The 144,179-nt window shown below is 47.5% G+C and overlaps 1 protein-coding gene and 1 long non-coding RNA gene across 7 annotated transcripts; one reads left to right on the forward strand and one right to left on the reverse strand.

The window, feature by feature from the left end:
- Nucleotides 1-34,353: 34,353 nt before the first annotated feature.
- Nucleotides 34,354-102,868, reverse strand: PXYLP1 (2-phosphoxylose phosphatase 1). Of its 6 annotated transcripts, XM_089911068.1 has the most exons (10): nucleotides 102,763-102,868; nucleotides 102,159-102,373; nucleotides 101,336-101,586; nucleotides 90,258-98,918; nucleotides 89,771-89,836; nucleotides 66,354-66,485; nucleotides 51,090-51,248; nucleotides 49,608-49,734; nucleotides 41,435-41,574; nucleotides 34,354-36,723 (listed from the first exon to the last, which is right to left on the reverse strand). In XM_089911068.1, the coding sequence occupies exons 6-10, from the start codon at nucleotides 66,430-66,432 to the stop codon at nucleotides 35,786-35,788; spliced, it is 1,443 nt and encodes a 480-aa protein (XP_089767194.1). In that variant the 5' UTR covers nucleotides 66,433-66,485; nucleotides 89,771-89,836; nucleotides 90,258-98,918; nucleotides 101,336-101,586; nucleotides 102,159-102,373; nucleotides 102,763-102,868; the 3' UTR covers nucleotides 34,354-35,785. The 6 variants fall into 6 exon arrangements, with proteins under 6 accessions (XP_089767194.1, XP_089767195.1, XP_022438333.1 ...); XM_089911069.1 differs by lacking the exons at nucleotides 89,771-89,836; nucleotides 90,258-98,918; XM_022582625.2 differs by lacking the exons at nucleotides 89,771-89,836; nucleotides 90,258-98,918; nucleotides 101,336-101,586.
- A 4,789-nt stretch (nucleotides 102,869-107,657) lies between these two features.
- On the forward strand, nucleotides 107,658-113,257 carry LOC149749431 (uncharacterized). Its single transcript, XR_016393132.1, has 3 exons — nucleotides 107,658-108,349; nucleotides 111,011-111,149; nucleotides 111,617-113,257. It is a non-coding gene; the product is annotated as an uncharacterized LOC149749431 (long non-coding RNA).
- The last annotated feature ends 30,922 nt before the right edge of the window (nucleotides 113,258-144,179 follow it).

Here is a 144,179-nt window from a genome sequence, read left to right on the forward strand (position 1 = left end):
AGAAAGAGTAGAATAAATGAAAGGGGAGGAGCTAACAAAGAAACTTCCCAGCTAATGGGAAACGTTTATTTCAATGCTGCTACCCTCACCTGCACCCCAGCCTCAAGGTTATTCACAAAGAAAGTCTCCTGGTAACTGGTTAGCCCTGCCGGCTGATCCCAGGAAGCCTTAGCCAAGCCAGTTAAGTGAGAGTCTCTGAGGTGAGAAGCCAGGTGTCAGTATTTTTAAGGTCCCTGTGATTCTGCCGTGCAGACAGGATTGAGAACCTCCGAGGTGAGCCCCTGCCTTGGACAGAACGTGGTCAAAGGTGGAACGGCAGGAGTTTGGGAGGTGATTGCTCTCACTGGTAAAATAATCAAGTCACTATTTAGGGAACTGGCTGCCAGTCGGGGGTTGTTTCAGGAAATATCTTCCCACACAGTGGCCTCAGTAAGCCAGAAACCGCCACCCCAGCCCCTGCGGAGGACAAGCACTGCCCTCTGCTCATGGGCTCTGAGCACAAGTTCTCCATGCGGCTGATCTTGTCCCCTGAGAGGCCTTTGGGAACTCCACGGGGGTGTTTTCAGTTGCCACCAAGATCGGGGCTTGGGGAGGAAGCTAAGCGGTTGGAGTGGGTAAGGGAGGGATGGGGAAGGAACTAATGTTGGAAAGCTACTGCGTGTCGGGCACGGGGACGGGCACTTGCGAAAGGTGCGGGATCCCAGCATCCCATGCCTCCGGCCCCCAACACGCACGCACGCACGCATGCTCACCCACACACCACACCCTTCTACAGATTTTCTGACTTCAGGGAGAAGTAATATGCCAACGCATGCCAGCTCAGAGATGGAACCCGAGGGGGAGATGGGAGAATACTCTCCTTGCACAATGAGGCAGGAGAATTAGTTCACACGAAAGAAGCTCAAAGTTGAATGAACAGAAGCACCGTGAATCGCACATGCAGGCAGATGGGGCTGGGAAAAGAGAACTCTATCCTCGCACCGTGAGGTCTGCTTGGCTTTAGATCTTGTGGGACGGAAGAGCGGCAGCTGGAGCAGAACTCCACCTTCTTCAATGCTCACATCCCTGGCATCCTCCACGGGCCAGTGTTTACCTCTTCCCAGCACAGGTGGTCCAATACCAGCTGTCCAGGCCCAGACCTTCCATCCCCAGGGGACACCTCTGTGGTCACACCACACCTATGTCCGCAGGACTGACTCTGACCAGCCTTCTCAAAGCCTTCTCTCTCTCTATATATATGTTTTTTAATGTTCTGCCTTCCTAGGAGCACTGCATCTCCCTTTCCCACAGAAACCACCAGAGCTTCTTCCCAGACCAGACACCTATCCAGAGTGGCTGCCTCGTCTTTTCAACCCACCCAAATACGGTTTTACCCAGCTACTTTCTTTTGCAAAAGTTCTCAGAAGCACATCTGGGGCGGGGGGAGGCAGTTGCTAACTCTTGGCAATACTCAGTGAAGTCTAGACCCTTGATGACAAGAAGTGTCTAGATATATACCAGGCCTAGCTACCTTCTCGGGAAGATGGGAAATCACTTTATTTCTTCCCTAGGATTGACAGAAGGGCTTCTGGCCTTACCAACTCTGATAGGCAGAACAGTGGCCCCCCCCCCCGAAGATGTCTACGTCCTAATCCCTAGAACCTGTGAACATGTCACTTTACATGGCAAAAGGGGCTTTGCACAAGTGATTAAGGTCATGAACCCTGAGAGGGGGAGATTATGCTGGATTATCTGGGTGAGCACAATGTAATCACAGGAGTCCTTCAGAGCAGAGAGCCAGTGAGAGGGGGGCGTGACTATGGAAGAAGGGCCAGGCGGACACACTATCCCTGGTATTGAAGATGGAGGATGAGAGCCACAAGCCAAGGAAGGGGGCCAGCTTCTAGAGCTGGGGAGGGTGGGGAAAAGGGTTCTCCCCTGGAGCCCCCAGAAAGAAACACAGCCCTGCTGACACCTTGACTTTAGCCCAGTGGGACCCATGTCAAACTTCTGACATGCAGAACTGTCAGATAATAAGTATGTGTTTTATCAATGATTGTTCAGCAGTTAGTTGTGATTTGGGTGTTTCCGTAAGAAGAGGTGAGCTCACGTCCTTCTACTCTGCCATCTTGTCTCCTCTATCAATAAGTATGTATTTTAAGCCACCAAGTATGTGGTGATTTTTATAGCAACCGTGGAAAACTATTACAGAACTGACTAAAATGTAGCCAAAAGTTGACCACAGTTTAAGGTCTCCTGTCCTGCTATTACTAGAATACAAAGTACACCCAGGTTCCTAAGGTAAATAACACATGAAGCAGATTTTATGCTTTGGACGTACTATTTAGAGCCACGTCTGCCAGAGTTTCCAGGATCCAAGTTTTCTCTCTTCTACTATTAGAGGTTCTTGGATGGAAATGTTTGAGAATCACTGACAAGAGAATCCATTGGCCTCATTCATGGAATTCACACAATGGAGCATGCCATGGGGCATACAGACAAAGGAGACAACGGCCATGAATTTGAGCCACGCAACCTTCTCAAGGTCACACCACGTTTGAGGCAGACCTTTTGTGAATATTCTTTTCCCGGAAGGAGAATCATACTTTGAAATCTGCCTGGCCCTGGCTCCACTGTGGTTGCTCAAGATGTCAGTCCATTCCTTTCTCTGCAGTGGCCCCAGAATCTTCAACCTGCTCTGCCCTGGAATCGTCAACCAGCAGGGGGCCTAGGACACCACCCTCTGCTGGTACGGACCAGAAGACCATGCGTGGCCTAGAAGCCTAAGCATGCTGCGGTCTTAGGTGCCATCTTCCAGCATCTGTGGCCACCAAGGAAGAGGCAATCCACCTGCTCAGCCCTCTGTTCAGAGTCCTTCTCCACCATCTTCCTTCCCCTACTCCTGGGAGCTGTCCAGCCTTGCGGCCTGGTCAGCTTATGTTTTGGCCTCATGTCATCATCTAATCTCCAAGGGCCCTGTGACCGCTCCCTGAGGCCCCCGCCACAGTGACTTTTATGACTTAACACCAAGCCCCAAGCTCCCCAATGATGCTGCTGCCCTGCTCCTTGGATGGGACCCCCTGGAATTCTGAGGAAGGTCACAAGATTACACTGGAGTCTGACCCCACTACTGGGGTCTTGGATGCTGTGATTTGCCCATTTTTTTCCCTTTGCCAGTTTTTTAATTTGGTTATTTGTCTTTTTATTATTAAGTTGTAAGAGTTTTTACATATTCTAGATACAAGTCCCTTCTCAGAAATATAGCCTGCAAATATTTTCCCCTATTCTGTGGGCTGTCTTTGGACACTTCTTAATCATCTTTACACCCATAGTCTCTAGCACAGTAGGTATTTAATAAATCCTTATTGAATTCAATTGAGTTCCTCTTAGGTCTTTTAGGCAAAGTCTTTCACCATCTTTTTTACTCTCCACTCAACTTCAATTTTCTTTCTTAGAGTATAAGAAAATATAAATAAAAATGAACAATATGAACAATGTGGACTGGACATACACATTTTTGGAAAAAATCTAAAATGTAAGCGGTGGGTTGTTGTTTTGTTTTTGTGTTTTTGTTTTATTGGCCGCACTGTGCGGCTTGTGGGATCTCAGTTCCCCGACCAGGGATCGAACCCGTGCCCCCTGCAGTGGAAGCGCAGAGTCCTAACCACTGGACCTCCAGGGAAGTCCCTTAAAATGTAAGTGGTTTCTAAACAACAGATTTTAACAAAGCACTTGACCTCTCCAGGCCTCAGTTTCCTCCGCTGTAAATTGGAGAGTGGTTTGGGAGCTTGAACTTGGTCATCCCTAAGCTGGCTTCTACTCTAACATTTAACAAATTTAACAATAAAAGAGGTCAAGACCATTCCTGGTGGCATGCTGGGCTTAAAGCAAGTCACTTAGAGTAATTACCACATCTGTCTTGCTTGCTGCTATATTCCAAGCACAAAGCACTGTGAGCTACACATAGTAGATAATCAGCTAGATGAATACTTCTACTCAATTCCCAGTAAACTCATTAAGCGCCACACTTGTAAATGTATCAATGACTCCCAAATGTATGTCTAACGTGGATTCTTTCTGATGTATCCATTTGCTGATTCAACACTTCTGTCTTCAGGTCTAACAGTCATCACAATGCTGATGTGTCAAAAATAGAACTCTTGATTCTCCACACCTCCCCAGATTTGCTCCCTAACTGGCTGCCCCACAACAGGCTTTCTCATTTCAGTAAATGGTACCATCTCCAATGAGGTGCTCAGGCAAAAACCCAGGAGTCATTCTTAAGTGCTCTTCTTCCCCCTTAAGGTTTATCCAATTCATCAAAAAGCCTTATCGGTTCTACCTTCAAAACATACTCCTAATCAGACCACTCTTACCCTCTCCCCAGCTTACCACTCTGGGCCAAGCCACTATCTTGTCTTCCCGGGATTCCTACAGTGGCCTTCTAACTGATGTCCTTGCATCTACTCTACCCTGCCTTCAATCTTCCTTCCTATAGGAGCCTGGATGATTCTCTAAAAATTTAAGCCATGTCATACCACTCCCGTGTTCAAAACTCTCCAATGACTTCCTATCACACTTGGAATCCATCCAAAGTCCTGACCACGGCCTAGAAAGCTCAAGTGATCAGGGCCTGTCTTCTCTCTGATCTGACCTCCACATCTCCCTGCCTCGCTGCCTCCAGTCCAGCCTTGCTGACCTCCCTATGCTCCTTAGACATACTCAGCATGCTCCACCTCAGGGCCTTTGCACCTGCTGCTGTCTCCCTGGTTCACCTGAGATTGCAGCATGGCTCGCTCTCTCGCTTCGTTCAGGTCTCTGCTTGAATGTCACCACCTCAGGGAGGCCTATCCAACACCCTTTCTAAATAAGCCCCTTCTGGGACTTCCCTGGGGGTCCAGTGGTTCAGACTTTGCCTTCCAGTGCAGAGGGTGCAGGTTCCATCCCTGGTTGGGGAGCTAAGATCCCACATGTTTCGCGGCCAAAACACCAAAAAACAAAACAGAAGCAATATTGTCACAAATTCAATAAAGACTTTAAAAATGGTCCACATCAAAAAAAAAAATCTTAAAAAAAAAAGAAGCCCATTTTGCAACTCACAGTCCCCTTATTCTGCTTTACATTCATTCACAGTACTTAACGTCCTCTAAGTTACAGTATCTGTGTGTTTACTTCTTAATCGTCTCCCCGACTAGAAGGTAAGCTCTATGACAGTAAAGATCTCCTCTTTGTTTATTGCTTTGTTCACTGCTGTATTCCTGGTGCTGGGTACCATTTCCAGCACATTACAGACATTCAATAAATATTGTTGACTAAATAAGTAAATCATTGGTATCACAGTTTATCATCTGAGAGCAAGCCCTGGGTTTGTGCCCCAACTCTCCACTCGACAACTGAACAGCTTGGGCCAGTTGTCTAACTTCTCTAGGTCTCAGTTTTCTCATCTGTAAAAATGAGCTAGTGATACCTATTGTGAAGGATGTTGTGGAGCTTAGAGATAAGGGATGAAAGTGCTTAGAGATAAGGGATGAAACTGGTATTAGGCACTCACTGCATAGACTTACAATTACTCATAAAAATAAACATCCTTCTTCATGCATTGCTTCGTTCAGGGACAAAGGTGATCATCAAACCTGCTCTCTTAGAACCACAACTTTTTGATGGAAAATGGTACGTTAGAGGCTGGGGAAGGAAAGGAATCCATTGCAGTGCAGGAGACTCAGAGAGCTGGGCTTATCCACTAGCCAGAGTAGCCAGGCTTAGAGATACTACTTCCAAATTCAAGCCGAGGCACTGCTTTGTCCTGCGGACAATGATTCAAAACGACCTCAGCCTTTGTCTCATCTGATCCTGTGGTCCAGTCACAGGACCAGAGCAAGCAGTTTCCTTTGCTGCTGTCTGCTAAGAGGCCCACCGACACGGTGAAATACTGCGAGCCGTTGCAATGGAGAAGGCATCTCTGAGTGTGCTGACACGCAAAGGCCTTCAACACACGTTGCCGAGTGAAAATCTCAAGTTGCAGATGAGATGTGTGTGTACAAACACACACCAGCAACGCTCTACTAGACTTGTATACAGGTTTCTATATACGTATGGAAGCACATAGAAACTGATAGAAACCATTACCCTCATTTTCACAGAGAAGTGGGCAGGCGACTAAAACTGGAAGTAGGTGTCAAAGGATACTTCAGCTTTATCTAAAATAAATTTCTACAAAGAGACGATTACTTCTGTAATTACAAATTAATTTTTAAAACTTCCCAAACAAGCTGATGCTAAAATACCACATTTAAGGTCAAGTGAAGCAATTTACTTTCCCCAACTAGCGGTTCTCAAATGGGTCAGTCTTACCCCCAGCGGGTGTTTGGAAATGCCTGGTGGCACTTTTTTGACATCCAGGGTATTGTCATTTAGTTCCCCAGGGACGAGGGATATTAAATGTCCTAGTGGGTGAGAAAGTCCCACACCACAAAGTAGGATCCCGGCCCAAATGTCAACAGCGGTCTTGGTGAGAGACACCACAAAAGCTTGGATTGCTTGTACTTATAAATTCATCTGTGACTCCCCATTAGGAATTTTCTGTCTTTGATTTGAGCTACCGAGATACCCAGCCCATGATCCATCTGGATATATAAAACAGTAAATTTTATACCTGACAGGCTAGGGAAGGAAGTTGAAAAGCATGCCAGTTGCTCTGGCCGGGAAGACCAAATGGCTCAGGTTTTATGTCTCCATGTAGAGCGTGTGAATATTTCTGAGAATAAGGGTTGTCTAAGGCACCAGCCAGTGCCTCTGTACTCAGCTGAGGCCTAAAGACAAATGTCCCACCGGTCTGCAGTCAGGCCAGGGCTGACAGCCTTCTAGGGAAAGTTGGCAGGGGTCCTTTTCCAGTGGTTGTGTTCCCATACAGGACGGGCTGCCCTCAGATGCGCAGCCCTTGGGAAGCAGCTCCCAGCTCCCAGTAATGAGAGCTAGAAAGATAACGATAGGCAAAAAAGAACGAATGTGTTATATTTTCCCCTTCAATTCCTACTCTCTGACACCGTTGTGGTACATGCATTCATAAATATTAGTTGGGCATCTACTAGGTGTCAAGCATTGCGCTAGGCACAGGGTATATCAGACAATGAGACAGCTATCCTTACGTTCTAGCAGGGTAGACATCATAACTAAACAGATCATTTAAAATAGTGATGACAGGGTGAAATAACATGGGGTAATGTGATTGACAGAGACTAGGGGTGGCGTCAACATACGACAGAGGCCAGCAGAGACCTCTGTGGGGAGGCCGTCTGAGGAGGTGAGCTGGGCCCTGGGAAGAATAACGGTGCCGGCTTTGGCAGCCATGCGTCTGTAGGGGCTTTTCTTCCAACCCAGCCGCCTAGGACAGCGGATGTGGACCACACCTTTACCTGCTCCATGGCGAGGAAAATTATGATGAGCAATATTCACACTTCTTATTTTGTTTCCTAGCTGTCTCCACCCAGGATTTCACCCGCATCTGAGAAGTTGATGTCATTTGTTTAGGAGGTGTAGAGGTAGAGTGTACTGGCAGACAACTAGCGTGGGATTTTACAAGTTACTGTTACCTAAAAACACCCGTATGGCACTTACTTTGTGTCAGGCGCTGCTCTGAGTGCTTCACGAATGTTAAGCCATTTTGTCCTCACAACAAACCTATATACCAGGCCCTGGGGAAGAGTATTATCCTCAGTTCATGCGTGAGGATGTGGGGCTGTTTCTCCCATCACGGCCCCCTCCGCGACGGTGAGGTGTGGTCCTGCATCAGCACTGGTCTGGGGGACACGGCAGCAGCGGCCGTGGTGTCAGAAATGCAGATTCTTGACCTGCCCAGGCTACTGAATCAGAACCTTTTCTCTCCAGTGATTCTTACGGATGGCCAAGTTGAGGACCACCGATCCAGCACATCTGTTCATTTTTAGGGAAATGACCTGAAGGGTGAGCCTTCCATTGTTAGCTAATTGTTCAAAATCAGCTACGTGTTTTGTGTTAAGGCACCTCTTCCCTTTCCTAGTTAACGTTCACTTCTCAGGTAGGGGAACTAAGCATGGGTGGAATCAACCAGTTAACCAAGGCACGTCTAAGCAGGACATGGTACATGCAGATGGCCGGGGTTGCTGGTGCCTGGGTTGTGGAAGGTACAGAGGAGATGCTGCAAACTACAAGATATTGTTCCTGCCTCAGAAAGCACCTTGTCCCCGTGTGGAGAAAAGATAATAAGCGCCAAATGGGGGACAAATAGAGGTACTGTACTTTTACAGCGACATCCCATCCCAGGAACAAATAACTGAGGTCAGTGTAACCATAATATATCCTTGGAGTAAAGAAAGAAAGAAATGAGGCAGGGGGAGGGAGGGAGAAAGGGAGGGAAAGAAGGAAAGAAAGACAGAAAGAGAGAGGGGGAGGAAGGGAGGGAGGAAGAAAGAAAGACAGGAGGGAGGGAGGGGCAGCCAGGGGAGAGGAGGTTGGGGAAGAGAAGGGAAGGACAGGGGATGACCTTAGGTTGTGAGGTATTCCCCCCGCATTCCTATGAGGAGATGCCTCAGAGAGAACATGCACTTGCCCATGGAGCTCTCTAGCTGAGAATGGATCTAACATTTAGAGATTTTTTTTCATAACACATGGCTCTCTGAATGCACAGTAATCACATCCCCTGGTTGTCAGCCAAAAAACACAGTCTGCTCTGGTGCTAAAGGAAAAACCGGCTGTGTCGGGTTAGCTGAGAGACGTATGGGTCCCATACCTTATGGGTGATTTACAGGATTTTCCAGAGACGTTTTGATGACATGTATTTTCATCTTATGTGCTGGCTTCAGACCCTGCCCTGTATGTAAGATACCGCACTGTGCAGGAAGGCCTCCTGTGTTCTGACTTCCTCTACTGCCAAAGCTGAGAAGCTTGTTAACCAGACCCTGTCCCATGCTGCAAAGTCCACCCTGGGGGAGAGGAAACGAGGCTGCAGCCTCCGGAGGAAGCAAGAGCCTCACAGTCGTTGATGGATTCTGACAGTGCAATTCTCCCCTGCGACACCCCTGTGCTCACGCACTGGACATGTGGGCTCAGAACCCCTGCAAACTACAGCGCAGGGTCTGCTGGCCGCTTGCCCTGTTGGGCCTCCTGTGGCCAGCCTGACCCCCTGGCGACCCCTCGCCTCCACTCAGCGCCGGCTGGACCCAGTCAGCCCCAGGGTCTCCCTCTTACAACGTGACCTGCGGGGCAGTGGGTCAGAGGGCCGGCAGGCTCTGGCTCCAGGAGGACCCAAGGACTCTGGGCTGGTGGCCACCTCAAGGACAAGGAAGGGCTGACAAGCAGAGGCCGGCAGAGAGAAGCTGGGGTTGAGGGAGGCTGAGCCGAGCAACCAAGCGGGTGGGTGGCTGTCCCAGCCTTCCTCCCCTGAGCCTCACACCACCTGCCCCTCTCATTGGACCGGTCCTCTCCGTTCTGTCTCCCGCATCCACCCAAGGCTTCACCGGCCCTGGCTTCACGCCGACCCCTGGGGGCCTCAGAGGCCTGCACGGAGGAGACAGGTATAACCACATGGATGATTCATGTCAGAGCTTCCATCACTTGTGACCTCTGGTGACCCAAAATGCAAACTTCTAGAATTTAGATGGTCTCAGCAAGTTCATTTGTCTCTTTCTTACAAGTCAGACTTTTTTTTCCTGGTTCTGTGTAACATGCCCACTCTTTGAGCCAAACCCTTCCTTTTCTGATGGTTTCTCAGTGTTACAGGTGCACTGTTCAATGGTGGGCATGAATTTTTTCCCCACTGTTTATCACATAAGCCATGGAAATAATAACAGTGGGATGCAATGGTTTTCAAAGTTTCAGCACAGATTTTTTTTTTAATGTTACTTGAAACTTCCATACAGAAGAGCTATAAGCCTAGTTAGCTCTGGGTTCCTTCTGTCTGAGCCCCTCCCCTACTCTCAGCTGCAGGCTCCCCTAAAACCCAAGGGCCCTGGGAACAAACATTAGGTGCAGTGCTCAGGGCGGCAGCTTGTTTCATCCTTATCTCAGGCAAACATCAAGGAGCACCCGTTACGTATTATAGACATACTATAGCCTGCCCCAACCTCTGGAAGTGCTCTGGAAACACAGCAAAGTGAAAGACCTGTCCCCAGCACAAAGGGAAGGCAGGGCAGATAAGATGTCAGCAGCCATCAACCCGGCCCAGTACAAGGGTGTCACAAGTAAACTTAGGGCTACGGGCTCAGAGATGGGAGGAGAGACCAGGTGGGGCTTGGGCAGGGTTTCTGTGTATTTACATAAGAAGAGAAAGTAAAATCTGAGGGGTGGGAGTGATGGGTGCATCCAGACAAGAGGCACAGGCAAGGGTGGAAATGTCTGTGAGGTGTCCAGGGAATGGTTAGCGGATGAATTTGGTTGGAGAACAGGGCGTTTGGAATGGGAAAATGGGAAGGAGGCAGAATTCGAATGAAAGGCCAGGAAAATTCAGCTCACTTCAGAGGCCATGAAGAGCCGTGAATGATTCAACTTAGGAGAGAAAAAACATTAGGAAAAAGAAAAACAAGATAAGAGCAAGAATCAGACGTCGAGCTGCTCAGATGTGCTGTTTAACACGGTCTGCAGGAAAAGAGAGCGGTCAGCAACGGGAAACGATGACACATTTCCCGCTGCTGACCCTCCCCCAAAAGAGTCACACGCCTTGAGATCAGTGAAGGCAAAATGCATTATCTCCACTTATTCATCAAGACGTCAAGCAGCGTGGTGACTCATGTGAAGTCACCCAGCTGAGGACTCCAGGGGTCTTGACTCACAGGCCTTCCCAGAAGAATCCTCTCCAGTAAGAACACATGATCTCCAGACACTTGTGCAGTGGCCAGTGAGAACAGTTTCCCAGTAGATCTGTGCTTCTCAGACCTTCCTCTTTCTGCCCAAATCCAGGAATGGGGAGCCCCCAAACTCTCTCCCAGCTCAGCCTCAGCTTATAGCCTCAGCTTACGACACACAGCCAAAGGAATTCAGAGAAGAACAGCCTTGTGCTGAAGCCTCTCCAAGGTCATCACAGTGAAACATCCACACATGACATGCACACACAGGCATTCCTGGAGCAGACATGAGCATCAGTGATGAATGGGTCCTGGAAAGGTGCAGGCTGCACTTGGCCTGCCCTAAGGGAAGGGCCCTGATGCTACAAACTTCCCTGGGGACGACGGCTTAAGATTCTCCCTCACCAGGCACAGCTTGATGGTAAAACATTTGGTCTGGCCAGCTCTCCCTGCCTCTGTGTCCCCTACACAATCAAGAATCCACAGATGTGGGGAAGATGGGAGGGAAATGAGGTACAGAGTTGAGTATCCTGCACAGGGTTCCCGGACAAGGCGGTACGTGGCCCCCCCACTCATCCTGGCCCTCCAGGTGCAGAGGCTGTGCTCTGTCCAACAGCTCCACAGGATGGACGAGAATGACATCATCAGAAAAGAGGACGAAGAGGAAGGAGGACGGCACCGTACATCCCCCATCGGGTGGAGGAAGGCTTTCCGGAAGGTTGTGCTAGACTTCCCAGCACCTCTGCTGAATTCCTAGGAGTCTGTTCCTGAGGCTCTGGGGGCCGAGGGGAGGCCACCATGGTGGCCTTAAAGTCAGGACAGCATGTCAGTCTTAGTTCAGCCAGTGACTCAGCACTGATGGGAAGGCCAAGGCTCCCTGAGGTCACCGGCTGCAGTCAACACTGGGCTCGTTCACCTCCCAACGACCGTCCCCGCGAGGAGGGAACACAAACCACCCTCCTGGTGACTGTGCATGCCACACACACACAGTATACATGCCTCTTCCACAATATGCATGCCATTCCTTCACTGGTTTGCTAATCCAACTAGTTTCCTAAATTTACAAATACAATAGCGTGCACCTAATTAAAAAAAAAAGTCTCAAACAGTACCACAGGCTGTCCAAAAAAAAGAAGCAACAGAGGTTTAAGGATAATTTTCTAGTTCTTGACACATCGGTGCAAGGCAGCTTCACGACACTTCCGCACTTCCGTTTTTGTAGCCGAGGAAACTAACCCACTTTGCCTGTCCTTCCACTTCTGCTCTCTTCCGCCCCATCCCTAAGCTCCGCCCTCAGACTATCATGGCTCCATGGCAACAAAGTTTAAAACGTCTTTGTTCTGTTCTAGAAATAGAATTGTTTGTGCTTCATCTAGAGCTTGATTCTTAAAATTAAAAACAACCTGCACTTATGATATTCTGATTGTGTAGGAATCGTTCCTTCCAGAGGCAAGTGGACACCCTCAGAGAAGAACAAGCAGACGCGCCACTAAACCGCTGCTGCTCTAAGGGAAATGAAATGAACTAATTGGGAGGATTGGGGAAGGGATGGAGTGAGGCATTCAAGTTGTTTTTCCGTGGCACGATGAAGGCATTCCTCTAACTCCTATCCTTGAGTTGGCATGAAGGATGGGAGGAACAAAATCACGGGCCTCCATTCATGGACTATTCATCTGTGTTTTTCGAGCACCAATTACGTGCTGCGTACTATGCTAAGTATTTAAGATGCACATAAGAGCAGTTCTCGCCTTCAAAATCTCCCTAGGGAGAAGGAAAATCAGAGGCAGTGTGCAAAGAGTGAACACTCCAAGAAGACAGGGTTTTTTGTTTTGTTTTCTGTTCTGTTCACTGCTGTAGTTTTAGTCTTTAGCCAATTACTGAATTAATGACTGAGCTCGATGCCTGAGTTATGCACAGTGGGGGTGGAGTGGGGGGCGGAATAGGGACTGGATTGGTAGGGGGGCACTTAGAACACTAAGGAGGAGCCCTTAAGGCGCCTGCCTCAGGCTTGAAGTCTCAGAGAACGTTGCCAAAGAGAATTTGGGTCGGATATTGAAGCCCAAGTAGGAGGAGGGCAGGGAAAGAAATTGGGCAAGAGAATCCCAGTCATATGGTGGAAGCAGAAGGTGAGTTTGGGAACATGGCATAAGATGAGGGGAGAATGACAAGAGGAGGCTTGTCATTCACAAAGGGACTTGTGTGCCGGGCTGACGAATCTGGCCTTTATTCCAGGGGTGACAGGTAATCTTGGAGGGCGTCTGCAGGGGAATGGCGCAGTCAGGTCTGTGTGTTAGAGACACCCCTGTGTGGGCAGGGTGAGGGGTAGATGGGCTGGAGGTGGAAGTCTGGCTAGGGGACGGAGGCTGTCTCTGGGATGAGACATGGTAAGAAGCCGAGCTAAGGCTCTGAGGTTGGAGAGAAGGGCTCAGCTCTGAGAAACATTTAGGAGGTAGAATCTGCACAATTCAGTAGCTGAGGGGCTTTGTGGGCTAGCTCAGCACAGGGTGAGCTCCTGATCGGGGTGCCTGAGGGGTTGGTGGCATCATTCACAAAAAGAGGGATTAAAAGAGCACAGGCTCAGCGAGTTTTGAGGGTCACTGAGCACCACTGCGTGCTGTGCATGTGGGGACGTTTTAGACAGGAGGATCTATTTGCAGGTGACAGAATTATGGCAAGTAAGTGGTAGATGAAGCCGAGGACAGAAAGATGTAGGGCAGTAGGTACATGAAAGTGTATGAGAAACACCACCTGTAAGGATGGTTAGACACAGAGAAGTCCATGGAGACTGGGAGAGTTGACCAGGAAAGAGAGTGTCACTGTTTCATCACAGGGGTGTGTGTGTGAACGAATGAATGAATGAATGAATGTGTATATTAAATGATTTATCCCTGCCTTTCTTCCTGGCTCCTCCCTCTTGAGGTAACTTCAAGCACTAGACTGTACAACTAGAATCTGTCCCCATTCATCTTGGGGTAACAGCCACCAGAGGCAGCACCTAATTCTTGATGTGGTTACAAAGTTTCTCTTGGATTTTCAGGAAATATTGGAAGTGATGAAGAGTCTCAGTAGTTTTCCAACCTGTGGTTTCTCTGTCAGTTAGTTAGCTTTTTTTTTTTAAATAAACTTTTTATTTTCGAATAGTTTTAGGTCTAGAGAAAAGTTGGTACAATAGCAGAGAGAATTCCCATGTACCCAACACCCAAGTTTCCCCTACTGTTAACGCCTTACCTTAGTGTGGTACATTTGTCATAACAAATGAACCAATACTGATACATTATTATTAACGGAAGTCCATACTTCATTCAGATTTCCTTAGTTTGTAGGTAATCTCCTTTTTTGGTTCTAGGGAAGCATTCGGGATACCATATTACATTTAGTTGTCATGTCTCCATGGGCTCCTCTGGGCTGTGATAGTTTCTCACACTTTTTTTTTTTTTTTTAAATGACCTTGACAGTTTTGAGGACTGGTCAGATATTTATAGAATTTCCTTCAGTTTGGGTGTGTCTGATGTTTTTCTCATTATTAGACTGGGGTCATTTGTTTTGGAGAGGACGACCACAGAGGCAAAGTGCCATTTTCATCACCTCACATCAAGGTGCACGCTATCGGCATGAGTTATCACTGCTTATGCTGACCTTGGTCACCTGGCTGAGGTTGTGTCTGTCAGGGCTCTCCACTGTAAAGTCACTCCCTGCCCGCTTCCATGCTGTGCTCTTTGGAAGGAAGTCATGCTGCGCAGCCCACACTTAAGGAGCACAGAGTTATGTTCCCTGTCTTTGAGGGACGAGACTGTTAGCTCTTGAAATCTCATCCTGCATTTCATTTGAAGAAAATCTCTTCAGCTTCCTTTCCTGTCTTTCAGATACTCTTTTAGGAGCACACAGACCTGTCAACTATGGAGTCCAACTTTAAAGGGACCTTTTCTAGGACTTGACATTTCTACGTACGAGGCTAGAATAAGTGAAAATCCCCCACAAGAGGGAAGAATCAGAAAGGAAGTACTTGAAAAGAATTATCCTGTTTCATTGTATTATATAGAAAAAGTCCTACTTTGTTACAATAACAGCACTCACATCTATAGACCAAGAGTATCACAGTAAAGACACACAACATGGTCAGAGGTTGCATCGTACAAAGGAGGTAAGGTAAAGAATTTTACAAGACTGTAGAAAAGAAGATTATTATTTAAAGACATAGTGAAACTCCAACAAGAATAAGTGCCACGTGAGTCAGGAAACACAGCGCTTGTACCTTAGCATAATAAATTTTTATAATTTAATTGAAAAGTACTGTACTCTGGTAAGACAAGACCCCATCCCCCTGCTTTGCTTCTCTCCAGTGTCTGTGTGCTGCTGCCCCCTGGGGCCTTGCCACAGGGTAAGGAAAAACAAGAAGTGACAAGCCAACTGTTTTTTTCTCTCTCTCTGTTTTCCTCCTTATTGCCTGGACTTTGAAGTTCAGTGTCATATAAACATTAACTTGCTTCTTAAATAAAGCCACAAAAAGCAAACTGTAATCTGAGCATATGATTTATCCAAACTCTTTCCCGTGAGTTCTAAGGATTCTAATTTCTTCTCTACCAGTATGTCTCTATCTCATAGAGTTAGTTTTGAAATAGTCTTAAATTATTATTATTATTAATAATTATTATTTTGTTATTGAAGAGTTTTCCAAAGAATGCCTATCACAGATGACATTAGGTGGTAATATCCACTAAGTTTCTTTTTAAATATACTTAAGTTAAAAAATAATTTAATTTAAAGGAAAAAAACATGTTAAATGGCGGTATGAGTGGCAAAAAAACAGGACAAAAATGATCACTGACTGAAGTTTGGGACCCACTGAACTCTTGCATGAATCAGTTTCACAGGTGAAATTTATTGACACAAAAGCCTGAATCATCTTATTATAACTTTGGGAACACCCCACAGCAGCTAAGATAGTACATTTTTTTTTTCTTTTTCTTTGGCAGTCACCAGTCATCATCTACCTACATTACCAACAGTTTTCTTTTATAATACAGTTGCGCTGATCATAATAGTCTAAATCACTCTGGCAAATCCTTCAAAACAAATTACATGCCTCATTAATACAATCTTTGCAAGACTGGTATCAGAATGGATGTTTCTCTGAATTTGTTTTGGAAATGTTTTTAGATTTTTCTCCTATGTTATATTTTATTTTCCCCAAATTAAAATGATATAAAATTATAGTGACTTTTCCTAACATTGAGAACTTTAATATACGTCACTATCTGAATTGCTGAAGAAACAATCCCTTTTGAGATCTTGATTTTATAAAAACGATAAAGCTTAATTATTCCCCTTCTACCTCCATCACAGTGGTGTGTTCTTTTGCCATGTATGTGTCATTTAGAGTTATTTTGCTGGACCTGAACTTTGTAGCCTGTATGATCTTAAATAAATGAAAGACTGATACTAAAAAAAATGCTAATTTCCATAATCTTTTTCTTTTTCTGCACTGAGATGTTTTTCCTTGACACATAAGCAAATACTTTTGAGTGGTTAATCCCTCTCAACAGCAGGAAGTCTAGATATTTGTGAATTTATTTAGTGCACATTAGTTTCTGATTAGTTGACCTTTTCTAAATACCATACTGACCAGTTACAGTCAATTCTCTCACCTCCATGATTGGCTTGCATTTATCCATAAATAAAGTCCTTGATTGTTTTAATTTGCTTTGGAGAATTGGGCATAGACAGAACAAATGGCTATTACATTACAGAGTTTTGAATTTATCTTAAAATATGAGCAGTGCTGTTTATGCTTAAGTTCCAAAGAGCACTTTGTTGTTGTTGCTATTCTGGTTGTCTACTATTTATTTTATCTTTACAAATACATCCTTCAATTTGTAAAGTGATTTAATTTGTTTTATTGATTCTAAAATCAATAAAGTACAAGGTGTCAGTGACAATGCAACTAATTAGCTTTGAAAACACAACTATGTTATCACCATATTATTTCTAAATAATAAATTAGCATTCTTTCCATTCATGGCAATCTCCAATCCTTTCCTTTTTCTCTCCTTCACTCCTATCTTTCTCTCCTTCCTTCATCAAACATTTATTAAGTATCTGCCCGTCTGGCACTATGCTAGATGTTGAGAATCAATGATGGATAAACTCTCAGTCCCCCATAAAGCTTACTCTGTTGATTTAAAATTTTTTCCTTCCTGTTTCTTCCAAAGGTCATTTGGACAAAACACACTAATGAAATGCATGGGAAAGAAAGCAAACATGGACAGCTTTCACTGAGCTGGAGGAAAAGTATGTCACCAACCTTTAGCTGTTGCAGAGAAATCTTTCTTCTTTGGGGGCTCGGGCTATATCAAGAATTCTTCTTTTCCCCAAGAACTGGCTCTGGGGCGGGCATGCTTCCTCCTCTAGCATAAATAACCTTGGCTGGGAATATTTGGATGGACACCAATTGGATGAGACCCAGAGCAGCAGGGGAACCCTCCTGGAAACCTTAGGTGTCCACACTCGTTTGGTGTGGCCGCATGAGGCCTCTGGTACAGAGCTCCTGTAGAAAACCACAAATGCACAGGAAATTGGGGAAAATCAGATAAAGGCAAACCATTAAATGACACATGAACAGAAAGGAAACAGTTAAGAATTAACCCAAATTAATTTAAGGCTATAAGAGCGAGTGGTGCAACAGTTTAGTTAATAAGTAGCTGGTCTCCAAAGCTAGGGCATTTGAGCCAAATGACTAAGGGCTTTTAGAGCCATCAGGGGGCAGGTGGAAGGAGAAATGGACCCACCACAAAGAGAATCACAAATTGCTGTGGGAAGTAGGAGCAGGTACTGCATCTTAGACCCAGATAGATTCATACACACACTCATCTACCCATACATACATCTATTGATCCATTCAGCAAATACTTGTTGAGTACCACTGTTCTAGATGATGGTGCTGAGGATATAGCAGTGAGCACAAGCTTGAAATTCAGGAGCCTGCTGGAGGCACAATGAGCAATTGGCTGGAATTTGGGTAGGCATTATACAAAGAAAAAGGTAATGCTGAAACTTGAGAATGGGACCAAATATTTGCAAACGATGCGACCGACAAAGGCTTAATTTCCAAAATATAGAAACAGCTCATACAACTCGGCAACAAAAAAAACAAACAAACAATCAAAAAATGGGCAGAAGACCTAAATAGACATTTCTCCAAAGAAGACATACAGATGGCCGAGAGGCACATGAAAAAATGCTCAACATCACTAATTATTAGAGAAATGCAAATCAAAACTACAATGAGGTACCACTTCACAACAGTCAGAATGGCCATCATTAAAAAGTCTACAAATAACAAATGTTGGAGATGGTGTGGAAAAAAGGGAACCCTCCTACACTGTTGGTGGGAATGTAAGTTAGTGCAGCCACTGTGGAAAACAGTATGGAAGTTCCTCAGAAAACTAAAAATAGAATTACCATATGATCCAGCAATCCCACTCCTGGGCATATATCCAGATAAAAACATGGTTCAAAAGGATACATGCACATCAGTGTTTACAATAGCCGAGACATGGAAACAACCTAAATGTCCATCAACAGATGAATGGATAAAGATGTGGTACATATATACAGTGGAATACTACTCAGCCACAAAAAAGAACAAAATGATACCATTTGCAGCAAATGGATGCAACTAGAGATTATCATACTAAGTGAAGTAAGTCAGAAAGAAAAATACTACATATCACTTATATGTGGAATCTAAAATATGACACATGTGAACCTATCTATGAAACAGAAACAAAATCAGGAACATAGAGAATAGACTGGTGGTTGCCAAGGGGGAGGGGGATGGGAGAGGGTAGCAGTGGGAGTTTGGGATTAGCAGATGCAAACTGGTATATATAGAATGGATAAGCAACAAGGTCCTACTGTATAGCACAGGAAACTAGATTGAATATCCTGTGATAAACAAAATGGAAAAGAATATGAAAAAGAGTCTGCTGAGTTTGGCTAGTTTCTCTGGAATACCAGGGTTCAAAGAACCTTCTAGCAGAACAAGCTGTCACCTACTCCCTCATCCTTTCCCTAGTCTGAGGTTGTCTCCCCCTTTTTTCATTCTCTCAGCCTCGCAAGGCCATATCACTATCCACATCTTTAGGCTCAGGACCATCTATACTCAGGCCTCCAGATGGGTAGCTTCTTGCTGTGTCCTTTGCTCTGTGTGTGCACATCCCTGGTGTGTCTTTTGTGTGTCCAAATTCACTCTTCTTATATAATAAAACCAGTCAGATTGGATTAGGACCCACTCTAATGGGCTCATTTAACTTAATCACCTTTTTAAAGGCCCCATCTCCAAATATAGTCACATTATAAAGTAACAGGTGTTAGGGTTTTAACATATGAAATTTGGGAGGATATGATTCAGCCCATAACCCCACGCCTCCACCCCCTGAAGATTCTTGCTGTTTGGTTGCCCTGTGATTCACTGTGTGGAAAATAGCATGAACCACAGAGAAAGCCAGTGACCATAGGGCCCTCTACTTGTTAAAAGAATGCATGACTCAAACCAAGAGAGAAGAAAAAGGGATCTGCACGTCCTTATGCATACCTACACTCAATTGCAGAGAGAGCCTTCATTCATGCCCTCCCAGGATCTAAAGCAGCTTCCCAAGTTTTAAGAGTGACAGAGGAAGTTTCTGCAGCTGAAATGTCTATTTTGTACCTAGGATCACGTGGGAAAGAGTCACACCTTTGACGGTCAGACAAAGGAGTCTTCAAAGATCTCAGCTGATTTAGAGGCAAACTACAATGTAATAACAGAGCCAAGACAAGAGGAAGTAAAAGAACTCTGCAAGGCACAGTTGGTAGAATTCTGAAAATTAGTGTTTCCTGTTTGCGTCAAACCTCCTTCTTCCACAGGAGTCTTGCTCAGTGTTAACAGGTCCTGTTTGCCAGTGGCTCTGGGTCAATTCACTGAAAGCCAGTTGTTTCCATTCTACCTTCCTAGTCCCTGCCAGTTTCAGCCATTCCCCTGAAGAAACTAAAGTTTCTTCAGTTGTTTCTAATACGTCTCAGTCCTCCCACTGCCATTTGTTCTCACTTCCCCCAGTCCCTTCAAGCACATTTTGGTTCCTCCAAACCCTCGACCCTTTCCCCCTCACCCATCAATCCCAGTCTGGCCAAATCACTCCCAGTCCCACAGATCCCTCCCCTTACACTCCAGTCCTTTAGCCCCTCCCACTATGTCATTCCTTAGCCTCACCCACTCTGTCCTAGCTCCCCCTACTACCTCAAAGGAAACACAAGTGTTTTAATGGTGATTTTTAAAATTTTTTTAAAAAATTTTTATTTTATACTGGAGTACAGTTGATTAACAATGTTGTGTTAGTTTCAGGTGTACAGCAAAGGGATTCAGTTATACGTAAACATGTATCTATTCTTTTTCAAATTCTTTTCCCATTTAGGTTATTACAGAATATTGAGCAGAGCTCCCTGTGCTATACAGTAGGTCCCTGTTGGCTATCTATTTTAAACATAGCAGTGTGTACATGTCAGTGCCAAACTCCCTAACTATCCCTCTCCCTCATCCTTTCCCCTAGGAACCATAAGTTCGTTCTCTAAGTCTGAGTCTCTTTCTGTTTCATAAGTTCCTTTGTATCATTTTCTTTTTTAGATTCCACATATAAGCGATATCATATGATATTTGTCTTTCTCTGTCTGACTTACTTCACTTAGTCTGATCATCTCCAGGTCCATCCATGTTGCTGCAAATAGTATTACTTAATTCTTTTTTCTGGCTGAGTAATATTCCATTGTATATATGTGCTACATCTTCTTTATCCATTCATCTGTCAATGGACTTTTAGGTTGCTTCCATGTCTCTGCTATTGTAAACAGTGCTGCCACGAACACTGGGGTGCATGTATCCTTTTGAACCATGTTTTTCTCCAGATATATGCCCAGGAGTGGGATTGCTGCATCATATGGTAGCTCTATTTTTAGTTCCATACTGTTCTCCACAGTGGCTGTACCAATTTACATTCCCACCAACAGTGCAAGAGGGTTCCCTTTTCTCCACACCCTCTCCAGCCTTTATTGTTTCTAGATTTTTTGATGATGTCCATTCTGACTGGCGTGAGGTGATATCCCACTGTAGTTTTGATTTGCACGTCTCTAACGATTAGTGATATTGAGCATCTTTTCATGTGCCTCTTTGCCATCTGTATGTCTTCTTTGGAGAAATGTCTATTTAGGTCTTCTGCCCATGTTTTGATTGGGTTGTTTGTTTTTTTTTTTGGATATTGAGCCACATGAGCTGTTTGTAAATTTTGGAGACTAATCCCTTGTCGGTCGCATCATTTGAAAATATTTTCTCCCATTCTGTGGGTTGTCTTTTCATTTTGTTTATGGTTTCCTTTGCTGTGCAAAAGATTTTGAGTTTAATCAGTCCCACTTGTTTATTTTTGTTTTTATTTCCACTACTCTAGGAGAGGGCTCAAAAAAGTTATTGCTACAATTTATATCGGAGTGTTCTGCCTATGTTTTCCTCTAAGGGTTTTATAGTATCCAGTCTTACATTAGGGTCTTTAATCAATTTTGAGTTTGTGTATGGTGTTAAAGAATGTTCTAATTTCATTTTTTTTACATGCAGCTGTCCAGTTTTCCCAGCACCATTTATTGAAGAGATTGTCTTTCCTCCACTGTATAGTCTTGCCTCCTTTGATGTATATTAATTGACCATAGCTGTGTGAGTTTATTTCTGGGCTTTCAATCCTGTTCCATTGGTCTATATTTCTGTTTTTGTGCCAGTACCATACTGTTTTGATTACAGCCAAATTGCCCACCAAAAATTCTGTACCAATTTTCACTCGCATCAACATTGAACTCTATGAAAATTCTTGATGTCAGAAACACCTCCACCAACCCTATTACTCTTTTTAACTGTAATATGTTGTAAAATTAAGCATATTCCTGCTGTCATAGCTTGTATTTATCTCGTACTTTCTACTACTAATGTTGAAAACCCTGTCAAATGTATTTCAGTCAACTGTATTTCTGAATCTGTGAATTGCCTGTTTATCTTCTTTGTCCATTTTTTAACCAGGTTGCCTTTTTCTTATTGATTTACATATGTGGGCTATGGCTTTTATCTTTTATATGTCTCATGAATACTTTCTCCTAGACATCTCTTCTCTTCTAACCGGGATGTGACAGGCTGAAGAGCCCTTAAAGTGCTGTTATGCAGATATAATGGAATACTGGCCTACTTAGATTTTGGCCAGTATTCCAAAACCTTAGAAATGTTCAAAGGTTGTTTCAAAAATTCCATCCAGGGCTTCCCTGGTGGCGCAGTGGCTGAGAGTCCGCCTGCCGGTGCAGGGGACACGGGTTCGTGCCCTGGTCCGGGAAGATCCCACATGCCGCGGAGCGGCTGGGCCCGTGAGCCATGGCCGCTGAGCCTGCGCGTCCGGAGCCTGTGCTCCGCAACGGGAGAGGCCACAGCAGTGAGAGGCCCGCGTACCACACACACAAAAAAACAAAAAAATTCCATCCAGTATGAATTGCTGTAAATTGTATAAACAGGCAAAAGCAGCAATATGGTGCATTGATCAGTAAATTGGGTTTCAGCAAATGGGTCTGCTTCCTCTAAGCATATCTGTCTCAATACCTCAAAATGTGGCTGCATTTCTTTGTTTTATTTGTCTATTTCCCCTTCATATTCATTACCTTTATTCATTTTCTTTTTTAGTCACACAGCAATACACTTTATTGTGGAAAGATTTAAAATATACATATATACGTAGACAATTGTAGCAGACATGTTTTGTACCTGGCCAATAGGCATTCCCCCTTCACCCATGATAGCCAAGCCCAGATTTCGTTCAGGTATCCACTCAAACCTAATTGGATTGTTTAATTCTCTAATTTACTACTTGATTCATGAATTTCTGAGAAAGTTACATTAAGAGGACGGGTAGGAGAAACCCAGAAACCATGGTTTCATAGCTCTAGGTCCTTCAGTGTGACTGCGGGTTGCTGGAACCACATGGGTGACCACACTGGGAGAGGGTCCACTCACTCAACAACGGTGTAGTGAGCCTGCCTTTGTACCTGTTGTGGGTTCCATTTAGAAGGTGCTCATACGAATTCTAAAAGGGGTCTAAAGTGGATTCAGTGTGTGGTAGTTTGCAGAACTGGTGAGCTGGCAAGCCCAGTTGATATCTACTCTTGTAAGCGCCTTAGGTGAGAGAACTTGGCAAAGATGTGATGCATGACAGACCTTGGTATCCTGCTTGACCTTAGGGGAGAAGAGACTAAACCAGAGCAGGGAAGGTCTTTTTATGAGGGACTTTGTACAACTTGAACTGACAGCCTTGTGAATGTGGTGAGATTGCATATGTGGTGAGAGGTCTGGGGACTCTCAGGTTACAAGTCAAATATCACAAATATGTTGTTGATACAGGCTCGGAGAGCCATGAAACACACACAAAATTCTTCAGAGCCCAACAGTGCATACTTGGGCCCAATATACCAGATGAATATGCTGCAAAACAGACACAATGCTTACATAGAGGAAGAGGAATCTTCTCTTACATGTGTTCTTTTAATTTTTTTGTTATAAAATATTTCACATACAAAATAATTTAATATGTAAGAGATAAAGAAGGTGAATAAATATCACATATCAATCATCTAGCATAAGAAACAGAATATTACCAATCCCTTTGAAGACCCTATGTATGTTTCCATTTAATACCCTGAACTGAAAACTGAACACAATGCCTACACCTCACTTCATGTATCATCGGCCAGAACTGCACCACATGCCCATACTTAAACATGTCATTTCAAGGGTGACAGGACCATTGTGATTGCTTAGACAGTCGTTTTCAAACTTTTTGGTCTCAGAGCCCCTTTACACTCTAAAAATTATTGAGGATGCCAAAAGGCTTTGGTTTATAAGGATTTTTTAAAAGATTTTTTTGATGTGGACCATTTTTAAAGTCTTTATTGAATTTGTTACAATACTGCTTCTGTTTTATGTTTTGTTTTTTGGCTGCAAGGCATGTGGTATCTTAGCTCCCTGACCAGGGATCAAACCCGCACCCTCTGCATTGGAAGGCAAGTCTTAACCACTGGACCACCAGGCAAGTCCCCTGTTTATATGGATTACATCTATCAGTAATGACCATATTAGAAATTGAAACTGAGATTTTAAAATATTTAAGTCATTTAAAAATTACAATAATAAATCCAGTACTTGTTAATGCAAACACACACACACACACTCACTTTTTAAGAAAAAAACAAAAATTAATTACTGAGAAGGGCTGCACTGTTTTACACTTTTGTCTGGCCTAATAGAAGACAGCTGGATTCTCATACTTGCTTCTGCATTCCAGTCTGTTCTAATATTGTTTTGGGTGAAGTATATGAAGAAAATTTGGCTTCACAGAGATAAGTAGTTGGAAATGAAGGTAGTATTTTAATAACCTTTTCAGATAATTTTGGATATTCTTATTTGATACTATACCAAAACTCAACAAATGATAGCTTCTTAAAGCTTAGTAGCTACATCAATGAACTTTTCATACTCTGTTACATTAAAAACCAGCTGGGCTATCTTGCAATTGAAATAGATTTATTTTACCCATGCATCATGGTTTTGTAACATCATGCATTGGGCATTTGGAAAATATTGGTTCACTAAATGTAGTGCTATTAAAATAAGTCCACGTATTCTTTGGTCCTCCTCCCTTTAGGAGGTGGAGATTAATTTCCCTCTTCTTGAGTATGGGCTTTACACATGACTCACTCCTAATGAATAGAATGTGGTAGAAATTACAGAGTGTGACTTACAAGGGTAGATCATAAAAGACATCAATGCCTCTGTCTTGCTCCCTCTCTCCTGGATCACTTGCTCTGGGGGAAGCTAGCTGCCATGTTGCGAGGATACTCAAAGCCCTATGGAAAGGTCCACATGGTGACAAACTGAGTCTCCTGCCAACAGCCATGTGAGTGTGCCACCCTGGCAGCAGACAGTCTAGCTCCAGTCACACTTTCGAAAATGCGAAAAGGTGAAATACGCAGTGGGGCCCAGACAGGCGTTGCTGGGGTCTGAGGGATGAGGCTGGGACTGGAGGATCTGAAGAAGGAGGCTGACTTTCTCCAGAATCCAAGCAATTAAGGACATGTGCTGGACGGACCCTATATAGCCATAAGGCTGGGGCCACAGGAAAGTTATCCTCTTGGGAACCGGGACAGCAGGTCAGGAACCACAAATTTCCACCCCCCCCCCCGCACTGTCCACACCTGTCCCCACTGCCCACAGCTTCGACTCCTGCAGCTACTGCTGGAAGAAGCAAAAGAGCTGTGGGACCCACAGGGGGAGCCCTGTGGGTTATGCCCTTACGGCCAAGGTCTTCACTTCTTCCCAGTGGAAGATAGGCAATGCAGGATTGGGAATAAGGGGTACCTGAGACCATCTAGCCTTCGGCCTCTATCCCCAGAGACGTCCAGAGGTGGGAAGAGAGCACGCAGCGGCGGGAGGGCGACAAAGCCGCAGTGTGCAGAGCGCAAGGCTGCAGCGGGCCTGACCATGCGCGCCAGAGGGAACGGAACAATGCACTGAGGGATCTCTCCAGGTCCTTTCCTTCTGAAGTCCCGGTTTCTCCGACTCACGAACGACCCCTGGAGGTAGACAATACTCAAAACCTCGCACCGTTCTACTCCCTCCGAAACCCACTCCACTGCCGGACTCACCCTAACTTCCGCTTTCAGGAAAATGAGCGCAGTTCCGGGGTGGGCCCCGCGAGGCTTTGTGGGAAATGGAGTGTTGGTCAGGAGGATTCTGGGGGTCGTAGTTCCTGCTGGTCCTTACGCGCACGCGCATTTCCGTCTGCACGTCCCGGCTTCCAATGCTTCGCGGCGCGAGAGAGAGACGTGTGCGCTTGTGCGTGGTGGGCTTCTGACCTACGGCGGCTTAGGCTTTGTCCTGTGGGTAGGGGTCCCGAGGTGGGACGTGACAGACAGACTTGGGTTCTCTGTCAATTACAGTTGCCAATTGTAACTGGGCAGTTGCAGCAGCAATGATAATCTCCGCGATGTGAGGGTTAGGAGCAGGGCCTAAGGGCCAAAGCTCGGGGTGTGGCGTAGGACCAGGCCCAGGGGCGACGCATCTAAAGCCCGGGGCCTGAGAGCGCAGAGTTCCCAGTGAGCAGGGCTACGGCCATGCAGGGACCCTCGAGTCACACGGAGGAGATGGGCGTTATCCCCCGACAGTGTAAATCTGTTGTCGGTTTCGGGTGGGGCGCATTGCCATCCTAACTTCATTTTTTAAGGTCACTGTGGCTGCGGTTCGGAGGAGTGGCGAGGGGAGGGCATTGAAGACCGAATAGTAGTCCAGGGAGAGAGGTGATGGGAGCCGATGGTGACAGTGGACTGAGGGGATGACGGGGTTCAAGGATGGAGAGGAGTAGAGGATTCCCAGATTTCTGGTGTGGGCTGCTGGTGTGTCTGTAGATATTCTCACTTAGTGAAATTCTTACCAGAATGTTTCAACCTCCCTTAAAGGCTTGAGGGGGTCCACAAGTGAGCACACATGTGTAGATAGTCACAAAACTATTCAGATGTACACTGACCCAAAGGATATTCACGCACATAGCAACACGGCTCTGTTAGGCCCACCCTTGTGAGCACACTGGTGTGTAAATACAGCCACATAGCTCGTAATCACACGCTCCCACATACTCCCTACCCCAGACAAAGGCTCTAGTAAATGTATCCTTTGTCTCAGCTCAAAGAGTCTCTGCCCAGAGCGAAGGGTTAAGGGTAGCCTACAAACCAAAAGGACACACATTGATATCCTTGGGCCTCTCTCTGGAAAATTCACACACAGCTCAGCCTTTATTCTTCCACCCTACTACATCCATGTCCACTGTGACTCTCCCAGTCTTCCTATTACCTTCTTGCCACCCTGGCCCGATGTGAGAGAGAAATGGGCCTTGAATTTAGGTAAGGGCTTTGCCTATCTGAATGTGTTTGCTGAGGATCTTCCCCGAGCAGTAGTTCTGAAGATATTTGTATATGCTGGATTCTTTTGAGAATCCTGTGAAAGCTGTGAACCCTCTTCCAAGATAGCACACATCTTTATAGCCACGCTATTTGGAAAACAGAATTGAAACCCATCTGTGGAGCCCTGGTTAAGAACCTCACTAGAGGTAGATCAGAAGGTCAGTTTCCTGGTTGCCCCCTCTGCAGTCTTCAGGTGGCTCTGGAAGGGAGAAGAGTAGGCCCCCAAGCCCGAAGAGGAATCAAGGTATGAGGAAGGGGCAGCCTCTCCTCCCAACCAAGTGTTAGCCCTAGTTAGAGCCAGGCCGTCAGTCTTGCCAGTCCTCTGCTGGTTAGTGGGTGAGTCATCCAGGCAGGCAGTTCAAGCTTATCAGGTGTAGGGAATTCTCTGGCGGTCCAGTGGTTAGGACTCTGTGCTTCCACTGCAGGGGGCCCGGGTTTGATCCCTGGTCCGGGAACTAAGATCCCACAAGCTGTGTGGCCTTAAAAAAAAAAAAAAAAAGCTTGTCAGGTGGTGTTGAGTTATTTAGGCTTAGTAGGTCAGTTAGACTGTAGGTCAATCAAGTGATTTGTGACTTAGAAACTTAATCAGCCAGTCAGTTAGGATTAATTTTTCAGATGGACAGTTGTCCATCAGGGAGCCAGTTATGAGACTGCTAAACAGCTGGTTCATCAGTTAGAGAAAAGGGCAGTTGGGGTGAGACCATATGGAGACAGTGTGTCTCTACTTACATCTTGAGGACTGTGGACACAGGTGGAGAGAAGAGTTGACTCCTAGGCCACCAGAGGGAGCTTCAGTTTGCTGGGAAAGAGGGAAAACTGCAGAACAGGGCCAGACGGAGTTGCCACTAGAGGGCGTTGTGGCGCCCCTTCACGGGCACAGAGTGCCCCTGACCATTTGTGGAAGCCCCCGTCTCTGGCCAGCTTCTGAAGAAAGGCTCCTGAACATGTGGGGAGTGCCTAGCCAAGACACACTTGGCTCTATGCTGGGAGGAAGCAGCCAGCTGCCCACCAGGAAAAGGACTTGCCGTTCCTGAGCACTGGGGAGGAGGGAGGATGGAGAAGGAGTGCCTCACTGGTGGGCCCCAGGAGCAGGGACGGGTGCAGCTTCCTACAGCGGAGCCACCCAGGGCAGGATCTGTCTTCTGTCGAGGTGCACGTCACTTCCCGGGCTGCTTCTCCTTCAGTGCCTCGAGGGGCCATGGAGGGGCCAGACCAATGGCCTAAAGCCTCCAGACTGCCATTCCTTGGCTGAACGCTGTGCTCAGCTGCTCCTTCTGCAACGGACAGCCACTCTAACTAAAGCAGGAGGCTGGAGGTTAGACATAGACGATGACAGAAACATGAGGAAAGGACAAGCAGTGAGCTTCCTTTCCCTTGAGAAATAATGGAGATGTTTATATAAGGTGCCAAATACGACACTGTCACAAAGGCAGGACTCAGAAGATTCAAGTTCTTTCCTCTCCCAAAGAGAAGTGCATGAGCTCAGGGAGTTGTATCTCCCAGTTATGCGTAGAGCGTGACGCTGTGCCTCCGGGTGGGCTTCCTGGCTTTAAAAAATGGGCAGGGACAATATTCTGGTTCTAGCTGGTTTCGGTGACTCTGCACAGTTAAAAGGAAGCGTAAGTGGGGGCAGTAATGGAGGCTCCATTGTGGAGGTGACCCATGTGCGCGGGGCTTTACCTGCGCTCTCTCGTGGGAGGTGCCATCCTGGTTTACAGGTGAGGCACCTGAGGCCTAGAGAGACTAGATACCTTGCCTGAGCCCTCATAGCTGGGAAGTGATACAGAACTGGGTTTGAACTCGGTCTGTGTGGTTCCAAAGTGCTTTCCTTTTCTGGGATCTGGGGAAGGGGACACAGGCGGGGAAGGGGAGGACAGTGAAGAACTGGGGGTTGCTAGGTCCTGAGGGAGAGTTGCTGGGGGTGGCTCTGGACAGGACTGTGCCTTTCAGAGACTCTGCAAACCTGACATCCCACATGGTGATACAAAAACCCTTTTTCTCTCTCCCAGGTGTGCAAAAAAACACATCACAACTACCCTCTGTGGACAAGCCCTTCAGTCATGTACTATTGCAAGTAATAAAGCTGAAGTGCTAAGTGGGAGCCAGACCCTGAAGGGCCTGGTGAGTCACCTTAGGGAGCTTGGATTTTCTCTACAAGGCAGTAGAGGGTTTTTAACAAGGAGTGGCATGATTTGATTTGCACTGACACAAAGGTACAATCCATATATGGCAGAAATACTGAGTAGGTATTTAGTTCATATTAGTAAGCGCTCACACATACTTCACGTGGGGCTCCAGGAGGAATGTTTAATATAATGGTACAGTGATCCTGAGCGAGGGCTCAGGGGTCAGGCTGGTTTGACTCCCGGTTCTCTCACTTCCTGCCTATGAGGCTTTGGCAAATGACCTCTTCTCTGTTTCTTTCCTCCTCTTACAAATGAGAGATGAGAACGATGATTTCTAAGCCACAGGGTTGCTGTGAGGATGAAACAAGGTTATGCTTGTGAAACGCAGCACAGCGCCTGGCACGTTAAAGCGCTCAACGAACGTTGGCTTGTCTCACCCTGTGCATCGCCTGCTCCAGTTCCAATCCTCTCGGCCTCGTGTCTTTTCCCAGCCACTGTGTGACCACCAGGCCCTGCAGGCTTTGATCTGCAGCATCTCCTTCTCTTGCTTCCTGCCCGAGGGCTTCTCAGATGCTCAGGTGGACCCACTCATGCATGTTCCACCCAGAAGCGAGGGGGACACAGCTGTGGACAGAGCTGAGGGATAAATGTAGCCCCCCTTCCCCCAGATGACCAGTGAGGAGGTGCATTTCACAGGGCTTCTGGGAGGTCCCTCGGCTGGATGGCCTATCACCATGGTCAGCTCAGTGTGCATCCTCGCGCTGGCTTTCCCCTCCCTTTTCCCCCTCTCTGTCCTTCACCTTTGCTCCTGGGGACCACATTTCCTATTGAATACCTACACTTAAGGTTTTTTTCTCAGACTCTGCTTTTCAAAGGAACCCAGGCTAAGATAACCATTGTAAGATGATCCTAATTTCTTTGAAATGCTGCATTAGGAACTGCTAGGAACATGAACATCTGGAACAGCGATCATTCCCTGGGGTTGGGTAAACTCTTGCCTACACCCCAAGTTCCCAGTTTTACTTATTCACTTGTGTGAGGGTAGAGGAAGGGGTGAGCTAAGGAAGCTGGGAGAGCTCTGTAGTCCAGCCCAGTCCTGAGTCTGCTACTTACTAGTGGCTACGCCATCCTAGGCAGGTGTCTGCCTCTGAGCCTCTGTTCCTTTCCTGTAAAACGGAGATCATAGATGCCTACTCATACTCTGAGACAGAGACTCTGTCAGTTGAGTGCTTGGCCCAGTGTCCAGCCCCTAATATGTGCTCAATAAACGCTGAGTTTTACTGTAACAGCCCTCTGTGTCTCCTGTTGCTTCACGTGTGCTTACTTAGCTTCCGCAATGACATGGTAAGCCTCTCATAGGCAGTGATAGAAGAAATTTGTGATCAATGGCTACATTGATCTTTCAGATAATGACTCCAGCTTTACTGCCCAGACTAGCAGAGGCCTTAGTCCCTAGGATTTGCTTGCCTTCCACTGCAGCTCAGTTCCCAGGAAGCAGACTCTGAGACAGATGTAGATGTAGGAAGTTTACTGGGGAGTGTTCTTGGGGTCGACACTGTGAAGGAGGGGAAGAAAGCAGGACGGGGCAGAAGTAATGGGCTGCAGTGCAGTCCCAAGGCCTCAACAGACCCCGTGGGGAGCACCAAAGCTGGGATGGCCCTTCAGGGTTGTCCCCAGGTCTTTCAATCCCTGCCCTGCCCAGTCAGTGGGTGTGGCTGCCTGGGAAAGAGGCACTGCCAGCCTGCACACTCCCAGCCACTGGGGAAAGAAGTCCTGAAGTGGGGAATCTGGGTAGGGTATAGCATCCACCACACTTCAGTTCTAAGGGGTGGCTTTGGAGAATGTGACAGTCACTGCTGGTTCTCTAACCAGTATCCACTTTCCCCCTTCTTCCTTATTAAGAAGGCCTGATTTGCTTGAGACAGCAATGTGCCCAATAAAAATACTCCCTTTCCTAGACTTCTCTGCAGTGGCAGTGGCTTACGGGACCCCGTTCTGGCCAGTAAGATGTAGATAGCAGCCTGGGTTCCTGATGACATGGTGGAGCCACCGGAGAAATAAAGCCACTGAAGGCTTTATTTGCTTAACCACTGTAGCCAGTTTTCTGTTGCATGTGACCAAACAGTCCTGGATGGTTCAGAGATGCGTAGTCATATTCTGCTTAAGAACACGGGCCTTTGGGTTAATGGACGACAGCCCTGAGCCTCAGCTCTGCTGCATAGCTAGCTGTGTGAAACTTCAGAGAGTTCACTCCATCACGCTTCCCTTTTCCTATAAAAGTGGAAATGACAGTACCACCTAATGCATGTCTCATGTAACACTAGGGTAACCAACTGGTCCCTGTTTGCCTGGAACTTGCCCACTTTTAGCACTGAAACTCCCACATCCTGGGAAACTCCACAGTCCCAGGCAAACCACGACAGCTGGTCACCCTATTAAAACATTTCCCGAAATACCTACCTCCTTTACAAATGGAACACTGGGTCACGAAGTCTAACAATTATATTTGATGCTGCCCCCTAGTGGCTGAGTATAATATAACATCACTGCAAAAATGCGTTTGTAAAATTACTCATGTAAGTAGTTTTTTCTTAACAAAAACTGTAACCAGTTTTTGGTCAGAAGCAGAGTTGGAATATTCTCCTAACCATTTAGATTTAAATTTATAGCTGTTGTAATCCCACTGTATTTTAGTACTCACTGAGACTCGCCAGCAAATATGGTATATTGGAGGGTTATTGGGAGGATTGAATGAGTGTAGGAAAGCCTCTGACACGTCCATGTGCTGTAAGTTTCACTGATGTCATGTAAACTTGGGTTAGAATCTGCATTTTGACTCTTCCTTTGAAAAGTGACTTCACCCTGATGTCATGTAAACTTGGGTTAGAATCTGCATTTTGACTCTTCCTTTGAAAAGTGACTTCACCCTGATGAGACTGTTTCCTCACTGAATTAGGAGTAATAGGACCTCCCTCGGAGGATTAGATTGATAGAGAGATGCTTGTGGGGTGCCCCCCCGAGAGAAGCAGGACCCCAGAAATATTGCCTTTACTACTTTCTCCAGAAGCCAGGCCTCAGGCCACCCCTCCGTGAGGGGCTCTGCAGCCCTGGGAGGAGCTGTCCCGGGGATACCTTCTCATCAAGGCCACTCTCAGCTGGCTGTAGGGCTTCACAGGCCCGGAAGGCCTGACCGGAAGCTCTGATGAAGTGTCAAGCCAGAGCTGGCCACTGGGCAGGCACTCTCCAGGGCGCAACCCAGCGCTCAGTTCAGGGGCCTCGGGCAATGGGAGCTAACTGGTGCCCGGGCCAGAGCTCTGAGCGAGCCCCGATCAACGCGACCCGCAGCGTGAACCCCAGCTGTCTTCCGCTTTCTACTTATGTTGTGTTTAAACACGCTTAGACTGCTCCACCTGTCCAGAAGGCTTTCTAAAGATTCAGAGAAACGGAAGCATCCCTGCCTATCCCGTGTCAGTCTCTGTGAGTTCTAGAAAAAAGGAATCATTCAAATCTTTCAAACATCTAATGCTGCTATAGCTACAAAGACCCTCAAATAGGCTTAACGGCAATTAAGGATTGCTGTTCTTCATTTCTTCATTTAAGTTCTTCATTTCTATTTCTAAGTGAATTTAGAGAAAGAATATGTACTCTAGTCATATTAATCAACACATACAATTGCTGGTCTCTCTACTTTGTTCCGTGTACCTCAAAAGCTTTGTAGTCCTATGCTAGTACCTTGGTGTTACATTTTAATTTCATGCATTTTTAATGAAAATTTAAAAATATGTCTCATCTATATCATGAAATCATGAATTATGCCTATAGCTATAAAAGAGCTGCCCAGAGCTGCCCACCTTTCTTTCTCCTTCCTTCCCTTTCTTCCTTCCTTTCCTTCTTTTCTCTTTCTTTTTCTTTCTTTCCCTTTCTTTCTTCCTTCCTTCCTTTTTTCTCTAACTCTCTCCTCTCTTTCTCTCTCCCCCCTCCTCTCTCCCTCTCGCTCTGTCTTTCTCTCTCTCCTCTCTCCCTCTCTCTCCCCCTCCCCCTCTCTCCCCCCTCTCCCCCCCTTTCTCTCCCTCTCTCTCTCTTCCCCCCTGCCCCCCCCCCACCGTCTCTCCCTCTCCCTCTCCCTCTCCCTTTCTCTCTCTCTCCCCTGCCCCACCACCCTCTCTCAATGTGGAACTCTCCAAGATATACTGTTATGGGAAGCAGCTTAATGAGAAATATATCTAAAAGACATATTGTTAAAGGAAACCTCAGCTGGGTGCTCAGTGTTTGTTTATGGAAATGAAATGTCTCAGAAGTTGATATTGAGAAGGATACTTTAATGCCATGCATACCCAATGTCTTGGGAGGCAAAACCTCTATCTACACTTTTAATGTTGGCTCTTATGCAAAATATCCACCTTTACCAACAGACGTTGCGAACTGACTTTTAAAACATCTTCTGATTCACCTTTATTTTTAAATCTTCAAGCTGTGTGTAGCAGTTCTGATTCAGATAGATTGTGAGTGGGAACAACAACAAAAAAAACCTGCTACGGCTTTAAATACTCGAGAGGTAACACACAATTTTCAGCAATAAAAGCAGCTCTGCGGGGCTTCCCTGGTGGCGCAGCGGTTGGGAGTCTGCCTGCCGATGCAGGGGACATGGGTTCGTGCCCCGGTCCGGGAAGATCCCACATGCCGCGGAGGGGCTAGGCCCGTGAGCCACGGCCGCTGAGCCTGCGCGTCCGGAGCCTGTGCTCCGCAACGGCAGAGGGGCCACAACAGTGAGAGGCCCGCGTACCGCAAAAAAAAAAAAAAAAAAAAAAGCAGCTCTGGGGACAAGTTTTCACCCAGTCCAAGGCCACCAGCTGTGACACATCCTCTAGGCCACCGAGCCCTGATGCTGCTGTCAGAGAAGGAAGCTGCAGCCCCTCTGTGGCCCAGTGCAGGACTGCTGTCCCTTCCCATCACCCCTGAGGGCCCAGCTTGGCCTGTGGCTGGCCACACTAGGCTGGGGCCTGGCACTCCCTTACCCACGTGTACTGTAGAGCAGCGGTCCCCAACCTTTTTAGCACCAGGGACTGGTTTCGTGGAAGACAGTTTTTCCACGGACAGGGTGGGGGGATGGGGGATGGTGCAGGCGGTCATGTGAGCGATGGGGAGCCATGGGGAGCGGCAGGTGAAGCTTCACTCGCCTTCCTGCAGCTCACCTCCTGCTGTGCGGCCAGTTCCTAACAGGCTGTGGTCTGTGGCCTGGGGGTTGGGGACCCCTGCTGTAGAGCTTTCTAATTTAAAATGCTTTTGTTTATTAAAAAAAAGATAAATTAAAAAAACACATGAACTCACTTGAAAGGAAATAGAGTGACTTACAGGTACAAACCATGAGTTGTGTGTACGAGTAATCTTCAAAAATTTATTAATAGAAACGGATGTATTCAAATGCAACACTGGACAAAAAACAAACAGAAAAGGCTGGAATACCAGCGACATCGGGGAATCCCACTTTATATTTCTTCGCACAGAACTAGCACCATTTTAGTCAGAACTCACAGATTTAATTATAATTGCTTCTAATATATAAAATACCTTATAAAGATTATTTAACTGTCTAGTAACAAACTTCTTCCAAAAACTTATTTAAAACTCAATTCGAATGTACCATTTGAAACACGAAAATGGTTTAAAAATCGATCCAATTCTACTGCTCGTCGAAGGCAATGAGCCATGATTAGTTCTACTGGAAGAAAGTGCCTGAATTCAGCTTCCGGCTCCCTTCTAACCCCCAAGCAGATACAGTAAACTGAATATGTCAGAGGAATCAGAGCACATCTCAAACTCGTCTTAGAAAATATTTCCCTAGACTATAAAAATACTAAACGGAATACAAAAATTTCAGCGTGTACAGCAAATAGACTACAGCAGACAAATATTTAAGACATACTCAGAACTACCTTATACCATAATCATGAACATCAAGTAATATTCTAATAATTTTTCTATGATTCCTCTTGACTCAATGTTTACTTCCCCTCAGGTTGTGTTATAATGTCGGATACAGACCAGGTTCTGTGTTTCTAGCAGAAGTTACTGGAGGCACCACTGAATAATTCTGGGTATTCAACTGGTTCTCTGGCAAAGTGCTGCAAGTGCAATTGTAGTAGAGCCTAGCTTTTAGAACAGGGATCAGCAAACTACAGCACTCGGGCCACACCTGGCCCAGTGCCTGCTCTGTGAGGCCTATGAACACAGCCATGCTTATTCATTCACGTGCTGTCTGTCGCTGCTTTCAAGTTACAAGGGCAGAATCGAGTAGCTGTGACAGATGCTATATGTGGCCTTTGGGTCCAAAACGTCTACAATATTTACTATTTGGCCCTTTACGGAAAAAGTTTGCCTACCCCTATTTTAGATAAATCACTTCAGGAAATTGTTCACTGAACAAGGACAAGGTAAGACTGTCCCAGATGAAGAAACTTCTGGCTGAGGTTTGCTGGTTCCATCATACAGTACCAAGGCAGATCAAAAGAACACATAAGTGGATTGGCAGCTTTGGGTACTGACGCATTGTTCTGGCATCCTAAGCAAAGTCTGGCTATGATAAAGTACCTTCCTCTCTCTGTGAACTGGCCACTGTGTACCAAGTAACTCAAGTACCCAATTACAGCAACATATTCACTGTTCAACCCTAAATCTATGTGGCCCCCAAGCATGATTTCCGGCCTTTAAAAATCACCTTGTACCCTTAGCAACCAAAAGAACTAGAAGCGGACCTTTCCCATCCCTCTGTATTGGCATAGATTCTGTTAGCGCCGCACCACGTACCTTTTAGGATCCTTCCCTGTGACACGCATCATAATAATTAGTGCTACCACTACCCAGGGCCACGAACATGTCCCTTTTGACAAAGCGGACGAAGTTTTCGAGGGGGCACATGGGCTTGGGAGACCGCTTGTGGTGATCCTGGCAGAACGAGGTGTGGAACGTGACATCGACACCATCGTAGAGAATCCGGACGGAGTGCTCGCCGGGCTTCTCTCTGTCTTGCCAGAGCTCAAAGATCAACCTGGCCGCGAACCTCGGGAACCTGGCTTCTGTAAGGCCCAAGGCACTGAGAATCGGGGCCAGAGTGACGTCGTGAGCAGAGGAGAGAGCAAAGAGCTCTTCCTTCCAGCCCTCTGCCGCGCGCCGCATGCGGCCCACGGTCTGGTTCAGGATGGGGTGGGCGCCCAGGAGCGCGTACCCCAGATACAGTTTCTTCTCCCGCCTCTCGCTCTCGTCCTCTATCTGATGCCTCTTGATCACCTTGAAGTGCTCCATGTTAACACAGCCATTCCTGGTGCAGGGGAAGCTGACGTTGTGGCAGAAGAGGCAGAGCATGGCGTCTATGGGGTTGGCGGCGCGGAGCTGCTTGGTGGAGGTGTCCACGATCCTGGCCATCTCTTCGTAGGTCCTCTCCAGCTGCCTGTTTTTCAAACGCAACAGGTACTGCCGACGCTGCTCCTTTTCTAGGTACTGGTTCCTCAGCGGGCAGTAGCAGTTCCCGGAGCAGAACAGAGCGCTGGGCTGGTGCCGGAAATAAATCTTCTTCCAGTCAAAATCTGGGAGAAAGCCATAAAGCAGAGCCAGCCCACTCTGCAGCGTCCGGCTTTTGCCAGTGGTCTCTAAGCGAAGCTGCTCTGTGGACCAGTCACTGGGCAGGAGTTTGTGTTTCTTCAGGTAGACGTCCCTCAGCAGCTGGCCGTTCTGCAGATGCTGCACAACCCCTGAAACACAAGAGTGCCACACGCTTGCCTTGCTACCAGCTTAGCAGAAGGAACAGCACGGGGAGTCGAGGCCCGTCCAACTCTGGAATGCTTTAGACGGCAAACGATTACATCCTTGAGCCTGGCCCCCAGTGTGTAGAAGCCCCGAGAACGGGCTCACATCAGCGTGCAAAGGGAGCCCCTCAGGGTTATCCACAAAGGGACGAGCAGAGCGGGGCCCGGTCCTCTGGACCCACACCTTTCTGGGAAGCACAAGGACCCTTTATCTGCCTTGATTCCTCCCTTCTGACTGGTCCCTCCCCTGGAGGAGGGATGTGACTGGCGGGGCTCAGAGGGTAGGAACCATCGCACTGGTGGACGTCTAGGAGGTAACTGGCAGGGGCCTAAGGAGAGCTTTCTCCCTCCTGCGCTGGGACAAATCATTCCTCAGTGTGCCCGGGGAGTTCATGGAAATCTGTCAGGCAAGGAGAACAAGTCACTTGCTGGCTGCCTAGTCCCCTCACTCTGAGGACGTCCCCTCCTTCACACCATCCTCCCTACTGTCCCAGCTGAAGGCTCTCTGCTCACCTTCTGGGTCCATTCTGCCCAATCCTGCTAGGGCTTTACCGGCTCATCAGCAAGGATACTGTCTCTGTATGGATCTGGAATGATCTCCCAGGTACTCAGAATATTTGGGGGGAAAAAAAAAGCAAACTGCAGAGCAGTATGTTGATCATGCTGCTTTTAAATAAAAATGAGGGGAAAATAAGAACGTGTATCGGCAGCTGCCTGTGTTTTGCATAGAAAAATTTTGCGGGGATGCACAATGGTTACCTGGGGATGATGGGGGCACAGAAATGGGGGGGGAGGTGGAACATGGGTAGGAGCGTGAATTTTAAGTTTACCCTTTAGTTGTCATAGTTTCGAACTACACACAGGAACTATACCACAGTATAGTATCTTGAAAAAAAAAAAAAGGAAAAAAACTGCAAAAGTCTTATCTTCAAGCAGGAGAAGGTGGTCCAAGATGAAAGCAAGCTCACCCTACAGCCAACGGGATGTTGGGATGGAATTTCAGTGCAAGATCTGCATTCTCCGAGAGTGTCAATCACAGGCAGGCCCTATGACCAGTAATGCCACTTATTCAGATGCCCGAATGGTTTGAAAAGCCCCACCACAAAGATGAGACGACTTCAGGCTGAAATGCGTGAGACAGAGGGAATGGTGTTGGCCCAGGAAGGGGAATAGCTCAGGAAAAAAAAAAAGAAGGATGTCTAGGTCCTACTTTGAATGAAGAGTATTGACAGAATTCCCTGAGAGATCTGGGCTGGGGCAGGTCTTCGCGTTTCCAAATGACCCGCACGAAGGGACCAGCCATGAGTGACAAACATCCAGAATGTGTGTCTACCCCCGTTCCCCTCTGGGCCTACCCTGTATTCTGAGGCTATGTACATTAAGGTTGGCGCGCTTACTGTGTGCCAACCTTTCTCCTTTAATCCTCAAGAAAACCCAGCGAAGAAGGCATATTATCATTATCCCCCTTTTCCTTATTTTACAGGTGAGGAAACTGAGGCCCAAGCCATTCACAGTTAGGACGTGGCCGAGCAGAACTCCAGCCCCTGCCCCGGCCCAACCTTGTGCTCACATCACCTCCTCCCTACATGTTCCTGCAGAAACACTACCCATTCAGGGCTTCTCCTTCTCTCCAAACACGGCCTGCATCTTCATGCCTCTGTTCACGCCCTTCCCTTTCTCTTCCCAGTGAAATCCTCATCCTGGCTCCAATACTACCTTCTCTGTCTCCCTCCTCCTCCCCCGCTCCCCAGAGGTCCAATCAATCGTTCCCTCCTGTTTGCACAGGCCGCTGGACCGCTAAGGCAACAGCTGCATACACGGAGCCTAGCATATGCTAGCACTGTGCTGGGCGCTTTACACCTGCTGTCTACTGCAGCTTGCCACCAGCGCTGTCGGGAAGATGTTATGAGCCCCGTTTCACAGGTCTGTCTACTCCAAAACCCGTGTTTACTCTGTAAGAGCCTGCGACTTGCAGCAACACCCTCAGGCGTCTCCATGCGCTGTACCACTGCAGCTGCAGGTTCCTTTAGGACAGCATCTCGGTCATCCAGCCACCGCCCCTTCCCTACATGCGGCAGCTGTCAAAGCATCTGGGACAGAGTAGGCACTTATGATCAGTCACATCTTACACAGCTCCTGTGGGGTGCCCAAAGTGTGCCATTTACAAATGATGATTCTAACAGCGATGTGAAATTTCAAATAGAAGATAAAAGTGACCACTAAAAGAGAAAGCGGGAATAGGAGCAAACAACCGCAAAAATGATTTCTAGGGTAGTGCTAACTTAGAAAACGACGATGATCACAGGTCAACGGGGAAGAAAGGTTAGAATGAATAGCTGCTCGGTGCAGTTACCCTGACTTCCTAGCCAGCTGACGGACGCTGACCCTCAGGACCCCGTCAGATTCCCTCAGGAACTTGAACGTGTAAATTCATCTCTACACGTGGCTAGGACTGTCTCTGTTGACAGACACACAGCAAAACCACAGAGGTAGGGACAGACAGCTTCTTTATTGCTGGTACCAGCTTCTGGAGGTCTGGTCATATTCTTGCCCTTAAGAGTCTGTGAGTCACCCTGAATCCTTATAATAAATGTCCTTTTTCCGCTTGAGTTGGTTTCTATTACTTGCAATCAGTGGTTCTAGGCAAGCACGGTTCTGCCCTCAGGGAGGGTTTGGGTTGTCACAATAATATGGAGAAGCACGTTCCCAATCCCTCGTGGGTGGGGTCCAAGGGCCAGACAGTCTTCACAAGGAACTGTTTTCTGTTCCACGTAACTTTTGAGTGTATAAGACATTCCCTCATGTGAAAACCCTGTTTAAATACTTCAATCTCAAATCTGGTTGTTTGTGTCTATAAACACAAAACCATTTTTGCATAACATTAACATCCACTGAATTTTCCAGAAATGCAATATAAATTAAGGGACACGTGTCTTTTGTTTTGATCACAACTTGTCAAAAAAAATCATGTCCTGACACGGAGTAGTAGAGTCACCAATACACATCCCTTGATCAGTCTGCATCTGTAGCTGTGACACACATCAACCTACACTGAAGTGCAAGCAATTGATTTATTTCATCCTATTTTCTAACAAAGGTGCGCTCAGGCATTTATACTGAGATATACAGAATTATATAATAAATTAGTTTCCTGTTGTTTCTACTTCATATTACAATTAGGGTGCCTGACATAACTGTTTTTTAAAATTATGTATATAGAAAAGTTATACTCGAATTTCACTTCAGGATAGTTCAGGGAGCACCACAAAACACTTGTTAATAAAAGGGGGTGCTGGATCTGGTAGGAGGAGAACTCCTGTTTTAAACTAATGCAGAGCTTGTGCACGTGAACTAATTAGGAAAAGCTTTTGACAAAACTCCTTATTCAAGGCTAGTCCTCCAGAGACTTAAGCCTGCCCCACTCTGTCACTCTGTATCCCCAATAATAATGGCTTTCAAAACATGGCGAAACCAACAGGGCCAAGTACAGGACAGAGACCTTCCTTCCATCAAAGCTGAGGTCCTAAGATGCTGGTGGGTCAAGAAACAGAACGTGGCCAATCGGTCGCCTTGATTCCTCCAGAAAGGCTGGTGGCCACACAAAAGTCCTTTAAGGTCCCAGACTGAGGAAGTAGGAAGCTGGAACCTCTTAGGGGACCACCAGTTCCTTCTCGTACCGACAAAGGTGACCCCACTGTTAAATCACCAACCTACGCTGACAGTGAACTGGCAACACAGCGGTATGAACAGGGCTGCGGAGGGAGAGATGGGCTTCTGCGAGGAACACACAAGCCAGACAAACTCCACGCGCAGTGGGGCTCTGCCATATGCGCGTCTCCCTGAGATCTGCTGCATTAAAACCTTTCAGCTGTTTTGTCTGAAGTAGCTAAGAACATGGGACTGGTTACATGAGTCATGGCCCATTCATAGTGGAATAATATGAAGCTGTCAGAAATGACGTTGTTGATGAACATTGATTGATAGGGAAAGATGATCTCAACATATTGTTAAGTGAAAAAGTAGGTTACAAAACTGTTTAGGAAGATACCACCTGTGAGAATGAGTGTGTGTGTGTGTGTGTGTGTGTGCACGCCCACGAGTGCATGCAGATATAAACACAGGAAGAAAGATTATTCATTTCTTTGGTGGGATTATGAGTGCTTTAAATTTTCTTCCTTTTGCTTGTCTTTCCTGCTTTCTCTTCCATGAACATATAATAAGAATAAGAAATAAGAAATATTGTAATAAGAAAACAGGTTGTTTGTTTTTTTTTTTTGCGGTACGTGGGCCTCTCACTGTTGTGGCCTCTCCCGCTGCGGAGCACAGGCTCCGGACGCGCAGGCTCAGTGGCCATGGCTCACGGGCCTAGCCGCTCCGCGGCATGTGGGATCTTCCCGGACCGGGGCACGAACCTGCGTCCCCTGCATCGGCAGGCGGACTCTCAACCACTGCGCCACCAGGGAAGCCCAAAAGGTTATTTTTAATATTTAGAAATCACATGTTGAATCAGATACCTTGGTGGGCACACAGCTACTTGAGGTGCTGGCCCTACTCACCCCTGCGCCCACAGTGTCTTTCCCAGGAGGCCCCGATACACGCGTCCGCCAAATACAAGAGCGGGTGGGAGACTGAGTAGGGGAGGGGCAGCCCCACATACCTGTCTGCGTGAGCTCTCCCATCTCACACAGCTGGTGGCTGGGATAAAGAGGCAGGGAGTGCAGGGGGCTTTCGAAAGAGGCTCCGGATCCTTTGGACATGTGACTCACGAAAGCCTCCAGTTTAGGGTGATACGGTTTCCTAAAGAGGCAACACAGAGAGAGTTAGTGGTTAGCGTGCTCCAAAACTGTCCGTGACGATTTCAGCCTCAGCAAGCAGGATCCCAAGTGAGCCAAGACCTTTCTCACCCACAATAACAGTACAGTCCAGTTTCAAGATTACCTGCCCGCTGCCACCTACACATAAAATCCCCACTCCGAAAGGCCAGCCCGAGACCCCGCCCTCCACCGAAGTGCCCATCATCCTCACCACCGTGGAAGTCAGCATTGACCTCATCCACCCGGTTCCCCAGGCCGCCCCACTCCTGTCTCCCCCTCCAGGAGGCCACCAACCCCCCGACCCGAGGCAGCCAAGCCGAGGCTGTGGGTCCTCCTCGATTTCTCCCTCCCCTGCGCCCTGCACATGTGTCCTCCTGGGCTTCTCTGCCCCTCTCTCCTGTATCCCTGCGTCCCTGAGCAGGGTCTGCCTCAGTCAGCTTCTGTCTGGATGGCATGGGCCCCTCCTTGGCCTGCCTGCAGTCACATCTTGCCTCCTCCACAGCCAGTGAGGTCGACGTAGAAGGCAACCCCGACTGTCACTGCTCTTCCACGGTGCCACCTTCCCAAGAAGCCACGCACAGCCGTCAGTCTACTCTGGCCCTGCCTCACGTTGAGGCCCAGGGTTCCCTAGTGCTGTGCTCTGGCCATGCACAGCATCTGCCTTCTGTGGGCCCTGCACACCTGTTCTTTCATGCTTCCCAGACTTTCCACATGCTGCCTCTTCCTCCTAGAAAATGCATCCCGGCCTTCACTGGGGTAACCCTTAATCCTTAACTTGTATGACCTCTGGAAAATCTCCTGTGAAGAAAGTCAACTGCTTAAGATAACCCAGATCTCTACAGCTCACTATGCATTTTGCACATATGGTAATCTCACTGCACACGGGGTGGGGATGAATAGTGAAAAAAACACAACACACCAGCTTACTTATGAGATCTGACATTACTTATATTTCTGCCATGAAGTACACACGATAAATCAAGATCTATTGTTCTAGTCACTAATACACAATTTCCCTGAATAATGAAATGACCCATGAATACATACACATTTTCTCTGAATAATGAGATGACCTATGAGTACACACACCTTTTCTTTAAATAATGAAATGGCCTATGAACGTTTATACATTTCCAGCTGAACAGAGGTGGACAGATAGAGTAGTTCCCGACTAAACTAAATGAGCACGAAAAGAAGCAAACATAAATTGTTTAATGGCAGACCCCCGCTGTCTGAAAGCCTAATTAACTTTGGCAGTGCTTTTACAATGGCTGCCAAAATGGGTTTATCTTTCAAAAACATAAAGCTAAAAAGAAAAAAATCCATTCTAGAAATATGTTTTAAAATTAGAGGATGCTAATCCTGACATACAGTATATAGTCTAATAAATCACCCTGGATGGCTATAGGGCATTATGGCTTTCCATAAAAACAGAGAATGTGTTATTCTCCCTGAGGCTAAAACACATAAATATTTGCAAACTGTGAAATAAAATGTCCAGACTGATAATGAGGCCGCCAAAACAAATCCACATAAACAAAGGCTATCCATCAACAGGAGTCAAATGTTCTGCTCCGGGCCATTATCTCAGGTTGGTGATATTTGAGGATCTAAGAAAAGCTTTGCTACCAGTTTTAGAAATGAAATTTCACTACTGAAAGTTTTCAGGGAATCTGACTCCTTAATGGTGCATTAATATCTAACTGTATTCATGGAAACGTGCTTTTTTTTTTTTTTTTTTTTTTTTTTGCGGTACGCGGGCCTCTCACTGTTGTGGCCTCTCCCGTTGCGGAGCACAGGCTCCGGGACGCGCAGCCTCAGCGGCCATGGCCCACGGGCCCAGCCGCTCCGCGGCATCTTCCCGGATCGGGGCACGAACCCGTGTCCCCTGCATCGGCAGGCGGATTCTCAACCACTGCGCCACCAGGGGAGCCCTGGAAACGTGTTTTTGATATGGAAAGATGACGATTCGTGGAAGAATAACTTCACTTACGGAAGAGAAGAACAAAAGACTTTTAATCAGGAAGAGGACCAGGTAACCTGAGTCCCTGGGCCTGTCCTGGATCTGAATGACCAGACCCTGAGGCAGGAGACAGACGGGCCCCAGGCTGAGCAGCTGAAGTCTGTCCCCTGTGGACAGATACTCCAAGATAAAGACAATGGCGGGAGCCAGGAGGAGCTGAGTCCTGCCGAGATCAAAGATAAAGAGACCACATATTTCTCATTCTGGAGGTCAAGGAGACCCCCAAGCTACGCATGTGCAGAAAGGATCCTCAGGGGAGGGGGTGCTAGACCATAATGTGTTCTGTCAACGTCTCAGGGAACCCAGCGCCCGAGTCCATCTTGGCTAAAAGATGCACGTGCACCCAGGGTAGGGCCCTGAGCCAGACGAGATATGGACTCCAAGCCAGACAAAGCAAGATGACTGGAAACGCAGAACTGCCTCCATATAAGTGGTTTAACCCACCCCAAAAGCCCACGGCTCTCTTTCTCTCTGAGCCCGCCCGTGCTTTCTCCGCGCGTATCTTCTCTCCTAATAAACACTTTACTTGCCTCACTACTTTTTGTCTCTTTGCTGATTTCTTTCTTCAAAGCAGGCCAGGGCAGCACTGTGGCCTGGGTTCGATCCCCAGTCAGGCAACTGAGATTCCCACTTCAAGCTGACACAGCCAAAACCACCCGAGATTAGTACCGCCTACTGCATCTACTGCTCCATCCCTGCAGTGGAGAGGGTACCCAGCGCATGGTAAATACCTCAGAAGCACATGGAAATGACTTCAACTGGGAAGTGCCCCAACCTTCAATGCTTCAAGAGAAGTCCAAGCCTTCTTAATCTGTAGCAACGAATATGGCAAGTTCCCATAGTGTTTATTAAAGTATCCAGGTTTTGATGGAAATATTAAAATAAAGGCTGTTGTGAGACTGTTACTGGTAACAGACTCTCTTTGACCAAATTTTCGTCTCCTCTGAACCCTCTTCCCATCCAAGCCTTGACCTCTGGACTTTCATTTTCTTTGGATTTATATCTGTCTTTGCATTGCCCATTTTCAGCAAAAATCCTGCTAAGTCTGTTTAGCCAGACTCTCCCACTTTTGATATCTGATCACCCTTGATACGTGATCAAATTCCTCACCCCCGGTGGTATCTGATCACCCTGGTCTGCCTTCAGCAAGAGTCCCGTGGAGTGAGTTTAGCCAGAACCCCCTGACCCCTGATGTCTCCTCATAGTAATTCCCCATCCACTGACCCACACCCTGCTCCTGGGCTATAAAACCCCACTTGTCCGTGCTGTATTTGGAACTGAGTCCAGTTCTACCCTTCTGCATTAACTCCTGAATAAGATCTGTTTTTACTACTTTATCTGTTCTCTGGCTCTGTTTATTCTTTAACAGCTATGTAATGAAATCTATTCTCCTCTTCTTGGGAACTTGGTTAGAGCCCATTTCTGAAGTCCTAGTGGTCAGGCAGAGCCACGTGACTAAGTATTCTCCAGTGGAATGGAAGGATGTATGCCAGTCTGTGTTTAGGCTTTCAGATCACGGGCGTGGCCCCTTCACACTCTCTTCCTTCCCTCTGGCCACTATTCAGGCACTGCAGCAACCCAGGTTCAGTCACGTAGACATGCCTAGGGCACGGTGGGAGCAACAACCTGGAAGGAACCTGGGGCCCTGAATGACCAGGCAAAGCCAAGTTATACAACCTGGAACACTCATCTCAGACCTTCACGCAAGAGATAAACTTCTATTATCTAAGGCAATGCATTCTTGGTTCTCTATTTTATTCTTTGGGCGCACCACATGGCTTGTGGTTCACGGACCAGGGACTGAATCCAGGCCCACAGCAGTGAAAACGCCGAGTCCTAACCACTGGACCACCAGGGAATTCCTCCTTGGTTCTCTTTATTATAACAGCATGCAGCCTAGCCTTACCCTGACCAACACAGAAATGATTATATCTGTGATGATGAATTTTTCTTCAGGAAAAACCCACGTTACTGTATTCTCATTGGAAATCTATTTTCATATTGAAAATGGAAAGAACCAGCAGTGCTATACCATCTTAAGCCTTCAAACCATTCACTTCAGAGGTCTTGTTTGCATTTTTATATGCATTTTCACACCTATTTATGCCACAAAGCATACATGGGACCCCAAGGCTCATCTACACACCTGTAAGAAAACTTATTGTGCTTTAGCCATAATCTGAGCAACTACTGAGTTCTGTACATATCATTAAGACGAGCAGAGAAGAGGTATAAGACCAGTGACACTGTTACCAGGAAACACAATTCAAAAAAGCTTATATGGCTAGAAACCATAACAAGTTCATAGCATGGATTTTTACAATTTATGCTAATTAAAGAATTCATTATTTTATATTATTAATAAAACGAAATTCTAAAAAGATAAACTTAGTATACCTTTCTCAGTCTTTAGCTTTCTGGACCTTTTCGCTCTGTTTGAGGTGATTACCCACCCCCTCCCCCTTCCTGAAACTCTGCTTCCTCAGCTCTCATAACATCACTCTCCTGCCACCTTCCTGTTGCAACTTCTCCATCTCCTCCTGGGACCCTCCTTTCTCTCCGTGCTGTAATTGGCTGGTGCTCGTATAGGGCTCTGTTTTTGACCCTTACCTCACTCCAGAGGCTCTGTATGTGATACCGTTCAAGTCCACAGCTTCGGCTGCCATCTACATGCTAAACTCTCAAGTCAGCCTCTACCTCCCGGCCAGACAACGTTCCTGAGCCCCACGACTACTCACGAGGAGGCAGCTTCCACTACAAAGACTCTGAGAGTCGTGGAAGGTGTCCTTAGGAAGGGAAACACTGGGGTGTCCGGCTCCTGCTGGTTCAGCTCACTGCACGCCCGCCGCCAGCCCAGACAGTGTCCTTCACCAGACGGGAGTAATGGGCACAATTCAGGACGCTCCGCCTTTGAGGAGGCCATAAAAATTAATAATTCGTGAAGCCGAACTGGCACCTGCGAAGGCAGCAGGCACAGCTGGTGACCCAGATCCCACAGTCCCAGGGGGTTCAGAGGCCCAGAGTGGGTCCCCTTAGCTGGGGGTCCTGCTCACTCTTACACTAAATGTGCGTTTATAATGACAAGTCAACTTTTATTGTTATAAAAGATGGAATTCATTAAATGCCATTAATTAATTAAACATGCATACTCCACCCACTTTCTATAAACGATTCAAAGTAGCTCCTAAAAATACAGAATGTATTTGTATGAAATAGAACTAGACCAAAAGACCAAGGCCAGGGGGAAACGAGGCAGAGGCAGCGGGGGCAGCTGGTCCCCAGGAACTGCACCTCTCAGCTGGGAGCTCCAGAAGTGGCCCCGTCAGGGCTGTGGCAGAACGAGGGACCCTGGGACCCGACCTGGCCCTGTGACCACGACCACTCAGAGAGGAAAAGAGGCCGGGCCTGGGAGATTCCAGGCTGCTTTGGTAAATGAAACACCATTTCTCAAGCTCTCAGTGGGAACCAGGCTCTCAGCACTTTACTCCATCACCTTAGTAGACTTCACGAGGATGTTTTAGGGGAGGTACGGTAAGTCCCCTACATACGAACCGCCAAAGCTTTCAAAGATGCGAACGTACGTTCGCATGTCCGATCACATAAGTTAGTTCACGTGTCTGGTGTCATCTGTAAAACTTGGGTACCTCGGCTAACTCTGTTGGACTTACGAACAAACTGGACTTACAAACGCGTTCTCAGAATGGAACTTGTTTGTATGCAGGGGACTTACCGTATTACTATCCACATGCTCTCAGACAGAATACTGAGGCTCAGAGAGGTGAAGGGATTTGCCCTACATCAAACCGGTGACAACGGCCTCAGAGGATTTCATGGTCAAGACTCAAATCTCCTATGATAGATACATGATAGGCAATGATGACCTGTGATTCTCACTGGGCTCCTGAATTCATTCTGCAACCAACCCAGTCCAACAACTATTACATGCCAGGCTCGGGCTGGGCACCAGTGATATGGAAGGTATAAGACTCAGTGCCCTGAGGGGCCGGTGGTGCAGGCAGAGCACAGACAACGATGCTGAGAGGACAAGTCATAGAGCACCAGCAGGCCCACTGGAGGCCTGCACGCCGCCCGGCGGTCCTGCCCACTGGGCCCTTCCCTGGGAAGAGCCAGGTGGCCCTCAAGGCCTCGCGGTGCTCAGGGACCTCTCCAGCAACAGCAGACTGGCCTGGGGGGGCAGACCCATTCTCAGGCCTGGGTACCTGAAGCCCAGCCAGAGAAAGGGGAGTAGAAGCTGTGAGCTGCCGGCTGAAGCGTGGTACCTCCCACAAAGCCCTTGAGGCTGCTCTGGGTCCGGCCAGCTCAGCGGCCTAGTGGCCCGCCTGTCCCTGGGCTGTTCAAAGTCCTGTACAACGGCAGGACACTGACACTCTGCTGTGCCCGAAGGAGCAAAGCCACTCCCCCCAGCTGCCCTCCCTGTGTCCTCCCGCCACCCTGGATGCTCCAGCCCAGAAACTAAAGGGTTAATACCCAGCACAGCAAGTGGCCTCCACCCTTGCCTAGTCCTAAGCCAGTTAAGGTCTGGTCGTTAAGTATTTTGTTCTGAGATTCTTCCCTACGTCCCCCTTTCTCAGGTTGAGTGAGGCAGTGGCGGTGCCTGGTACAAGCAGAGAATCCCTGCTGACGCACTGGGAGAGGTCTCCTAGAAGGCGTACCATCTCAGGGGGCCTTGAAGGAGCTTTGGAAGGGGGCCAGCAAGCCAAACGGCAGGTGCAAAGGCCTGAAGGGTGAGGGGCTGGCAGGCAGTGGTTGGCAGGGGCCGAGGGTCCCAGCAGAAAGGCCAGCACAGAGGGCTAGAGACGAGGAAGAAAGCCAGGGACTGCCCGGTGCTCTGACACGGGCTGGACTCCATCCAGGGTGTTTCCCAGCCCATGGGACACAAGGACATGCATCCGTACTTGCTGAACACAGAAAAGAAGACGTAAATCCACAGGCTGCGAGGTTCGTGGCCTCCAGCAGGAAATGAAAGCCTAGAGTCACATGGTATTTCGTGATGTTTTTACATAAAATGGTTCACTTCATCTTCCCCTTGATATTAGACAGTAAGAAGGCTGAGATGCAAAGGGTTAACCTGGAATTCCCGGGTCCACACTGCAGTCCACTGTGAAGGGACAGCCCTGGCTGCAGGGAGGCAATCCATGGTTCCACCAGGCTGGCGCTGCCTGGGGCGGGCTGGCACCCAAGGCATTCCATCAAAAGAACGTCATCCCCACAGAGCACTTCCCCCGCCTCCTCTCTTCATTCAGTAAACTCTGCTTGGGAGGTTATGCGTCCCCTGACACATTTGCTGAGGCCTGGCCCATCACTTTATTGCTAACTGTGCCTCTCATTTTAGAGCCATGCCATGTCCACATGCACAGTTTCTACTCTCTTTTCAAGTATTTTTCATCGTAAGGGCTCTCAACCAAGGGCAGGCTGTCTCTACTCCTGTGAAGAATGAAAAGGTTGAAGTAAATGTCTTCCGGTTGTGGCTTTGCAACTGGTAATGTGCATCTCCTCATCATCCCACTTATTCCTCAGCCCATCCCTGTCCGGTCAGCAGCGTCATCCCCATTTTAGAGACAGAAGGCTGAGGCTCAGAGAGCCTAAGGGACTTACCTGCTCCCCTCAATGGAACGGCCACGCCAGGGTCCGAGGACTCCTAACCCAGTGCTCACTGCACCCCGTCCCAGTTGTTTCTCAAACTGAAGAATAGCAGGGTGGGAGACTGCAGATAGCAGGCTGGCCTGGGCTGAAATCTCAGTTTATCTGCTGTGTGGCCTTAGGCAGGTGTTCTCACCTCTCTGGGCCTCTGTCCTCTCAACTGTGAAATGGGATTCCCCTGCAGGATTGTTCTGACGATCAGACTCCTGGCAAGCAGTACTCACTGGACAAGTGTAGGCCACTGCCCGATCCTGTAATTCTCCGGTCAGCCTTTTAATTTCAACAGAGGCAACAGATTCTTGAAAATGACTTTTAGGAAAACTGCCATTTACCTGTTAGCCACCAGAGTGCAGTCAATTTCTGGGCGCTTCGTTTTGGGAATGACATACAGTGGGTACCTGTCCCCGTGTCGAATGAACACATGCACTGAGACCAGCTTAAAATGATGTGGAGCGTGACCTGCGAGAGAGAAGCACACTGTCTGGTTGTCGCCCAGGAGATGTCCATCGCTTTGACCTCGCAGAGGAGGGGAGGGGTGGCCGTGGTGGAAGGGTGCTGTGCTGGGTGGGAGGCCTCTGACCAGCCTCACAGGGCAGGGCACAGGAACGTGAGAGGGCTGCTTACGCCCCAGCCCCCTGGAAGCCATGGGGAGGCTCTGGGGTGTGGTGGGGGTCACCTGACCTCCAGTGAAACGTGGGCAAGACTATTCATGTAATGGATAAAGATGTGGCACATGTATACAATGGAATACTACTCAGCCATAAAAAGGAACGAAACTGAGCTATTTGTAATGAGGTGGATGGACCTAGAGTCTGTCATACAGAGTGAAGTGAGTCAGAAAGATAAAGACAAATACCGTATGCTAACACATATATATGGAATCTTAGGAAAAAAAAAAAGGTCATGAAGAACGTAGGGGCAGGACAGGAATAAAGATGCAGACGTAGAGAATGGACTTGAGGACACGGGTATGGGAAAGGGTAAGCTGGGACGAAGCGAGAGAGTGGCATGGACGTATATACACTACCAAGTGTAAAATAGATAGCTAGTGGGAAGCAGCCGCATAGCACAGGGAGATCAGCTCGGTGCTTTGTGTCCACCTAGAGGGGTGGGATAGGGAGGGTGGGAGGGAGACGCAAGAGGGAGGGGATATGGGGATACACGTATACGTATAACTGATTCACTTTGTTATACAGCAGAAACTAACACAACATTGTAAAGCAAAAAAAGGACTATTCATGTAGCCTCACGCACATCCACAGACTAGGGGAGGCCCACAAAAGTACTGGAAACAACGACTTCTGCTTTAAATCTCCCTCTCGTGAAACACAGCAGGGCACAAACAGATAAATATTCACCATCATTCTTTGACACACTTTCAAAAAGGCAAAACTCAACATAGAAATCATATTTTCCTACACTTTCACTTCAAGACACCGGCAGGGCATGCTGTGGAGGTCCTAAGCCTAGAGAGAGCCCGCCCGGGAAAGGAGTTAGCTGAGGATGACACCCTAGGGCCAGCCAAGGCCACCTTTCCATCCCACTGCTGTCTCACTGATAATCAGGATGATGGCAAACATTTGTGGAGGGCTCATCGTGAGCCTCGTGCTGCTCAAAGAGGTCACCTAATCCTCCCAGCAGCCCTGTGAGTAGGGACGGCAAGTTATGCCCATTTTACAGACAAGGAAACTAAGACGTGGAAACTCATTCAAGGACACAGCCTGGTGGCAACTGCAAGCTTTGGGCCGTAGCCGTCTAGCTCCTTAGATGCTGGTTGAAGATGGTACCACGCTGGGCAGCGCAGCCAGGCCTACCTTCCATGCTGCGCTCGGCCACACGTGGAATGTTGCAGTACAAAAGGGCTTCGTAAACGGGGTCCGTCACGGGGGGCTCCGTCACGGGGTCAGGCATGATCCTCTTTCGATTCTTGCTAGTCACTCCATTCTTAGCTGCCGACACTGGGATCAGGTGGACTGCAGAGAAAGCAAAGCAGGTCACGACACACATGGTCCTGGGCGGGGGGCGGGGGTAGGGGATAGGGTGCACAGGCCAGCTAGACGGGCCCAGAGGGCAGCTGGATTTTCACCGTAACTATCGACTCCCTCAGAATTAGGCTGGACTTCAATGTAGCAAAAAGTCAGCTTCAACTGTTTCTTGAGCCCCCTCCAAGCCCTGCCTCTTTCTCTCAATGCCCTTATCCTTTCCTTATCAATAATTATCTACGCAACACCAGGTGGGCCCCCCAGAGAGAGGGGGCCTCACCCATGGTGGTAAAGGAAGAACTGACACACTAACTTCATGCAACCCGATTACTTCGTTCTGAACAGCCTCTGAATTCTGGCAAATACTAAGGAGGAAAACCATCACCTATTGAGTGCCTACAAAGTGCTGGACAGGTGTCTGACGTATCTCATTTAATGTCATCTGCTTTGCACTCTGTGGGCCCCTGAGCCCAAGCACAGGCATCCGCTCATTAATCCTCAAGAGACCATTTTACAGAGCAGAGAGCCAGGGATCCAAGGGGAGGCTAAGGCAGCTGCCCAAGGTGTACATGGTGGATGGAAAGCCATCTCAAGCTCACCCCTCTGCCTCCAGACCAGGTTCTCCCCCACTGTCTGCTGGACCTGCAGTCTGTTCTGTTTGTCCATCTACTGTTCTTTCTGTTGGTGAACCACTCCTTCCCTTGCATGTGGTTCGGCTGAACTGTCAATCACACCGTCCTGCCTCCTTGAGAGAGGTACACTACAGACACGGGGAAAGGGGCTCCTTTTCTCCTGGACGCTGATCTCTAAGAATGGAAACCTGCGGCTGCCCCAACCATCTGTCGCTCATGGGCAGCCTCTGCAGTGGAAGAAAATGAGGCTAAGTAGAGATGAGCCAGACCAACAAATGAAGAGAGTTATCAGAAAGAGGAAGGAAGACCTGAGGACATCCACCCTTCGAGCCCCTGGGTCCAGAGGTGGTCAAAGTGTCCATTAGATGTTCCAGTTCTGTAAGTCGAGAAAGTCGTCTTATTTCAGCTAGTTTGAGTTGGGTTTCTGTTACTTTCAACGAAATGAGTCCTGGTTCATACACTTTATCAATTATTTATAAGCAGATGTAAGTCCATCTTCTGGGTCAGTGGTCCCCAGTCTTTCTAAGAGTTCCCAATTTGGAACTCCCTACAAAATATCAGTTGGATTTTTAGCATCGCCAACTGAGGAAATACACAGAAATAGGTGTGCCCATGAATCATTTAACTTCTAAAAGGCTTATTAATCATCGTATGATATATACGCATACATTTGAACAACAGCTAAAACAGGGCTCAATCCCCAGTCTAAGTCCACTTAAACTCCCAGCTACTCCTACAAATTCTTCTGTAAATATTTAAAACTTCCCTTTGGCAAACAGCTGTCATAAACAAAAGTAAAAGATAAGCAATCCCCTGAGAGGGAAATATTGGCAACCTATATTACAAATTATTAATATCCAAAGTGCACAGATCTCCTACAACTGAAAAATCAATAAAGGATATAAGCAGGCTAATTAAAGAAAAATAAATAACAGTGGCAATAAACACATGAAAAAATGTTCAACATTATTCATACTTAAAGAAATACAAAATAAAACAATAGGATATGATTCACCCCCACCTCACCAGACTAAAAATTCACATTTTAACAATAATCTCAGTACTGGCAAGGGTGTGAAACCTACATTTCCATATACTGCAAGTGAGAGAGGAAACTGGAAGGACTTTTCAGAAGGAGTATTTGGCGGTCGCCACTAAAATGTTACATGTGCTTTATCCATGACCCCATTATTCTACCTCTTGGAATCTATTCGACAAAGATATCAATTCCCATCACCAAGACGTATGGCCAAAGAGATTCACTGCAGCGCTGTTTATAACAACAACAAAAAAAGGGAAATGACCTAAATATCTTTCATCAGCAGAACAGAATGTTACATCCACAGTGGAATATTCTGCCACAGTTAAAAAGAATGGAAAAGAATCAAAGATAAATGCAGTGAATAAACCAAGTCACTGGATATCTATATAAGCCTTTTTGTGGAAAGAAAAAATTAACCATAAACGTATGAATACACAGGCACTCTTATTATGTAAATGAACAGAAAAATGTCTACAAGGACATCCATCACAATGCCTTTGGGGAATGGGTAGAATGGGGTGTGAAGACGTATTTTCACTTGTTTTTCTATAACTGTCTATATTGTTTTACAAATCCACGCACGTATATATGTAGATATGGATTAACAATAAGCATATGTTACATATATTCTATAGGTATAGAAATATATGCATATTTCTATAATGTCTAGATATACTTTTTTTTTCAATAAGCATATTTTCGTTCATTACTCATGATAAAACAACCACCACAGAGCTACAGTTGGCCCTTCACCAACTCAAATTAGCCCTTTGACTGGTCCTAGAGCCACTTTCTTCCTAACAGCTAGAAGGCCCCAGAACTGCTAATACATAGCTCTGGTGTCCAGAGGTCATTTACCATGGAAGGATTTGTGCCAGATCAAGAGAATGATGAGAAGTAGATGTCCTAAGGCAGTATGTCAATGACCCAGCCCTTCCGGCTGTGCTGTACCCCTCAATCCTTTACTCTGCTCTGTTATAAAGTGGTACCAGGTTCTGGCCCCTTGGCCATGCCTGTGGGCAGACTCCCTTTGAGTCTGGGCCAGGGAAAAGCGAAGCTAAGGAGACATGATAATAATATGAGTGACACAGGGACAGAGGGGCATGGGTCCCTGCACATCCCAGAGTCCCCACAGTTTGCTGGCTTATCTGAGAGCACATGGGGTTAGGCTTGTTGGGGCTGCTGCCTGGGAACTGCTATAAGTTGAATGTTTATGTCCCCCCAGATTCACATGTTGAATCCTAACTACCAAGGTGATGGTATTTGGAGGTGAGGCCTTTGGGAGTGATATGGTCAAGAGGGTGGAGCCCTCATGAATGGGATTAGTGCCCTTATAAAAGAGACCCCAAAGATCTCCCCCACCCCCATGTCTGCCATGTGAGGTTACAGCAAAAAGATGCCTTCTAGGAAGTAGGCTCTCACTAGACACCAAATCTGCCAGTGCTTTGATCTTAGACTACCCAGTCTCGAGAACTGTGAGAAATAAACTTCTGTTGTTTATAAGCCAGCCAGTTTACGGTATTTTTATTTGGCAGCCCAACAGACTAAGATAGGAACCACCCACAACTCAAGGAAGCAATGGTTTGAAAGCCACAGGTAAAGAAACCTTCCATCCAGAAAGTTTTTATCTGCTGCTTCCTCTGGCACCTGGGCCTGTCAACCTCGCCCACTAGCTGTTAAAATTACCTTCCACTGTTTTGCACCTTCCTGAGTCACCAGGACACAGCGTCAGTCCATGTGGGGTCCTTTGAAGGGTCCTCCAGATGCCAGACAATCAGGGGAAGTTCTGATGCATAGAGGCCACGGGGTGAGACGTCTCCCCAGCTCCATCTCCCTACGTCCCCTCCCCTACCTTGGTTCTCATTGTCCTGAACTGCTCAGAGCTGCCCCTATTCCCACAGGATGCTTTTCAGGACGTTTCCCTCCTCTTGCTTATGCCTCTAACCTCACCCCAACCTCTGTTGCCCAGATCTGGCCAACTCCATAACTCATCCCAGGGGTCACCTCCTCCAGGAAGCCCACCCCGAATCCCCAAGTAGTTTGGACATCCCACTTCTATGAGCCCACCTGGTTCTTGCTGCCTTCCTAGCTCACACTACAGTACATGTAAGCAGAGGTGTCCACAGTTTATCAACTCGCCAACCCAAATGTCCAGAGGGCCAGAACTATGTCTCTTTCAAGTTTATATTCCCCCAGCAACCAGCACAGGGAAGGCCCTCCATAAATACTTGTTGAATTAAAGGTCTGCCCTGAGCCAGGCACTGTGCTCCATGCTTCTGGTGAAATACCTTCTTGAATCCTCATGTGGGAACACTAAGGGAAAGCAGTCACCTGACCAGCCCGGGGGCTGGGGATCGTCCAAGCAGGTTTCCTCGAGAAGACACCCAAGCTGGGACTGAAAGGCAGAAATGAAGCTGGCAACACGGGGAAGAGGAGAGGAGGAGGAGGGAGGACAAACACAGCAGACAAGAGGCAGCAGGCTGGATCGAGATACCTCTGAAGCCTGGTCCAGTTGGTCCCACCAGGGCTGACGTGCAGGGATCCAGGGAAAGGTCGGCTGCAAAGGAGCAGACCTGGGCTGGAGGCACCTCTGCCCTGGCTGCTGCCTGACTTGCCCATTAGGAGTCCTGGGCTTGCCTTGTTCATCTCAGAGGGGGCTGTGGGGCAGATTCGGGGGCTGGGGAGCAGATTCCACGCCTGGGGCCTGGCGCTGCAGGATGCTGCTTCTCCTGGCAGGCCTCCCCAGCTCCTCTGATGCCCTCAGGACCATTAGGAGCTCTGCTGATCCCACGCAGATGACAGAAGCTCAGAAGAAAAAAGGACTGTGGGAGCGTCAGAAGGAACAGCAGGCAGGCAGAGATGGAAGGATAACAAGTTTCATCATGTAGATGTAAAAAACCCCATGAACCTACATGAGTGCCCTGGGACCCCAGTATCACTGTGGCCAACAAGAATTACAGAATAGGAGACGCCTTCAATTGATAATTAACTCAGCACCAATGGGCACGCAATTTCTTTGTGGTGCGATTTCCCAGAAGAGAACACTTCATAAGCCACCCCGTGGATACGAGTCTCTCCCGTTTATGTCTGCTTTACCTGCTCATCTCACCTACAGGCATTTTCATCCTGTCTCACATCCATAAACCTTCTTGTATATGAAGATGCCAGCGAGGTCTCAATGTCAAATAATGGCAGAGAACATGACCTCTAAAGCAGTTCCCTGGGCCCCCTCACTCGTAAAGGCAACTAGCAAACTTCTTAGAAGCAGAGTAAAACAATCACGTGCTGTTTCACGTAGGCCCTCCCCGTCTCACCCGCACCCTCCGCAATGTACAGAGGATGGATCCATGTGCCTCATTAGCAGACATCCCTGTAGCTGTGACCAGAATTCGAGCCAACTGGCCCACGCTGCTTTTTCCAGCTTCGGACTTCATCAAGGAAGAGCAACCATCAACCAGGCAATGGACCTCAGGCAGAGGCAGGTCAAGGGACTGGCCTGGGGTTCCACAGCCTGTAAGCCAGGCCTGCTGACCTGCCAGGCCGGGCGTTTACGCATCTCCCATCCAGCCATCCAGCATTTATGGAGCACCTGCTGGGAAGTCTTCAGAGAATAAAAGGCTAAGGTCTCTGCGCTTCTGCAGGAGCTTACAGTCCAGTTGGGGAGGGTGTTAAGAGTGCTCGAGAAGAGCCTCAGGTGAAACATGGCCTACCAGCAAGTCTCTGCTCAGCAGCCAATGCTATGAACGTGTCTGAAGAGAGATGTTTCATCCAATGATGATTTGCTTCTTTTAATTTTTATTTATTCTATTGACGGCCCCACGGAAGAGAGGAAAGGAGAGAAACAAAGAGTCCAGGGTCAGGGTCAGATCATGAGTTAATTAGCACAGGCCGCTAGGCAGAGGGCTCCTTCCTGTCTGGCCTCGGGGCTCAGGCCCCCTTAGTTACTTCCAGATGCCCAGCGATGCAGTCAGCGGGTCATGTTACAGCCAGGTGTGTGCAGCCAGCTCATTCCCTGGGAGTCACTCTGACTTGCACGAAGACAGGCCAGTGCCTCTCCTCCAGGGCACTAAGCCGGTGCCCACGGCCTCCAGCTCTTCACTCCACATGGGGGCTCTGGCCCAGGGCAGAGGACAAGAATCCACCTGCTTCCTGACCTTCTCCCAGCAGCTCTAGCCTGAAGAACCCGCTGTATGCAGGCCTTTACAGGAAGGAGATTTTGACGGAGCACCATTGGCCCACGCCTGGGTCAGAGCACCGCCCCTCCTTCCCTTCAGTGGGTGGCTCCTCTCCCATGCCAATCCTGTGGTGGGCGCGGTCATGCCCCTCCTCCGGGACCCTCCCCTTGCTATCCTGACAGCCCCAGGGATGGGACCTGGCAACTAGCCCACTGTGCCAATAAAGGCCCTTTCCAGGAGAGAGAACTTCCCCATGTGGAAGAGTCAGTTTTACAGGGAGTCAGGTGACCTCGGAACCGGCACCTCCTGCCATCCCTGCCTTAGTTGTTTAGTTATCCTGCTGTTGTTTAGTTGTCAGCTCTTCCTCTGATTACATAGACACCCTGGCAGGTTGCAGACAGGTGTCAGGGATCCACAGGTGTCCCAGGGCAGGTGGGCAAGTGTTGGCTGACCTCTGTCTCCATGGCTGTGCGCTCAGCTGCCCCAGAGGTCTCACCACTGACTGCGCCGGCAAAGAACCTGGTGGGGCCGACGCGTGGCCCCAGCACCTGCTTTTCACCTTCCTAGCTCCACAGCCTGCCTCACGCCTGCTGGGACCTCAGCCCTGGGCTGGTCACCTCCCTAGGGGACTAGAGTCACCTCTTCCTTGTGCCACTCAAGTCTGTCCTCAGTCAGCCCTGGGGCCACAACTCCCTTAAATAATTCTGCTTATCCAAGATGGTGCCTTCTCATAAGTTAAACACCCCTAGTCCTGTCACCTGATGTCTCCGATTTCTTCCTCCCAATAGTCCAAAAGGCTCTTGAATTCTCTCCTTCACTGGCCTGCCAAAGAAGAATGATTTGCTCTGACAGGTAATTCCCACAATTCCCTTTGTGTTCCTCAATCCACTAAGGCGTCTTTAATGCCCCTTCTGTCTCCAGCCTGCACTGAATATAAAAATGTGTGTAATTCTCAAACAAAAACCAGAACTACACCACCAGAGTCCACAACAGGGTGGGGCCTCATGCGGCTGAGGACTCAGTTCCTGTCCTAGGCTGTCTGCAAGCTCTTATCTCCTCCCTGCCTGACCTCCTTCTGACAACTGAGACCCAAGTCCACAGGACGGCCAGACTGCAGGGGCGGGAGACCCACTGCGACCTGAGCCTGTGCCCAGCTGCGGACTCCTGGAGGAGCCAGGAAACCTCACACTCCTATGGGACCACTGGTAACTGGCCTTGACCTAACCGGGTCCCTTGGGGTAGATGCTGCGAGCACCAAGGACTCCAAATCATGACAGAGACTAGAAATCAGAGAGACGTTCAAGACAGGTCCCCAAAAAGAGCTACGAAAAGAACCTCAGACATCCTTACCCATCTCAGGGGCTGGATCCCCTCTACCTTACCTTTGAGAATCTGATAAGAGCTACCGATGATCTTCACCCTTGAAAAAGGACTGCATACACTTACTTTTAAATTTGATTTCTGGGGGTTCACAGTACCCCTGAAGCCATGTAAGACAATGCAGATGTCCATGAACTCAGGCTAAGAACTCAGTGTACCTGGAAGTAGGTTTCCAATGTCAACGCCCTCGAGAAGAGATTTTTTATCTTTTTACAAAATGAAAAGGGATCTTTATAATTCATATAAACACGTGTTCATCATAAAATAGCCATCGATACTAAGGTATAAAAAGAAGTGAGTCACACATATTCTTCCCACCCAGAGAACCCACAGTGAATGGTGCAGTGTGTGTGTGGCTGGATGTCCTGCCAGAGGTGAAACTGTGCTCCTGTCCCTGCTCCGGTGGGAATGGTGACAGGGTCACTATGGCCCAAGGACACTGTTCCCCCTTCCCCAAGAGCAAAAAGTTTTCTGTGTTTCAAAGGTCTGCACCCCACTGAGGCCACCAAACCACCTGCTCAGAAAGGTGGGTCAAGGCTGGTCATTTGCTTCTGTGAAAAGGGTCAAAGGGAAGAGCCGTCAGGTGGGTGGGAGAGCCTTGGGGAGGCCACCTCAGTGAGAGACCACGCACTGCGGGGGGCAAGGGGGCCTCAGGTATCTGGACGCTGTGAAGACTGGCCATCTCACTCTCTGCTAGATACCTGAGACTGGGGAGAAGCAGAGAGGGGTTCCAGGTTCCGCAAGAGGTAAAACCCCTGGCCAGCCCCTCAGATGATACAGAAAAAAGAGGGAAGGAGGCAGGGAGGACAAGAGGTGATGCCGGAGCCCAAAACAGTTAATTCAGAGAGGGCCCTGCATTGTGGCGAACTCCCTGTCCCTCCCACTCCGGGCGGCCTGGCTCTGCCGGGCCCCAGTGAGGTGTCGTGTGCCGGGGCCACACTGGCAGGAAGGATGGTGAGACTGCTCCAGAGCTCCCTCTGTGTGCATTCCTGACTTCACCTTCTTATTTGGGGTTCAGATTCTGTCCCCCAAGACCTCATTGCTGATCAGTCTCAAAAACCTCCCCCTCCAACCCCTTCCCCCTGGTGGGATGCTACCAAGATCACAGGGCTCTGCCTCTGATTACCACTTACCTCACTTCAAGTTTCTTTTTGTTTAATGTCATCAGCTTGGAGCCCTGTTGCCAAGACAACAGGAGTGGGGCCCAGGCTGATCAGTGCAAACTACCTGGGCAGACTCCCACTGCATCCCTGGCTCAGCTCCACTCAGTGGGTACTCCAATGTCAACATCCTGCAGCTTCCTTTCCTACTTTGTCTCTCTCCTCATACAGTCTTGGCGATTGGCAGATGTTCTCCTGAATTCACTGACTCATTTTACTAACACTTCCTAGTTTTACTAACTAGCCTGGATAGTTTCCTCTCCTCTAAAATGGGAGAGTCCCCTTCTTATCAATATTGCTAACTACACACACACACACACACACACACACACACACACACACACACAAGTACCACATGTCCTTTTAGTAGATATATTATGGACAACCTTCTAAGTCAATATAGACAGGTCTATGTAAACATGGTATAATGGATGCAGCAGTATTTCCTGTTGGACACTTTGGTTGTCTACCCCTTTTTCCTATTATAAGCAGTGATGCAATAAACATCTTTGAGCATACATCTCTGTCCTCCGTCTATTCTTAGGAGAAATTCTCTAAGATCAGAAACAAGGAAGGAGGGAAGGAAAGAAGGAAGAAAGGAAGGGAGGGAGAGAGGGAGGGTGAGGGAGAGAGGGGGAAGCAGGGGGGGAGAAAGAAAAAGAGAGAGAGAGAGACAGAAACAATGTTCCCACCCTGGAAAAAAACTAGAAAGAGCCCACAGACATAAATGTGTCCCATTTTTAGTTCGTGGAAGGGCCTGCGTGGTACATGATACTCTCACCTCCTCCAATAATAACCATGACATGAGCTTAAGATGTTATGATAAAAGCTGATTTGTCAGACTTAATTTTGTCATTTACCTACAGAATTTTTCCTACCCAAAGATATTTAACTCTATGTGGTAGCTGGGCATGAAACATTCAAAGAAAAAGCAACATTAAAACTCTCAGATATAAAAGAAAATAAATCTCCAAGAAAAGGATCAAGATTAATTAAAAAAATACTAAATAAAGAATTTATTTAGAACCTATGAACCCTTAGGTTAAAAATGCAAGCCCTCATTTTAAATTTCTCGTTTTTTGGACTTCGACTCACCAAAATAAAAACCCAGCAGGAACCTTATTGTGTTTTTTAAATACACAGTACATTAGAGCCTTGGCATTCTAAGGGTTGCATCCCCAAACCTTTGCCACCAAAACATATCAAGATCTTCATGGATCCCCAAATTTACACACATCACCCGGACACATGCTTTCCTCCATAAAATGTACACAGGACAGAGAAGAAGAGAATGACAAAGCCCCGCAGCTTTGCAGGGCGGGACGCAGGACCAGCCCAAGGTGCCCATTCACAGCTATGATTATGTGTATTTGTGCCTCAGCAAAATCCCCGCCACCATACGCCATGGACCTTCGGGGGGGGCCCACGAAGAGCTGGAGCCGCAAATGCCAACAGCCGAGCTCGAAGGGCAGCAGGCGGAGGCCCCAGCTCTTCGCCTGCTCCGCTCCCACCTAGCTGCCTGGGCTTGCCCTGCTTCTCCGCTTGCTCAGACTGCTCTCCCCGGGCCTCCTCACCCACCGCCAACAGCTCCACACGGGCGACCTCCCAGGATGTGCGCTGGGTACTGCCTTCGGCCTTTGGCACACTTAAGCCAGGTGGAGGGGCCGTCTGTGTGAGCGGCTGCGTGGATGCGTGAATGAAGGCAGCACCCACTGGACCACCTGAGCCCTACACAGCGTGGCAGAGCCTTCCCTTCTCTTTCTTCACCCCGGGCCCGCTGCACCACCCGATCGTTTAGCTCAAAGTCCACAGAATCACCTGATGCTCTCAGCTTTGCTCCTTCCTTTCGGGGCCAACACCTTCATCGGAGCCACTCCCAGCCTTTAACTGGAGGAGGAAGGTGGCCCCGAGTTGTCTCTCAGTATCAGCCTCCCACCGGCCTCTGAACGGGCAGCACCCAAATTCTGTGTACATTAGAAGCCCCAGGGAGTTCTCCTCCCACAATTCTGATTCTCTGGGGAGGGGCACAAATGTGCTCTCTTTCTGGTTTTGGAACACGCGTTTTAACAGACGCCCGGGGCTGCTGTAATCAAGGGGCTCAGGAGACCGCTCTTCTGCAAACACTGTACCAGACTGTGGTCTTTCCCAGACAAATCTAATGATATGCTGTCTCCCCTGCTTCAGTGGCTCCCCATACTTTCAGGATATAACACGGTGATGGAGGTGGCCTAGGCCTTTGCCCAGCTTCACAGCTACCCACCGGTGACTAACCTGGTCCTGCTCTCTCCTGCCCTGCCTTTGCACACCCACCTCCATCTGCCAGGAATGCCCTTCCCAGCTTCCTTTTTGGACAACTCCAACTCATCCCTCAAGGCTGAAGCTCGGATGTCACCTCCTCCGGGAATGAGTCTTCCCTGACCTCCTACGCTGGATCGGCTTCTTGTCCCTCCTCCGCCCATGTCGCCCTGTCACGAGTCATCTCTCATTCATGTTATTTAACAAACACGCACAAACACGCACTAGGTGTGTTATAAATATCCTTTACCAACCCAATGAAATAGGAACTCTCGTTATCCCCATTTTACAAATGAGGAAGCCGAGGCACGGAGAGGGTAGGTAACGTGCCTGACCTCACACAGCTGGTAGGTGGCAGGACGGGGACTCGACCCAGGCAGTCTGGCTCTGGAGTCCACGTTCTTTCCCACTTCCTCGTGGGGCTGCCTCTTTCCTGTCCCAGCATATTGTACACTGTGTTCCAAGTATCTGCTCGGGATTCTCCTCCACCAGACAGAGAGCTCCTGTGGCTCCTAGGAGATGAAACGCCCAGCCCTGGCCCGGCACACAGTGGAACGTTTGCTGAAGGACAAAGTTATGCAAACTCATGGCACTGGATCAACAAGGAAAGATAAAATTCCCAAAACCTCAGAGTCTGAAGAGGTTTTAAATGGGATCAGGTCCAGTGACCTGCCTACTGTCCTATTCTTCATAGAGCGATGCTCCCGGGTGTGCACACAGCCCGCTCCACCTCCGCCGGACAATGACATTCAGGAAGCTTCGCTTGATGCTTAACTAAAATGTGTCTCCCTGGCCACCAGGCCACACAGAGCTGGTCTCACTCCTCTTGCAGATACTGGATAGAGATAGGGCTCTGCAGCTACTGAAGACAGCCTTCACTCTGGCTTTCACTTTGGCAGGTTAACCCTCCCCTCTTCTACCTGGGGATCTGCGTTTCCAGTCCACCTTGGACATCTCCCTTAGAAACGTGCTCTGGTCAACCAGGGCCCTGCCCAAGATACACGTGCCCAGTGTAGACTGACTCCTATCACGGCCAATGAACTCTGATCAAAAAGAAAGAAATGCATGATACACTGTTTCAAAAGCTCTCTCCACAAGCGGCTGAAGCAGCCTTTGGGACACCAAGAGCCCTGGATTCTGGTGATGATATATCATGACAGGACTCTACTGTTTACACTGACTGTGCTTCCCCGAGCCAAGGGTTTTCCCACAAAATCTCCGTTCTCACGCCAAGGTTTCAAAGTAGCAACAATGAACTCCATTTTACAGAAGAAGGAATAGAGGCTCCAGGAGGCCACACCTGCCGAGGGCACACAGCTGCTAAGTGGCAGAGCGGCATTCAAACCCAAGGCTGTGGTTCCAGGGTCTGCGGGCTAAGCTCCTGCCACGCTGCCATTTTGGGAATGGTGGTTGGAACGCGGTGAAATGAGCACAGGATAAGCATGAAGGAAAGGGTGGGTCGCAGCAGGAAAATGGACGATTACAAACGAGCAGAAAAAGCAGCAAAATAACGAATCATCCACAGGTTTTCATAACCCAGCGGTCTTTTCCTGCCGCACTGAAGGAGTCCCTCAATTTGAGAAGTTATTTTTCCACTTGTACACATTTTAACTAGAATAACTAATGATGTATATACCTTACTTGTTCCCTTCTTCGATTTGAATATCGGGAATTTCAGAATCCCTCTATTTCCAAAGTCAAAAACATCAAGGACTTGAAAACACAAAATGAATGATTTTCATTAGTGTCTACTACCATACAGGGAGTCATTACTACCATTTAAAATAAACGTAGTTTGAGAAACTATGAACTGTATTTTAATCTTTTTTGTATCCTTTCCCTACCACCTCTACCCCGACAGTGTAGAAAAATATCTAACACACATAAGCACTTAATAAATATATGTGGGTTCACATACACACTTTCTGTACCGAGAGGAAGAAATGCTTTTTTTTAAACAACCTGATTTTTTTCATTGTAACCTGGGTCATAACTTTCTCATATTCAAAACATCAGAAAAAGAAAACTATCAACAAGACAAAATAAAATATACAATCATTTCAGAAAACAAATAAAACAATATTGTTCATTCAAAACATGAGAAAACCAAGTTCTATTTGATTGTCTCAAATATATCACCTAAGACAAATTATATGTGCTAATCCGGTATTCAAAAATAAGTCAAAAGAAACGGTAAAGAAAAAAGTCCATATATTTCAGGGTAAGGATGAAAATATAAGCGTTACTTAAGCAGACACCTTTGTATTACGAATTAGTCCAGTTTCTTACACCATAATAATTAGCAACCAATAAAGCAACTAAAAAATAAAGCAATGTAACTCAATTTTCACACGAAAATAAATTCCAAAGTTACAGTTTACCTAGAAGCAGAAGAGCAGAAAGAATGTTCATATCTTAACGTCTTCCCGAACTCCAATATAGTCAAGAATAAAGACCTCAGACCCAGGCAGGCCAATTTACCCTGCAAAATTTTCCCGAAAAACAGTACGGCTGAAAAGCGGCTCTCCTAAAACAGAAGGTACTTTCAGAAGAGTTATATAAGCGAAACACACAGGCCAACTGAGTGATGCGGAAACCACCTCATGCAAGAGAAAGCCAGCAAACACAAGTAACCCACATTCACGTCTCAGAACCTGTCAGGGTCTCAGAATAACAATCAAGGTTGATTGTAACATCCTACCTCTCCAGTGACAGGATGGAAAGTTTTTAATGAAAAGTTATAAACAACTAAATGAATGACAGTCCTAACACACTTTCTGGAAAAGATTCTTTTCCTTTTTTTTAAACAGTTTATTAACCATCTGGAGAACCTTTAAACTTTACACAAGTATCTTCTCTTGACCTCTTTCCCTATTCTGGAAGGACAAAGTGAGTATTTTTAATTCTCTTTACTGTTAGAAGTGCCTGTCATATGCACTAGATGTGTGCATGGAATATGTCACAGATTGGAGGTGAAACGGAGAAACTTGCTCAAAGCCTCTTGCCTTCAAACCACTTATTCCAAATGCCAAGTCTTTCCCACGTCCCCCAGCACACTGAGAACATCCTGCTCTCGCAGCCACCTGCCCTTCCTTCCATCAGGCAGACAGTGACGGCAACGCCACCTCCTCACAGAGATGCCCCAGGCGGTGATGGAGGCCAAGCCCTTGTTTCCCACCCATCGGGGTGAGGGGGGAAGTGGAGGGCAGGTAGATGGCAGCAAAAACACAATTGCCGGCATTGCCCAGATATTTTCTCGGCTTCAAGTACACAGCACCAGAAGGACAGGGAATTAGGGTCAGCCTGCTTTCCAGAGCAGGTGTAGGTTCATCCATTCACGTAAACATTCCTGAGACACCTCCTGTGTGGTTGGCAATGCTGGTTCCCGTGATAAAGAGGGAAACAGATGTGGGTGCTGCTCTCAAAGAGCAGACAGTCTTGTAGATGAAAAAGACACAAGAACTGAGAAGTATGATGCCGCACGGCTAGTGTAGGAGGGGAGCAGGTTCGGGGCACCCCGGAAGTACAGCCAAGAAGCCCAGACCCAGTTAGGGAGTCACGGAACGTTCCTGAAAAAGAAAGGGCTGAGTGAACCATGTGGAGGAGAAGATGGAAGGGAGGTGAGGAGGACAGGCCAGGCAGAGGGGCCGGCAGGATCTAGGCACAGAGCACAACCTGCATGTGGAGAGAATGCCAAGCCACTCGACAAGCCTATGGCGTAAAGTTCAAGGTGAGAGAGGGGCCCCAGGAAGGCAAGGGGCCTCCCGGGGACCCACCACTGAAGGGTTACAACCAACAAGGTACCAGACCAGATCTGTTATTTGAGGACAAACTCCCTCAGGGAGCAGTGGGGCACATAAATTTGGGGCCCAGCCTGAGCACAGGCTCCCAGTGAAGGGCAGAGTGCAGGTGGTGAGGCCCATGGACTGGCTTCCTCAGCTGTGCTTGCCATGTGGGGTTTCCCATGCACAGTCCCTGCTGCCCAGGGGCTGCGTTTGGTACTGGGACCTAATCCCCCTACCCTCCCTAATAACGAACACCCAACCCCCAAAGAACCAGCTGGTGGGCCAGGCACCTCTGCTGTGCGACCTGCATGAGGACACGAGCTGACCACTCACTGTCTTCACCTTGGGAGCCTGAACTAAAGATCCAGGAATAACCAGGAAGTTTAGGAATCCAGGGAGAAGCCAAAAACGCGTCACGAGGCTTAGTGATTGCTCTTGTTCCTCACAGGCACAGAATCACAGCCTCCCACTGCTAGGGCCAACAATAAAAAGACTGGGTTGTTTGAAACCTCACTGTTCGCTGAAAGAACAAAGGCTTTGGGACCTATGTGCTTCCTCCCCACGGGGCCTTCTATTTCAGAGAGAAGCACTCCCCCGGCCGGGACCCGCCAGCCCAGCCACACTCACAGAACTGAAGGCTGAGGCTCACGAAGGCCAGCAGCGCAGCCAGGGCCAGCAGCAGCATGAAGCGATTGCGGAAAAGCATTATTATTTGTTTTATCTTCTCTTCATGGTTTCACCTCGAATCAGGAACACATCCTGTGAAGAGAGGAGAGGTAAGAAACATGTGTTCCAAGGTGGAAAACCAAGTTTGTCAACCGGAAATAATCTAATTAGCCCCATCCTCCGGCAGGGAAGCGTGAATCCCCTTCGGAGAACATTCCTGCGCTGTTGCTGATGTCTTCGCCCCCAAACTAGCCCAGCTGAGAAGGTGCCCTTCAAATTAACAAGTGGGAACAGTCTGTGAATGCTTCGTTTATCTGACCTCAAGAGAGAAAGAGATTTTACAGCATGGCCTTTCCAAAGAAAAACGGACAGGATGTTTATTGAGCACTTACAGTGTGCCAGACGCATGAAGTCTTTACAAGGACCAGCAAATGCTCACCCCATTCTGACCCCCGACTTCTAAATCTTCAACCGTTTCTGATGCACACTTCGCTACGATGACCCTGCTTCTTTAACTTCGATCGTTACCCTGAATGTCAATCACTGCCTCATGCCCCACTTTAATGCCTTTAGGGACAGCTGGGCTGTGTCGAGGATCTGTTCCTACGCCAAGTAGGAACATCTGCTAATTAGAGACCTCCCCCGATCCTGGACCACTGGGCCTATTTCAGCTGCATCCATGGGTCTTCCTGCAGCCCCACTCACCATTCTAATTTTCTCTGACCATGTTAGAACTGTGCAAAAGGACTTTAAAAAAACACTGAATGAGGCTCTAAATGTCCCTCCTGTGAAAAAAGTGAATGGTTGCTATGGGTTTTACCCCATCAGTCTTAGATACCAAATTTATTTCCTGATTCTCATTGGGGTTTAAAATAGAACTTGAAAAGCACAGCCTCTTCACAAAAGGTTCTTAACCACAGCAAGATTATAACAGTTATTTCAAACCTGATTTTAGTGGCAGAATCTTTTTCTCCTTCAAATACAATAGAAAAGCAATCAGATAAAAGCTCACCTGCTAATGCGGTGAGGACTGCACACCTCTATGAATATATCAAAAGCTACTGAATTATACCCTTCAGGTGAGTTGTTTGGTATGTGAATTATACCTCAACAAAGCTGTTAAAAAAAAAAAAAAAGAGCACATGTGCAGGGAACGACGCAGGAGCCAGAGCCCTGGGGTCTCTTGCTTCCCAGCTGCCCTCCCCCAACTCACCCACCTCCACACCCAGAGCTCTACAAGGGAGTCTGAGAAACCACTCCTTTAAAAGACCTGTCAGACTTTCTATCACAAGAGAACGGTGGCTAAAAGACTGACGAAAATACACTTGCACCTCACAGTTGAGCCTGTACGTCCAGCGTCCGGCAACTCTGTTAACAAATGATCCCAATTTATACCTTCAGATGAGCACTGCTTCTGTCCCTTTAGTCACCGCTCCTATCCAGGGGCCAGTACTTCATGTCCCAAGGTGATCTATCCTCCTGGGGACACTCACCTCCCTGCCCTGGTGGGGACTCACCAGCCTCACAAGCTCTCTGGCGTTTCTGGCTAAAACAACACACAACCCTGGTTGATCCCACCCAGGACTTAATATATTTAGGACCCCAAATAAATGTTTTCTGTTTCCAAAATTCAAACTCCCCATGGCCTCCCCCTGGGGGTGTTTGCAAGGACACCCACAGACCCTGAAAGCAGCTCACCAGAATCTACACTTGGTGAGAGGCCAAGGCCAGGACTTCTGCCCTGAACCCCCAAGGTGGCTGAGGTCACAGTGAGAGACAGGATGTGGGTCCATCTGACTGTAGCCCTGTAGCTGTTCCCTCTTGAGGCAACAAAGAGGGTGAAGCCTTCATGTGGACAAACCCCAATCCCAGATGTAAAGCATCAAGCCTGGGTGGCTCTGGGCTGCTGATCCAGGCTGGCGAGTTCCTTGCCTGGGCTGTCTGGGAGTCGTCATAGTCTACTCTCTCATATCCTCGACCTTGGGGGTATCCTCGGCAATGCTCATCTGATGGTTCAACAGCAACCGTCCCCCTCCCCGACCAAAGGAAAACAACCTAAGTCAAATCCAAGTCACAGTCTCTCTACCCCTCACCCTGGACAGGTTCTGCTGCCTGGCCAAGCTCCGCAGGGATGAGCACGGAAGGCACCGACATTCAGCTGCAAACACTGGCCAGTATTTCCAAAATATACCCCACCCGGGTGGAATGTCAGCGTTCCCTCGGAGCAGCCTCCCCTGGGCAGCTTCCAACCTTTGCTCCACTCCTCCGGGAACCAGGAACTTCTAACTTCTCAAAACCATCCATTCCCTTAGGATTCCCGTGACATGCTCTGAGGACAGGCTTGGTAATTTCTAACATGCAAGCAGAAAATCGAAGCTCAAGGGCACGAGGTTATTAAGTGGTGATGACAAGATACGAAATGAGATCTGTGCCTCTAAAGCTCTTTCTTATGCCTTACAGTGTCATCCCCACATGTCCACATACTGATTCTAGTTGCAACCTGTGTATCTACGCAGAACAAGTTAACTTTTGGCATGTGCCAGCTTCTTAGCTACCTGAGGACGGCTGGCTGCTTCTGGCTCACCAGCCTGTGGATTTCAGAACCCTCTCACTAACGCAGTCGTTCCCGATTGGATTTATTCTACTTTACAATGACCTTCTTATAAGGGGATCCTTTTAATTTGGGGAAGGTGAGTGGGGTGTGTGGATGGAGATTAGATCACAGAATGTGGAGAAGGTTCAGAGCAATGTCTCCTTTTGGGTGTCCCTGTTCCCCCCAAAATAAATATCCTGGGGCTTTCCTTCATGCCTTCCTGTCCCTTCTGTTACGCTACCACCTTCTTTTGAGGCTAACACCACCTTTGGAAGGGCTCCATTTCCTTTACACGAACATCTTCAAGTGTTCCTGCCCAGCAGATGGCCTTTGGGGCCTTTCAGAGTTCTGTTAGGAGGGTTCTGCTTTTCTTGCTGCCTGAAGATGCTTCTCTGTGGGACCACATCAGCAGCACGTGCAGAGAAAGGGCACACGGCACTCTGGAGGCAGACAGAGCTGGGTCAGAACCTCGAGCTCGGCGACCATGGGCCAAGTTACTTAATCTCTCTGAGACTCAGTTTCCTCATCTGTAAATTGGGACTAATTACCCGGGGGTGTTGTGAGGCTAAGTACAATCCCCAGCGTATGGTAGACGCTCAAAAGAAAATGGTTGTCAGGAACTTCCCTGGTGGTCCAGTGGTAGAGAATCCTCCTTGCAATGCAGGGGATGCGGGTTCGATCCCTGGTTGGGGAACTAGGATCCCACAAGCCGCAGGGCAACTAAGCCTGCGCGCCGCAACTACTGAGCTCACGCACCTCAACGAGAGAGCCCGCGTGCCACCAACTAGAGAGCCCATGCGCTCTGGAGCCCGCGGCCATGACTAGAGAGAGAAAAACCCACACGCCACAGCTAGAGAGAAACCTGAGCAGACCGTGCACTGTAACGAAAAGATCCCTCTTGCCTCAACAAAGATCCTGTGTGCCACAACTAAGACCCAACGCAGCCAAAAAACATAAGGAAAATAAATAAATAAAATAAATAAATATTAAAAGAAAATGGTGGGCTTCCCTGGTGGCGCAGTGGTTAAGAATCCGCCTGCCAATGCAGGGGACATGGGTTCGAGCTCTGGTCTGGGAAGATCCCACATGCCACGGAGCAACTAAGCCCATGCGCCACAACTATTGAGCCTGCGCTCTAGAGCCTGTGAGCCGCAACTACTGAAGCCCGTGTGCCTAGAGCCTGTGCTCTGGAACAAGAGAAGCCACTGCAATGAGAAGCCTGCGCACCGCAACGAAGAGTAGCCCCCGCTCGCCACAACTAGAGAAAGCCCACGCACAGCAAGAAAGACCCAATGCAGCCAAAAATAAATAAATAAAATAAATAAATTTTTAAAAAAAGAAAGTAAATGGTAACGAAAATGGCTTCGTTACCTGCTCATCTTCTGTCAGTTCACTCTGCTGCTTCCTCCCTCCTCCTGGGAAAGAGGAAGAGTTTCTTAACCTGTTTGCTGGTTCCTCCAGCTATGTGAGCGCTAAAATGGTCACCTGTTCTCATCCCCACCCGTCCCTCTGTCGCTCTGGTTCAGATGCCATCTTCAGCCTCTCACTGTGGGCCTGGGATGCAGCCTTGCTGCCCGGGGGAAGCCACCCACCACTGATTTCTGAGCCTGGTGGTGTCTCTTGCTTTAGCAGCTCGGGAACCAGACTTGCCTCTTGGTTGCCCTGCATTTGGGTGTGGGTGGTGAGAACTTTCTTCTGGTGCTGGGCTGGGTCTGACCTTTAAGCACTTCCTGCCTCCAGGCTCTCGAGAGATTTTCCACCACACTTACTGACAGATGAGGCCACTAGAACTGCCTCTTTACATGAGGGTGAGTCACAGCCTGGTTCAGAGTCGTCTTCAGGTGGGCATCAGGTGGAAATAACTGCTTTTGCTAAGTTAAATCTCAGGCTTATAGACAGGTTTGATTTGTTGCGGTGACGGCCCCCAGTCTGTTCATGCCTTTCTGTGTCCACGGCCTTGTGTAGATGCCTCCCAAACCGACTCTAAGCTTGGACAAGGTATATGCTTTGGCCAATGGGACGACAGCAAATGAGCTGCAAACAGAGGCATGAAAAGTACTTATGCATTAGGGCTTGTCCTCCTTGGCTGCTTTTAGAACACCAAGACCACCGTGTGAAGACGCCCAGGCGAGCTGTTGGACGATGAGAGACCACATGGGGCCAAGGCAAGCAGTCCTGGCTGAGGCTCTCTTCAGACCACCAGCCTGCCAATCACCACACATGTGAGCAAGGCCATCCGAGACCATCCAGCCCAGCCTTACCACCTGTAGATGCAGATCGGGAGAGTCAGCCCAGACTAAAAGAACTGCACAGCCAACCCCCAGATCACAGCAAATATGTAAAGGTTTTAAGCCACTAAGTTTGGGGAGCTTGAGACCTGTAAAGCAAAAGCTAACTGATCCAATAAAGAGAAAATACCTTGGGTTTTTACCAGGAAATTCTAAGCCAGGGTCTAGATCCCTATATCCTCATCTTTTTTTTGCAGGCACCACATACAAAAGCTTCATCTCATCTACATTCTTCAATATGCTGAGGGCTTTTGGGGAAAGGAGCTATATTTAGTTCCAGATTTAAAATACCGAGGATATGTTGGGTTAACCAGATGGCTGGGATCATATGACTGCCGTAGTGCTTTTAGTTTTTGGGCTACTGACGTCTCCACGTTATCTGTGGCTTTTCATTTGATGACACAGGCCTCCATCAAAGGACACGCACCGTTTCCCCTTGATATGTTCTGGGTTTCTGGTGCCCCTATCTTCTGACTCTCCCTTGGCAGACTGCAAATGGCAAATAATGGTCAGAATCTCATTACTGCCACTGTGCTAGGACCAGCCTGGTGGCACAAAGCCTAGGGGCCAGGGGGAGGGGGAAGGGGGCAGCACATTAACACCGAACCTGGGATAAACACATACATGCCTTCTCCTGGAGCTAATTTTCCTAGAATACTTGGAAAGGAAGGTCACGCTCTGTTCTTTTTTTTTTTTAAACGGCTAAAGAATAACGATATAATTACATGGCTTTGAAGTTTGCATTTGCAGCTGGAGCTAGGACCCCAATGTGAGAACCCGGTGCATGGCTCCGCCCTGGGGTGTTTCTTCACTTCTTCAGTGGAAGAGATCCGGGGAGCCCTGATATAGTGGAAAACATGAGGCTTCAGAGACCAGCATATCTGTGTCAATTCCCTGCTCTGCCGCTATTTTCTTCTGTGTCCTCCTGACAACTTACACTTTGCCGAGTTTCAGGATCCTGATCTTTAAATAAGATTAGGGATAAGAGCGTAAAAGAGCAGGAGTAGGACTTCCCTGGTGGCGCAGTGGTTGAGAATCCATCTGCCAACGCAGGAGACACGGGTTTGAGCCCCGGTCTGGGAAGATCCCACATGACGCAGAGCAACTAAGCCCGTGCGCCACAACTACCGAGCCTGCGCTCTAGAGCCCGCGAGCCACAACTACTGAGCCTGTGAGCCACAACTACTGAAGCCCGTGCGCCTAGAGCCCGTGCTCCACAACAAGAGAAGCCACCGCAATGAGAAGCCCGCGCACCGCAACGCAGAGTAGCTCCCACTCGCCGCAACTAGAGAAAGCCCACGTGCAGCAACGAAGACCCAATGCAGCCAAAAATAAATAAACAAATTTATTAAAAAAAAAAATAAAATAAAGAGCAGGAATAAATATCATAACACGCAGAGCACCTGGCACACAGTAGGGATGTGCTGTGTGTGGCCCCCAGCTCTGGAGGAGTCACACAGACCTCTGCCCACCAACTAAACACAAAGAGTCAACCATTCCCGGAGCTGCTGTTCTGCCCCATGCTGTGGCTCCCCTTCCAAACCCTGGCCACGGGTCACTGCCTTATTCACGAGCCCAGCCCCATCCGTCAGGGCGGGCGGCCGGCCACGTTTGCAGCCCGTTCCTGGCCCGCCCCACCATGCCGGCCTTCCTTGGGGCTGACTCAGCTGTGGTGTCCCGCCCTGCCACAGGTTTTCCAGCCTGGAACATCTGTCTCAGCTTCCGTTGGGCCCCATCCTAAGAAGACAGGATTACCAGCCAACGGGCTCTCTCTGTCTCTCTGGCCCAAGCTCCAGCCCCATCCTCCAGAGACCCTTTCTCCTTTCCCATCCCTAGTGAGGAGGCTCTCAGCCACTCAAGACATCAAGCATTCCTTGGGTCTCCTTCCGGTCATATTCCTGCATTTTCCCTCCACAGGAGTTCGGAGCACGCACACCCCTGGGATCTACTGCAGCTCCTGCAGATAACCCATTGAACTTGTCCAAGTCATGCCAAGAGACAGCCAGGACCGGGCCCACAGCAGAAACCCCACAGCCTGCTCACAGCCAGGAAAGCAAAGTCCACAGGAAGAGTCACTGCCACACCGGCAGGGTGAGATGCTGCGGGATGGCGACCTACTTCAGTACAGCTCCCACCTCTCCTAACCGTCAAACATCTCTCAAGTCCCCATCACCTTCCATGCAAGATGCTCTTGACTCAATATGACATCATGAGCAAATCCAATCCCTGTAAATACTTCCGTGGAAACCACTGTTTCATGTTGCAGGCTGAACACATTAACAGTTGCCAATCATCAAATGTCTACTGGGCCCAGCCTTAGTTCCCACTGCTAAACCCACATGGTGAAAATATCTGAAATCCAGAAATAGAATTATTACTCTGAATCCCTGATGAAGCAGCGAGAAAGAAAACAAATAAGCAAACAGAAAACTCAGTTAACTTAATTCAACTTTACAACAGATTTGAATAGTGAAAGAAAATATTTTAGAATGTAATTTTGAAAAAAAAGCACCAGTAAATAGGCAGTTCCCATTATTGTATTATGGGAAATACCATTTCCGAATTAAGAGGAAAAAGGAATATATCAAAGGCATTTTTACAAGCTACCATTCTACCACCAGAGACTGCCAAAGCCCAAGCCCTGGCCTGATTTTCACCTTGTAAAAGCTGGAAATGCCACGTCTGGTGACTCCGGTCTCAGAGTCCCCTTCAAAGTGTACAGAATTCGGGGTTTGAAACGTGACCATGACCATTTGAAAGAAAAATATGCATTCAATTATCTCATATGTGTAGTTAAAATACCATTACCAGGAATAGAAAGACGGTATGAAAGAAAATGCTTTAGATGTATTCTGTACTTTGGTATATTTTTTTTCGGTCTTAATCATTTTGGCCTAAGTAAATCCAGCATTATAATGACCAGAAAAGCCCTCAAGTCTATAATTGTGAACTAAATATGAACCAAGCAAAGGTAAAAGCTACATCTTCGTGATCCTCCCTCTCCAAGGTCCCCTCAAAGTGGAGTCTAATTGCAAAATCAAAGACGCTTGGCTAAGAATAAACCAACCTTAAAGTCTGATGAGTGAGAGCCTGATAGATTCCAGACCTCCTGGACAGCACCAAGGGGGCTGTGAGCTCCCAGCAGTCATTCACATTCCAGTTATTCAAATTCCAGCTAACCTGCAGGCTGGGTTCTAAAGGCCGAAACCGATTCACTCATCCAGTCAATCCGTTGATTCAAAACAACGTATTTCCCCAAAGCCAATATGTGTTGAGCACCATCGAAAGTGCTGAGGACACAGGATACAGGACACAGTTCTGCCATCTTGAAGCTCACAGCTGAAATGTACTTATGAGAGAAAGGATATGAGATCTAGGAATTGCTTTAAAATATTCTGGAAGGGGGAGCGGCGGGGGAAAGTCAAGGAGGAATTACTGAAACAAGATTGGCAAACTGCTGACAATTGCTGAAGCTGGGTGATGAATCCTGAGGGCACATCATATGATCCTCCGTGCTTTTGTGTATGTTTGAGGTTAAAAAAATTTAAGTGTTAAAAAAAAAAAAAAAAGGAAGCTCACAGTCTGGTCAGTGGAATGAGTAAATAGAACATCTGGCCTGTGAAACCAGTACCATGATGGGGGAGCAGAGCGGGGGAGGGGAGGGGACCCACCTAGGCCCAGAGCGGGTGGTACTGTTTCCTGTGGAGAAAGCCGGGCCCGAGCTGAGCTCAATCTTCAAGAGCAGATTGGAGCTGACGGGTTCACAACTGCATTTTAGGAAAACGTGCGTTTTAGGAACGAACCAAAGAAACTGCACTAAGGAAGACTGTCCTGACTCTAGGAGGGTTTGCATCTCTGTGTGTGAGAGGAGCCAGAGCGGGGAGGCGGATTAGTCCGGGCACCACCCCACAGCTGCACCTGCAGTGAGTCTGCCGCACCCGGGGACAGCCGGCTGCCCAGAGGCCCCACCAGGGCTGGGCCAGGGAGCCCTCACCTCACCTGGGTCTGCTCCTCCACGGGGAGCTTGCCTGTGACCCGGCGCCGACAGGCAGGTGGCTACAAGGGCCTCACTCCCCCCACCTAGGCCAACCTATCAATGGACCCCAAGGAATCCCACCACCAAGGGACTGGACTGCTCACCCACTGATACCCACTTCCCAGCCTCTGCTGGGAATACAGGACAGGAGCAGGCCCTGAGGCCTCCCTGCCCCTCTCAGCAGGGGTGACACTTTAAAGGATGCTTGAGAGCCACGCAACGTGCCGCCCCTGGAACATTCTGCGCTGTGCCTCACACCAACCCTCCCGGATGCCTCTCTCACCCACATTGCTCTCCTCCTGAAGGACAGCCTGTCTTCTACCTTGGGCTGGGGAGGGGTGGTGTAACCCAAGACAGCGTCATGCCCAGATGTGACACGGAGTGGCAACACCCACCTCCTTGGCTACGGGGTCACCAGTCGGGGGCGGGGAGCAATCAACGCTGCGGATCACGCCCGAAGCTGGCCCTGGATAAGGGCAGCATCAGGCCCAGCGCTCTCTGGCCCTGCTTTCCGGGCTCACTATGACCTGGCCACACCCCACAAATCCCACTGCAGGCCCCAGTCCTCCTTCCCATGATGTGGAGTTAAGTATGTGGGCTCCGGGGTCAGTTGGCCAGGTCTAGAGCCCTGCTCTAACACTTCCTGAGCCACAGCTGCCCCATCTATGAAATGGGAACAATCCATCTCATAGGGTGTGTAAGGCTCATGGGGTTAATCCTTGTAAGGGACACAGCCCAGTTCCGGGCTCCTAATAAGCTCTCAGTAAATGTCAGCAGTGACTTCTCTTATGGCTTTAATACCCACCACCCACACGTGGGGTCCTCACCCTGCTGCCGCCTGTCTCCGTGCCCACTCTAGAGATAAATGCCTGCACTGCGGCAAACAGACCAAGTCAGTTTGAAGAGGTTTTAAACACCACCTGGTTCAAGTCCCCTGTTTGACCGGAAGACAGGCCAAGGGCAGGTCACGACCAGCACAAGGCTCCAGGCTGCTCAGGGAGCCTGGCCCTCCTGGCACGCACCCCTGCCTCACAACCAGAGAGTGGCCGCCAGCACTCTGCCTTGGTCACTTTCTTCCTATTCACCGTAGAGGGCACATATGTGGCAGACACTCCTAACTGTCGCCCAGTGTCTATTCTCGCCTTCTTACTAGCAGAATCCTCTAGGTTTTAGCTGGACACGTGGCCACCCAGCTAGAGAGAGCTATTTCCCAGACTCCCTTGCAATTAGCTGTCATCATGTGACCAGGTTCTGGTCAATGAGTTGTGACTGGAGGTAATATGTGCAATGCTGGGTCAAAAGGAGGCTGCCTACACTACCCGACTCTGCCCTTCCTCCTTCCCCCCACCCCCCACCCTGGCATGGTGGTGAGCCAGCTTTCTCGATGCCCATGGAGACAACATCCTTGTAGATGACAGAGAAGAACCCTGGATGACCCCATGGGTCATCCATCTCCGTAACTGCCTACCAGCTCAAACTGTTTTGGGAGAGAAAAATCAATCTCACCGTCTTTTAAAGTCATTGTTATTTCTGTGATAACCTATATGGGAAAAGAATGTGAAAAAGGATGGATACATGGACATGTATAACTGAACCAGGCTGCTGTACACCCAAGACAAACACAACATTGTAAATCAACTATACTCCAATATAAAATAAAAATTAAAAAGAAAAAAAAAGTCATTGTCATTTCTGTTAAAGCAGCCAGAGCAATCCCCTAACTAGAACTCACCACTAGCTCTAAAGAACATGGGTCCTCTCCATGCGGGCTCCCTCTGGGGGGTGTGATGAATAAGCACACACACACTCCTGATTAACTGCATTAGGCTCATCACTGACCAGGCTGAACATCACTCTTAGACGTGATATAAATGAGACATGGCTGGGGTAACCTCTGTTCTTTTTTTTTCTTTTTTGCAGTACGCGGGCCTCTCACTGTTGTGGCCTCTCCCGTTGCAGAGCACAGGCTCCGGATGCGCAGGCTCAGCGGCCATGGCTCACGGGCCCAGCCGCTCCGCGGCATGTGGGATCTTCCCGGACCGGGGCACGAACCCGTGTCCCCTGCATCGGCAGGCGGACTCTCAACCACTGTGCCACCAGGGAAGCCCCCCTTTGTTCTTTTTGAGTTATATTTTTTGTTTTATCTCAAACAATTCATATATCTATGAAGATGGCTTGGCTGCAGGTAATAGAAAACCCTGCTAACGCAAAGGGACCCATCAACATCCTCACATGAGTCACAGTGCTAGGAACTGCTGCAGCAGGGTTGCTTAATTCAGCAACTCAAAGGCATTATCAGGAAGTCGGGATCTTTCCATCTCCGGGCTCTCTGCCATCCTCTGTGTTTGTCGTGTCCCTAGGATGGCTCCACCCAAGGATCACAGATGGTGACCACTCTCCAGGCATCACCCCTGGCAATATGCAGAGGCAGAAGGGATGATCCTGCACACTTCTACTGGACGCCAGGATGCCTTTCCCAGAAACCCTCCAGCGGACTTCCCCAAACGTCTAACAGCCAGAACTGTGTCACATGCCCATGCCCCAAACTGATCACCAGCACCACGAATGGACCGCCAAGGCTGGGTGAAACCAATCAGGATTCACCTCCTGGCGGAGGCCCATGCAGGGAGGGAGATGGTGAACAGAATCAGAGTTCTGTTAGGACTGAGGGAGGGAGGGGATGCCTGTAACAACCCACAGCTGGAGAAGATTTGACAACACACACACACACACACACACACAATGACTCTAAAAAATTATTCTCAAACCCAGCCATCTGATGACAGTACCAGCCCTTTTCAGATCTAGCAATCAAAGCACATGTCGTTATAATTATATGTTTAACGAGCATCAGTTTGCTTGGGTACAACCAGCAGAGCAGCATCCCTCAGACTACTGACTACATATTCTACTGACAAGACTTTTTTTCCATATTTCACACGTGCTGAAATATGCAGCATGAAGTATTTAACTATCGTTTCTTTCCAAAAAGGATTTCGAGGCAGATAAATCTGCAGACTTAGTATTTTTAAATCCCTGAAATAATGAAGTGGTTTTTTTTGCCCTGCATTTGTGAGCTACACATGCCCACCACTCTTCTCTTTGAGGTTTTTTCCAGCTCGACAACGGATAAACTTGTCAGGGCTACTGATCGTTTCTCAGGACCAGAAGAGACTGAAATAAATAATTCAGCAAGCCAGGATTTTCACTTTGATGTACTCTTCAGTGATTTTTTTCCTGACATTTGGCGAGAAGTCTGGGTGCCAGCCAACTTGGCTGCTTTGCTCTTTCTTAAGTTTTAGAAGCGTCACATCTGAAACTGGCATTCTTATTTTAGAATGTCAAGAGCAACGATAAGTACCTCAACAAAAAAGGGAGAACACGCAGTTGGCATGCCTTACTCACCACAAAGCCACTTAAAAAAATACAGCTGATTCTTTTTATTTTGCAAGCAAACTGTGTCAATTAAAAGTTTCTTAAAATGTCAAGGAAAGCACAAAAGGATTAAATAGGCAGGGCTGTAAAACTGGAACTATAAGTGATGTACAACTGAAGATTTCAGTGATGAAGTCAAAATTTTAAAGGAAAAAAGAAGAAAAAGCTCACACTGTCCTGAGAATCTCAGCTGTCCAAAGTGAACCAGGCACGCCTCAAAGTGCAGGTTGCCAAGGCCACTTATGCTTTCTGAAAGCTGCATTTGTTCTATGTTAACAGTACTATGTGGAAATAGAATTTTGCTCTGGGTGGATACATGAATGGAGCGCTCATCCATGCAACGGATCAAGGCTTTTCTCCCAGGGAGGCCTTTTTCTGGCTGGGAGCACACTCACCTACAAAGCTTTGACAAAACCTGTGCTCACTGCTGGCCCATCCCGTGACTCGGTCATGACGAGGCGTGGGGCCCCAGGTCCTCTGTGTGTCAACATCACTGCCAGTGCTGGTGGGCAGGAACTCCATGCCTCTAAAAAAACTTTCAGAAAACTGCTGGGTGAGTCAGTGGGAGGCTGGCAGCATCAGTGTCAATACAGAATGAGCCCTCCTGCCCAAGGAGGTGGTCAAATGGGCAGTTACCTGCTGGAGGTGCTGTGGAGGGGCTGGCATGGGTGACCTGTAGGAGCATCCATGTGCTGAGATCCAAGGATTCTCTGATTCAGATGTTTTGAGAAACTCTCAAAACTGGTTTTTTTTTTTGTTTCCTTTTTTTGGTTTCTTTGCATGTATAAAGAGACAGGTAGAGCAAAAACAGAGCTAAGAACACGGTCACATAGAATCACAGACACTTATCTTGGAAGGAATCTGAACTGTTATTTAGTCCCAGCTCCCTTCCCATAAAGTAGGGAATAACACTGTAATAAGCTCCATTTAGATTGATTCAGCTTAAAGTTGTAATGAAACACAAGCCTCAAGGTCAATGATACTCATATATATAATGGTGAAAAGCTAAAAACTTTTCCTCTAAGATCAGAAACAAGATGAGGATGTCCATTCTCGCCACTTTTATTCGACACAGTACTAGAAGTCCTAGCCAGAGCAATTAGGCAAGAAAAAGAATTAAAAGGCATCCAAATCAGAATGGAAGAAGTAAAACTGTCTCTATTTGCAGATGATGTAACATTATATACAAAAAACCCTAAAGACTCCACCCAAAAACTTGGAACTAATAGACAATTTCAGTAAAGTTACAGGCTACAAAATCAATATGCAAAAATCAGTTGCCTTTCTATACACTAAAAATGAACTACCAGAAAAAGAAATTAGGAAAATAATCCCATTTACAATTACATCAAAAAGAATAAAATACCAGGAATAAATTTAGCTAAGGAGGTGAAAGATCTGTACACTGAAAACTATAAGACATTGATGAAAGAAACGGAAGGGAAAATAAATGGAAAGATATTCCATGTTCATGGATTAGAAGAACTTAAAATGTCCATCCTAACCAAAGCAATCTACACATTCTATCCAAATTCCAATGGCATTTTTCACAGAAATAGAAAAACAACCCTAAAATTTGTAAGGAACCACAAAAGACCCCAATTAGCCAAAGCAGTCTTGAGAAAGAACAAAGCTGGAGGCATCACACTTCCTGATTTCAAGCTGTATTATAAAACTATAGTAATCAAAACAGTATACTACTGGCATAAAAAGATACATAAATCAATAGAACAGAGAGCCCAGAAATAAACCCATGCATATATGATTAATTAATTTACAACAAAGGAGCCAAGAATATACAACGGGTAAAGGATAGCCTCTTCGATAAATGGTATTGGAAAACTGTACAGCCACATGTGAAAGAATGAAACTGAATCCCTGTCTCATACCATACACAAAAATTGACTCAAAATGGGTCAGACTTGAACATAAGACCTGAAACCATAAAACTCCCAGAAGAAAACATAGAGGGTAAACTCCTTTGGCTCCTATGGACACCATAAGCAAAGGTAACAAAAGCAAAAATAAACAAGTGGGACTATATCAAACTAAAAATCTTCTGTACAGCAAAGGAAATCATCAACAAAATGAAAAGGCAACCTATGTGATGAGCTAAAATATTTGCAAATCACATATCAAATAAGGGATTAATATCTAAACTATATATAAAGAACTCAGCTGCAAAAAAAAAAAATCTGATTTAAAAAAGGGAGAGGAACTGAATAGACATTTTTCCAAAGAAGACATACAGGTACCTGAAAAGATGTTCAATACCACCAATAATCAGGGAAATGCAAATCAAAACCATAATGAGACATCACCTCACACCTATTAGAATGGCTATTATCAAAAAGACAAGAGATGACAAGCGTTGGCAAGGGTGTGGAGAAAAGGGAACCCATATGCACTACTGGTAGGAATGTAAATTGGTGCAGCCACCATAGAAAATAGCATGGAGGATCTGCAAAAAATTAAAAATAGAACTACTATAACTATATGATCCAGTAATTCCACTTCTGGGTGTATGTTCGAAGGAAACAAAATCACTACCTCAAAGAGATATCTGCATCTCATGTTCACTGCGGCATTACTTATAATAATCAAGATATATATCTATATCTACATCTATATACATATATTACATTTTCTTTATCCATTCATCTGTTGATGGACACTTAGGTTCTTTATATATACACACACACATACACAATGGGATGTTATTCAGCCATGAAAAAGAAGGAAATTCTACCATTTGTGACAACATGCATGGATCTTGGGGGCATTAAGCTTAGTGAAATAAGTCAGACAGAAAAAGACAAATATGGTATGATCTCACTTATATGTGAAATCTTAAAAAAAAACAAAAAACTGAACTCACAGAAACAGAGAACAGATTGGTGGTTGCCAGAGGTGGAGGGTGGGCATTAGACGAAATGGGTGAAGGTGGTAAAAAGGTACAAACTTCCAGCTATAAGATAAATAAGTTATTGGGATGTTATGTACAGCATGGTGACTACGGCTAACAATACTCTACTGTATATCTGAAAGTTTCTAAGAGAGTAGATCTTCAGAGTTTCCATCACAAGAAAAAATTTTTTTATAACTCTGTGAGGTGATGGATATTAACTAGACTTACTGTGGTGATTATTTAGCAATATACACATGTATCAAACCATTATGTTGTACACCTTAAACTAACACAATGTTGTATGTCAATTATATCAGTAAAACTGGAGGAAAAAAGAAGATAGGATATAAATTGATGTTGAGTAAATATGAATGTACAGTGTTAAAAAATAATAAAATAAAATAACCAAAAGAAAAGAGAAAAAGGCAAACTTGAAAGTCACATGCTACAGAAGCAGAGCTTCCACAAGCTTGGGGCCCCAAATCTGTGTGCAACAGAGCTCCCACCACTTTCACACACCACCATCCTTGATACCATTGTCCTGGAACCAAACTGGACCATTTTTGTAAGGGAAAAATAATCTATTGTGTTAAGCCACAGAAATTTAGGGGTTTATTTGTTATAGCAGCTTAACACTAATCCTAACAGTTACTTGTCCATATACATAGGCTTTTTAAAAAAATATTTATTTATTTATTTATTTGGTCTTAGTTGCCGGGTCTTAGTTGCGACATGCGGGCTCCTTACTTGTGGCATGCGAACTCTTAGTTGCAGCACGCAAGTGGGACCTAGTTCCCTGACCAGGGATCGAACCCAGGCCCCCCGCATTGGGAGTTTGTAGTCTTATCCACTGTGCCACCAGGGAACTCCCATACACATAGGCTTTTGATAAAGATTAAGCAAAATATTCACGAAACACCTGAGTCACAGTAAGTCAGTAACGGTTAATTCCTTTCTGCTCATGGGTCTGCTACCCACCGGAAAATATACCAATAAATTTTTTTTTTTTTTTTGCTTTGAAGCAAGCATTTTCTAGGAATATTTAAATGTACAGATTAGGGCTAACCCCCTAAGCTTATTATCAGGCAACATTTTCTGGAGAGTTCTGACTGTTTACATCTTTAAATCACTCTGTGATCTGCGATATGATGTTTGCCTTGAACCCTAACTTGGAGCTGAGAGAGGGAGAGACCTCGGAACAAAGACAGCCACCTCACTCAGTGGATGGCAGGTCCTTTCAAGTTTTCCAAAGTGAGTCATACTTACTTGTACTTTACTAGGGGTTCTAAAAAGAAAAGTCAGCGATGCTTAATGAGAAACATGAAGGAAGAAGCTGTCGATGCAAGAGCTTTTGAGAATGCCGAGCACGGGGACAGTCACGAACCCTGTTTACTCACCAGTTTCCACAAACTCAGGCTACATGAGCAAATACCTATTCTGTATTCTCACCATAAAATTGAGTTTCTAAATTGATTTTCTAAGTATGTCTACTAAACAGGGCGAAGAGCTATCCTTGTAATATTTAGAGCCTTAATAGTCATCTTCCAAAATCTGTGGCGTTATTCGTTGGGCACTATTGTGTGTATTACAGGACATCACGATGGTGGGAACGTTTGCTGTGGATCGTGTTCAGTAACAGTGCTGTGAACTGTTGGTTATGGAAGACTGGCTTTGCCCACCAACCTTGTGATAACTAACCGCAGACTGCCATATCACTAGCCTTGTTATGACTGATCCAATCAGGATGGAGATCTGTTTCTTTTTCTCAAGTTAGGAACATACCTGATATCTTCCTTTGTAAGAAAAAGGAACCATTCTAACAGATTCATTTAAAACCATGTTCAACCAAAATCCTGTTGTCCCCAGAAGGACAGTCTTCTCTCATTTTCCCAGCAGGTGGTCATTAGAACTCTGGCGCTTTAGTGGTTTCCCATAATGCTCTTGGGATGATGACCAAACCCTGCCCGTGGCCTGCAGGCCCAGCCTCACCTCAAGCCCATACACGAGAGCCCTCCAGCCATCCTGGCCATCTCTCAGCCCCACAGAAGAGCCCTGCTCCTTGGAGACTTGGGACCTGTGTCCATGCCTGTCCTCTGACAACCCATTAGGAGGTGGGGCAGCTGGGCAGATGCCTGGGGTGCTAGTCCCACAAGGGGCACAACCCCTCACAGGAAAGAACCTGAGGTGGAGAAAACTGTACCTTTCTGAAGCTGCTTGGGCAGAGGAGGGAGGTGGAACCCCCAGGGGCCATTAGGCTGCCTTCTTTCGGGAAGACTCTGGTGAATGAGCCATGGCAGGTAGGTAAGCTTGAAGCCAAGGCTGAAATGCTCGGGAGAGCAGAGCATGAGAGCGTGGTGGTTTTAATGCACGTCCACAAATTCTCTGTTACATCTCCCACCAGGAGGAGGTTCTAGGTCTTGGCAACAGGCGTTGGACTGCCTTGAGGAGTAGAAAGGCATAGAAATGATGCTGTGTGAGCTCCAACACCAGGTCAGAAAAGTCTATGCAGATTCCCTCTAGCTCTCTCTCTCCTGGGTCACTTGCTTCAGAGCTCTGAGGCCACGACGCAGGAGAGACCACATGAGAGGGCACCCAGGGGTGGGGATGCCTAACAGCAGACATGTGAGTGGGGGAACGTTCAGATGATTCCAGACCAGCCATTGCCTGAATGACTGTGTGAGAGATCTGAGTGAGAATCACTGTCTGGGCCTGGTTCACCTCCAAACCATGAGAATGAGAGTAAAAGGGTGGTTGTTTTAAGCATCCAGTTTGAGGATGATTTGCTTTGCAGCAACAGTGAGCGGCATGAGGCTAGGAACTTTAGCCTTGTTCCCTGCTCTTGTATCCCCAGTGCTAGGAACGATGCCTAGCCCAGAGCAGGCCCTCAGTCAATATTTGTCAGATTCATGAACGAATGAATGAACAGAGAAGAAGCTCACTCCAGCCACCAGCAATCTATCCTCCCTGCCTTCCTCCGGCCGGCACGCTGCCTCTCCTGTCCCTCCCTCTTTCCTACTTTGCTGACTCCCAATCGGCCCTTGGATCACTTTCTCAGGGCAGCTGCCCTTGAACTCCCCTATCTAGATCAGCATACTGTCTGATATGGTCAAGTCACCCTGTGCTTCTCCTTCATGACACTTCTCAGCACTGTCATTACATAACCAAGCACGTTGAAATCCCTGGCTGGCCCGCTGTCACCTGCGATTGACCGTAAGCCACCCGACAGCAGGGACGGGGTCTGTCTGTTCACAAGTGTGTCTCCAGCACTGGACAAAGCCTGGCACAGAGCCGGCTGACGGCACGTCAGAACATTTCTGGAGAAGGACGATATTCAGCTCAGCTGTTTTTACTCACAATAGTTGCGACACCAAACGCGTGGGGCTTTTTTCTCACACCAACCAATTTTCCAGTTCTCCGGACACCAGCTCTGGGTGTCCCACAATTCAATTCGCTTCTGACACTGACCGCCCAGAGTTAGCTTCAGACTCCACAGGTTGAAGGGCTCAGTCCCAAAGACTGCCCCACTTCAGAGGCCAATCACAAGTCGTGGTCCCCAGGCTTCCCGCTTCTGTCCTGCTACGGCTGCAAAGCCAGGGGGGTTCCTACAACCCCCTACTTCAGGTCTGATCATTTGTTAGGACAGCTCACAAATCTGGAAACAGAATAAGTAACTCTGTTACTTACTATAGATTTATTATGGAGGATACAACTCAGGAGCGGCCAAAGAGAAGAACTGCAAAGGGCAAGGTATGGGGCAAGGGCACAGGACCTCCACGCTCCCTCCAGGCTTGCCACCCTCCCCGCACCTTTCTGTTTGTCAACCTGGAAGCTCTCTGAACCCCGCTGTTTAGAGTCTTCTATCGAGGCTTCACGTAGGCAAGAGTGATTAAATCACTGGCCCCTGAATGACTGAATTCAACCTCCAGCTCTCTTCTCTCCCCTACCGGGAAATCTGGGGTGGGGCTGATCATTACAACCCTTTAGTCATTTCTTGGTCTTTTAGACACAGGCCCTCAGCCTGAAGCTATGTAGCCTCCCCACCACAACCTGTCATCTCATTAGCATAGAGACACTCCTGGCACTCCAGATTCCAAGGGTTTTAGGAGCTGTGTGCCAGGAACCTGGGACGAAGGCCAACTATTAAGTTTTTTATGATACCACAACAGCCAATCCCATTATTAGAACCTGCGAATTCTTAGAATTTTCATTAATACTGAGCTAGAATTGGCCTCTAACTACTAGCCTATCCGCCACCAGGCTTTCCAAATCTACTCACACCCTGGTCATCCTCACCACACAGATCCCGGGAGACCCAAGAGGTTGAGTGTCTTCTCCAGGTCTACACAGCAGTCAGGGGAAGAGCTGGAATCTGGAACCAGCTCTCTGCCTCGCCAGTTCAATGCTATTCCCATTACACTACACTGCCTCCTGGATATTTTCACGGATGCTAAATGCTCTGTAACAACAAACAAAGCTGGGCGCTTTTTATAATGGAACATATGAAACCGGTGAGGCTTCTTACCACTGGACACCTGGTATTCAATACCCACGTGAAACAAGAGCTCATGGTGATTCTTTAGGCACCTCCCTGCCAAATGCCTACAGGGTGAGCCCCTGAGCAAACATCGAATTCAGATTTCAATTTGGCTCCAATTTGCTGGTCAGACCCTGTGTCAATTCTCTACAGAGGGTTTCTTTTCTCTTCCTTGTCATTCCCAGGGTCTTTGGAGCTCGAGGACAGAAATAAACTCCAGGTGATCTGCAATAGTTCAGTTAAGACACCACCCCTGAACAACTGAGCTTTTGAGGACAATGCAATGACTGGGAAAAGAAAATATGAAAATTTTAATGTGACTTAATGTGAAAAAGAAAAAAAGCACACAGAACCATGTACTGCATGATGCTAATATATATGTATATGCTTGGAAAACTAGGATGGAAAGATATACAAACTTTAAAATGACATGGCGGGCTTCCCTGGTGGCGCAGCGGTTGAGAATCCGCCTGCCGATACAGGGGACACAGGTTTGAGCCCTGGTCTGGGAAGATCCCACATGCCGCGGAGCGGCTAGGCCTGTGAGCCATGGCCGCTGAGCCCGCGCGTCCAGAGCCTGTGCTCCGCAACAAGAGAGGCCACGATAGTAAGAGGCCCGTGCGCCGCGATGAAGAGTGGCCCCCGCTCGCTGCAACTAGAGAAAAGCCCTCGCACAGAAACGAAGACCCAACACAGCCAAAAATAAATAAATAAATAATATTAAAAAAAAAAAAATGACATGGCATTTCTCACCCTTCGGATAGGCAAAAAAATAAAAGATTGTTCATCTCCAGTGAATGCTAGTCTCGAAAGGGATGAGTTCTTTCACATACTGTTGGTGAGAGGGTTAACTGGAATGGAATCTGTAGAGAACCAGTGGTCTTATTAAAACAATAAACACACATGCCCTTTGCCCTAAGAATTCGTATTCTGGGTATCTAGTTCCCAAAATTGCTCACTCGCGTGTACAAAGCAGCAACAGGAATAACTACAAAAATCTGAAAACAACTGAAATGTTCACGTGTACAGAAATGGCTGGAAAATTAGTTTGTCCATACAATGGAACATGATTCAGCCTTAAAAGGAAGAGGTAGATTTATGTGTGGAGGTGGACAAACCTCCAGGAGACACTGCCCAGAGAAAGACAGATGAGCCGGTGCTGGCAGCAGCATAACAGATACAGGAGCATCTTATGTAGGTACAATGTACATTTGCATATCTCAACAGACATACGGAAATTTTAAGACAACATGTAAACTTCTAGAGAAAGGTCTGGAAGGAGACAGCCCCCTAAATTAACAGGGGTGGACTTTTAACCTCTATTGTGTACTTTTCGATATCTACTTACATATTTAATGCTTTCTTTTTACGACATGTTGTGTACAAATTTTATAAGATTAGTAATGATAGAAGAAAATGTTATACTGCTAAATGAAAAAAGCAAGCTCTAATACAATTATGTTTGAACTCAATTATGTTACAAAGAAGATATGTTACCAAACTGGACTGAGTGATTTGAAACAGGGGCGGGAGTGGGACTTTTTATTGTTTCCTCTTCAGAACTTTGAACCTATTACTATTTTAAAAACATAACACAAGTAACAATTAAAAAAAAATGGAAAGAGGAAAAAAATGCCCTTAATGTTACGAGTGCTTATAGCTGGGATTACAAGTAATCTTAATTTTCTTTAAAACAAACAAATCTGGGGATTTCCCTGGTGGTCCAGTGGTAAAGAATCCACCTTCCATTGCAGGGGATCCGGGTTTGATCCCTGGTTGGGGAACTAAGATCCCACACGCCGCGGGGCAACTAAGCCCGTGCGCTGCAACTACTGAGCTCACGTGCCTCAATGAGAGAACCCGCATGCCACAAACTACAGAGCCCACACGCTCTGGAGCCCGTGTGCCACAACTAGAGAGAGAAAACCCACAGGTCACAACTAGAGAGAAGCCGGCGCACCACAATGAAGAGCCCGCGCCCCAATGAAAGATCCCACATCCTGCAACTAAGACCTGATGCAGCCAAAATAAATAAATTGATTAATTAAAACAAATGTCAAGACAGAAGACTGGCTTACATTTCTTTAAGCAGGTGGTGGGATCTTAGAAGATTTCTTTCCTCCTTGGTAATTTTCTGCATTTTCCAAATTTTCTTAAGTAGACATGTCTTACTTTTAAAATCAGAAAAGAAAGCAAGCTGTAAAATTTATTTACTGTGCAGTTAAGCAAGAAGTCCCAAGGTGGGTACAGGATAAATTATAAAGAGACCAGTGGTTTTGAAAGAGTACCCCCTTTGAAAACACAATGCAACATGGAACTTGATGTGTTAGAAAGATAAAGGCAGAGTATGCTAGGAGGGGCCTCATGCCCCACTCAGCAGAAGCCCCATCACACTGCAGAATTCAGGGTTCTGGGAACACCATTAGGAAATGCACTGTACAAACAGACTGGGGCTGCAGGGGGATGGCGGTGGCTTGTGCTAGAATGGCCAGAGAAGGCCTCAGGGAAGCGGCAGAAACTGTGTTAAAACTAAAAGGGCAAGGAGGACATCAGCGGGCGCTCTTGATGTGAGCAGGCATTTGGAGGAGGGCGAAGGTTGTGGGCGGTGGTACAGAGCCGGCGGCGGGGCAGCCAAGTCCTCCCTGAACTGTCGACTGATGACAGGCTTTCCGCAGCGGCTCACCGGTGAACAGGTGGAGAACGGTTGGGACCAGGCTAGGTTCCCGTAGGAGAAGGGAGCCACGGGAGGTTCCCGAACGCATCCATCTGCCGATGGGTACACTCCTGCATATTCACCCTACCCTCGAGCTACAAGGCACTGGCAGCAGGAAGACAGACCACCTTCTGGGCCACTCAGCTCAAGGTTTTGTCACGGTTGTGCTGCACTTGGGCAGCGCTATCCTAGAAGTAATCCGTATTCCAAGGGCAACAGGGCTGGGAACCCCAAGCCGCAGCTCATGATACCTCCCCTGGGATTGAGATCCAGGCTGGGGCACCTCAGGCAAGTTGCCTTACCTCTCTGAGCTGCAGATGCCTCACCTGTAAATGGTGATTCAATTATTTATCCAACAAACAGCTACTGAGCATCTGCTATATGCCAAGTACAGTCATAGAAACTGGGGATGAGTAGTGACCAAATCAGTCCAAACTCCTACCCGCGTGGAGCTTACATCCTAGGGGAATGTAAAATTCCCCATTCCTGGGTTTGTGGAAGGGATTAGATATTTCCTGGAAAGCACTTAGGGTATTAATGATTCTTCCTCTAATTCCAGTGTGTGTGGGGTTTTCTTCCCCACAGCACCAAGCATTTCTCCAACACCAGCTGGTTGTTCACCCCACCCCCCAAGGTGCACCCTGAGGAGACTAGGATGAGAGAGCACAAGATACTGGCCCTAGAGAGCTGAGGTGCGTATCAAAGGAATGATTTCAATGAGCCCTGACCTTTGCATCTTCCCATACGTAGAAAAGCGCTAAATTCTTTAACTTGAGATGTCTGGTTTTCTTTAATTAACAGTAATCTTTTGATGTTCTGACTGCATGATCTTTGTGGCAAAACTTCCTACATATCCCGGCTCCTCCCTTACCTCTGCAGAAGCAGTCTCTCAGAGCATCCGAGATGCTGTGTCCTGGACTTAAGTCCTCAGCTTCGTCTGCCAAATAAAACATAATTCTCAAATTTTAGGTTATGCATTTTTTTCAGTCGAGAAACTCAACTCTGACACCGTCTACCTGGAAATAGCCTCCGATCTCGCAAGTTATGGGCTTAATCCCACAAGACTGTCCCCTTACCACTTCAGATGCCAACCGCAAATCCAGGTTGTCACCTGTGCTTCTAACTGGCTATAGATTGAAGGTTCCAACGACCCCCCTCCCTTTGGGTTCAATTAATTTGCTAGAGGGGCTCACAGAACTCAGAGAAACAACTTACTTACTAGATTACCAGTGTATTACAAAAGGATCTGACTCAGGAGCGGCCAGATGGAAGAGATGCACATGGCAAGGTATGTGGGAAAGGTGTTACAGCTTTCCCACTCTCTCCCACTCTCCCTACAACTCCATGTGTTCACCAACCTGGAGGCTCTCCAATCTGTGTCCTTTGGGTTTTTATGGAGGCATCGTTGAGGGAGGAGATAGATGGGCCCCAGCTGAGCAGCTGGAATTTGTCTCTTGAGGACAGATACTTCAAGATAAAGATAATTCTCTGCAGGAGCTGATCCCTGCTTGGGTGAAAAAGGAAGCCACATATTTCTCATTCCTGGGGTCAAGGAGACCTCCCAAACTACATGTGCACTGAAAGGTTGCCCAGGGGTCAGGGAAGGGAGGAGGTGCCAGCCCATAATATGTCCTGCCAGCCTCCCAGAAACCCTCACACTGGAATCCATCTTGGCTAAAAGATGCGCGCACACATTGGGCAGGGCCCTAAAATCAGATCAGATACGGACAACTAGCAAGATGATTGGCCTGGGGAAACCTGGAAAAATGCCCCATATAAGCAATTTAAGTCACCCGAAAAGGGCAACTCTCCCTCTGAGTCCACCCGTGTGTCCTTTTCACACGTACTCTGCTTCTAATAAACACTTTACCTGCTTTACAATCTCCATCTCTTTCCAAATTTTTTTTTCAAAGAAGACCAGAGCCAAGGTCATAATTACATAGGCATAACTGATTAAATCATTGACCAATGGCAACAGATTCAACTTCCAGCCCCCCACCCCTCCCCAGAGGTCAGGGGTGGGGGACTGAAAGTTCCAATCCTCTAATCACAAGGTTGGTTCTCCTGGCAACCAGGCCCCATCCTTAGGTTCCCTGGGGTCTTTCCAAAAGTCACCTCATTAACATAATAAAAGACACCTTTCCGGTCTCCTCTAAGAAATATCAAGAGTTGTAGGAGCTCCGTGCCAGAAACAGTGACGAAGAACAAATATATATTTCTTTTTATAAATCACAACATCACAGGTTGTAATGTGATGTCCTTCTCCTCATTTTATTATTATGCACGTTCCCTATAGCACTTGGCTCCAAAAAGGTACCCAATAAACACCATAGGACTGGCCTACAGATTGAGATCCCTCTATCTGGAAACAAAGTGTCCTTCATTCAGCCCTGAGCTCAGACTAGCATGAAGCTTCCTCTCTCTGCACTCTGCCCCCGGCCCCCAGCACTGTCAATTCCACCTTAATAAACAGGGCTGGGAAGGGAGAAAGAAAGAAACCACGCTTGCGCCCATGCGTCACAGAAAAGGCAGCTGACAGCTCTTCCAAACCCTGGCTCAGCCCTCATTTCCTTGGGGAGATGAGCAAAACCTTTCAGGCTGGTGAGAGCTGGTCCCTTCTCAGGTAGTGCTGACCAGAGTCTTCACCTGGACACGAACCCTGGATGGACTGCCCTGGGGAGATGACTCAGCCCCTCCGATCAGGCCGGCCCAGGGCAAGGCCAGTCCTCACTTGGTGGATTTCAGCATTAAACGTTCATTTCAATGAGCTCATAGGTGGGGAATCGGCACAACCAGTACATATTCATTCTCAGCCAAGTGGCCAGAAGTGTTGGTATGAGTTGAAAGGAGAAAAAAAAAAATTGTAAGCAAACTTTAGGACGTTATCCTTGGGGCTCCAAGAACGAGCTCCACCAAAAATCTCACTGGCGCATATCTTGATACGTAGTGACAGTTTCCAGCTTTCCTCACCAACTACATGCTGGTGTTCTGATGCCAGCGTCTATTTTTATAGCCTGTGTCATGCAAAGGACCAGACGGGAGTTGGAGACAGAGGGACAGGGCACAAGAGGCGAGGGCACAGGCAACGGGGCCCACATCCTACTCGGACTCCAACAGCAAACCCTTCCGAGCAGAGTCTAGGACAGCAGCCAAGCCCACCCACCTCTGCAGCTTCATCCCCCATTACAGCCCAGACCTTGAGCTCCCTTGGGGCTGGGACTTTATCTGCCTCGTCCACTGCTCTAAACCCAGGGCCTGGAGCACAGGAGTGTGTAATGAGTGAACGACGCACGTCCCGGTGCGTCAACTCCAGCACACTGCACTCACCGGTCCCCCCAACCCCAAGAGCCCCTTCCGCTAACTCAGCGTCTGTGCCATTTCACTCTCTCGGCCCAGATGCCTTCTTGACCTTGTTAACTCTCGCTCATCCTTAAACTCAGCTCAAATCCCACCTTCCCCCAGAAGCCTTCTCTGAACCCAAGGCTGGGTGAGGTCCTCCCACACGGGGCAACCACAGCCCTCCCACAATACTCCTCAACGCCACAGGCTTGTGTCAGCTTCCTTGCCTACCTCCCCCCAGGGCTCGGTGGATGCGGAGCTGAGAAAGCAGCAGGTACTCATTAGATGGGTGTGGGAAGAAGGAAGGGACGGAGGGAAGAAAGGACACCAAGAAGGATGCTGTGGATGGAGAAGCACCTGTCACTGAAACCTACAGCAAACTGAATAAGAACAAAGCACTGAAACCCAATAGATCAATGAACCACTGACCAACAAGGTAACCGAGAAAAGATAGCAGGAAGTGGTAGCGAAATATTTCTCAGTGGGTTTAAGTGGGAAGCTGAGGTCACTCTGCTGTGGCCTCTCCTCCTCTCTGGAGGGGGGCTGGGTGGTGGATGGAGAGGAGAAGAAACGTTGGGAGGATGGGTGAGTGGGGGCACTTGGAAGGCTCATGAGCAAGCAGTTCTCAGGGGCTCGAGTTCTCAGAGGCTCCTCTGGTCTTGAGGAGGCTGAAGGCCATTTCTTCTGGGGTAACCTCCAACTGCTGAAGGGAATCCACTAGGACTCACTCCCTCAAAGCTGTTAAGAACATGGCCTGAGTCAAGAAAGAGGAACAATGAGGACTTTCCATTGTCCTGTTAGTCCGGGTCCCAAAGATGGGAGCAGAGGCCAGGATTTAAGACGCATGATCTGGGAATAGAGACTATTTTTGGCTGGAGCTTTCTTAGCACAACATTTCTTTCCAAGACAGACACCTCCAGTTGCCCCTCAATATTCATTCCTTCCTTGCCAACAGAATCTTGATTTGGTGGGGGGCGGGGGAGGGAAAGTGTGGCAGAGATGGCCAGCTCACCATGAGACCCATCTCCTCTTCCTCCTAGGCACAGGGCTGGACCACATTTCCCAGCCTCCCTTGCAGGAGGTGTGGTCATCTGACTGAGCCCTGGCCAATGGAATGTCAGTGGATGCAATTCTCCATCTTCAAGTCTGGCCCATAAAATCTTCCCATCCTCCAACTTCCATGTTCCTTCCTCTTCCACTGATTGATGCAAATGAGCATGGCAGCCTTAAGAGCCTGGGTCCCTGAATGGCTTTTTGGAAAAGAGTCCCTACCTCCCTAATCAGGAACAGCCATTTTGGACTCTGTGTGAGCAAAAAGTAAATGTCCATCATATTTGAGTCATTAAATGTACCGCTGACCCTTGAACAACATGGGTCCACTTACAGGCAAATCTTTTTCAATAGTAAATACAGTACTACGTGATCTGAGGCTGGCTGAACTCATAGATGCGGAACTGTGGATATGGAGGGCCAACTATAAAGTTACGTGCAGATTTTTTTACTTGGGGGTTGGGGGAGCTCAGTGCCCCAAACCCATGTGTTGTTGAAGGGTCAACTGTATTTGGTTTGTTTGTTTCAGCGGTGAGCCTCCCTAACTCTTATAAGCAGCAATGTGCCCTGCTAAATACTCACATGGCCATTTTAACTGGGAGTGACCGTGTGACACAGTTCTGGCCGTGGCATGTCAGAGGAGGTCTGCTGGATGTTTTGGGGAAGATGTCTGCTTTCCTCATAAAAGGTACCAATGTGGCTGGTGTCTCCTTCCTGCAGCAGCCATTTTGCCATCATGAAGAAAAGGCCAGGGCTTCCCTGGTGGCGCAGTGGTTGAGAGTCCGCCTGCCAATGCAGGGGACACGGGTTCGTGTCCCAGTCCGGGAAGATCCCACATGCCGCGGAGCGGCTGGGCCCGTGAGCCATGGCCACTGAGCCTGCGCGTCCGGAGCCTGTGCTCCGCAACGGGAGAGGCCACAACAGTGAGAGGCCCGCATGCCGAAAAAAAAAAAAAAGAAAAGAAAAGGCCAAGAAAATAACAGTGTGTCAGTCCAGACAGACATCAGCTGTTGAGACCAATGCCAGCAACCAATACCTTCAATCATCTTGTTACATGAGAAAAATAAACCATTATCAACTTAAGCCACTAAGGTAGGGTTTTCTGTTACTTTGCAGCCAAACACAATCCTAACTGCTTTGCAACCATTCATTCATTCATTCACCAACCTTTATTGAGGCCTATTTCATGCCAGTTCTTGGGCTAAGGATGAAGATTCAGGGGTGAGCTGGGTGTAGCCCCTGCCCTCCAGAAGCTCCCAGTCAAGCTGGGGAGAAGGCCTCTGAGCAGACAATCTGCGTGCAGTGGGAACGGATGCTGCAGTGACACACAACGTCCTGGGGGTCAGGGCAGTGGGGGCGGTGGGTGCGCACTGAGGCAAGGAGTTCCCCACTCCCTTTCTGGCACTGGGCACACACAGCAAACACCCCTCAAGCTATAAAAAAGCGAGTAGCGAGAACGTGCTATGCTCAGCCGAGCCAGGCAACTGCAGCTACTTGCCGCATGTTGAGTCCCTAAACACCATCAATTGATGCAACTGTTTCAAGATAATCGGCAGTCATTAGAGCAAGATGCACAAGAGGAGAACATAAAAACTCATACGCCGCTAACTCAGAAACGCTGGGAATTACGTGAACCGAGGATGAGGTGGGCTGGCTTAGATCGTCCTGCCTGTTGATATTCGGATCTCCTAAAATATACTCTTTCTCAAAGACAGAGTAATGTTTCACCTTGAAGACAGAGCCAAAAGAATCACACGTCTAAGCCATGACCTTCAACCACAAATGTCCAAGCTCCGACGCTCAGGTCTGTGCTTCCATTAAGAACCGTGATGGAGACAAACTGGCGACAGAAGTCAACCCCATCTGGGAAATCAAGAGGCAACCAAACCAGAGAAGTCAGAGCAGCTAGGGAACAAACTGGAAACTAGAGAAGAGGTTTTCCTCCTTTTAACTCAACGCTGCCTACACACTAATGTTTTTTATTTTATTATTTCTTTTTAATGAATGGCATTACTTGCCATTTCTTTACTTTCCAAGAATGGGGAAAGTGTTTTAAGAAAAAAAGACAAAGCCTCATTGACTTCAGACTCCAGAAGTTTAAAAATGAATAAAACAAGCAGGCTCTCCAATAAGAGAAGTCATTATCAGGTTTCCAGTCTGCCTGCCATTTCATGAGTACAAAGAACTCCAGTGTAGAGCAGCGGGTGTGCTAATCACGCAAGGCAGAGGAAGCGCTCGAGTTCTGAGGCAGCAATCACAGGTTTCTCTAGTCCTCAGCCCACCGCTGGGGGCCACCGCAGGGTGGCAAGGGCTTGGCTGGGCAGGCTGCCACACTGGAGTTTCTTTGTAGGACACGTGGAGCAAGCAAGGGTGAGGTCTGAGGTGGAAGGACCTCCCTTTCCAGGACCTGTTATTAAACCCAAGCCTATCAACAGCTTCCCAGAGACCTTCAGATGAAGAAGATTCCAGCTATGGCAGACACAGGACACATGATAGGGTTAAAGAGACAACCACAGGCCCAAAATGGCATCACTTGTGTTAAAACCCGTGATACCAAACCTAGTTTTATTACCTAACCTAATTGCAGCTTCAGCCTTCCCCAGAAATGTAATCTTAATTGGCCAGTCTGGAATTTTCTGGCCAGCACCAATGAAATAATCTGTCACATGGGTCCCCTCTATCCCCCCGCATCCCCCAAAGGAAGTAGAGGTAAATGACTTGATAGACCCTTGCCCCTCACCCAGGAGAAGGTGACCTGGCCTGAAGCAACCCTTGACTTTCTTTTACTAAGAGCCTCCTTGCCCCTCCCTCCTTCTACTTAGTGCAGCCCCTCAGAGGGGGCTTCTATTTACAAGATGGGATGCTGCCCAATTCACGACTCGTTGCATAAAGCCAATTAGATCTTCACATTTACTCGGTTGGATTTTGTGTGTGAGCAGTAGTCTGGCCTCTGCCTCAGGTTAGTCCCCTACCCGCCCTCGGGAGCAGCTGTGCCATTCCTCACTCAGAGAACTGGGTCTCTGATAGAATCGTGGGCTTCCGGGGCTGCTAGAGAGCCAGCCCAGAACAGTGGTCAGGGCATCTGGTGCTGTCGACCAGGACCAAGAATAGCGCTGGCAAACCAGGTGAGTAAACACTGGGTTTACAGTCTCGTATCACGCTTCCCACTCACAACCTGAGGCCAAGAGTGAGAGTTAAAACGTGAACAAGCAGCATGTGTCAGACACAGACCAGTCAAATGAGTGCCTGCCTTCAACAGTTGGCAAGGCCACGTCACCACTGTGTACCCGCTGAAGACCATCTGCTAGCCCCCTGCCACCACCCCCAGTCATGGCGAACCCTTGATAGGCTACACCCTAGCCTCTCATGGCCATAAAAGGTTGCCTGGAGCCACGTGAGTGCCTGGGAAATGCCTGCGCTATTATTCCTGTCCTTCGCTGTGAACTTAAGTGTGATGTCCTCTGTTCCATGAGGACAGAGGCTATGTGTATCTTACCCGTCATCCTACACCCACCATCTCAGTGCAGTCGGTTGGTACCAAAAATGTTTTTTGGATGAATATGTTAAGGAATGAATGAATAGTAAAAAAAAAAACAGAAAAAACAAAAACAAACAAACAAAAAACAGCTAACATTTAAGCATGCACTACGTGTTCTAAGTCCTTGTCAGGCACTATCTCATTTCAGCTTCACAATACCATGAAGTATTATCATCACCTCCATTTCACAAAAGAGAAGAAACCAAGGCATAGAGAGGTTACGTAACTTGTCCAAGGGTACGATCCAGGATTTAAAGCCAATCTGGCTTCAGAGCCTACACGCTGAACCACCACACTGTGCTGAGGACACACTCACAGGAACTTCTGTATTAGGAAGTCATCAAAAGAGAACCTCTATACAACACTGTAAATCAATTATACTTCGATTAAAAAAAAATTAAATAAAAATCAAAAGAGAGAACCTCTGACATCCACAAACCCTGAAAAATCCTTCCAGACAGTTTCTGATGGTGCTAAGCATACACTGTTTTTGTTTGTTCGGCTTACAGAACATTGTAAAGATGTTCTGTAATTTTCAAATAACTATGTAACCACATTGAGTTATCAAGCAACTGTAGCAGGAAATCCACGTACATAGTATTTCTCCACTCAAGAAACCTGAATTCTAGGGGAGCTCTTATAAATACTCTGTGGTCCAATGTCCCCATCTCTAAGAAGATCCCAGACTTGTTAGAAGGACTGAACAAGATCATGGACATAGTTGCCTATTTAAATGGTAAGCTACTACATAAGCATAATATATGACCATAATAATTAATATATTTCAATAAAATGACAGACCAGAAATTCTATTACCTATCGATCTATACTTGTCAGAATTCTGTATTTGCATATACTTCTACCGGAGTTCCTATTTATCTCTCTGCACATTTCAGTAACAATGTTTACAGCTTAATTTATTTCTGTAAGACTGTGTCCCTCTGTTATCACTTCTGAGTTTGCAGACATTTCTACATCCCCTACCTTAATCCAACTGCTCCTTTCATTTTAGAAGCATAAAGAGTTAACAAGGCAGTAAATGTCTTATTCTAACTTCAAATTCTCCTATATTAGCAGCCGACACAACTAGCAAACAGAGCTTCATCTGAGCTTTATAGTTAAAAAGCTCAAAATGATACTGCTCTATCTCTGAAGGCCTGAAGTTTGGTGTTAGGTCCAAGAATGAGGTGGGTCTAGGAAAGTAAGCTGTGGTTTCTGTTAGCTGGCAAGACACATGTCTCCATGTAATTGAGGGGTAGTTCAAATAGTATTCCAACTATTTGTAAATTGGGTGTAAATGATGAGTCTGACCACAAACAGGAGAGGAGAGGACAGGAGGGGGCAGGTGGTGTCAGAACCCGGTGCAATAATTTTCATCTTAGTCTGTTCTTTAAAGCTCTGGTTTCTATGCTGTTGATTGTGGCTCTCTCTAAGGAAGTCGGTTATACACACAGACAGAGAGAGTGGTAAGCAGATGACAAAAGGATGCCTCATAATACGGAAACATGAACACATACGTTGGGGAAGTGACTACGCAAATACACACAGAATTTACAAGTTCCTAAGTGGCTACCACTAGATATTTGAGTTGCCCAACCTCTCCTCCACCCTAGTACCAGCACAGAGGTGGCTCGATCAATGTGTGCAGTGCAGGAGGGTGGGGCTGAGGGACCAGGAGGGAGGGAGGGATGGCCCGGAATACAGGGATGAATCCCAGATACTCCTTGCGGAGTAGAGGATATGGGTGAAGGCTGCCTCCTGGCTGCAGGAACCACATAACTAGGCTCCTCCAAGTCCTTTTTCAATGCCTTTTTTTTTCTTAATAAATTTTATTTATTTACTTATTTACTTTTGGCTGTGTCAGGTTTTCACTGCTGCGCGCGGGCTTTCTCTAGTTGCGGTGAGCGGGGGCTACTCTTCATTGCGGTGCATGGGCTTCTCATTGCGGTGGCTTCTCTTGTGGAGCACAGGCTCTAGGGCACGTGGGCTTCAGTAGTTGTGGCACGAGGGCTCAGCAGTTGTAGCTCGTGGGCTCTAGAGTGCAGGCTCAGTAGTTGTGGCACACGGGCTCAGCAGTTGTGGCTCGCAAGCTCTAGAACACAGGCTCAGTAGTTGTGGCGCACAGGATTAGTTGCTCCGCGGCATGTGGGATCTTCCCGGAACAGGGCTCGAACTCGTGTCCCCTGCACTGGCAGGAGGACTCTTAACTACTGCGCCAGCAGGGAAGCCCTCAATGCCTTTTTAATCATTAACATCCTCCATGCTCCTGCAATGTCTCCTCTCTTCATTACTGATAGCCCTGTTTCTTTTCCAAAGCCAGTGGCCTCCCTAACCAAGGCCCAAGAAGATTCGGAGCAGCCTCCTGGTTCTAGGGATGAAGGCTACTTACTATCCGGGAGTCTGCGGCTCAGTTAGGCCACCCTGGCCCTCCTGCCTTTTGGACTCAGAGCAGACCTACAGGTCATTCCCGGTTCACAAGTGCCTCCTCATGGCCGCCTTGCAGGATCTCCAGGTTGAGGGGCCTTAGCAGGCCCTACACCATCCGCAAGGCTGCCCAGCAGGCTCAAGAAGAGTGTGCGGGAGGCTGCTTCTGCCAACAGGCCCACCATCCTACCAGAAGGCAGCTGTTGCCTGTTCTCCACCCCCTAAGTGCAGGGGCACAGACCCTCCCAGCCGCATCTCTTTTGGCCACCGGCCTGAACGCTCCCCTCAGCATCTCAGGTGTGAGTTGCCTCCCCCAGACCAATGGCATCACTCAAGCCACCTTTTCCAAAGGGGCACAACCCTCATCCAAACCTTCAAATGGCTCAGTCCTCTCCAGGCCCTCACCTGGCTTTCAAGGCTTTCTAGGAAGCAGAACAGTGGGCCCAGCACACCTTATTCCAGGTAACTGTGGGGCCGTTTTTCTGACCACAGTGACTTTGCTCCGAATGGCAACCCCTCCACCTGAATGTGGGCCCACGTCCTCATCCACCAGCCCAGAGCCTCGTCCCGAGGCTGAAGTCTACCTCCGTGAGTTTTCAGGACCTTGGCTATTCTGCTACCCTTTTTCCTACCCCCCTCCATAGAGCAAGTTCTCTCTCTCTCTTCCTCTCTCCCTCCCCCCCCCTTTCTTTCTCACTCACAAACTGCAGGCATTAATTAAATGTCTTCTAGAAAACAGATTTTCACCAGCTGCAGTTATCCTGGGTATGAGCCAGACCTGGAGACACAGACAGTCCAGGTGAGGAAGATAAGCCCATGACAGCTGTGAACCTGTGGGCAGTGCAGGTTCCCACATCAAAGGGACATTCTGAATTCCAGCCCTTTCCATACTCCAGAGAAAAGGGGACACAGGTTGCTCCCACCCCTTTAGCCTCTGGCCGTTCTCTCCAGAGCTGGCCTTTGACAGAGGCCGAAGAGCTAGACTTTGATCTACCTGCCAGTGGGTCACGGCCACCTCCCACAGACAGAAACATCTTGCCCAAACACCAGCCTCCCTCCCCCGCAATAGCACAGCAAATCAGATTGCCCAAAAAGTGCAAGAAGAGGCGCTCCCAGCTCTCCCTGGTGTGGGCAGCATCCACTGGAGTGAAGATGCTGTGGTCTGAAGCAGCCAGCAGGGCTCCGCAAGTGGCTTCCCCCACCATGCGCAGGGATGAGGGACGCTGAAGCGGGCCGCGGCCACAGCTCAGGGCCCTAGAGGCTAAGCTGTGGAGGATGCACCCCTCAGCAGGAAGCCTTAGCTGCCCACAGTGCCCCTCACCTCACCCTAGCTGTGGCATGAGGACAACTGCTTTGCTTCATGGAAATTCTGGAGTGCCCTCTGAGGTCAGAGACCCAGCTGTCAAAGCCTGACCCATAAATTGAGCTCTCTGCCCCCAACAGACACAGAAATGAATGTCTCTGTTGAGATAAGGTATTTCTTTAAAATCTGATAAATCGAAGGATAATGTTTTGGAAACAGTGCAGCACAATGGAAAACCATGGGTAATGGACTCAGCCTGGATTCAGGAAAGACACCCACTTCTTTACTAGACAAACACTGAGTACCTGTCACTCAGAGGGTGCCAGGCTGGGTCTGGGGCCACAAAGATGGTTCCACCCCACAGCTGAAGGTTATCCTGGGCAGTGGGGCATCTGACATTCAACAACTCATCACACAGCAACCTGGCGAGGGTTGAGGGGATACCCACAGGAGTGTGTAGACACTCAGAGGGAGCCTACCCAGCCCCAGTGTGACCTTGGGCTAATTACTTACTAATTCACTACTCAACAGTGAACCAATATTGAGCTAATTACTCTTCGAGCCAATCACTAAAAAGAAAGAGTTGCAGATATCGCAGTTCTGCAAATGCTCCAAATGCAGTGCTCCAAAGGTCAGGTGGCCCATCTAGGCCCTGGTGCCCAAAAGTAGCCTCCCAAGCATCATCAGTGAGGGTGGGCTGGCCAGGAGCTAATCTGCAGAAGAGACATAACTCCTACAAGCCCTTTCTCTAAAATAGGCAATTAACTTAATCCAAGACTTACTGAAAGCCAGGAGAAGGGATGGGGCAGGTTCATGCACTGGCTTTCTGGCTGTCACCCTGCATCTCCACCTCTCTCCAGGGAACACGAGGCTTTTCAAACCACCTGCTTTAGATCCTCTTCGCACAGATGTCCTGACGGGGCACCAACGCCTCCGAGGAGGAGTTGTTGCCAAGCTCCGTCCGCAGTCACGTCACGTCTGTGAGGCTGACTGGGCACTGCCTGCTCCACACTCGGGTTCACCCGCGGGTCTTCTGCAAACAGCAACAAATGTCCCCAACTTGTGGAGCCTTCTTGAGGCTCCCTTGGCCGTCCACCCCACACTTGCCCATTCGCACGCGATCCGATTCCACATCTCTCCTGATTTTACTTTTCGAATGCTTACAAAGCATCCTTGTGTTCCCACGAAGGCACTGGCCACCCAGGCGGGGATGTCCTCCCTCCCCTCGAAACGCCCCGCCAAAGCGGGAATATATGGCTCCACATCCTCCGGCACTGCTAATCCTTTAACCACCCACACTTACACCTTGAAAGACCGCTGCAGCCACCAAGAAGGCCACCAGCTCGAAGCAAAACCAATTTCGTGTGTGTAACAAAGCCGGCTTCTTTAAAAGACTGCGACCTAAGCAATTTCACGAGCAAAAACAACGCCGGGGGCTGTAAACCACGCAGTCCTAACCTGAGCATCCTGGAATGTTAACCTGTGGACGCAGCGGCCCCCTCCGCTGGGCCCCGGGACTACCGGGCGCAGGTAGCTGCCGGCAGGAGCCGACCCCACCCCCCGAGGAAGACGGCAGAGAACTTGCCGTCACCGCAGCCTCCTTACCTGGAGACCAGCTGGCTCGCCACGGCCGGCGAAGGGGGATCCTGCGAGCTCCAGTTCCGGCAGGAATCAGGCGGCAGGGGTGCGGGGGCCGGGCAGGAGCAGGCTGGAGGGGCGGGACCGCGGATGGAGGCAGGCGAGGTGCGGGGCTGGAGGTGGAGAAGCAGGACGCAGCGCGGATGAAGGGAGGCACCCACCGGAGGCTGCGGGGCAAAGGCCTGGGGAAAGGGCGGCGGAATCGTAGGCCGGGTTAGGGGGCGCTGGGGCTAGGAGAGGGGGCGGTGGATGAGAAGGCGGGGACTGGGATCCGGGCGCGTGGGCGTGGGGGAGTGGAAGCGAGTCGGGGGCTGGGGTTTGGGGAAGGGGCGGGGATGGAGGAGGGAGCTCAGTAACGGGGTTCAGACCCGGAGCTCGCAAGCGCGCCCCCGACCCCCCACCCCTCTCCCACCGGAGTCACTGCCCGGTCGTCCCGGCCTTGGCGCGTCCAGAGGACCCCTTCGGCCTCCGAGACCGGCACCCCGGGACACCCGCCCGCCTCGAGCCTCCGCGGGAGGCTCCGCTCAGCCTCAAAGGTAACCACCCCGACCGCGGCCTGCGCCGCGCTTACCGCCCATGGTCCCGGCCCGGCCCCGGCTCCGCCACAGCGCGCCCGGCTCCGCGCTCGCCGCCCGCTCCGCCCGGCGCAGGGGGAGGCGAGGGCGGCGCGCAACGACTTCGGGGCAGCGCGGCGGTGCGCAGCGCCCCCTAGTGGCCTCGCCGCCCTGGAGCTCCGCCCCTGAGGCGGCGATGCGTTGCGGCCCGGGTGGCCGGAAGGGATCAGAGGGACTGCGGAGAGGACACTGATTGGAGGAGGTCAAACTCAGGCCCCAGAGACGGGCCAGTCTTCAGAGATCCCAGCGTGCGAAAGTCACGGTCACGGGCACCCTGAGTGCGCGGGGACCGCGGCCACCTGAGCGCAGGGCCTCTGCGCGCGTAACAACGCGGGACTCGGGATCAGAGATGCATGGACGCACGCCTAGGCCGGGTACACAGAAACGGCCCGGAGCCCTAGTGTGGGTGCCTGTGGACCGTGTGCCTGACCCGGCGCCACCCGGGGGCCGGTGCTGAGCTGGACGCGAGTGTTTGGGGTCCACCATTGCCGGTGACTGATCCAAACTGTCACGATTCTCGCCACCTTGCCCCCCCCCCCCCGCAGGCTACTCCACGTTTCCCTTCCCGCTCCCACCACATCCGGCCCTGTGTGTCAACTCTAGACCTTCACCCTGCTGTCTCTGGGTGGCCTCCAGGCGCCCTGGCGAGGTCGCGGCCCGGGCAGCGTCTCTCCCCACCCCTTCCCCGTCCCATGGTTCTCAGCGTTCTCGGACCTACTGCAGAGCCACAGAGCACTTGACTGATTTCTGTAACTCCCTGTTAAGACACCCGAGAGACGTGCAGTTGAACTTGATATGATACCGTATTGGGGGTCATTTCTTTCAAATGTTGGGTCCCAGCTGGTGGTGATTCCTACCTGATTTCTCTGCGTGAGATGATCTGACCAACTGCGACTGTCAGAGAGGACTTTGGTGTCAGTTCAGGAACTGCAGTGACCCCTACGTGCCCTAGAGCAACTGGTCTTGCGGAAAATTGGCTCCTAAGTATATTTACTATTGACCTCCCGTGCGCACTTTCTGGAGGAGTTTCTCACTTGGCCTCTGCTTTCACTCCTGTATTGATGGCTCCCTAATCCACACTCGACACGGAGATACTTCACCCATATTTCTACCTGCTCTCTGGTTTTCTGCTTAGAACTTTCCATCTCAGTTCAGCACTCCCAGCACCAAATTCTCTCTCTTGCCAGCTCCCAATCGCATTTGCTCTATGGTCTCACCATTTACGCAGCCCCCTGGTTTGCCTTCCTCAGCTGAAGGCTCAATGTCCAGGGAGGCTTTGCTTCTAAATCCTGATAACCTGCTTTTCTCTCCCCATTTCTGGGATGCCACACTGTGCTCAGCTCCTTCCTGCCCTGACCACTGACACAACCCCTTCCCAGTCATGAACCGCACCTCCCAGCACAAAATCCTTTCACTGTCCACCTCAGCATCGCCCCAGACTCTCCCACCTGTTTCTCAGTCCACCGCACCCCACCCCCACCCAACACCTCTCCTCCTTCCCTCCACGATCCCGCTGGCTGTCCTCTCACTAATTCCGGGCTCTACCCCTTCCCCCGGAGCTGCCTCCCTCTTCCCTATAGGAGTTAGGGCACTTCCTGCTCTAAATGACAGGCAACCCAATTCACACTGGCTTAAACAAAAAGGAATTGATTGACTTACGTAAATTAAAAGCTCAGGGCACTGTCTGCTTCAGGCCCTGGAAACCAAAGCCTTCAAGGACTCTCCATCTCCCAGCTTTGCTTCCTTCCATGTGAGCTATACTCTCAGGCTCCATGCGAGACCCCAGCAGATCCAGGCTCACAACCTCGCAGCAGCAAGGCCAGCAGAAAAATGGCTTCTCTTTGCCCACCCTTCCCGCAAGCCTGTGTCCCGACTCTGCTTGGCACGACTGGGTCACCTGTCCATCCTGTTCTCCCAGCCACTGTGACCCCTCCCTCTCTGCTACCTTCTCATCCTCCACAGGGAACCAGTGCCTGCTCCTGGATCCCTTCTCTGTCACAGTGGGACTGAGGGTGACACGGGACACTATTGCTAACCATTTCCCCACAAAATATACCACAATACGCTTCACCTAGCTGCAGCCCTCCTGTGTTGGCATGGGGTGTTTTGTTCCAAACAAGAAGTGGGGCACAGGCCCTCTCTGTTTACAACTTCCTCCTCAGCCTATCTGGGATTTCTGTCTTTGTATCATCTGTAAGTCAAGACTTGGTACGGAGATGGCCTCAGGCCCTTCGGGGAACCAGATGTCTTATTCTTCCTAGACTCACCCTCTCAATCTCTTTCCTCACTTGCCCTATTCTCTGATGGCTTAATCCCCCCTTCCATTCTGAAGGGGGTGTCCTCTCCCTCCTCCCTGTGGATTTTGGGTTCGGAGCGGTACCCACCCTTCCCTGCCCCTGGGGCAGTAACACTTCTTGGCTGAAACTTAAAGGAGGAAGGGGCTACAGGAAAGAAAAAGATTTCCACAGGGAAAATATATATTGGGCAGCATCTCAAAACCATTCCCCCCATTAAACCTCTTTCCTCTGTTGTTGTTGAGGTAAGATGGGGCCTGAAGCAGCCGGTGGTCTTCTGGCCAGCACCAGGGGATGCCATGCCAAAGCCCACACAGAGGAAAACAGAGTCGAGAGACAGGCAGCTTTCTGTTGCTCCTAAAACCGGGACCTGGATTTTTCAAGTACATGTCCAGTACATCCCTGCTTTTCCCCAAGCAAACTGGAATTGGTTCTACTGTCACTTGCAGCCAAGAGTCCTGAGTAGCACAAACCCATAGCACAGCTCCTGGCACATTGGTCCCTGCAAAAGAGTAACCATCAGCATCTTTGTTCATCGGATACAGGAGCAAGCTATGCCCATCGATGACAATAAAACAGAGTAGAGAAAAAAGCGCAGTGCCGTTGGTTCCAAACCTTAGTCTCCCCTTCTATTCCCAGCATTTGTCCTTCCCACACACACATTTTGGCCCCCCAGGGAAACTCAAAATTTGTTCAAAGTCGAACCCTCCCATCTTATAAAAATAGTCCCAGGGGCTTCCCTGGTGGCGCAGTGGTTGAGAGTCCACCTGCCGATGCAGGGGACACAGGTTCGTGCCCCAGTCCGGGAAGATCCCACATGCCGCCGAGCGGCTGGGCCCGTGAGCCATGGCCGCTGAGCCTGCGCGTCTGGAGCCTGTGCTCCGCAACGGGAAAGGCCACAGCAGTGAGAGGCCCGTGTACCGAAAAAAAAAAAAAAAAAAAAAAAAAAGTCCCAGACTCAGCCAAGTCATGAATATTCTGGCAGGCAGGACTTGCTGTCGTTTGATGCAAGCAGTCCCTGCCTGAGCTGCTGGGAGCAGATGCCATCTTCAATTCAGTTTCAACCCGTTGAGCAAAAAAAAGCTAAACAAATATTTGTACAGCCTCCTTTGTCCTGCACTGTAGACTTAGAGGAACAATGGGCTACTGCTCCCACCCTGAAAGGGTTGACTGGGGGAAGACAGTCTCTGACAGAGTCTGAGGTAACTTAATACCAGGGAGGCCCCTAGGGGCCCAGGTGAAGTGGTTTATTAGCACCGGGTTCTAAGTTCCAAAGGTCTGTGCTGCCCACAACCCTGCCTTCCGACAGAGTTATACATCTGTACAGAACATTTTTTTTGTGACCACCACAATATCTAGATGACAAATGTTATTCTTAAGTTCCAGGTACCATGGGTTTTGTTTCTCTGATTATAAAAGTTCCCATTCATTGTGAAAACTTGGGAAAAGACTAAGTACACATAAAGACGAAAATTTTAATTATCTGCAATACATTGGTGTCAAATAATACAGTAAACATCAAACTAAGATTTAAAGTGAGAAGACTAATCCATACATGTTTCCATTTCACCACTGGCGACCCCAGGGCCTCAGGGAGATAAATATCCTGCAAAAGGTTAGGGGTCATTTCTTAGGTTCTTTCAAAAATCCTGCACTCTCCCTACCACACGTATGCTTTTCAAAACTGCAATCCTGGCCTCCCAGCTCCAGGGTGGTCTGTGCTCTATTATTTATGTGTGCATGATTCATTGTACTTGCAACCAGCTGCAACCTCTTCCCCCCACCCCAGCAGGCTTATTATACAAGCCCCTGCCCCTCCTAAGAGCAGCCAGGGAGCGCAAACTCCTTTTACCATCTATCTGGGTGAAATCTAATTAGAAAGGCAAATCTGGAAGAACAGGACACAAAATAACCACGTTATATAAAAATAAGAGATGGCTTCAAACCTGACCTTGAGCCAAAAAAATCACAAAGAGGGGCTTCCCTGGTGGCGCAGTGGTTGAGAATCTGCCTGCTAATGCAGGGGACACGGGTTCAAGCCCTGGTCTGGGAGGATCCCACATGCCGCGGAGCAACTAGGCCCGTGAGCCACAACTACTGAGCCTGCGCGTCTGGAGCCTGTGCTCCACAGCAAGAGAGGCCGCGATAGTGAGAGGCCCGCGCACCGCGATGAAGAGTGGCCCCCGCTTGCCACAACTAGAGAAAGCCCTCGCACGGAAACGAAGACCCCACACAGCAAAAATAAAAAAATAAAATTAAAAAAAAATCACAAAGAACTGAAGTAATCTGCTGATTCATAGATCTAAATATTCTTTTTTGTCCTCTCACCTCTGAGCCCGACCAAAAGATGTTTCTAAGGAAAAAAGAAACAAGCAAGCACTAGATGAACTCACACCAATCTTATTTAGAAATCATGAAAGGACAACAAGGATTTCGGCTGTCTATTTCATTTACAACAGTGCCCAAAGTGCCAAAAACTGACGTATAAAAATTGGATGCATGGATGAATGGGCCAGGAGCCCATCCCTCTCATTTTACAATTAGAAGCCAAGCAGAAGGGAGACAGGAGGAGAGTGGGAATCTGGTGGAGCCTTCTGCGATCTCATGGCCGCTTGGGAGACCAAAAACGGGAGGTCAGTGTCCATGAGAGAAGTGAGGCCCAGCTGACACCCCAGACTTCCTGTTAGGACCCAAAACAGAAAAGATGGAAGCTAGGAAACAGCCTTAGAATGCTGAAAGGAAGTCATTGCCAATGTCGAATTCTATGTTCAGAGAAAACGAGAGACAGAGGGTAATCAATTTGCCCCAAATCAATCCCAGTAATGGATAAAGATGTACATTCTGCTATTATTGGGTGGAAGGTCATACAAATGCAAATTAATTCAGTAGTGTTTTTCAACTCTTCCAGATCCTCACTAATTTTTTTTTCTATCACTTATTGAGTGAGAGACTTCCCTGGTGGCGCAGTGGTTAACAATCCGCCTGCCGATGCAGGGGACACGGGTTCGAGCCCTGGTCCGGGAAGATCCCACATGCTGCGGAGCAACTGAGCCCGTGCGCCACAACTACTGAGCCTGCGCTCTAGAGCCCGCGAGCCACAGCTACTGAAGCCCACGTGCCTAGAGCCCGTGCTCCTCAACAAGAGAAGCCACCGCAATGAGAAGCCTGTGCACCGCAACGAAGAGTAGCCCCCGCTCTCTGCAACTAGAGGAAGCCCGCGTGCAGCAACGAAGACCCAATGCAGCCCAAAGTAAAATTAATTAATTAATTTTTAAAAATTATTGAGTGAGTAGTTGACGTCTACTATAATTACTATAACTAATTTATTTCTCCTTTCAGACCTATTAAGTTTTGCTTCATGTGTTTTTAAGCTTTTATTAGGTGTGGAAATGTTTTGGATTTTTATGTACACTTGATGAATTGCCCCTTTATCTCTTTATCCCTTTTAATATTCTTTGATGTGAAATCTACTTCATCTGATGTTAACATAGCCACTCTAACTTTGTTTTGGTTAGTATGGTACATCCTTTTCCTTCCCTCTTCCCTTTAATCTATTTGTGTCTTTATATTTAAAGTAGTTTTTTGGTAAGCATCAAAAAGGCGTACATTGCTTTTTTATTCAATCCAACAATCTCTGCCTTTTATTTGAGGTGTTTAAACTATTTTTATTTAATGAGATTAATAATTTGGTTGGGTTTAATGGTATCACTTTACTATTTGTTTTCTGTTTGTCCCATTCTATATTTTTTTGCTTCTTTTTTGTTGAGTATTTTTTATTATTTCTTTTTACCTTCTCTGCTTATTTGTTATATCTCTTTGGTTTTTTATTTCCAATGGTTGTATTCGGGTTATAGTATACATTTTTAGCTTATCACAGTCATGCTAGTTTTGTTTTACCACTTGATGGTCAGTATCAGAAACCTATTAAAATATACTTCGGTTTCCCCCTCCTGCTCTTTGCAATATTGTTTTCATACATTTTACATCTACATTTGTTACAGACTCCATAATACATTGTTATCATTCTTGCTTTAAAACATCAACAATCTTTTAAGGTGGTTTTTAAAATAAGAAAGAGGCATTTTATGCTTACATACATAATCACCATTTCCGGCGCTCTCCATTTCTTTGTGTAGACCCACATTTCCATCTAATACCATTTTCCTTTTGCCTAAAGGACTCTCTTTAACATTTCTTGTACTATACGTCTTATGGTGATAAATTCTTCCAGCTTTTCTATGTTTGAATAATATCTTGACTTCGCCTTTGTTTCTGAAAGATATTTTCTCTGGGTATAGAATCCTAGGTTGACCGTCTGTTTCTTTCAGTCCTTTAAAGATGTTGCACCACTGTCTCCTGATCTGTATTGTTTCCGGCAAGAATCTACTGTCATTGTTCTCTCTCCTCCTCTTTATGTAATGTGTCTTTTCTGCTCCTGCTTGCTTTTATAATTTTCACTCTATCACTGCTTTTAAGCAATTAGATGATGATTTGCTTTGATGTAGTTTTCCTTTCATTTCTCCTGCTCGGGGCTTAGTGAAAAACCTCTCCACCTGACTTTGATGAGGGCTCACAAGAGTCCTTCCACTCTTTAGTTTCCCAAGAAACTAAAGCACTTACTAGATCTAGCTGCTCCCTCAATACCAGAGCACCCAGTATATTCTCATACATCTTACAGGGAGCAAGGAGCTACACAGCCCTCACCCTCCCTCCTCTGCCCCTTCTCTCTATCCATCCTACCTGCCTCCAACACCCTATCCCACTCCCTTGGAGCCTCCCTGGGTTGCAAAATGGTCCAAAGCAGAGAAGCTGAGTTGAACCATATCTGGGGTGGAGTGGAAAGCAGGCCTGGGACAACTGGGGTGCTCCCTGCTGTTCTGGGGAACCAAAGGGGGGATGGACCCAAGTCCCTTTGGAAGAGTGAGAGGCCAGCATAAGGGCAGTGTGGAGGGGTGGGCAAAGAATGGAGAGGTTGCAAGAAGCCTCCACTCCCCCATTCATTCATTTATTGAGTGCCTAGGACATGCCCAGTACTGTGCTGGGGGCCTCGAAGACAACAGTGAATCGTCACTGCTAGAACAGCCTCCAAGGCTTATCTGGGGAGACATCTGGCCAAACAAGCAACAGATCGCAATGTGATCACTGTGGGTTCAGCAGGAAAAAATGTAATCCCATTTTATGTAAGGGATAAAAGTAATGGCTAGAGAGGTTAAAGGGCATGCCTGGGTGACCCAGCAATCTGGTGGTTGAGTTTTTATAAAATCAAGGCCCAGGGTAGGTTTCCCCAACCCTCGCATCACTGCAGCCCTCCCCCACAGATCAAGATGCGCCTCGCAGGGCAGAACTGTCCAGCATGCATGTCATGACATCATGATTCTTCACCAGGGTCCTTTGTGCAGGTCCCAGGTCCTTCAGCAGGGTCTGTACAACCCAGAGGCGGGCCCCATGCAGCTCCTGATGCCTCACGTGGCTGTGCCTTGTCACTGCAGTAGGCCTGTAAGCTTCTCAGATGGTGATGGCGCTGAATCCCCCAGAGTTTCTCACGATCAATAAACGTCTGCTGATCAAGTTCCTGTTCATGAATGGCAACGACTTCATCAGTAAATATTGATGGATTTGAGGCTCCTGCTCACTCTGGACAACAAGCCAGGGCTTTGGCCAAAGGAGGCAGAAAAGAATTTCCAATAAGCTGGATGTGTTCCAATCTCTTACATGGACAAATCTGTAATTGATTCAAAGGGGTGTAGAAGGGGGGGGGGTCTCTCTGTTGTCATGGTGACTCTGAAAAATTTTTTTTCTTTAACGGCATCCCAGACATCAAGACTCTGAAGCAATGGCCCTTTTAAAATTGAATCATATTAATAAGATCTACCCAACTGAACGATGTTTCTTTCTTTCTCTTTTTTATTAGATGCATTATTAACTTGGCTAGCAGCAAGACCTCATAAATGCAAAGTGCCCATTCAAGAACACCGCTTCCAGCACAGAATAAATAAGATACAACTCATTAATTCCAGAGATCCTGGCGTATAAAGAATAAGCTCTGAATGGTGATCTTCGGGTTGTAGATTCTTGAAGGGCCTGGGTTGTGTGTGGGTCACTTCCCTTGAGTGAATCCTCAAAACCTGGGGCAGCCCACACAGGCTAGCAGACCAGGCCGGTGACAAAGTATCAGAAGGAAGTTGTAGGGAGAAAAGCAAGTAAATTTCACAGAAGTTCTACATTGTGCAAGAGAGAAACTGCAAGAATATTGACTCTTACAGCTCTCCTGCCCAGTGCCATCTTTTAACATTGGATTTAGTAATATTTGGCATTTATTGAGCAAGTAATGTGGCAGATAGACCCTAAAATGTCCCCCAGTGATCCCCACCTCCTGAGATTCACACCCTTGTGTCACCCCCTCACCTTGAGTGACGGCAGGACCTGCAACTTGCTTCTAAACAATAGAATAGGGCAAAGGGGATGAGATGACACTTCTGCGATTATGTTACCTAAGACGTAACTTCTGTCTTGTTAGCTGACTCTCTCCCTCACTGGCTTTGATGAAGCAAGATGCCATATAGTGAACTACACTGTGGAGAAACCCCCCTCTGGCAAGCAACTGAAGGCAGACTCTGGCCAACATCCAGAAAGAAACTGAGGCCCTCGTTCCAACAACCCGGAAGGAACTGAATCCAGCCAACAACCACGTGAGCTTGGTAGTAGATCCTTTCCCAATCATACCTTCAAATGAGACTCCAGCCCTGGCCAACCCCTTGATTGCAGCCTCATGAGATATCCTGGAGCAGAAGACTCAGCTAAGCCATGCCTGGATTCTTGACCCACACAAACACAGAGATAATAAATACCTGTTGTTTTAAGCCACTAGCTTTGTGACGAGTTGTTGCACAGTAGTAGATAACTAATACAAGCCCCTACCAATGTTCTAAGTGACATGGACACACTGGTAGACAAGGCAGAGAGTTTGCTGTCTTCATGGACATTCCCTTCTAGTTGTAAATAAGTAAAGTAAATTAATAAATTATTAATAAGTAAATTAATAAATTATTGCCATGAAGAAAAGGAAATTAAGGCAAGAGAATAGAGGAAGAAGTGGATGGTATTTTAGATAGGGTTAATGAGTAATGTTGTCTGAACGGAGGGAACATTTGAGCAGAGAACTGAAGAAGTGGGCATATCAGAAGGAAGAGCATTCCAGGCAGAGGAAAGAGCAAGTCCAAAGGTCTGGGTGGGCTCAGGATTGGCAGGTTGAATCCCAGTTAGTACAGGGAGTAAGAGCTGAGCTCAGAGAGTTAGTGGGGTCAGATCACAGATGGCCCTGCAGGCAGTGGGGAGGGCTTTGCTTATATTGGCTACGTGAGAGGACGCCCCCTGAGCCTTCTGAGCAGGTAAGTGACATCATCTGACCTGAGGGTAAGAGTCTCTCTGGAAGGACCATCCTTGTCGAATACCCACATGAACTGCACAGAAGCTACACAGGGCATGGAAAGTGACAAAGAGCCTCTCATCTATTTTTCTTCAGGGATTCTCCCAGAAGCCCTGTGGAGTAGATGGGGCAGGTACAGGAATTCCTCCCCAACTTTGCATCCCTCTAGTTCAAAAGGCTGATCTATATGGTTGGACTCTTGAGTCCTTTCCCCACACTCAGGAGCCCCATTAGAATGGAGACAGGACAAATGGTGAGTCACTCCAGACATGACTCAGGGGCCCTGATCATAATGTCAAGAAGGTTGTGAATATTTGCATGGGAGATGAAACAGATGAAAAACAGTGCTTTTAAGATGGACAGTATTTGCAGCAAGGCAAGTAGATGTATAGAAAACTTTTTTTTTTAATTTATGGGTATCTTTTTTTTAAACATCTTTATTGGAGTATAATTGCTTTACAATGGTGTGTTAGTTTCTGCTTTAAAACAAAGTGAATCAGTTATACATATACATATGTTCCCATATCTCTTCCCTCTTGCGTCACCCTCCCTCCCACCCTCCCTATCCCACCCCTCTAGGTGGTCACAAAGCATCGAGCTGATCTCCCTGTGCTATGCGGCTGCTTCCCACTAGCTATCTACCTTACATTTGGTAGTGTATATATGTCCATGCCACTCTCTCACTTTGTCACAGCTTACCCTTCCCCCTCCCCGTGTCCTCAAGTCCATTCTCTAGTAGGTCTGTGTCTTTATTCCTATCTTACCTCTAGGTTCTTCATGACATTTTTTTTTTCTTAGATTCCATATATATGTGTTAGCATACGGTATTTGTCTTTCTCTTTCTGACTCACTTCACTCTGTATGACAGACTCTAGGTCCATCCACCTCACTACAAATAACTCAATTTCGTTTCTTTTTATGGCTGAGTAATATTCCCTTGTATATATGTGGCACATATATACAACGGGTATCTTTTTGAAATTACCCAGAAAAAAGATTCTGAAAATGTTTACTGTGAATGAGCTATATAGGACACATTATTGCTAACCTAAAATGTTTCAAACGCCATTCAGATGTGGTTTTTTTTTTTTTGAGTGGTACTCTATTGTGTTCTTTTAGAGGCTATATAAACATATTAGGCTTTTTTTAAATTTTTATTTATTTATTTTTTTTATTTTTGTATCTGTTGGGTCTTTGTTGCGTGCATGGGCTTTCTCTAGTTGTGGTGAGCGGGGGCTACTCTTTGTTGCGGTATGCGGGTTGTCATTGCGGTGGCTTCTCTTGTTGCAGAGCACGGGCTCTAGGCACGTGGGCTTCAGTAGTTGCAGCACGCAGGCTCAGTAATTGTGGTGCATGGGCTTAGTTGCTCCGCAGCATGTGGGATCTTCCCAGACCAGGGCTTGAACCTGTGTCCCCTGCATTGGCAGGCAGATTCTTAACCACTGTGCCACCAGCGAAGTCCCTAGATGTTTTTTATACTCACATTTATTATTAATCCCTCAAACTTATTTTTTGTAAGGTTTGAGTTCCACACGTACAAAATTTTTGTTAAGTAAACATAAAACTCAGGTTTGAAAGAGAAATCTGTATTATCCCTGAACTTAAAGAATTTAAGTAAAGGGCCTCTATGTTTTCTCAGTGGGTCATGCTAGCTTGGGCAACGGGAGAGGGAGAAGGCAGCAAACCTAACCGTATTGGAAAACAGGTGACTGAAACCTCATGCTGCCCTCCATCCATCCCCTCATCCATCCGTGAATCCACCCAGTCCATCCATCCACTCAAGCATCCATCCCCTCATCCATCCACTCATCCACCCATCCACTCAGCCATCCAGCCACTCATCCACCTACCCATCCATCCAACCTTCCACTCATCTGTTCATCCACTCATCCATCCATTCACCCATCCATTCATTTATTTATTCACCCATCCATCCATCCAACAAATATTTAATGAGCACCAAACAGAACCGGACGTTGTAATAGAAAACTGAAGATGAGGCAGACACTGCCCCTGTCTTCATATAGTCTAATCTTTGTTCTCCACACAAATTTGGGTACCTTTCCTCAAGCACCAAATCCTCCACTGCTCTTGAGCTCCATTTATGCAATCACACATCTCAGCCTTGCTGGGGGATGTCCAGATAAACTTTGCTCTCCAGTCTTGGGGACCAGAATCCAAGAGATTCCCTCAAATCACTCTCTGGGACGGTTGTGATCAGATTGGATTAGCAGAGGTCTCAGAATCCAGTCCAAAGTCCTTCTGGTGCCTAATTCACAAAGAAGCTTTTCTAGGTACCAATACTAATAGCACAAAACCTCTGAAACAAATACAGTAAGTCCCCTACATACAAACTTCAAGTTGTGAACTTTTAAAGATGTGAACGTGTATTCACATGTCCAATCATGTCAGTTCTATTTGAGGAGACACTGTTAGTTTTTGAGGCACAGGACCCGAACGTAAAATGGTACAGAAAGTTGGTAGCACCCGTTCAGAATGCAATCCAGTGCTACTGTGTCATCTATGACGAGAAAAAAGAAGTACTACCCAGACATCACTGGATCATTTTTTCAAGAGGGTAGATAGAATTGAATTCAGCGAGGAACCAGAACCTGTGCCATCAACGTCAGGCGTGAGTGAACTTGCAGCTTGCCCTCCATCTCCTGTTGCTGACGATCCTTCAGCTCTACCATCTCCCACCTCCTCCCCCTCCTCCAGTCAATAACTCTTCTTGCCTGTTCACTCGATGCCAGCCCCTGGATGCCAGCTGTTGTACTGGACTAGTGTACTTTTCAGGGTACTGTAATGTAAGATTAAACATGTTTTCTTTATTTTTTTAATGTATTATTTATGTGAAAAATATTATAAGCCTATTACAGTACAGTACTATATAGCCGATTGTGTTAGTTAGGTACCTAGGCTAACTTTGTTGCACTTGCGAACAAAATTGGACTTATGAACGCACTCTTGGAATGGAACTCGTTTGTATGTCGGGGACTTATTCTATTCAAATGTGTTGAATAATTACTACATGCTGGCAGCATTGATGAGTGTATTCTTATTTTCAAAACCTACATGGTTCTTCTAGGTCCTGCTACTCTCTACTGCTTCTGCCCTAATCTTGATGTGTTCCCCAAGGCTAACTTCTTAGCCTTCCTCCTTATGTACCCTGAGTGATCTCATCCACTTCTTTTACCAAATCTGAATCCTGGTCCAACTAGATTTCCTAAGCTCTTGACTTGCGTGTCTGTTTTCCTGCTGGACCCACATGTCCCAAGAGGACACAAACTCATTGTGTCCTAAACCAAACTCTTATGGCAAGTACAAAAGCAAGGTCCCAGATCCCTAAGGTCTGATGAATGAAATCCATAGGGGATGTCTCCTGGACTGACCAGAGTCAGAGAGACTAGAGCTATTCAGAGACATGAACCCAGCTCAAGAAACAGGCAGCAAAGAGAGGGTGAGTTGCGAAGAAAACCAGGGGCTCAGGGAGAAAACTATGTTACTGTCCAAGGAGGTGAGGCTCTGGATAGAGGGGTTCTGGGCAGTCCTGCCATAGAAAGAGACCTTGGCTGTGGGGTGGGAGATTATTTTAGGACTCTCTGGTTCAGGGTCCATGCTTCCTAAGCAACTGAATGATTAAAATATTACCTCCTAAGCCCATTGACACCTTCAGAACCTTCATGACTCCAGATCAGGAGCCCACTCTGCGAATACACCCCTTTTCAGGGGAGAGGGTACACCAGTCTCCTGTGAGTATGGTTAGTGTGAGCCAGATGCTGAAAGACATCATTCTGAGTGAGCTGAGAACCCTAGCCCAGCCCGAACCTGGACTCCCCAGGTTCTGGTGGCCCAGGGAGGCACCGTCTGTTTTGTACAGCATTAATGACATCCAGTTGATCCACATTTGCACCAAGTGGGCAAGACCACCTTCTTGCTGTGATTTCCAGGACTATTGGTTCTGCCATTTCCATTATTTATTCAGTAACAGCTAAGTGTTCACCCGTAGGCGCCGTCACTCCAGTGGCTAAGGCTTCCATGCTGTTTAAATACAGTTTGCACATATATAAATTTGTTCAATTTGGGGAGTATTTGCTAAAGACAAACACCTACTGCATGATCCAGAAATTCCATTTCTAGGTCTATACTCAAGAGAAGTGAGTGCATACATCCAGCAAAAGACATATATAAGAATGTCCATCATAACTTTTTCCATTATAGCAAGAAACACAAATGTCCATCAGTAGAAGAATGGATAAAACACTGTGGATATCCATACAATAAAATATTACCCAGCAGGAAAGAAGAATAAAGTAGTGATACATGTAGCAATATAGATGAATCTTATAGACATACAATGAATGAAAGATGTCAGACACAAAAGGCTCCATACTCTATCGTTCCACCCATATGAAATTCAAGAACAGGTGAAATGAACAGTAGTAGAGGTCAGAGTAGAGGTGACCTCAGGGTGACGGATACTGACTGAGAAAGGGCACAGAAAAACCTTCTGGGGGCTGGACATATACTTTATCATGATCTGGGTGGTGGCGACATGAATGTATCCATATGTGAAAATTCATTGGCTGTACATCGCCCTCTACCCCTGCTTAGGGCTGACTTGTGTTACCCTCTGGGCTGCCTTCTTCCAGGTACTGTCACTAGCCCGGGGGCTCCAGTGCCTACAGGGCTGACCCTCCCAATATCCTAGCCTCTCAGGTCCTAGACGGCTATGTTTCCCAGGACCTTCACCTTCTCCTACCTGAGCCACCCATTCCCATAGCCACACTGCAGACCTCCCATCACGTAGCCTTAGCTGCTTTCCACGATGAGCATCCTGAATCCCCCTGTTACACGTTCTAAACCCGGCCCATCTTCAGCTCTCCCTCCCTCATCCCCACTACCTGCCTCTCACCTCCGTGAGATCTGCAAACATTTAGTAGACTCCCGCCAGGCTTCACAGCTCTTCACGCAAGCTTTCCTTCCTCTCACGGTATCCTCCACATCCTTGCCCCTCTGTAATCTTATTCAACCCCCCAACTCCCCAGTTCAGAAGGAATCCAAGCGTCTGCTCCACTGTGCTCACCTCCCCGTGGCTGAGAGTTTCTGGGGAACGTCCCACAATCTCTGGCTGGCAGCATATAACCCCATGGATGCAACTCAGCTGGGTCCTCAATGCTGCAGGAATTCTGCCCCCAAAGTGCCACAGCAGGTCTTTGTAAACCTCTCCAAGCTCCAGCCCCGCCCCTCCCCTCACACTCTCAGCAGGTGACTTTGCCCCCACTTCTAAGGAGGGGTGGTCTTTCAGCATCCTGCCGGCACACCATCAAATGTTAACCCCCTTCCCACATTCACCCAAAAATTGTCTGCATATACCTGGGGGCTCATATCCCCCCATCCCTTCTGGTCCTGAGTGCCTGCCTCAGTGGACCCCTTAGCCTTACTCCCATCCCTCCGGCTGACTGCCCCCTCCTCCCTACTCCATACCTCCCCTTTTTTAATGCCCACATAAAACCACTGTTGGGAAGAAGACTTTTCCTCTTCCAACTTGTGTCCTATGATTCGGGGTCTGCAAATTAACTGAGAAAAGCCAGACCAACAGGAGAAAAGACAAGGTTCATTTTCACACGTGAAAGCAGGCGATCCCAGTAAAGGAAAAACTCACAAAATAGTTCAAACTAAAGTTTATATATATATACTTAACAAAAGTGGGAGTTAGTGCTTCAGTGGGAAAGTATGGTGGGAAATTCTACTGGGCTTTTTTTTTTTTTTTTCTTGGCCATGCCAGGCAGTATGCAGGATCTTAATTCCCTGACCAGGGATCGAACCTGTGCCCCCTGCAGTGGAAGCACAGAGTCTTAACCATTGGACCTCCAGGGAAGTCCCTCTACTGGGCTTTTTGATGCTATGGGGAATGGGCAGTTGGTCTTCTAGGCAGCTGTATATTCGTAAGAAACTCCCTGGGAGGGGATTCAGCAGCTGTGTTTTGGGGAGGCTCTACTTTAGTCAGATAAGGTTTCCTTCCACATCTTCTGTTGCTCAAATGCTTTCAATTTAAAATAATCTTTATACCAACTCTGGGGATCTGAGAGGGAAGTCATACCACTCATACAAAGTATCATGGGTATGGTAGATTTTACTGATCATTTTGGCCACCAATGGAGTTTAGATCATAGAAGTACAAACAACCTAAAACTGAACGTTAGAATTTCCTGTTTGTAAAATTCCCTCAGTCTAACTGACTTGTGCCAATTCGAGTACGTCTTCGGGGCGCCACTCTCCCTTGCCCTCTGCTTCGCTTTTGTTCACAGCCCAGCAATGGCAACACTCCTCCCCCACTTCTTTTTCAGAGCACTGTCGCCCTCCCCAGCCTCTACACTTAAATCACCCCAGACCTCCTTTTACGTGGCCAAAGACCACATATTCAGCTAAGCAATGGGCACCTCCTGTGAGTCTCTGCAGTACCCCAGTCTCTGCCAGGCTCAGGAGAAGGAGAGAAATTCCTTCCCCCTCTGACCCTCTGGTATGAGAGAGTGGTGGTGGGGAAGAAGCCACAGCCAGTTTTGACTTTATTTATTTATTAACATCTTTATTGGAGTATAATTGCTTTACAATGGTGTGTTAGTTGCTGCTGTATAACGAAGTGAATCAGCTATACATACACATATATCCCCATATCCCCTCCCTCTTGCATCTCCCTCCTACCCTCCCTATCCCACCCCTCTAGGTGGTCACAAAGCACCAAGCTGATCTCCCTGTGCTATGCGGCTGCTTCCCACTAGCTATCTATTTTACATTTGGTAGTGTATATATGTCAGTGCCACTCTCTCACTTCGTCCCAGCTTACCCTTCCCCATCCCCGTGTCCTCAGGTCCATTCTCTACATCTGTGTTTTTATTCCTGTCCTGCCCCTAGGTTCATCATGACCATCTTTTTTTTTTTTTTTTAGATTCCATATATATGCGTTAGCATACGGTATTTGGTTTTCTCTTTCTGACTCACTTCACTCTGTAGGACAGACTTTAGGTCCATCCACCTCACTACAAATAACTCAATTTCGTTCCTTTTTATGGATGAGTAATATTCCATTGAATATATGTACCACATCTTCTTTATCCATTCGTCTGTTGATGGACACTTAGGTTGTTTCCATATCCTGGCTATTGTAAATAGTGTTGCAGTGAACATTGTGGTACATTTCTCTTTTTGAATTACGGTTTTCTCAGGGTATATCCCAGTAGTGGGATTGCTGGGTCATATGGTAGTTCTATTTTTAGTTTTGTAAGGAAGCTCCATACTGTTCTCCATAGTGGCTGTATCAATTTACATTCCCGCCAATAGTGCAAGAGGGTTCCCTTTTCTCCCCACCCTCTCTAGCACTTATTGTTTGTAGATTTTTTTTTTTTTTTTTTTTTTTTTTTTGCGGTACGCGGGCCTCCCACTGTTGTGGCCTCTCCCGTTGCAGAGCACAGGCTCCGGACGTGCAGGCCCAGGGGCCATGGCTCACGGGCACAGCCGCTCCGCGGCATGTGGGATCTTCCTGGACCGGGGCACGAACCCGTGTCCCCTGCATCGGCAGGCGGACTCTCAAGCACTGCGCCACCAGGGAAGCCCTATTGTTTGTAGATTTTTTGATGGTGGCCATTCTGACCAGTATGAGGTGATACCTTATTGTAGTTTTGATTTGCATTTATCTGATGATTAGTGATGTTGAGCATCCTTTCATTAGTTTGTTGGCAACCTGTATATCTTCTCTGGAGAAATGACTACTTAGGTCTTCTGCTTATTTTTGGATTGGGTTGCTTGTTTTTTTGATATTGAGCTGCATGAGCTGCTTGTATATTTTGGAGATTAATCCTTTACCAGTTGCTTTGTTTACAAATATTTTCTCTCATTCTGTGGGCTGTTTCTTCGTCTGTTTATGGTTTCCTTTGCGGTGCAAAAGCTTTTAAGTTTCATTAGGTCCCATTTGTTTATTTTTGTTTTTATTTCCATTTCTCTAGGAGGTGGGTCAAAAAGGATCTTGCTGTGATTTTTGTCATAGTGTTCTGCCTATGTCTTCCTCTAAGAGTTTTATAGTGTCTGGCCTTACATTTAGGTCTTTAATCCATTTTGAGTTTATTTTTGTGTATGGTGTTAGGGAGTATTCTAGTTTCATGCTTTTACATGTAGTTGTCGAGTTTTCCCAGCACCACTTACCGAAGAGGCTGTCTTTTCTCCATTGTATATTCTTGCCTCCTTTACCAAAGATAAGGTTACCATATGTGTGTGGGTTTATCTCTGGGCTTTCTATCCTGTTCCATTGATCTACATTTCTGTTTTTGTGCCAGTACCATACTGTCTTGATTACTGTAGCTTTGTAGTACAGTCTGAGGTCAGGGAGCCTGATTCCTCCAGCTCCGTTTTTCTTTCTCAAGATTGCTTTGGCTATTCGGGGTCTTTTGTGTTTCCATACAGATTGTGAAATTTTTTGTTCTAGTTCTGTGAAAAATGCCAGTGGTAGTTTTATAGGGATTGCATTGAATCTGTAGATTGCTTTGGGTAGTATAGTCATTTTCACAATGTTGATTCTTCCAATCCAAGAACATGGTATATCACTCCATCTGTTTGTATTGTTTTTAATTTCTTTCATCAGTGTCTTATAGTTTTCTGCATACAGGTCTTTTGTCTCCTTAGGTAGGTTTATTCCTAGGTATTTTATTCTTTTTGCTGCAGTGGTAAATGCGAGTGTTTCCTTTATTTCTCTTTCAGCTTTTTCATCATTAGTGTATAGGAGTGCAAGAGATTTCTGTGCATTAATTTTGTACCCTGCTACTTTACCAAATTCATTGATTAGCTCTAGTAGTTTTCTGGTAGCATCTTTAGGATTCTCTATGTATAGTATCATGTCATCTGCAAAGAGTGACAGTTTTACTTCTTCTTTCCTATTTGGATTCCCTTTATTTCTTTTTCTTCTCTGATTGCTGTGGCTAAAGCTTCCAAAGCTATGTTGAATAATAGCGGTGAGGGTAGGCAACATTGTCTTGTTCCTGATCTTAGAGGAAATGGTTTCAGTTTTCACCATTGAGAATGATGTTGGCTGTGGGTTTGTCATATATGGCCTTTATTATGTTGAGGTAAGTTCCTTCTATACCTACCTTCTGGAGAGCTTTTATCATAAATGGGTGTTGAATTTTGTCAAAAGCTTTTTCTTCATCTATTGAGATTATCATATGGTTTTTATCCTTCAATTTGTTAATATAGTGTATCACATTGATTGATTAGCGTATACTGAAGAATCCTTACATTCCTGGGATAAACGCCACTTGATCATGATGTATGATCCTTTTTTTTTTTTTTTTTGCAGTATGCGGGCCTCTCACTGCTGTGGCCTCTCCTGCTGCAGAGCACAGGCTCTGGACGCGCAGGCCCAGTGGCCATGGCCCACGGGCCCAGCTGCTCCATGGCACGTGGGATCCTCCCGGACCGGGGCACGAACCTGTGTCCCCTGCATCGGCAGGTGGACTCTCAACCACTGCACCACCAGGGAAGCCGTGTATGATCCTTTTAATGGGCTGTTGAATTCTGTTTGCTAGTATTTTGTTGAGGATTTTTGCATCTATGTTCATCAGTGATATTGGTCTGTAGTTTTCTTTTTTTGTGACATCTTTGTCTGGTTTTGTCATGATCCTTTGTATTTCTGCAGTGTCAGTTGTTACTTCTCCTTTTTCATTTCTAATTCTATTGTTTTGAGTCTTCTCCCTTTTTTTCTTGATGAGTCTGGCTAATGGTTTATCAATTATGTTTATCTTCTCAAAGAACCAGCTTTTACTTTTATTGATCTTTGCTATTGTTTCCTTCATTTCTTTTTCACTGATTTCTGATCTGATCTTTATGATTTCTTTCCTTCTGCTAACTTTTGGGGGTTTTTTTCTTCTTTTTCTAATTGCTTTAGGTGTAAAATTAGGCTGTTTATTTGAGATTTTTTTTGTTTCTTGAGGTAGGATTGTATTGCTATAAACTTCCCTCTTAGAACTACTTTTGCTGCATCCCATAGGTTTTGGGTCGTCATGTTTTCATTGTCATTTGTTTCTAAGTATGTTTTGATTTCCTCTTTGATTTCTTCAGTAATCTCTTGGTTATTTAGTAGTGTATTGTTTAGCCTTAATGTCTTTGTTTTTTTTTTGTTTTGTTTTGTTTTTTGCAGTACGCGGGGCCTCTCACTGTCGTGGCCTCTCCCGCTGCGGAGCACAGGCTCCGGACGCGCAGGCTCAGTGGCCATTGCTCACGGGCCCAGCCACTCCGCGGCATGTGGGATCTTCCCGGAGCGGGGCACGAGCCCGCATCCCCTGCATCGGCAGGCGGACTCTCAACCACTGTGCCACCAGGGAAGCCCCGATGTCTTTGTATTTTTTACAGTTTTTTTTCCTGTAATTGATGTCTAGTCTCCTAGTGTTGTCGTCAGGAAAGATACTTGATACGATTTCAATTTTCTTAAATTTACCAAGGCTTGATTTGTGACCCAAGATATAGTCTTTCCTGGAGAATGTTCCATGAGAGCTTGAGAAGAAAGTGTATTCTGTTGTTTTGGGATGGAATGTCCTATAAATATCAATTAAGTCCATCTTGTTTAATGTGTCATTTAAAGTTTGTGTTTCCTTATTTATTTTCATTCTGGATGATCTGTCCATTGGTGAAAGTGGGGTGTTAAAGTTCCCTACTATGAATGTGTTACTGTCAACTTCCCCTTTTATGGCTGTTAGCATTTGCCTTATGTATCGAGGTGTTCCTATGTTGGGTGCATAAATATTTACAACTGTTATATCTTCTTCTTGGATTGATCCCTTGATCATTATGTAGTGTCCTTCTTTGTCTCTTGAAATAGTCTATTTTAAAGTCTATTTTGTCTGATATGAGAATTGCTACTCCAACTTTCTTTTGATTTCCATTTGCATGGAATATCTTTTTCCATCCCCTCACTTTCAGTCTGTATATGTCCCTAATTCTGAAGTGGGTCTCTTGTAGACAGCATATATTCTGGTCTTGTTTTTGTAACCATTCAGCCAGTCTGTGTCTTTTCTTTGGATCATTTAATCCATTTACATTTAAGGTAGTTATCGATATGTATATTCCTATTACCATTTTCTTAATTGTTTTGGGTTTGTTATTGCAGGTCTTATCCTTCGCTTGTGTTTCCTGCCTAGAGAAATCTCTTTAGCATTTGTTGTAAAGCTGGTTTGGTGGTGCTGAATTCTCTTAACTTTTGCTTGTCTGTAAAGGTTTTAATTTCTCCATCGAATCTGAATGAGATCCTTACTGGGTAGAGTAATCTTGGTTGTAGGCTTTTCTCTTTCATCACTTTAAATATGTCCTGCCAGTCCCTTCTGGCTTGCAGAGTTTCTGCTGAAAGATCAGCTGTTAACATTATGGGGATTCCCTTGTATTTTACTTGTTGTTTTTCCCTTGCTGCTTTTAATATTTTTTCTTTGTATTTAATTTTTGATAGTTTGATTAATATGTGTCTTGGAGTGTTTCTCCTTGGATTTATCCTGTATGGGACTCTCTGTGCTTCCTGGACTTGATTGACTATTTCCTTTCCCGTGTTAGGGAAGTTTTCAACTATAATCTCTTCAAATATTTTCTCAGACCCTTTCTTTTTCTCTTCTTCTTCTGGGACCCCTATAATTTGAATGTTGGTGCATTTAATGTTGTCCCAGAGGTCTCTGAGACTGTCCTCAATTCTTTTCATTCTTTTTTCTTTATTCTGCTCTGTGGTAGTCATTTCCACTATTTTATCTTCCAGGTCACTTATCCGTTATTCTGCCTCTGTTATTCTGCTATTGATTCCTTCTAGAGAATTTTAAATTCCATTTATTGTGTTGTTTATCATTGTTTGTTTGCTCTTTAGTTCTTCTAGGTCCTTATTAAATGTTTCTTGTATTTTCTCCATTCTATTTCTAAGATTTTGGATCAAAATGTTTACTATCATTACTCTGAATTCTTTTTCAGGTAGACTGCCTATTTCCTCTTCATTTGTTTGTTCTGGTGGGTTTTTACCTTGCTCCTTCATCTGCTGTGTATTTCTCTGTCTTCTCATTTTACTTAACTTACTGTGTTTGGGGTCTCCTTTTGGCAGGCTGCAGGTTCATAGTTCCCATTGTTTTTGGTGTCTGCCCCCAGTAGGTGAGGTTGGTTCAGTGGGTTGTATAGGCTTCCTGGTGGAGGGGACTAGTGCCTGTGTTCTGGTGGATGAGGCTGGATCTTGTCTTTCTGGTGGGCAGGACCATGTCCGGTGGTTTGTTTTGGGGTGTCTGTGAACTTAATATGATTTTAGGCAGCCTCTCTGCTAATGGGTGGGGTTGTGTTCCTGTCTTGCTAGTTGATTGGCATGGGGCATCCAGCACTGGAGCTTGCCAGCCGTTGAGTGGAGCTGGGTCTTAGCATTGAGGCAGAGATCTCTGGGAGAGCTCTCGCTGATTGATATTACATGGGGCCGGGAGGTCTCTGGTGGTCCAATGTCCTGAACTTGGCTCTCCCACCTCAGAGGCTCAGGTCTGTCACCAGGCGGGAGCACGAAGACCCTGTCAGCCACACGGCTCAACAAGGCCAATTTGAATCTTTCTCAGGGATGGATAAGGCTGCTGAAGAAGAGATGTTTTTCTCTCTTTCTGTGAGATCATATTATTTGAGGACCAGCTTATTCTACAGCTTCCAGGAGCCACTGACACCACCTGGAGATAGTCAGAGAATTGCACTTGCAGAAGAATTTTCATTAGCAAAAAATAAATGCTAGGAAAAACTGACATGACATCTTCAAAGAGCTGAAGGAATTCTATACTAGTTCAACCAACCTCCAAGACTAAGTGTGAGGGTTCTTCATCTGGCAGTGTGGCAGTCTCCAGGTTTGATTTTAGAAACCACTCTTTTCCCTGGGACACAGGTCTCCCATGTCCCACTCCCCCAACACGCCCGCCCCCTCCCCCAGTCAGTCCCCCTCAATGGAAGAGATGCTCATCTCCCTAGAATTAAACCGCCTGAGCCTGCTGTTCTCACCCCTCCTGCCTGCTCCCTCCTCCCTCATCTATTTTTCTCCTCTTTCTCTGCGTTTGAACTACTATCTCCATTGGTTTCTTTACATGTGGATTTAAAGACTCTAAATTCTCTTTCAGTCTTTGGGGGAGGAAAAAAAAGAAAAAACCCAAACCCTCTTTCCTCATTTTTTTTTTTTTTTTTTTCGGTACGCGGGCCTCTCACTGTTGTGGCCTCTCCCGTTGCGGAGCACAGGCTTCAGGATGCGCAGGCTCAGCGGCCATGGCTCACGGGCCCAGCCGCTCCGTGGCATGTGAGATCTTCCCGGACCGGGGCACGAACCCGTGTCCCCTGCATCGGCAAGCAGACTCTCAACCACTGCGCCACCAGGGAAGCCCGGGAAGCGCCACCAGGGAAGCCCGGGAAGCTCCACCCAAACCCTCTTTAAATCTCGTCTTCCATCTCCAGCTGCTGCCCTAGTTCTCAGCCAAGATCTGGAAAAGTCATCTCTGCTCACGGTCCAGGCATCCCCAGTCCCAGGTCTCCCATCAGGGCGCCGCTCTCTCCACTCCACAGAAACCTGCTCCGTTTACACCACGGGCGACTTCTCTGCTGCGAAATCCAGTGGCCACCCCGCAGCCCTGCTCCTCTCTCTCCGCTGCATTCCATGCTGGGAACATGCCCTGCGCTCCAGACCCGGGTCCTCGGGCTCTGGGACCTTACCCTCGCCCCGCTGGCTTCCCTCCTGCGTCTCGGCTCCGGCTGCCCCTCCACGTGGTCCTCCGCCCCCCCGCCTGCCCCTGAAAGGGTAGTTCTGCCCGGCTTCGTCTTCAGGCACCTTCCCACTCTGGGTGCTGTCGCTGAGCAAGGCTGATGTCATAACCATCACTTGTCACACCACCCCTCTCCCTGGAAAGTGCTGGCATCTTACGGATGATGACTATAGCAGGACTGCGGGTTGCATCTATTCCCCCCTTTTTACCTAGTAACGGATCCCCGATATTTACCTGGGTACGTGGTGATCTGCAATAAAGTCGGCATTTCCCAGCCTCCCTTGCCTGAGGTTGTGGCCATGTGACTCGGTCCAGCTGATGCGAACGTGTTATACGGGATTTCTAAGAAGACTACTTCAGAACAGCTCACTTCACTCGGGGTCACCTCCCGCCTACCTTTCCCACTTCCTCCTTTTCACAGAACGGAAGGAGATGTCATGTCTGACTCCACTGCCATCTTGGATCATGAGGCGATTTTAAGGATGGCAGCCCCAAGGGGTAGGTTAAAAAGATGGGAGCAGTCTGGATAACTTGGTAGAGCCTCAACACCTGCCCTGCATGCCCACCGGGACTTCTTTTATGGGAGAGGAAAGCAACACACACACAGAACACTTGTGCAGTGTGTTTAGGTCCCTGTTGAATCTTTGGAGATTGGGAGTCAGCAGGCATCCTGATACATCTGTCTTCCTCTTGCCCATTAAGTTGATGACCTTCTCCCGTCCCAAACTTGCTGCTCGTCCTGTGTGCCCTACCACCCCTCCCTCTCAGCTCCCTTCCTGGCTCACCCTTTGTCCAGACTGGAAACCGTGGTGTCACGTTCAATTCCCTCCTATCTCCTTAGACCCACCCAGTGATCAAATCCTGTCATACCTGCCTTGCCACTGCATCTCAGGATGCACACTGCTTCTAGGCCCTGTTTCAGGCCACCATAAACCACTGCTCCATGACCACCTACAGCTCTCGGGGTCCTGGGGTGCTGGGAAACTGCTGGACGCAGGCAGTGATCCTGGGAGCTAAGCCTGAGACGAAAGGGGAGACGGGGAGGTGAGAGTGCCTGCGAGCTACGACGGTAGAATATATTAAAAATTACAAAAATTTGTATAGGCAAATCATTTCCTTAAGTTGATGGCCAAATGTGAAAACGTTATTTTTCATATCATTTATAATCCTGTCACAGTCCACTTAACGAAGTTTGGTTAGATTTCAGTGAAAATTATCTTCCAGAGTAGTTTTCCCCTCCCCGGGAAGCAGGGTGGTAACTTTACTATGATTAGCATACATGGTGCAGAATTTCATGCAAATGAGATGTGCCAGCAGTGTGATAATTTAAATGTATTTAAACAAAAACAAAAAAAGGATGAATGCACAAACTTGCATGGGTGAAGGTGCCTGGGAGCTAGGCTTGGACCGCCTGAGACAAAAGGGAGGAGGAACCCCTGAAGGGACGTGAGGCCCCAGGGACAAGCCCCATCTGCCCCACCATTTCTTCCGGCGCCAGCCAGCTGGGGTGGTGTCACAGGCAAAGGAAGAGCCAGGCCAAATCTCAGCATTGGCATTTTAGCTCGGCTGCAGCAGGCCCTTCCTGGGGACTTCCCTCTTTCACCCCAAAGTCACTTCCAGCCACTTCTTCTTCGGGAGACTTATTATCAACTCACAGGCTGTGTGTGTGGAGTAGGTAATGGCAATCAAGGTCCCTGGCATTCTCAGGTTTAATCTTCCATCTGCTAAGTACCTGCTGTGAGCCTGGTACCATGCTGACAACCTCCACCTCCTTTGGGAGAGTTTTTCATGCCTCTTTTGTAGGTGGGACCCTGGGACTCAGAGTGGTGAAGTGACTTGCCCAGGGCAGCCAGGGCAGCACAGCTCGAAAAGAATGGGCCTGAGATTGGCCCCTGGTTCTGTCTGACTCCAAACCACTCCTCTTCTCCTGTTCACCAATTATTCTAAGCCGGGATAAGGATCTCCATCACCTGCAGAGCTATTAAGAATTCAGATTCTGGAGCCAAACCCCCAAGATTCTGCTTCAGCTGTTTTAGGCTGGAGCTGGGGAGTCTGTGTTTCCTCAAGGGCACCAGGTCTCCCAGGTGATCCTGACACTCAGCAGGCCCAGGTCTGGCCCTGCATCAGGTCCCGCTGCCTCTAGGTGATAGAAGCTGCCGCTTCCCCAGTGCAGCAGGGAGGGAAAGCCACTCGGTTGGCCTTGATGAGGCAGCTGCTGCCCTGCACAGGGGTCCGGCCAAGTATGAAAGAAGTGTACTGAGCAATAGGCCCGGCAGAGCCTGCTGAAAAGGGCAGGCGCCAGGAGACAGCTGTGCCCCTTTGTTATTCCTCCCCAGTACCGGGCTCAGGGATCGTTGCTTTGAATTCTTTGTGCATTTGACCAAATCTGTCTCTCTTCTTTCTATCCCCCCTACACAGAGGTGCCAAGTTAAGCTGCTGGGCACAGCACTGCCCATGTCAGCCCGTTTGAACATTTTCATGGGCTCCTCCGCAACCAGAGGATCCAGGTGAAGCTCCTGGCCCCCAGGTGGTCTGACCTGACCTCCTGCTCCTGCCTTCTCTCTGGCTGGTCTCCTTCAGGAAGATGCTGGACCCTTTGCTCTGCTTCCCCCTTCTCCCCCTCCCTGGCCTGGAATATGCCCTAGAGCCCTTCTTCACTCCTCAGATCCCCCTCCAGCTTGAATAACCCGTCCTCCAGGGAGCCCTTCATGACTGTCCTGGCCCATATTCCTTCCTGGAAGACTTGCTGTCATTTATGCCTCGGATTCTGCTGTGTCCTGTGATCTCTACATGTTTGTGTCCTAACAACACAAGCAGAGATCACTTATCAAGGTCACTGGCTGGGTCTTGAATGTCTTCTTGACTCTGCACCTGCACTCCCCAGCTGTGCCCTAAGCCTTGGATTTTCCTAACAATCTTTTCCCTCCTTCCCCTGTCCTCAAAACTGACCTTCCCTGTAGCCCTTTACTCTGTCATAAAATCAATAAGCCAGTTTGTGATAACTCAATCATATATTTAATTTTTTCATTTTATTAGAAGAGCTAAATTTTACAGTACATCTGCCTTTTTCTAGGTTTTTGGCCTCAGTTATTTATTCATCACAAAAACTCCCTGAGGTAGGTGTAGTACCCATTTTATTGATGCGGAAACTAACGTTCGGGAAAGCTAAGCGATGTGCCCAAGGTCTCACAGCGAGTGAGAGATGGAGCCCGGGAGTGAGGTCCAGGCAAGGCCTGTTCAATCATTTCCGTAACAGCACGAACTCCTTTACCGCTCTGCAGTGTTAACAAAAGCCGCTAGGTGGCGTCAGAAGGCAGTCTCGAGCTTAGCTGGCCTGCATGGCACGTTGGTGGCATGCCGAACCTGTGGTGCCCACATTTACCACTAGGGGACAGGAGGGGGAAAGAAATGGCACATAGGGCCACACAAGGGGCGGCTCAGCCCCTAGACTATAGAACTCCCTTATCAAATGACTAGTGAACCCCATTACCTTAGGACTGGGGAAGGCCATGGAAGCTCATTGATTAGCTTTTACAAACATTACAAGTTTAAAAATGTGTTAACTGAAATCTTCCTTACATATAATTGAAGCACCATAGCCTAAGCAGAACTGTAATCTTTTTTGTTGACTTAAAGGCATCAGCATGGTTGGTAAAAAGAACAGAATTCCATCTCTGCAACTTCCTGGCTTGGCCAACAAAGAGAACCACCATTAATTGTCTCCTGTGTGCCGGGCGCTTTACATGCTTTATCTCATTTCATCTTTACATCTTTGAGGGGTTCTGAAAGGTGAGGTAACTTGCCCAAGTTTACACAGCAGAGCCATAATTTCAACTTCAGTGGATCCAAGTTCAAAGTTTCTTAACCTCTCTGAGCCTCAGTCACCTCATCTGTTAAAGGGGCATAATTATAATACCTAGCCCAGTGTTGAATAAGGTAATGTATGTGAAGTGCTTCCGACAGGACAAAGATGTGGAGTGCTAACATGGGTGAAGTAAAAGATGCTGATTACCTGAGTGAGGTCTGTCACATAGTGAATTCTAAAACAGGTACCCAAGCACAGTCTCCCTTCTCTAGCACCAATAGCATTAGAAATTCCAGTGGCAGGTGTCTTCATATCCGATTTACATAAGAAACTGAGGCCAAAAGGCGGATGAGATTTGGCTGAACCCTGTGAACTGGATGGTGTTCATTCATTCTCATTGATTCACATACTTGACAAACATTTATTGAATACTTAACACGTATCAGGCTTGTGCTAGGCACTAAGATATTGCCCCAAACTTCAGGTATTCACATTCTAGGGAAATCAGGACTGTGCTCTCATCCCTACTGCATTCTGTGAAGTCACCTCACCCATACATTCACTCATAGACCCACCCACCAATTCACCCATTCAGTCACTCACCCGTCCACCAAACTAGCCATCCATCCATCCACCTACCTGCCCACATATTCATCCACCGATCTATCCACCCACCTATCTATCAATTCATCCACTCACCCATCCACCCATCCACCCATCCAAACATCCAACCATGAATGTACCCATTTACCTGTACATCCATCTAACAACTGTTTAGATGTTCCTTCCTCTGGGTGAAGGAACACCCTCTTTAGTGCTCCTGTAGTCATTTGTGTTCCCTTTATCACATCACTGATCACTCTGTTGCAATGGTCTGTTCTCTAACCTGTATTCCCTTCTAAACAGTGAGTTCCCTGAGAACAGGAAACTGGAGAAGGGAAACTATAAGACATTCAGTAAATGCTTGTTAATAAAGCAGTGATGCCCAAAGCAGGAGCTGGGCAGTCAAGATTTGTCTAAGATGATCCACTGGAATGCAGGAAGACCATTTTAAAACTTCTGTTTGCATTTTAATTTTTAATTAAATAGCAAGAACATAATTAATCCTCTCCTGATACTTGATATCCAGATTGACAATGGTGTCACTGATGTACTGGGTAGTCCTGCCTCACCCAGAGTAGGTGAAGCATCCTGAGAGGAGGATGGGAGTTTCCACCTGTGGGTGGACTACTGGCAACCCCTCTCTCTTGTTCGCTAGTTTTCAGGCAATTGCAAATACAGTCATTCTTCAACCGTGGTGTCCCTGATGTTAATCTATATAAGCGAGATCTTCAAGTATCAAAATCTTTGTGTGACTTTGTACAAGATATTGAGTGACTAAAATTTTTGAATTAGTTGGTGGTTAAATATGTTTAATATCATCCCCTGAATTGGATATCAAATGGCAAAACTGGGCTTTATGTTTAGCAAAACAAGGGGGTCAACCAAGAAAGGAGACATGGGATTTGGGACACGGGGGATCCCCCATAGCACAGCAGGGCAGGGGATGTCAGAATGGCTGCTGGGCATCAGACCCAGAAATCAGCCAGCTCAGATGGAGCTGATGACTGGAGGACTCTGGGGAAAATGACTTGCTGGCAGCCCTCGTGTTTAGCCAGGATGTGGTCATTTAAGTACTTCTGAACTGGCTGTTAAATAATAGCTAACATGAGCCACCCTTCTTCCACCGCCCAGACGCTTTCCAGCAGCTGGACCTCACCACGATCCAGACCCAGACCCCAGGAGTATGCCTGGCACAACAGGGGGCTTCTAGCGTCTGCCCCAGGCTTTGGTGGCTAGCGCTTTGTCCACTCTGGTTGCTACCTGCTATGAATGATCCCCATATACTGAATTAAATTGGTTTCGTTGGTGACTGAATCTTTTCAGCATAATTCTCTGCTCGTTAGAATATCTGATATGAAGGAAAGTTTGGAAACAAAGGTGAGGATATGATATAGACAAACAGTACAAAGAAAAGAAAGGCAAGTAGAAACTCCAGGACAAACAAAAGGCTTACGAAGATAGTTTGCTCATAGTATATTACAGCAGCTGGCTGAGCCGCCGTCAGTATTTGCCTTATCATAATCACCTAAACATTGCTTCCCGATTTTCAGTTTTTAGACTCAGCCTGTAAACAAAGAACAGAAACCTTATTTGTAGTTGTGGAACAGAACAGTAATCATGAAGAAATAAAGTAAAGCTTACCAGCGCAGGGAGGAAGGAATAGAGAGGGAAATTGATATTTTCATCTCACCAAGGGAAAGTCAAAAGACACTGGGGAAGGATGGTGGGCTTAGGAGTAGAAATGTAAAGGTAGTATTTATACTGACAAAGCCATCCAAACAAGGAATGCATATGAGTATCTGAACTCAGATTAATCGGGAAGCTAATAGATAATACCTAAAATTAATAATTCTAGAAAGCATGTTAAAATCACCTTAACTTGAGACACAGAGTGAACCACCAGCAAAGCAGCTGGAAGAATTCAGGGTGGCCCCGCTGGGAGCCCGGGAGGGTGACTGGGGCCTTTCCTTACAAGCTCCTCTGTGCTTCTTGACTTTTTAACCAACCATGTGCATGTGCTAAAAACTCCAAAGCAGTAAATGGAGGTTTTTTGTGATTAAAATGTACGAGGTGAGGACTGTTTGACAATACTCCATTCCATGGCAGTTCATGAGATCTAAAATTTATTGACAGACAGCTTTGATGAGACATCTGTTGCCATTCAGACTCTCCCCAAAGAAACTGGGCTTCTCTCCTCTGTTGGACCTCATTGAAGGAGGCCCGAGAGAGGTGACCAGGTGGGGTCCCAGGGCTGGAAGGCTGCCGATGGGGTCAGAAGGGGACTTAGGGCTCTTCAGGTGGGGATCCCAGGTGGGGTGTGGCAGGGAAGGAACCAGACCAGATCCCAGACAGCAGGAGCTTGGCCATCCAGGGCCCCCATGCCTCCTGCACATCCCTGACTGGGATGGAGGACAAAGGGATGGTGGGGGAGAGGTCATTCCTGCCCGATGAACTGGGTCTCAGGGCCACTTGCCTGCTGGGCCAGCTGCCCCCAGCCCCTGGGCCATTCTGCATTCCTCCCCGAGGACAGATGGAGGCAGTGTTGGCTGCCAGACACATGCACAGGTGGGAAGGCAGGTCCCAGGAAGGGTGGCCTGTCCTTCTCATTCCCCTCCTCCCCCTCTGCCCCAATCTGAAGAGCTGAGAATACCGGTCGTCAGGGTACCCTCCTGTCCCTCCTACCACTCCACTTTCTGCCCACCCCAGACCCCGCCTGGACCCCCAGATTCCTCCCACCTTGCACAGGGCCCTTGATTCCATAATAATGCACCACTCCTCTCCATCAACCCCCGACTCTCAAGGTCCTGCTCCTAACTGACCCGGATCCTTGCTACTTAAAGCGTGGTTCTTGGACCAGCAGCACGAGCATCACCCGGAAGCTTATTGGAAATGCAGAGTCTTGGGGCTCCACTTCAGACCTCCTGCTTCGGGAGGCGCCTTTTAAGAAAACTCCCAAGGAATTCACATGTGCTTTAAAGTCTGAGAGGCAGTGAGTAGATTACACCATCTGACAAATCAATTTATCCAATACTACTAGTTGACATTAAAAAAAAAATCCTTCCTATGATCCAGGCTGTGTGCTAAGACTTTGCATGTCTTGTCTTTTTTTTTTTTTTTTTTTTTTTTTGCGGTACGTGGGCCTCTCACTGCTGTAGCCTCTCCCGTTGAGGAGCACAGGCTCCGGACGCGCAGGCTCAGCGGCCATGGCTCAAGGGCCCAGCCGCTCCACGGCATGTGGGATCTTCCCGGACCGGGGCACGAACCCGTGTCCCCTGCGTCGGCAGGCGGACTCTCAACCACTGCGCCACCAGGGAAGCGCGCATATCTTGTCTTATTTAACTTTCACACAACTTTACAAAGTACGGACTCTGCTGAATCCATTTTCCAGATGAAGAAGCTAAAGTTTGGAGAGATCAAGCTGTTTGCTTACGGTCACACAGCAAAGAGCCGAACTGGGATTTGAAGCCAGGCAATCTGGCTCCAAAAAACTCTGAGGTCTCAAGACAGAGGTCAGCAACTCTGTTATCCATCTAGGGAGGCTTTGTGTTTATTTTAAAAAAGAAAAGCAGGGGAGGGTGTCCAGGAGCGGGGAGGAGCTAGGGACAAAGTGGGAGGGGACTTGGGTTCAAGAACCACTTTTGAAGAGGGTGACTTTGGGCCAGTCACTTAGCCTCCTCTTTGGAGTGAGAATGATAATGACAGTTTCTGCTCCAAGGCGGCCGGCTGGAGGGTGGGGGGGGGGGGGTGAGGGGGCGGTATTTGATTATTCAGTGAGAAGGTATGCAAATCCCTTTATAAACAATCTTCCGGGCCAGTGCCAGATGCGGGGGATGTAGAGATGGGCGATGACACCCTGCCCTCTGAGAGTTCAGAGCCCGGGGATGGGAGGGGTCGGGGGACTGATGGATCCGCCCATATTCAATTTCCAACAACGCGGGGAGTGTTTGTTACCACATAGACGCGCGGGGGACTGTGGGGACCAGGGGAGAGATGTGGGATCTGCTATGAGCAAGAGGAAATGCTGCCCTCCTTGAGGTGCCCCCAGGATTTAGTTCGGAAGCAGTCAGGCTGGTGAAGGGAGGGGCGCAGGGCCAGGGCTGGGATTCGCGCAGGGCACTGCCCAGCAGCTAGAGGGCAGGAGGGTCTGGGGAAGGCAGTGTCCGCAGCACAGACCAGGGCGTGAGAGGGCCGGGGATGGGTCTGAGAGCCAATGGGCAGTTTCCCTGCCCGACCCGGACAGATTGCCCCAAGCCCCTCCCCCACTGCCAGCCTCATCTGACTTCATGGCTCTTGGCTTCCAGGCTCTTCCTGGCTTTTGATGAAGGCTTCTGATCTTTTCACTGGCAGGAAATTGCTCTCCCCTCTCCCTGCTGCTGGGTTTGGAGACTGTGTTTTGGGCTAGCACCTCAGACCCGCACTGTTCTGCTGCCCAGCTTCCTCCTCAGCTCTCACTCAGGTCTTGGGAAAACCGTCCCCTGAGTGTTGCCACTAGCCCACAGTGTGGTTTTGTGCCTCTTCCTCCAGGCAGACACAGCCCTGAGCCAGGGTTCACAGTAAAGCAAAAGGAGTGCGGACTGGACTTCAGTCCCACTCGCATTTCATTTGGGCCCTTTGTGCAGTGCTCAACCTGCACAACCGTACATGGTGATCCTGATGCTTAAGAAACTGCCCAGCTTTCTGCTCAGACTGGTTTTGGCGGGGGCGGGGGCGGTGGCGGCGCACCTTGGGAACAAAGACAGTGTTGTACTCATCTCTGACAGCCCAGTGTCCAGGAACAGGGCCTGGTGGGATGAGTAGGTGACCTCACACCCATGTCCTCCAGCTCAACTGTCAAAGTAAGGGCAAGGGAAGCCAGGAGACGCACTGCACAGCTGCATTGCACAGCCTGCCTGATGGGGCCAGGGCTGCACTTTCTGTCTCTACTTCTCCTCAGCTTGGACTCAGGGCACCCTATTTCTGCCCTCCAGTGGGACTCAGTCTAGGCAAAGTATCTGAGGCTAGAGGTGGGAGTAGTCTCTGAAATTCTTTTACCCAGAGGAAGATCTGCCCCCCAAGGAGGGATAAGGGACAGGCCCTGCCATGAGGGAGTTATAACCAGGGTGGGGAGATATCACATTTTTCACGAGAACAAATAATGAATAATTCAAAGCCACGTTTCAGGGCCACACTCTGTGGTTCAGGCTTCCCAGACTCCACTAGTGAGCGGATCCACTGAGCTCCTGCTGGGGCCCCTGGGAGTCTGGGGTGAGCCTGTACTGCCTGCTACAAGCTCGAGGGCTCTTTGAAAATTACCTGTTTCATCTTAAAAATTCATGAGGATTTTGCACTCAACTTCTGGGCTTGTTTTAACGTAACGTTGTGTGCTAAACTGCTTTCCAGGAGTAAAACAGAAACTGCAGAAAGATGCCCGCGTTTCCCTGTGACTTCATATCCTGCCAGCACAGTCTCGGAGTGGAGACAGCTGTTGTTTATCCTGCCCTGTCTCCGTCCCTTTCTGGTACTTATGGCTCAGTTCCCCTTAGGGAGAACCATCCCTCTGCACTCTCTGTCCACAGTCAGACTCTGCCCTCTGTCCCTGGGGTTGGACCCCTAAATCAGGTTACATTCCTCTGAGCCCAGTGTTTGCTCGGGGGTGAACACGTGGCCCAAGTTGAACCAATAAGCATTAGCCTTAGGACTTCAGCTGCTACTACTGGGATGAGAAGGCTTATTCCTGCTAGGATGGCTAAAGTGCTGCGAGATAGCCTGGAAGTTTGGGGGCTGCCTAGTAGAAAAAGCTGCCTGGGAATGAATCAATCCAAAGGATAGCAGAGCTGAAACATGGCAAGAGGCAAAGTCCCAATGGGGCATGTAAATCTCTGGATCTAGCTATACCTGAAGCCACTTAATTTTGGGGTTAAACTGGTTTGCATTAGGTTTCTTTCACTTGTAACCAACAGAGTTCTGACTAATTCAACCAGTGGACACATGCCCCAGTTTAGCGGCCCAGTCTTACTGGAAAGAATTTCAGAGCTTTGGCATGGGAGCCAGAAGACTGGATTTGGGTCCCAGCTTTCCCACAAACTTGCTGTGATTTTAAGGGTTGGATTAGGTCATCTCCAGGGTTGCTTCCAACTCTAAGATCTTCTGCCTAAGAATCTTGTACAAATTTAATGAAAGGCAAATTTACCCTGGACTTGGGGTGGGATTCCTGGACTGCAAATCTGGAGATTCTCACTCTGTGTCTGGGTGGGGCTCAGAAATCTGTATTTGTAACGCAATGTCCAGGTGGTTTTGATATGTAACCAGGTTTGGAAACCACTCGGATTCTTAAATTCTTCTTCCTAAAGCAGCAGTTTAAAGGTGCATCTGATAGGAATTTACTGAGCACCTACTATAATGTCAGGGGTACCTTTTTCTGACAATGGCCTTCTTGCTGGGCGGGGAGGGTACCCCCCATCCTCATGCTGAACTTGGTATAAAATCCTAAAGCTGGCTCTGAGAAGGAACATACATCACTGGAGACACACTTCCTCAGTCATTCAATTGCTTCATAAATGGCATTTAAAACTTTTATTGATGAATAAGCTATTCAGTCTCCACTTGGTTCGTTTATAAACAGCAAGAGGTGAACGCATGTATTTATGTCACTGTGGCTGTTGACGTCTTGTGTAAAACCTTAACAAGACCCGGCCATGACAACCGTTAACTCCCACACTACTTGAATTCAAATGGCTTATTATCAAGATAAACATTTATTCTATGAAGGTATGCGATATGAATGTCACATTTTATACATGGTTACTTGTAACATAGTTCAGCTTGGGGCCAACACCATATTGAATTATTTAAAACCATTTCTCCGTGGGTTATTAAAAAGTTCAGTAAAATGTATATTAGTGTATAAAATTTTAATGCATAGTTCTCATTGCAGTATTTGCAAACTCTTGGTCTTTAGAAGAGGAAAGCCAGGGAAGGCGCACTCCACACAGGCTGTGTCTTTGAGAAGTTGCTCGACCAAACACAGCCTGTGCTTTGTCTCAGCAGAGACTTTCAGCCCCGTCAGGCTCTTATACAAGTTACGGGTGAGGAGTCCACAATAAGTGGACAGCCATCAACAGTGGCCCCGAGAGGACTTTGGGTCCCCAATTTCAGTGACTTTGACCCTTGCTGACTTGGCTACAGAGAAGTGTCCAGCAATTCTGTTATGTGTGACCCCTATAGCCCCTGGGTCGCTTAGGGGGTTAAGCTCGGCTCTCTCTGAGGGGGACAGGTAGAGGCTGGAGCCTGGGGTGTGATGTTAGGGGGTGAAGGGGAAGCTGGCGGTGGTGAGTGCCTGCAAGGTGAGGATGACGCTTCACTTTCATGGCAGGTCTTCTGAGGGAAGGCACAGATGCTGGGGACGGGACCCTAGGGTGTGTGACATTGGGGACCAGCAGTGAACAAATGCTGCCCAAGCTAGGCAGGAGGAGGTGACATCACCCATTTTAAATGGACCACATGGATGATGAGAATCTCAGTGGTGGTTTTAATGACCCGAAGACCAGAGATATTTCCTCAAGTTTTCAGGACTGTGCAAATCCCACTGGCTTCTTGGGTGACCCTGGGGAAGAGAGGGTATCCCCAGTCATGAGTTATGCTGGGCATCTCACTGTCCTGCTAAATCGGGGCTGAGAGCCAGATTGAACTTGAATTAAGAGAAAAGAAATCACAGTTGTCCCTCAGTATCTGAGGTGAGTGGGGGGATTATTTCCAGGGCCCTCTGCAGATACCAAGATCTGGGGATTCTCAAGTCCCTTATATAAAATGGTGTAGCATTTGCATATACCCTACTGCACATCCTACTGTGTACTTGAAATCATCTCTAGATTACTTATACTACCTAATACAATGTAAATGCTATGTAAATAGTTGCTAGCATGTGGCAAATTCAAGTGTTGCTTTTTGGAACTTTCTGGATTTTTTTTTTTTTTATCTGAATGTTTGCTATCCGTGGTTGGTTGAATCTTCGGATCCGTGGATACCAAGGGCCGACTGTCACATGGGCTTTGTTGCCCTTGAGTGTTGTGGAGCAAATGCAAACCTATTTCAGTGGTTGGAGTGAATAAAGGTTTGAAATCAGACAGGAGAGACGCCTGAAAGGTGAGCCCTTGTACTGAAATCCTGTGTGTCCAGCACAGACACAGGGAGAAGCGTCTTTTCTACAGCAAGTAAAAATAGTGTCAAGAAGCTGGAACACAGAGCAGAGAATGATTTTTAAGAGACGGAGACCCCCCAAAATGCCTCTTCATCTTTAAAGACTCACAGAGTGTGTTGAGTCATGGAGAAGATGAAGAAAAGGACTTGGGTCTTATGACAAAGTCTAGACATTCAGGACTTTAAAACAGAGCAGGGGACTTCCCTGGTGGCGCAGTGGTTAAGAATCCTCCTGCCAACGCAGGGGACACGGGTTCGAGCCCTGGTCCGGGAAGATCCCACATGCCGCGGAGCAACTAAGCCCACGCGCCACAACTACAGAGCCTGCGCTCTAGAGCCCGCGAGCCACAACTACTGAAGCCCGCGCACCTAGAGCCCGTGCTCTGCAACAAGAGAAGCCACCGCAATGAGAAGCCTGTGCACCGCAACGAAGAGCAGCCCCTGCTCGCTGCAACTAGAGAAAGTCTGCGCGCAGCAACGAAGACCCAACACAGCCAAAAATAAATAAATAAAATAAATTTATAAAAATAAAAAAAAAGAGCAGGACATCCTGTTCCCCAAAGGCAGCCTGTCACTTTGAGAGATGGCACAGGTGGCAAATGGAGACGGGTTCAAGAAAGGCTTGGAGGGAGTCACACCTGACTCAGGCAGGTGTGTTACTTGGGGAATTCAAAGACTGGGGCAACTGTGCCTGATGAAAGAACTCTCCTGACCTTCCCAAAACCACCATAGCCAGTGAAGCCATAGGGATGGGCAGGCCAGAGTGTGTGGGATAGCAAACCATTGAGCTATCATTCTACATCCACGACGACGGTATCAGTGAATACATTGAAAACAAGGTACCAGTAACTCATACGTCCGCACCTGACAGAATGTACTGTTGTCCCACTTCTGTGGAAGCACATGGCACACTGGAGGGGAAATTAAAAACACCCAGAGTGCATCCACCTAATATACATGGAACAAACATTGTTAAACTATCGAAGGGACGCCACATTTATTTATAGCCTGTGTGAGAAACTCACATGCCTCAGGCCAGCCCTAAGGTAATAATTCTAACCTTTGAGTGATGGAGGAGGTGTCTTTATGAAATCAGGGTCTGAAAGGCGTCCATGATTCCACCAGAAGCACAGGGGCCTCAGCTGCAGGGGGAGGTGAGAAGCAGTAGAGTCAGCAGGGGAGGCCGGGGAACACAGGCAGCTCTGTGTGGCAGGAGGTGCAAGTTGGAAGTTTCAGGACAGGAGTTGGAGACATAAACAAATATCAGATCACGGTGGTTCCCTATAATTATAATGACCATATATTATTCTTTAAATTGGGACACTTTAAAAAAATTAAACATTTTGTTTTGAGATAATTATAGATTCACATGCAGTTGTAAGAAATAATACAGAGAGGTCCTGAGTACCCTTTACCCAGTTTCCCCCAATGGTAATGTTTTGCAAAACTATAGTACAATGTCACAGACAGGAGATTGACATTGATACAGCGAAGATACAGAGCCTCACCACAAGGATCTCTGCAGCTGCGCCTTTTAGCAACACCCAATTCTCTCCCACCTACTGCCTCTTTAACCCCTGGTATCCATTTTTCTATTTCTATAATTTTGTCATTTCAAGAGTGCTATATAAATGAAATCATACAGTATGTAACCTTTGGAATAGTTTTTTTTCACTCAGCGTCATTCTCTGGAGATTCATCCAGGTTGTCACACGTATCAGTAGTTCATCCCTTTTTATTGCTGAGCAGTATTCCATGGTGTGGATGTGACACGGATTGTTTAACCACTCACCTGTTGAAGGACATTTGGATTGTTTCCAGGTTTTAATTTTTTGAGGACCCTCCATACTGTTCTCCACAGTGGCTGTACCAAATTACATTCCACTAACGGTGCACAAGCGTTCCCTTTTCTCCACATCCTTGCCAGGGGCGTTGTCCCTAATTTTTATTATATCCATTCTGATAGGTGCGCAGTGATACTTTATTTTGGTTTCAATTTGTACTTCCCTAATGGCTAATGATGCTGAACACCTTTTCATGTGCTTGTTTGCCATTTGTATATCAGTAAAGCGTCTGTTCATGTCTTTTGCCCATTTTCTAACTGCATTGTGGTTTTTTCTTTTAACTTTTGAGTTTGAGTGTTCTTTATATATTCTAAATACTACCAGTCTTGCTGAATATGTGGTTTGCACATATCTCTCTCACCCTGTAGCTTGTCCTTCTATCTTCCTTACCGAGTCTTTCATGGAGCAAAAGTTTTAAATTTTACTTAAATCCAATTTATCATTTTTCCCTTTTATGGATCGTGCTTTTGGTGTCAGGTCTAAGAACTTTTTGCCTAGCCTTAGATCCGAATGAGACACATTGGGAGCAGATAGAAACAACAGGAATAAACCACAACTGCACAGGGCAAATCAGGGTGTCTGGTTACACTGTGTACATGCCGTGATAAATAGCTGTACTTAATCTTGTAGGTAAAGGAAAGTAACAAGATGAGATTTAGGTAGAAATGGATTGGCAGGGCTGAAACTGGAGGAGTGAACCCCTTAAGGAGGGGCTTTTAAAATTCAAAGAACCCAGAAGGTCGGGGTGGGAAGAAGCCTCAGAAATCAAGTCCCACCTTCTCAATACATGGATGAAGACACTGGGGCACCAGTGACGTGTACCCTCATCAGGAGATTCTTAATCACAAACCATGGAAACCTTCAGTGGAGGAGTTGAGAATTCATGCCGCTGGGGATCTTGTTAAAACGCACATTTTGATTCAGTAGGTCTGGGGTGGGGCCTGAAAGCCTGCATTTCTAATGCTTTCTCAGGTGATGCCTGTCCTGCTGGTCCACGTAGCAAAGTTTAGAGAACATTAAATAGCTCTCAGAATTACCGGGTGAGCCAGAAAACCAGGGAAAGTGGCTTCAGGTCAGGAATAATGCTCAGATCACACGGGGAAGTAGGAACGGGCACTGCGGGGCCCTGCTGGCACTGAGACCCACACCGCTGCCACCCTTGCTGAGTGGATCCCATGGGGACCTGTTTCTTCACATCATGAGCTTCAGAATCACAGGCTGGCATGGGGCATCTGACTGGCAGAGTGGGGTTCAGGCTGGTCTCTTCCTGCAAGGGAAGCTGGGAAAGGGAGCTCCCCTAGTCCAGCTGGCCTAACCCATACAGTGGGGTATCCTCAAGCTCAGTTCAAAGGGGATAGACAGCCAGAAAGAATGACAGTTGTCCACTACATCCTTCTCTTGGGGACAAAGTCTACAGTCTCCTAACAACCAATAAGGTTTAAAGTGATGAAATCTGGGAGGGAGAACACATTCACTCAAGTGTGTGAGGACCAATAATAACTTTTTATTCCTCTACCTATTAAAGAAATGAGTGGGTATTTGTTGTCTGCTATGAGCAAAGCACTGAGGGGAAAATATCCTGTGTTCATATTTCCATCTCGTCAGGAACTAGGTTCCAGATATCTCTGCAAATTTCTTCAGGCTTATGACTTTACTCTGACCTGCAGAAATCACGGAACGGCCTCTCCTCAGGGAAGAGAAGTTTCCCTGGCATCCATGATGCCTTCGAACCTCCGTTCAGATTTCAATTCATTTGCACTAAATTGTTAAACTCCATTTACTTATTTTACCAGCAGGCTCATGGCACATTCTTCTTCATACAGAGGGGAGAATGGGCTGTCTTTCTGGAACATTCCAAGGCATAGTCAAATAATGATGATCTTATAACAATCAGAGCGAGATATGACACGCCATATGGAAAAAGCGTCAAGATGTTCAAAGCTCGCAAAGTAACAAACAACGGAAAGGAAGGAAGATAGAAGTTGTATTTGCTAACAGATGGTCAGTATGAAAATCTGCAATCCTAATTCAAATATGCAGATATGTACGTTTATGAAGAAAACTGGAAATGGTAACTGAAAGGGTAAACCTGTAAGATTTTTTCTTCTTATTTAAATCTCATTGAAAAGATAATTGTCTAAACAACAAAAACAAACCACAATGGCTTTGGGGGGTTATAATATATATATATATAAATAAAATATATGACAACAAAATCAAGAAGGCTAGGATGGGTGAAATGAAAGCATAGATTGTAAGGTTCTTATACAATATGAGTAGTGAATAAAACATCTCTTGAAAGTATAACATGATAAGTTAAAGAGGTATAAACCTTAAAGCAAACTACTAACATAACAAAACAAAGAGCTATAGCTTATAAGTCAACAAAGGCAATAAAATGAAGCATAAACAATACTCAGTTCATCCAAAAGAAGGCAGAAAAGGAATCAAAAGGGAACACAGAACAGATGGGACATGAACTCCCGTTTTTTAAAAAAAGTATTTCTTTTAAGCAGTATAAAGTTGGGTCTTGCTTTTTTATCCATGTAGAAAAATCCAGGCACAGATGACTTCACTGATGAATTCTACGAAAAATTTAAGGAAGAAATAATAGCATTTCTACACAAACTTTTCTAGAAAATTGAAACGGAGGGAATCCTTTCCAACTCATTCTATGAGGTCAGTATTACTCTGACACCAAAACCAGACAAAAGACATTACAAGAAAAGAAAACCACAGACTATATCCATCACTAGATTGATGCAAAAATTCAAAACAAAATGTTAGCTAATCAAATCCAACAATGTGTTAAAAGGGATTATACATCACTGGTGAGTTTATTCCAGGAGCAGGGTTGGTTTAACATGTGTCAGCTGATCAATACAATTTATCATATTAATGAACTAAAAAAGAAAAACCCTACAATCATCTCAAATATGGAGAAAAACACTTGACGAAATCCAACATCCACTCCAGATAAAAGCTCACAGCAAATAGCTGTTCTTCTAAAGGAAACTTCTTCAAATTGTTGAACCACATTTATGAAAAACCTAGAGGTAACATCTTAGTTAAAGGAGAAAGACTGACTACTTAAGGTCAGGAGCAAAACAAGAATGTCTGCTCTAACTACTTCTCTTCAACATTGTACTGGTGGGTCTAGCCAATGAAAATAAGGCAAGGAAAAGAAATAAAAGACATTCAGGGCTTCCCTGGTGGCGCAGTGGTTGAGAGTCCGCCTGCCGATGCAGGGGACACGGGTTCATGTCCCGGTCCGGGAAGATCCCACATGCCGCGGAGCGGCTGGGCCCGTGAGCCATGGCCGCTGAGCCTGCGCGTCCGGAGCCTGTGCTCTGCAACGTGAGAGGCCACAACAGTGAGAGGCCCGTGTACTGCAAAAAAAAAAAAAAAAGACATCCAGATTGCTAATAAAGAAGAAGAGCCATCCT

The sequence above is a fragment of the Delphinapterus leucas genome, chromosome 4, assembly GCF_059928025.1.
Source record: "Delphinapterus leucas isolate spDelLeu-1000000601 "Yukka" chromosome 4, BTC_Dleu_Yukka2, whole genome shotgun sequence".
Lineage (NCBI taxonomy): Eukaryota > Metazoa > Chordata > Mammalia > Artiodactyla > Monodontidae > Delphinapterus > Delphinapterus leucas.

Excerpts from the sequence above, each read along its gene's own strand:
- PXYLP1 (XM_022582625.2), bottom strand. The coding sequence starts at position 66,432 with ATGCTTTTCCGCAATCGCTTCATGCTGCTGCTGGCCCTGGCTGCGCTG. Across the intron at positions 41,575-49,607 it reads TGCACTCTGGTGGCTAACAG|GAAACCGTATCACCCTAAAC; the intron begins GTAAATGGCAGT and ends TTGCCTCTTTAG. Across the intron at positions 36,724-41,434 it reads GGGAGAGCTCACGCAGACAG|GGGTTGTGCAGCATCTGCAG; the intron begins GTATGTGGGGCT and ends CTTGTGTTTCAG.